Here is a 144,179-nt window from a genome sequence, read left to right as displayed (position 1 = left end):
CCTTACAACCTGGAGTTAAAAAAAAACATTTTGGGAGGGAATTGGTTTCATTTGATTTACACAACATGCCTACCACTTTTGTCACGACTTCCACTGAAGTCGGTTCCTCTCCTTGTTCGGGCGGCGTTCGGCAGGTTGACGTCTCCGGTCTTCTAGCCATCGACGATCCACCTTTCATTTTCCATTTGTTTTGTCTTGTTTTCCCACACACCTGGTTTACATTCTCTCATTACTTGTCGTGTATTTAACCCTCTGTTCCCCCCATGTCTGTGTGAAATTGTTCATTGACAGGTTGTGTCTGGCTGGTGTACGCCGGGTTTTCTTTTGCACCCTTTGCCCTTTCCTGGGAGAGACAGGGAATTCCTCCAGCGCCTCCACCAGCACAACCAGGGTCTCCACTACCCCCCCCCCGCCCGCCCCCCGCAACCAGTCCCAGTGAGATTCGCCTTGCCCTTCCCCAGGAGTACAATGGGACTGCTGCATGCTGCCAGGGTTTCCTGTTGCAGCTGGATCGCTACCTGGCAACTGTCCACCTGGCTCCTTCAGGCCATGAGAAGGTGCCCGCCCTCGTCTCGTGCCTCTCGGGAAAAGACCTGGAGGACCTTCTCCAAGGGAGAAGGAGATGTGACGCTGGACCATTTCGAGGATTTAACCCGCCGTTTCCGGGCAGTCTTTGACCACCCGCCCGAGGGTAGAGCGGAGGGTGAACGTCTCGTCCATCTGAGGCAGGGGACGAGTTTGCGGTGGACTTTCGGACCCTGGCTGCCGGCGCGGGATGGAACGAGAGGGCCCTGATTGACCACTATCGCTGTAGTTTGCACGAGGACGTCCGTCGGGCGTTGGCCTGCAGGGCCACCACCCTCACCTTCGACCAGCTGGTGGACCTGTCCATTCGGCTGGATAACCTGCTGGCTACCCGCGGACGTCCAGAGCGGGATCTGTCGGTTCCATCCCCCAGCACCACCGCTCCGATGCTCATGGAGCTGGGAGGTGCTGCGCTCCGGGAGACTGGAGGAGGTGCCGTCTCATGCACCATCTGTGGCCGCAGAGGTCACACTGCTGGTCGGTGCCGGGTTGGTTCCTCTGGGGGTCGAGGCAGCAGGCAGGGCACTCTGGCGTCACCTCCATTTTTTAGCAATGGATTTAATGGTGCTCCGTTGGATGTTCAAAGTTTCAGATATTTTTAATATCTCAAATCTGATCTGTACTTCTCCAAAACTTTTTCCCTGACTTTTTAGGAGAGCTCCTTGGTCTTCATGGTGCCACTTGCTTGGTGGTGTCCCTAGCTTAATGGTGTTGCAGACTCTGCGGCCTTTCAGAACAGGTGTATATATACTGAGATCATGTGACACTTAAATAAAGTCCAACTGTGTGCAATTTAACTAATTATGTGACTTCTGAAGGTAATTGGTTGCACCAGAACTTATTTCGGGGCTTCATAGTAAAGGGGATGAATAGATATGCACGCACCACTTTTCAGTGTATTATTATTATTTATTTATTTATTTTCAGTTTTTTTTTTCATTTCACTTCACCAATTTGGACAATTTTGTGTATGTCCATTACATGAAATAAAAATAAAAATCTATGTAAATTACAGGTTGTAATGCAACAAAATAGAAAAAACACCAAGGGGGATGAATACTTTTGCAAGGCACTGTATTCATCCTATAAGCTTTTCTATACTGTGTGTGTGGGTGTGTGGTATGGTCCATGTGGCAGCGTAAGCCAAAGCACCAACCCAAATATTCTCTAACCTCCGACCCTTAGCACTGAGCTCAACAGCTATGGAGGGTTTGACACCTAAGCCTGGGATAAATATTGCACACACACACACACACACACACACACACACACACACACACAGAAAGACATTACTATTATGATACTGTATATTTCTAGCTGTGTACAAGGCTGTTGTGTGCAGATCTTCGCCGCACTGTTTTCAACCACTCAGACAGAGATGTATCTCGTTAGTCTTCCTGGGAGCATTTCCAGCTCTCACCATCTCTCACTACGTCGCTGTGCTGTAAATAAACTAAATATACAAATACTTTGAATAATGAACACAGAGAAAATAAATAGAACACTCAGTTGGTTTCCCAGGAAACAAATACTATGACGACACTCGTAGTTAGGGACGAGCACGAGAAAGGCTGCAGAAGAATCGACGGTTGATTACTGTTCAGAGGGACGATGAAATGAATCTTCTGCCAGACGTGGCTCTGCTGTTTTACAGTCATGAGATGTTCTCCTCATCTCATCAAGTAAAGGAGTGATGTTGGCTCAAACATGGCTACCAGCAACAGGTACAACACCTGTTATGTTTTACTGGGAAACAGGATACAAAGACTCAATGCAATATTATCTGTATATTTAAATTCCTGTTCATTATATACAGTTTGGATAGACAGCCATGTATATAACCAATAGATACTGTACATTAGTATTTGTAGTTATTCGGGATCCCCATTAGTCCCTGCCAAGGCAGCAGCTACTCTTCCTGGGATCCAAACACATAAAGGCATTTACATAAAACAAAAAATAAAACAGTACATCATATAACATTATTACGCCACTACATATCAACAATAATAAATGTACAATACAAAATGTATACTACCACCATACGACAATATTACAATCTATGTGTATGCTGTACCGTCCTGCCCTGTTATACACAATACCAATATTTCTGTTTTCTGTCCCATGTGTTCCATCTCCAACAAAATCCCACAAAGTTTATATTGCCAGTGTACTTGTCTCAAATTCAGGGTATGCTGTTCTTTGCACTCTGTAAATTGACCCCCCCACTTCACACTGATGACAGTAGATTGCATCGTACCTGCCTCTACACTTGACACGCTAGATCCCAGCTCATATATTCAATGCAAAACCATGCCAAAACATGCAATATAGATGGCTTTTGGGACCACTCCCTGCCACTCGGAGAATGGAGAGGACACCCAGAGTAATGGAACCAAGAGATGCCGTGTGTGTGTGTGTGTGTGTGTGTGTGTGTGTGTGTGTGTGTGTGTGTGTGTGTGTGTGTGTGTGTGTGTGTGTGTGTGTGTGTGTGTGTGTGTGTGTGTGTGTGTGTGTGTGTGTGTGTGTGTGTGTGGCAGTGGAAATGCATTTGAATTATTGAGACACAAATACTGTCTCTGTATTTCTCTCCCTGCTGCAAGATGAGGTCTTTGACAGCAGTAGCGACTTTACAAACGATAACCTCTGGATCAGAACCTGACAACGAGTGGCCTTGTTCCCCACCAAACGCTTGCAGGAGTCATTCAGAAAAGTAGAAAGCCCTGTGATGATAACAGGGTTAGAGATAGAAATACAGTGGAGTCCGTAAGTATTGCCACCCTTGTTAAAGATGAGCAAAAAAGTCTCTATAAAATAAATAATTAAAAGCCTGAGCTAGATCCTATGCTCACATTATAATATTTTATACTAATTGCTCAGAGAAATAGCTTCTGTTGACTAAGTAAGCTGAATCTAAAAAAGACAGTGGTCACAATTATTGGCATCCCTGTTTTCAGTACTTCAGCACCCTACGCTTGCGAGGAATACGACACAGGTATTTTCTAAAATGCTTTCTGAGATTGGAGAACACAGTGGGGAGGGGGGGACACAGTGGGGGGGGGGGATCTTAGACCATTCCTCCATTCAATGGGGTTCATATCCGGAGACTGAGATGGCCATTGCAAAATGTACATTTTGTGGTCGATTATCCATTTCTTTGTGGATTTTGAGGTGTGCTTGGGGTTATTGTCTTGCTGGAAGAGCCACTTGCTGCCAAAGGTCAACGTTCTTGCAGAGGTAACCAAGTTGGAGTAATAACATGTTCAACTATTTAAGACACTGGCTTCAATCTAGGTTGTGACATTAGATTTCGAGAAACTTAACAACTCTCAAATCCCAAACCCCCGTCTGTTTTGCCTGGTCTGCTTCACAAGCATTCCCAGAAGTCTCGGAATGTTGCGTCTAGAAACTCTATGACAAAATTTGAAAACTGGCTAGTTTAGTCTGGTCTGGTCTCTCCTTATATTGGCTGTTGTATCTGAACCGGGTTTAAGACTGTGTTGTGCGATGCACAGAGGAACCCTAGAGAACACATAAGACTGGTTATCAATTATTTTCTGAATTGGTCAGAGTTTAACATCCCTCCTCCAATAAAAACCAAACAAACAGTAGAAGTGAATGTTCCAGAATAGAATGCTCCTACATGAATCCTCAAATCACCTCAAATTAACTTTAACCTCTTAAATGTAAAGTCCCCATATTTGTGGACCCTATTTGATTTTTAAAATTCTATTCAGTTTGGTATGAGAACGGTAGTCCCTATCTGCAAAGGCAGGGTATCTGCAGAAAGGTGAATATCTTGGCTATTGATCTATGCCTTAAAATCTTTGGTGTGACTTACTACCATATATGGGCACATGAATGTATAAGGACATCCTCAAATCACCTCAAATGGGCTTTAATTAAGCCAAGTCATTCAGCTACAATCTTAGTGTCTGTGTATATATGCAGGATACGAATTGGTAACACTCACAACACCCACGTGTCCCTATTTCTGTCTGAGGTTATCCCGTCCCACAAAGACACCCATCCCTCCTCTTACTTTGATCCCTAATTGTCTCCACACGCTGACTCAAGATGCCATTGAATCTGTCAGCCGCAAATTAGCCACATCAAAGGGCCAGATAAATCCGACCCGATCACTATTAGCTCCTCAGCACACTAAATAAACACACCTCTTCCTGCTTCATTGTTGACATGCAGGGTTCTCAACAGAGGTGAATTAGGACGTCACACATGTTCTGCAATGCAGGAGCGCCACAGAACGAATTTGCCCATGGCTTTCTCTGTAAAGCTCCTATAGTGGAGATGTCTGTTTGAATCACAACGAGCAGACATCACAGTGAGGGGGATTGTAATACCACCCAGCGGTCGAAGAAAGACTCAAATAGATTAAAAGGTGATTATAGACCCCTTAATCTCATAACACCGGAAAGGAGACACAAATTGGGATTGCGGCTGAGGAACCGAATGCTGGTGAATTCCCACACCATCACAGGGGGCACCCCCAAGTTTCCAACCCACAGACATCCCTCTTTACACATTAAGCCGTTTTGGAATTCACAGTGGGACCCTTGAACACCCCGACCGGCAGCTTCACAGACACACAGGAGATATGAAGGTGGAAGAGACATGGGGAGAGGACGGGTTCCATTTTCCAGGAGGAGAGCCAAAGAAAAGAGATGGGGATGAAAGAGATGAAGATGAGGAGAGTGGGAGAAGAGGAGGCGAGGACACAAGAGGAAAATCCTTCCAGGAGTGAAGTAACAGAGGAGAGGTGGAAGAGAAAAGGAGGACAAAAGGAGAAGAGGAAGGGACACAGGCAGCAGGAGTTTGGTGGATGAGATATCCTACGGAAGGGAGGACAAGAGGAGGAGAGGAGAGAGACTAGAAGAAGAGGGGAGGAGAGAGAATAGAATAGGAGAGGAGGAGAGGAGAGGAGAGAATAGGAGAGGAGGGAAGGAGAGAGAATAGGAGAGGAGGGGAGGAGAGAGAATAGAAGAGGAGGAGAGGAGAGAGAATAGAAGAGGAGGAGAGGAGAGAGAATAGGAGAGGAGGGGAGGAGAGAGAATAGAAGAGGAGAGGAGAGAGAATAGGAGAGGAGGGGAGGAGAGAGAATGGGAGAGGATGAGAGGAGAGAGAATAGGAGTGGAGGGGAGGAGAGAGAATAGGAGAGGAGGGGAGGAGAGAGAGAAGGAGAAGACATGGAGAGAAATAATTATGGGGTGTGTCTAAACAGAGTCCTCTTTGCTTAAAACTGCAATATGTGTGTTTTTGGGCGACCCGACAAGATTCACATAGGTCTGTATGTTATAGATCTGTCAAAAACGACTCCAGTAGCATTATAAAACCTGACGACAAGGGAGGTGCAATAATGATACTGAATGTAGCAGACTATGAAAAGGTAATTCTGAGACAACTTAGTCATGATGACTTTTACAAAAGCCTCCCAAAGGACCCTACTAATCAATTCACGTCTCTGATCCATGACAAATTGTTGAATGAAGGGGAGATATGAGTTTGTGAAAGTTGAATGCCCAACAACACCTGTCAAATACGCTCTACCCAAAATTCACAAGATCATGAAGCCAGCTATACCAGGCAGGCCCATTGTGAGTAGTAATGGATCTCAGACAGATAATATCTCTACCTATGTAGACCATTTTGTGAAACCGTGGGCGATCTCCCTCCCCACGTATACTAGAGACTCTATTGATTCAAAATATATATATATATAATCTGTTGACCATATACCTGAACAATTCTATTCTGTATACTTTTGATGTTACCAGTCTATATACTAACATCCCCCATCAGGGCAGCCTAGAGGCCCTCATGTTCTACCTCAATGAACGTCCCCCTAATGCTCTACCCAGCACCAATTGTATTGTGGACTTGGCTGAACTGGTACTAACCTCCAACTATTTTCTCTTCAGAGGAGACTTCTTCCTCCAGACCAAAGGGACAGCGATGGGGAGCACCGTGGCCCCTAATTATGTTCACCTGCATGTTTGGAAAACAGGTGGTGCTATATGAATGAACACCTTCACATCACCATTAACTATGACCTATCACAAATCAGTTGTCTTGATGTGATGTTATAAAGGACAAATCCTCCCTCTCTACAGATCTCTTTAGGAAACCTACGGTCAGAAATATCCTCCTTAGAGGTGACAGCTTTCATCCACGTCCACTTATTAAAAGTCTCCCCTCTACCTCAATTCTGTCATGTCAGAACAATATGCAGCTCTGATGTTTCTCATCAGGAACAGACCACGACCTCAGGAAAGGGGATACAAAGACAATTGGGTAAAACATGGCAATGATCGTTTTGAAGGACTAACACAGTTGGAAAGCCTTCAACCAAAAGTCAAAGAAAAAGCAGGACATCATGCATTACCCAATACTCACCATTGGGGAAGGCATTTAAGGACATTATGCATTACCCAATACTCACCATTGGGGAAGGCATTTAAGGACATCATGCATTACACAATACTCACCATTGGGGAAGGCATTTAAGGACATCATGCATTACCCAATACTCAACACTGGGGAAGGCATTTAAGGACATCATGCATTACCCAATACTCACCATTGGGGAAGGCATTTAAGGACATCATGCATTACCCAATACTCACCATTGGGGAAGGCATTTAAGGACATCATGCATTACCCAATACTCACCATTGGGGAAGGCATTTAAGGACATCATGCATTACCCAATACTCACCATTGGGGAAGGCATGGGGAAGGCATTTAAGGGCATTACCCAATACTCACCATGCATTAAGGGACATGGGGAAGGCATTTAAGGACATCATGCATTACCCAATACTCACCATTGGGGAAGGCATTTAAGGACATCATGCATTACCCAATACTCACCATTGGGGAAGGCATTTAAGGACATCATGCATTACCCAATACTCACCATTGGGGAAGGCATTTAAGGACATCATGCATTACCCAATACTCACCATTGGGGAAGGCATTTAAGGACATCATGCATTACCCAATACTCACCATTGGGGAAGGCATTTAAGGACATCATCAGGACGCACTGGTACATTATTGATACTGACCCACAATTGAAACGCATTTTTAAATATCCCCAACGTATGATTTAAAAACAAAAATCAAACGTGAGAGATATTGTGGTTAAATCTGAGGTTCCAGAGGGTAATAACAAATGTGGCCAATGTGCTCAATGCAGTTTTACGTACAAATGTAACTAATTTACCCACCCCCACACAGGACAAAGATTTAAGATCAAGGGCCTGATTACCTGCATGTACACCAATCTTATTTACATGTTGAAATGTCCTTGTGGTCTGTCTTACATAAGAAAACCATTAGAAGCCTTAAGACAAGGATCAGCGAGCATCACAGCAAGATACATACAGGTGAGACAAACAAGTTGGTTGCTGTGCAAGCTGGACTTCCTATTGGCTCTTTGAGATACATGGGAATATAAATAGTCAAGATGTCACACAGGGGAGGGGACATTGAGAGGAATCTTCTTCAAAAGGGAATCTTTCTGGATCCACAGGCTCAACACACTGTCTCCTCTCGGCCTTAACAAGGAGTTTGACTTTAAACTGTTTTAATAGTTTCAATATGTCTAAATTGTGTTTGTTCTTTTATCCTCCCTACCTTCAGGCTCTGCTCAAACCCTACACACCAACCTGGTGTCTTGGCCCTCCCACCTCTATGGGAAGGCAGCTCCCACTCAGCCCAGTCCAAGCTCTTTCGTGAGCTAACACTCACACTTGATTCCCCCCACTAGCTCTGACCTTGCTAATAGCTACTTTATTGATGAAAAATGTACTTACCATGACTGTGACACAGTATGTGGTTGTATCACCATGAATATGCAAACTGCACATTGCTCTGTAAGTCTGCTAAATGACAAAAATGTACAAATGTAAATGTAAGAAGTGGTAGATCTGTTCTATGTTCTTTCAGTTTTCTACACCAGCTTCATATTTTTGGGGATGGGAAATCTTTTTCACAGCTGTTTAGACGCTACAATGAATCTCTACACTATACTTGCTTATTTTGTAACATAAACTGAAATCAGGAAAATAATTAACATTTTCGCAACGAGGAAATGGCAATTTCTGCATAGTTCACCTTTAATAGGGCACATCAGACTATCTTATCCGTGTAAACCGGAGAATAATTACAATTCTGGTCAGGCGCAGAGAGACAGAGACCATATGCTACTGTTTGATTATCCCGTTTATCCCCATTCATGTTTCTCCCTCAGTCTCAAAGACATGAAGAACGCAAAGTTTTACATTGCAATGCATTAGCGCACAACAGCAGGCAAGCCACAATCCCACCTCCTACCTTCACCCTGCCTTTCTCTCATTATGGTACTGTAGTCTGCGTAGTTATTAGTCAGAACGATTGGTGGAAAGTGATCTCAACAGTTTCCTGACTAGAATGAGCTATAAATAGGACCTAGCCATGCAGTGTGAAAAAAATTCAGATCGACCCTCTATGTGGGAATGTAAATACTGCACATACAACAAACTCCCCCGACTCCATTATCCACATTATCCTTTCCTCTCGCTCGTATTAATGGGATTAATGATGCGTAATTCCAAGTACAGTACTTGCTGTATAGGTGAGTCTGCAAAGAGGACTTTCAGTGATTTCCCAAAAATGGTTAGGGGGTGTAATTGTACTGAATCATTTTTTTTACCTTTATTTAACCAGGCAAGTCAGTTAAGAACAAATTCTTATTTTCAATGACGGCCTGGGAACAGTGGGTTAACTGCCTGTTCAGGGGCAGAATGACAGATTTGTACCTTGTCAGCTCGGGGGTTTGAACTCGCAACCTTCCGGTTACTAGTCCAACACTCTAACCACTAGGCTACCCTGCCGCCCCATAGCAAGAAGGGAATTCCCTTCGGGTCGTCTTGTCACTGGAGACTGGGTTATTACTCCCTGGAGACCATGGGTTGGTTTGATTTTCTAAAGAACCGCCCTCCCCCCAGCCCAGTAGTATCCCACCGCTCCTTAACACAACAAAACACATCCTCGCCCCCAGCCTAACCAGCTCCAACAACAATAACAACAACAACATGTGTCTCTATGCCGCTGGAGCTGTCTGCAGGGATTCTTTGGGGTCCCATAGCTGCACTTGTTAGTTAATTGGCTACTAAAAGACCACTAAATGGCTTCAGATCAGGTTTAAAACGCTCCCCCAATTAACTAACAGAAGAACACTGCTTATCTGAGCACTCAGTACTAATGTGAAGCATGTTGAATGTGGTTGAAACGGTCATCTAGAGAGGGAGGGAGAGGGATATGTTGGTAGTGTGTGACTCATAGAGAGTAATGCCACTGGGGATGTTCTCAGAAAATGTGTTTTTCCATAAAACGAGGCGACAATCTCTACCCAGTAAATGTCACGAGACATTTGTCTTTTCTTCATGAAGCTATCTGGATTGGAAGACAAATAACAGCACCATACCACAACACTAACAATGCCTCATTTTTGCGTTGACACCCAATGTGCCAATGAGCTTTAACCTTCCTCACATGACCGTGCAGATAAATGGCACCCAATTACCCATTGCTCTATCTTCTCTCTGACGATTGTTGCAATGCATTGTTAGGACCCTAATTAGAGAGATTTACTTCCAAATGTTTTGTAAAACAGAAAAATTAGCCTACATGGTGTTGAACCTGGTGGCTAACATGGAATCCTCTACTGTAGTTATGGTAATATAACAGTGGTATGGTTTCTCCTTAATAATTATGTGACGATCTATTCATGCACCTGTTTAAAGTGCACATTGCTATGGTTTCTCCTTAATTGTGTAAGGTTCTATTGATGTGCCTGTTTAAAGTGCACATTGGTATGGTTTCTCTTTAATTGTTTGATGATCTATTAACTCACCCATTTAAAGTGCACAATGGTATGGCTCCTCCTTCTCACATAGGTACATGGTTGCAAAGGGCATCAGTGGCTTAACAGTGTGATTTACCAAGGCAGGAAACTCTGAGTGCAGCTCTATCCAGAAATCTGGCAGTGGCTTCTGATTAAATTACATTTTCACAGATCCACTTGTTGCAATTTCGATGAGGCTCTCTTGTTCAGATATCGGTAAGTGGACTGGAGGCAGGGCATAAAAGGGATAACGAATCCAGTTGTTTGTGTCGTCCGTTTCGGGAAAGTACCTGTGTAATTGCACACCCAGCTCACTCAGGTGCTTCGCTATATCACATTTGACATTGTCCGTAAGCTTGAGTTCATTTGCACACATAAAAATCATACAATGATGGAAAGATCTATGTGTTGTCCTTTAAGTAATGCAGTCAGAGAAGAGCTCCAACGTCTTAATCCTAGCCTCAACTTTGTCCCGCACATTGAATAGTTGCGGAGAGTCCCTGTAATCCTAGATTCAGATCATTCAGGTGACAAAAAACATCAAAAAGATAGGCCAGTCATGTGAGAAACACATTATCATGCTTGAGGAATAAGTTAAAGACATTTTACAGAATTTGGCAACCTTTTATTGACTATATGGAGAATCTCCCCCCACATCTCATTGATTGAATCTATATATAATCCTCACATAATGTTTCACACGTAATGTATAATATGTAGCCTTCGGCAGGTGATCCAATGTCTCATTATACATTTTTCTTATTGTATGTTTGTATATATAGTTATAATTATAATATATATTGTTGTTACGCTCGTCTGTTACTGTCACTTTGTCCCATCGTTGTCTAATCTTTTCACTTTTGTTTTGAATGTTCTTAATTGGAAAATGCAAAAAAAACAACCATCAACCAGACAGGCCAGTCGTGTGAGAAACTCATCATCATGCAAGCCGTCAGACAAGTGAAAATTATGGTCAGTAAAGAAAACTTTAAGCTCGTCTCTCAATTCACTTTTTTTTTTTTGTCAATACGTTGCCCCTTGATAACCAGCGCAATTCTGTATGTTTTAAAAGCATTACATGGTCGATGCCCATATCATTGCATAATGCAGAAAATACATGAGTGTTTGGGGGTCTTGCTTTAAACTTCTTAAGGCTAGGGGGCATTATTCGGAAGTTCCGATGACTAATATGCCCAAAGTAAACTGCCTGTTACTAAGGCCCAGAAGCTAGGATATGCATATAATTGGTAGCATCGAATTTAAAACACTCTGAAGTTTCTAAAACTGTTAAAATAATGTCTGTGAGAATAATAGAACTGATATCGCAGGTGAAAATCCGTGGAGAATCCATCCAGAGATTTTTTTTTAGGTCACAGTCCATTCAAAACCTTGTCTATGGGATATTCAAAGGAATTCCTCCCAGATTGCACTTCCGCTAGATGTCAACAGTCTTCAGAAAGGGTTTCAGGCTTGTTTTTAGAAAAGTGAGTTAGTAGTTGTAGTTTTTCAATGTGGCTCTCATTTGGACTGTAGTCTTGTGGCGCACGTGGATGAAGGCGATGACCTTTGTTTTTTATCTCCGGTATTGAACATACTAAATTCTGTCTTAAATTTGATCATTTATTTACATATTAGGGAACCTGATGATTGATTAGAAACATTATTTGACTTGTTTGGATGAAGTCAACTGGTATCTTTTGGGATTCCTTTGTCTGAATGTTGAACAAGTGGAACGGGTGGATTACGGAATCAAACACACCCACTAAACTGACTATTTTGGGTTTTAAAGAACAAAACGACCATTTGTTGTGTAGCTGGGACCCTTGGGATTGCAAACAGAGGAAGATCTTCAAAGGTAAGTGATTTATTTTATCTCTATTTCTGATTTTTGTGACACCTCTGCTGGTTTGGAAAATGTTTTTAATGCTGTTGTATGATGTCACAAAGCTGTTCAGTACTTCAAAATATCCTCCCATGTTCTGGTTGCCAGTGGTTTGCAGAATAGGATGTCTTCCTCAATTGACCCCCATAGTCATAATGAACATATACCAGGAGCTGTGCCAGGCCCGCCATGTCTGTTAACTTATCCAGCTGTAAAGTGCATAATTCACTGGCTTGTATGCAACACAGAAATTGTTTCAAAACATCTCCTGCCATGTCACTGATGCGTCGTGAAACAGTGTTGTTTAATGAAGTCATTGTCTGTATAGTTTTTTTTGGCCTTTTCCCCCAGCATCGCCCCAGCCATATCCACGGCAGCAGGAAGAATTAACAATAGTATGGGGGTTGCCTGTCCTAGCTCACCATATAAGACCCTTCTATACCCTTCTTATTAATAGTATCTGTTGCTTTTATACATGTCTTACTTCTTGAAAGTCGTCTTTATTCTCGATTAAAAAACTCAGGTGGCTTATTTTTCAAACTGTCATGTTTCGTTTAAAAATGTCTGCGCAAGAGGGAAGGTTTCCCACGAGAGAGAAATGCTTAATATGATTGGATGTTAATTATTTTACTAGGCTACCTGTATTTGACATTGTGTTGTTATTTTGCTGAACACTAAAATGTTTATAGTATTTTTGGCAGTGAAATGAGGCTACTCAGGCTAGAGAAAAAACCCAAATGTTTCGCCCTGTTGGAATATATAACTGTACTGTTTGAAAATGTGAAGAATTGTATTTATTTGTATTATTATTAGTATTATTTTTAAATGCATGTGAATCACATTTTTATTTGCCGTATTTGGCGTACCCCCGATGGCATTGCGCGTACCCAAGTTTGGGAGTACCTGCACTAGAACACTGAGACACTGGAACACTGGAACACTGGGTGCTGACTGCTTTGAGGAAATTAAGGAAAGAGTGCTCTGTGAGAAAGAGAGAGAGAGAACGATGGTGAGAGATATAGAGTCAGAGGACAAGGGGCGCGTCAGACCAAATATAACCCTGTACTATAATAAAGAAGAAGCATTATGTTTTATCATCATTTCTTCAGTGGTGCAGTTTCCCATAATGCACATTGTCTGGGTAAAAACACAGACAGCCAAGCAATTTCCCTTGGCTTTAAACCACTCTCGTTGTTTATCTTGGCTTTGTCATTATATTGAAGCGATGGCTGATTTCCTTTTTTCAATTCCCCCTAAATGCACATGATCACATAGTTGACTGGCAAAACGTAGTGTCTTTAACACTTCAAATGAGACTCAGAGATAAAAGGAATGCAAAACAGCTCTCAAGTTCCACTGGTTCCATATGTCTTAGAATTTCTCTACGCCAGGTTGTATCTCAAGATTCATCTCAAGCATACAGTCAAGCTAACATATGGACTTGTTTTAAGATGGTCATACCAAATTGGTGTATGCTGTAAAGTTAACAACTGGAGTTAACCTCTAAATCAGGGCTTCTCAAACTTTATGGGGTCACCCCTTTTGTCATAGAAAATTCATCAGGGACCCCGTCATAATCAGAACACAGCTTGAGTGCGATAAAAATTCCCTATAAGGAGTTTTACTGTGACGTCTGCAGTGCATGGCTGGAAGAACCAAGTGTCGGTCCCGGGAAAGAACATGGAAAGAACATTTAAAAGGCCTGCCTCTTGGCATTGGAAGGACATTTTGGCAGTTTATATCACATTCATAATGCATGATCTAATGTGTATGTTTGCATGACACGCAGGGCTAATACTCTTGACCACTGCTACTTTAACTTCCACGATAAATACCAAGCCCTCCCCCGCTCTCCCTTCGGCAAATCTCACCACGACGCCATCTTGCTCGTTCCATCTTCTAGGCAGAAAATCAAACAGGATGTACCAGTGATTAGAACCATTCAAAGCCACTCTTCAAGATTGATTTGATCATCCATACTGGAATATGTTCCAGTCAGGCTCAGAGAATAACATTGACTGATACATTGACTTGGTGAGTGCATTTATAAATACGTGCATTGGTGATTTCGTGCCCACTGTGACTATTAAAACCTATCCTAACCAGAAACCGTGGATGGATGGCGGCATTCACATAATACTGAAAGCGCGATCCACCGCATTTAACCATGGAAAGAGGTCTGGAAATATGGATGAATATAAGCAGTGTAGTTATTCCCACCGCAAGGCAATCAAACAAGCAAAATGCCGGTACAGGGACAAGGTGGAGTCACAATTCAACAGCTCAGACATGAGACGTTTGTGGCAGGGTCTACAGGAAATCACGGACTACAAAAACCCATGTCACGGACACCAACGTCACGCTTCCAGGCAAACTAAACACCTTCTTTGCACGCTTTGAGGATTATACAGATCCACCATTGCGGCTCGCTAACAAAGACTGCCCCCCCACCTCCCTCTCTGTGGCTGACGTGAATAAAACATTTAAACATGTTATAACCCTCGGAAGGCTGTTGCCCCACATGCTTCACGATGGCTACCATTGTTCCTGTTTCCAAGAAGGCAAAGATAACTGAACTAAATGACTACCGCCCCATAGCACTTACTTCTGTCATCATGAAGTGCTTTGAGAGGCTCGTCAAGGATCATATCACTGCCACCTTACCGGCCATCCAATACACACTTCAGTTTGCATACCACCCGAACAGGTCCACAGATGACTCAATCTCCATCACACTCCATACTGCCCTATCCCATCTGGACGAGAATAATAATACTAAGAAAACATGTTCATTGACTACAGCTCAGCATTCAACACCATAGTATCCTCCAAGCTCATCATCAAGCTGGAGGCCCTGGGTCTCAACCCCGCTCTGTGCAACTGGGTCCTGGATTTTCTGACGGGCCGTCCCCACGTGGTGAAGGTAGGAAACAACATCTCCACTTCACTGACCATCAACACAGGGGCCCGACAAGGGTCTGTGCTCAGCCACAAGGGTGTGTGCTCCTGTACTCCCTGTTCACCCACTACTGCATGGCCATGCACGCCTGCAACTCAATCATCAAGTTTGCAGATGACACAACAGTAGAGGGCTTGATCAACAACAACAACAAGATATTCTACAGGGAGGAAATGAGGGCACTCGGAGTGTGGTGTCAGGAAAACAAGCTCTCACTCAACGGTCAACAAAACAAAGGAGATGAACATCAGGAAACAACAGAGGGAGCACCCCCCTATACACATCGAAGGGAGTGGAAAAGGTGGTAAGTTTCAAGTTCCTGGGACTACACATCACAGACAAACTGAAATGGTTTGTGTGGGTGGAGAAATTTGGCTTGTCACCTAAAACCTTGACAAACTTTTACATATGGACAATCGAGAGCATTCTGTTGGGCTGGAACGGCAACTGCACCACCCTCAACCGCAAGGCTCTCCAGAGGGTGGTGTTGTCTGCACAACGCATCACCGGGGGCAAACTACCTGACCTCCAGGACACCTACAGCACCCGATGTTACAGGAAGGCCAAAAAGTACATCAAGGACATGAACCACCAGATCCACTGCCTGTTCACCCCGCTATCATCCAGAAGGCGAGGTCAGTACAGGCGCATCAAAGCTGGGACCGAGAGATTGAGAAACATCTTCTATCTCAAGGCCATCAGACTGCTAAACAGCAATCACTAACTCAGAGAGGTTGCTGCCTACATTGAGACCACTTTAATAAATTAATCACTGGTCACTTAAACAATGCCACTTTAAATAATGCCTCTTTAATAATGTTTACATATCTTGCATTACTCATATCACATATCACATGAATATGGTATTTTATACCATATATTGCACCTTGCCTATGCCGCTCAACCATCCCTCATCCATATACTTATATGTACATATTCTCATTCCCCCCTTTAGATTTGTGTGTATTAGGTAGTTGTTGGGGAATTGTTAGATGATTTGTTAGATATTACTGCACTCTCGGGAACTAAAAGCAAAAGCATTTCAATATACTCTCGTTAACATCTGCTAACCATGTGTATGTGACCAATAACATTTGATTTGATTTTGATTTTGTAAAAGAACATGTCTTCATTCAAAAGAACATGTCAGTAACATCAATAGATAACATACAATGAAGACTAATTAAGATAATTTTCAACCAACTTTAATCATTACATTAGGTTCTATTCACTATAGTCATTAAGTCTCTGTACTAGACCTCAGAGGTTAAAATGAAAGTACATTTTTTTCTCCTCATTACAAAACCCATTAACAAAACACAACAGCAGCCCCACCTTCCCTATTAGTCCAGAACACAACTGCAGACCCATATTAGCCCTGAAACGCGGAGCAGGTTTTCCTCGTTATTAGTGGCTGACGTTAGTGTATCCACATGGCTGCAGCAGCGGCCCTATTTCTCAGAGTGAGGAAAGGAAAGAGGGAGGTAGAGAAGGGGTAGGGGGGTAAGGGCTGGTGCAAATTAAAAGAACATCCATGCGCGTTGAGAGATTGATGCTCCTTAGGCCGTCGGAGATGTGAAGTCAATGGAGCGTCTGCGCTATCTGTTTTCAACAAGGAAGAGTGTGGATGGGCTAGCCAAACTGCACCGTGGAGACATACTGACTGGTTGTACGTTAGTTATTGCTCTTATTTCCCTAAAGTGGTATTATAGCCGTCTTATTGTGTATTTTGAATTGTTTAAAGGGTATTTTACCTTTGTTTGTTATCTGTACTCCTCCTTGGGAATAACTAAAGGTGGTTATTATCACTTTGTATTGATTTGTTTGATTGGATTGTCACTACCAGGTATACAGCCAGGTAGAATACGACATGACTCTTACTCCTTTTAATGTCAGAGGAGAGGAGAAGAGCCAGAGCATCATGGCTGTCCAGTTACCGTTATAATAATGGATTGACTTGGCTGATTTGTACTGCTGCAAGCAGTATGCAGAGACATTGACGTCTGCGGTGTTGGACATTCTGTTCAACAGCTAAACATAAAACTTGTTTTTCTTGGCCACCTATATTGAAAAGCCATTTCCTGGGAAACATTACTTTTCACAACGGAACTGTAGGTTTGTGTGACTTGGAACCACAACCCTCTGTTCACACACTCTTAAAAAAAAAGATGTTATCGGGAACTTTAAAGGGTTCTTTGGCTGTCCTCATAGGGGAACGCTTTGAAGAACCCTTTTACGTTACAGGTAGAACCCTATCTACAGAGGGTTCTACATAGAACCCAAAAGGATCTACCAGGAAACAAAAAAAAGAACCCCTTTGGAACACTTTTTTCTAAGAGTGTACATTCTCTATGTTCTCAGCACATCTGTTTTTTCCAACAGCTGCAGAAGTGCAAAGTGACAATGACAGTGGCATGACTAACTTCCATTCCCTCCTTATGTTTGAAGCTGTATAATTGTTTGGAGTTGTATATGTTATGATTGTACCGTATGACTGGTATTTTGTGCTCCATAGTGTTTGAATTAATGGCATTTTAGACTTCCATCATACATATTACATCAAGTACGATTCCTACTGTATGTAATACGTAATTAGTGTTTGTATTGTGGTCTCGTGTTCCCGATATTGCCATCTAAATTGGTCTTGCTGTGATTCATAGAGGTGTATTATATTGTAGTGATATAAATTGGAATTGTAGAAAAACTTTTCTGGTAATGATGTTGCTGTTTTGGCATTGACACTGATAAGGGACAAGTGGAGGGCAAAAGAAATCCAGATATCTTAGATCAAGTAACCAGCAGAGGAATCATTTTCCCTTTAAATCCACCACTGTCCCGAAGGCACATGAAAACTGTGCCTCAAATAGCTGGTCGATAACCACCAGACTACTTAAAAATCCTTCTGGGGTATGTGTTATTATGAAGCTAAAATAACAACTTGTGCAATCTGGGAAATCTATTTTCTGAAGGATACTTATTCCATATCTAATGTGGTATCTGGGGTCTGACTAAGTAGACATCAACTTTTCAATCAATAGATTAATTTAATTTGGAATATTTTATCGACACTGATATGAGTTATTTACAGGGTTGGATAGGTTACTTACTAAATGTAATCCGTTACAGTTACTAGTGCCCTGTCCAAAATTGTAATCAGTAACGTAACTATTGGATTACCAAACTCAGTTACGTAATCTGATTACATTCAGTTACTTTGAGATTACTTTCCCCTTAAGCGGCATTAGAAGAAGACATAGAATGTATGTTACGAATTGAACAACACCTGTTGCAGGATAAATCAATGTTAAAGTTTACATGGCTGGCCTTATATGGATGTTACATTTAACTTTATGGGTTGGTTATGTAGGATTCTTCTAGCCCATCACTTTCTACTTCATATAATAATACTGTCAGGACCCGGTTACGAACCTGGGTCTCCGGAGTGAGAAACAGTCACTTAACCAACTGAGCCACGAATAGTCAGCAGAACCCAGAAGATGAGGCAGACACAGCAGTACTTAAGATGGTGTATTTAATAAAGTAAAAAAGGAGAAGTCCTTCAATACAAAAATGGTAAATCCAAAAGGTGGTAGGAATAGCACAAAAAGGCCTCAAGGGATACTCAAAAACAAAAACAGAATTCCACAAGAGCATCCACCGGAATCGACAAGAATACACAGAACACTAGGGCTGGGTGCTAACATACAAACACAGAGCACAGAACTGAGGGAAACTAAGGGAGGGAAACTAACTTAAATACAATCAGGGGAAACGAGGCACAGGTGCAAATAATAATGGGGAACAAGGGAAAAAACATAAGGTCAAAAAGCACAATGGGGGCATCTAGTGACCAAAACCCGGAACAACCCTGGCCAAATCCTGACAGAATCCCCCCCCCTAGGAACGGCTCCTGATGTTCCTACCAGCTCTCTCAGGGTGGAGGGCCCTGAACTGACGAATGAGGTCAGGGTCCAGGATGTCTTTGGCAGGAACCCAGGAGCGCTCCTCGGGACCGTAGCCTTCCCAGTCCACCAGATACTGCCAGGACCGCTGCACCCGGCGGGAATCCAGTATCCGATGGACGGTATAAGCCGGCTGGCCTCCAATGACACGAGGCGGAGGGGGAGGTCTGTCTGCCGGGACAAGGGGAGAAAAAACAACAGGTTTTAACAATGAAATGTGAAATGTGGGATTAATCTTAAGGGATCTGGGTAAGTGTAGGCGATAAGAAACTGGGTTAACTCTCCTGGCAACCTTGAAGGGACCGATGTATTTTTGGGACAGCTTGCGAGACTCCACCCGTAGAGGTAAGTCTCTTGTGGAGAGCCAGACTCTCTGGCCGGGGCGCAGGGTAGGCCCGGGACGGCGACGTCTGTTGGCTTGTTGTTGGTACCTCTGTGAGGAACCAACAAGACGGGTCTTCCTCCACATAAGCCGACAGCGTCTGACGAACTTCAAGGCTGAAGGCACTCTGACTTCTGCCTCCTGGTCCGGGAACAATGGAGGAGCATAGCCAAACTGACACTCATGCGGGGACATACCAGTGGAGGAGGAGCGCAAGGTGTTGTGCGCGTATTCGGCCCAAACAATAAAGGATGACCATGTGGACGGGTTGTCACGAATCATACATCGGAGGGTGGTTTCCAGCTCTTGATTCATCCTCTCTGTTTGGCCGTTGGACTCCGGATGGTACCCTGAAGATAGACTGGCAGAAGCCCCCATGAGTTGGCAGAAGGCCTTCCAAAACCTTGAGGCGAACTGGGGACCTCTGTCAGAAACCATATCTTGAGGAATGCCGAAGACTCGGAACACATGATTAATTACCAACTCAGCCGTTTCCTTGGCAGAAGGTAAATTTAGTCAGAGGGACGAACCTGGCCGCCTTTGAAAACCTGTCGATTATGACTAGGATAGTGGTATTGCCATGGGATGGAGGAAGTCCAGTAATAAAGTCCAATGAGATATGGGACCAGGGACTGTGGGGAACAGGTAAAGGGTGAAGGAGTCCTTGAGGGCGGAGGTGAGAAGATTTGCCCTGGCAGCACACGGGACAGGCATTGACGAAAGTGGCAACGTCTTCTCTTATGGTAGGCCACCAGAACTTACGCTGGATGAACTCCAAGGTGCGACCTACGCCCGGATGACAGGTGAGGCGAGAGGAGTGCCCCCACAGAAGGACCTGAGTCCTCACTGCCTTGGGGACAAACAACCGATTGGCAGGACCTCCTTTCGGGTCCGGTTCGCTAGCTTGAGCACGTCTCACGGTATCCTCAACTTGCCACGAGATCGGAGCCACAATCTTAGCAGCAGGAAGGACAGGCATGTCCGTGTCATCTCGAATGGCAGGAGCGTAGACTCGGGACAGGGCATCCGGTTTGAGATTCTTCGACCCGGGCCGATAGGGGAGGATAAACTGGAATCGATTGAAGAAGCCCCCTCGAGCCAGTGTCTCCATTCCTTCAATGCCATCTTAACCGCTAGAAGTTCACAATCCCCCACATCGTAGTTCCTCTCAGTCGGGGTAAGCCGGTGTGAGAAGAAAGCGCACGGATGAAGCTTCTTGTCTTCACCCCTCTGAGACAGGACAGCTCCAACACCAACCTCTGATGCGTCTACCTCCACCACAAATGGTTCATCCGTAGTCGGTAGTATCAGAATGGGAGCAGAGAGAACGCGCTGCTTGAGTCCTTGGAAGGCCGTCCGAGCTTCTCTTCCCCACAAAAACCTTGCATTGCCACCCTTGGTTAAAGCTGAGAGAGGGGCTGCCACCAAGCTGAAGTTCTTGATGAACTTGCGGTAAAGGTTTGTGAAGCCCAGGAAACGCTGAACTTCCTTAACGGATTTGGGGGTGGGCCAATCCACTACCGCCCCTACCTTCCTGGGGTCCATTTGGACTCGACCGGGTTCCACTACAAATCCCAGGAATTGTACTCGGGATGAATGGAATTCACATTTTTCCGGCTTAACGTACAGATGGCTGTCCAGGAGGCGTTTGAGTACTTGTCTGACATGCTTAGTGTGTTCTTGAAGGGAGCTCGAAAAGATGAGGATGTCATCCAAGTAAAGGAACACAAATATGTTAAGCATATCCCTAAGCACATCGTTTATGAGCGCTTGGAACACCGCTGGGGCGTTGGTCAGGCCGAAGGGCATCACCAAGTATTCATAGTGACCAGTAGGCGTGTTGAAAGCGGTCTTCCACTCGTCACCAGGTCTGATCCGCACTAGATGGTATGCGTTCCGCAAGTCAAGCTTAGTGAAAACAACTGCTTCCTGGAGCAGCTCGAAGGCTGTGGCCATAAGGGGTAGCGGGTAACAGTTACGGACGGTTATGGCATTGAGTCCCCGGTAGTCGATGCAAGGACGTAATCCACCGTCTTTCTTGGCCACAAAGAAAAACCCTGCTCCCGCCGGGGAGGTGGATGGACGCATGAGGCCTGCTTCCAGAGCGTCCTTGATGTAGGTATCCATAGCAGCTCGTTCGGGTGGAGATAGGGAAAAGATCCGACCCCTGGGGGGCAAGTGCCCGGAAACAGGTCGATGGGGCAATCGTAAGGTCTATGGGGTGGTAGCATGGTGGCCCTCTGTTTGCTAAACACCAGTTTGAGGTCATGGTAACACTCGGGAACTCGGGTCAGGTCGATGGATTCTAAAGACTCGGGAGTAGAACTCGGGAATTCTGGAAAATACAAGTAGCTTGGCACGTAGGACCCCACTGCTTGATAGTGCCCACAGACCAGTCGATGTGAGGGTTATGGCTGTGAAGCCAGGGGTATCCAAGGACGAGAGGGAACTCGGAACAGGAGATCAAATGAAAGTTCATCAATTCCTGGTGTTGTGAAACTGAAAGTCGCAAGGAGGTAGTGACATGAGTGACAAGTCCAGATCCCAAAGGGCTTCCATCCAATGTAGTGACCCTCATGGGTTCACTTAGAGGTTCAGAGGGAACGCCATTCTCCTTCGCCCAGACACCATCCATGAAGTTACCTGCGGCTCCAGAGTCTACCAAGGCTTGAAGGTGAAGCTTGTGGTTGTCCCAGGAGAGGGTGACTGGAATGAGCAGACGGGAGTTGGATGGATGGGAGTTAGGTTATGTTTCCCGTTACAGTTCCCCCCGGTCTGTACGGGACAGAGCGTTTCCCTGGAGCCCGGGACACGTGGAACGGAAATGGCCCGGTTTGCCGCAATATAGACAGCGTCGCTCCCTCATCCGGCGGTCTCTCTCAGCCTGGGAGATGCGTCCAATCTGCATGGGTTCCGATGGAGCCAGCGAGGATAAAGGTGGGGACTCGGAGCTGGGACTGATAGGGGCTAGAGGTCTACGGTTGAGTTCTCTCACTCTCAGACGCTGGGCAATGCGTGAGGCCAACTTGATCAGGGACTCGAGATTGTCCGGTGGTTCCCGAGTGGCCAGTTCATCTTGGATAGTGTCGGAAAGGCCTTTCAGAAAGCACACCGTGAGCGCCTCGTTGTTCCAGCCACTTGCTGCTGCCACCGTGCGGAACTGGATGGCATAGTCCGTCACGCTGCGCCAACCTTGGTGGAGAGTCAGGAGCTGTTTGGCTGAGTCAGAACCACTGCTTGGGCCTTGAAACACTCGTTTGAATTCCTCAGCAAAGGCAGAGTAGCTGGCACAGCAGGAACTATGGGCATCCCACACAGCAGTAGCCCAGGCCAGGGCTTTTTCCGACAGCAGGGTGATGATATAAGCGATCTTAGACCGGTCGGTGGGAAACGACGAGGGTTGTAGCTCAAAGGAGAGAGAACATTGGGTGAGAAACCCTTTACAAGCACTTGGATCACCTGAGAACCGTTGGGGAGGTGGAAGACGAGGTTCAGCCAGGGGGTTAACTGCCATGGGTACGTGAATCTGAGGTACTGGGACGGGAACTGTTGCCGGGGTAAGACGATCAGATATTTGCTTAATGGAGGTCAGCATCTCCGACAGAAGATGAGAATGTCTAGCCATTAAGGCCTCTTGCTGAACCAGGGCGGCTTCGTGGCGTTGGACAGTCTCCTGGTGGTGGGACAGCATGGCAAAAAGGTCCTGGGAACTGGCTGCCTCTGGGTTCATTTTTGGCTCTGTGTTTCTGTCAGGACCCGGTTACGAACCTGGGTCTCCGGAGTGAGAAACAGTCACTTAACCAACTGAGCCACGAATAGTCAGCAGAACCCAGAAGATGAGGCAGACACAGCAGTACTTAAGATGGTGTATTTAATAAAGTAAAAAGGAGAAGTCCTTCAATACAAAAATGGTCAATCCAAAAGGTGGTAGGAATAGCACAAAAAGGCCTCAAGGGATACTCAAAAACAAAAACAGAATTCCACAAGAGCATCCACCGGAATCGACAAGAATACACAGAACACTAGGGCTGGGTGCTAACATACAAACACAGAGCACAGAACTGAGGGAAACTAAGGGTTTAAATACAATCAGGGGAAAACGAGGCACAGGTGCAAATAATAATGGGGAACAAGGGAAAAAACATAAGGTCAAAAAGCACAATGGGGGCATCTAGTGACCAAAACCCGGAACAACCCTGGCCAAATCCTGACAAATACGATTAAATTATATCTTTACATTAAAATCCAAAGTCTATCAGAATTCCAGTCATTACAATAAATGTTATACCCCTTGATCTTCAAGAATAGGACCTGGAAATATGGAAGTATAGATTAGCCACATTGTTTAACCTGAGCATGACCCCAAAACTAAGGACTTATCAGCCAGCCCTACTTTGCTTTTGTTGTCATGGAGGACTGATTGGGCTCATTGATTCGAGTTGAAAAATAAACGCTGTGCTCATGGAATGCCATGCTTTGAGCACTACTGAAAAGTGCTATTTACATGTGAAAAATGAATGTCATATGCTACATTTGCTATAGGCCTCTTGTTTACCATTTTGTTGGTGACAATTTGATATCTTGATAATATGCAGCCGTTTAAAGGGAAAATCCACAGATGAAACAGTAACAAAATTGGTGCCCCCCTCTGTTTTGGTAAGACGCTGAGGGTGGGCCTGGAGAAATGTAACCACTCTCAGATTAATAGACAGAGCTATGGATGCAAGGACTGACCATCCATGATAAGCAAATTATAGTTTTAACCATGTTTTGAGGCTATATAGTGTTTGTTTACATTGACTTTGTTTATAAACATTAGAATTAAACCAGTTTATAAAAACACAGTAGAATGAGTTTCTCAAATAGTCATTTAGCTGATGGTCTTATCCAGAGCATTAGGGTTAACATATTTGAAGCAGTGATCTTTTGGTTACTGGCCCAACACTCTAACCACTAGTCTACCTGCCACCCAGATGTCGCTCTAACCTGTTATGTGAAAGTGTAGGGCAGGGGAGCTGTAAATAAAGGGGTGTTTGGTACAGCGAAGCACTCCTCTCACTCTTTATCATCATAGAATAGGAGCTATTCACTCCCATCTCAGGTCATTTCATCACTAAGGCGTAACTCTCAATTCAGACGGCAGGCATTCAGAGCTCGAGGTTGTATGATTAATCTTGGCTAGGTAATCCAACGGCTGCTAATACATTGTGTTATTCTGCAGAGACACAGTTGTGTTTATGGGTTTGAATACAGATGTAGGATCTTCATTTGAACACACCTTTATTGCTGACTTGTAGTGTATGCAAGGTTTAAAAATGTTTCTAAACTTTTTTATTTTCCACTTTAACATGTCAGATTTGACCTTAAAGACAAAAGTATCAACAAAACAAGTCTATTAATTATAATCCTCATAATTATGCACATGTCCTGTTGCTGCAGGATTATTTTCCTGCTGTGGCAAACTGGCTCAAATTATAATCCTACATCTGTAAAAGCACAGTGTCGTAACATCAGTATGGATATAAGGATGACTCACCTGCTAGCTACCTTAAACACTTTGCTCTGGGGGTTAGCAATAATAGCTTACCGCTAATATTCCAATTCGATCAACTTCCGGGAAGTAATTACAGTAATTACATCAATGGCAGCTATAAGATTGGTAATACAAGGTATTTGTTGTCAACAGACTAGTGGTTGGCTCCTCTTATTTCAGATCAGGCTTATTGTAATAGCTGGAATGGAATGATCTGACACCTCTGGTTTGTTCATGGGGTTTCCATTTACAGTCTCTTGCTATGTTGGAGGGGGATCACAGATACGAGGGTGAATTTGTCTGTGTGTGTGTGGGTGGGTGTGGGTGTGTGTGTGTGTGTATGTGCACGTGCGGCCCTCCACGTCCTCATTCCTCTCATTACAGATCGATGCGGCAATAATATGAGCTCCCTGATTGTAGCAGGCCAAATTAGAGGCTGTCAGACAGAGCGAATAGCTGCATTAGTCAGCTCCGGCTGATTGCTGAAAGCATTGGAACTATTTAACAACTCCAATCACAACACGGAACATTCAAACGGTCCAGGACCTTGTATTTGTCTCTGATGGTTAATTGGTTAGGAAATACAACCCACTTGACTACTGCATAGGCCTGGCTGCTGAAGTACATTCGAATGGGAAGCATTCATTTGGCAGTTTTTGTCAGTTGTGTACAAGCAATTATTGGACCTGTGTTGAAACATATCTATAGTGTTGATAGAAAGTGTTGAAACTTATATATAGCATAACAGCAATGATCAAATGCTCAAATATATTTATAGAACTTCTGATAATTTTCTTGCCTTAGTACCTGACTTGCATATCTTCGACCAGTTTCCCAACTCTGGTCTAACCAGTACCCCCAATGGTACACATTTTTGTTGTAGCCCATAACAAACTCACCTTCAACTCATTGAGGGCTTGATGATTAGTTGACAAGTTGTGCTTGTCCATTTGGAAGACCCATTTGTGACCAAGCTTTAACTTCCTGACTGATGCCTTGAGATGTTGCTTCAATATCCACATAATTTTCTTTCCTCATGGTGCCATGTATTTTGTGAAGTGCACCAGTCCCTCCTGCAGCAAAGCACCCCCACAACATGATGCTGCCAGCCCCGTGGTTCACGGTCGGGATGGTGTTCTTTAGCTTGCAAGCATCCCCTTTTTCCTCCAAATATAACGATGGTCATTATGGCCAAACAGTTCTATTTTTTTATTTATCAGACCAGAGGACATTTCTCCAAAAAGTACGAGCTTTGTCCCCATGTGCAGTTGCAAACCATAGTCCATCTTTTTTATGGCGGTTTGGGAGCAGTGGCTTCTTCCTTGCCGAGCAGCCTTTCAGGTTATGTAGATAAAGGACTCGTTTTACTGTGGATATAGACACTTTGTGCCTGTTTCCTCCAGCATCTTCACAAGGTCCTTTGCTGTTGTTCTGGGATTGATTTGCACTTTTTGCACCAAAATACATTCATCTCTAGGAGACAGAACGCGTCTCCTTCCTAAGCGGTATGACAGCTGTGTGGTCTCATGGTGTTTATACTTGGGTACTATTGTTGGTACAGATGATCGTGGTCCCTTCCAGACTTGTAGAGTTCTGGATGATTTTCTTTATTTTTATGTCAAGCAAAGAGGCACTGAGATTGAAGGTAGGCCTTTAAATACATCCACAGGTACACCTCCAATTGACTCAAATGATGTCAATTAGCCTATCAGATGCTTCTAAAGCCCTGACATAATTTTCTGGAATTTTCCAAGCTGTTTATTAAAGGCACAGTCAACTTGGTGTACGTAAACTTCTGACCCACTGGAATTGTGATACAGTGAATTATAAGTGAAAAAATCGGTCTGTAAACAATTGTTGGAAAAATTACTTGTGTCATGCACAAAGTAGATGTCCTAACCGACTTGCCAAAACTATAGTGTGTTTACAAGAAAGTTGTGGAATGTTGAAAAACAAGTTTTAATGACTCCAACATAAGTGTATGTAAATTCCAACTTCATCTGTAGATGCCAGAATGGAGTGCTCGATTAGGGTGTAGGGTCTGACCATGGCCTGCTGCTCCATAGGTAAGCACCAGGGTCTTGAAGATGATGTGAGCTTTGACTGGAAGCCAGTGGAGTGTGCAGAGGAGCAGGGTGACACTGGAGCACTTGGGAAGGTTTGAACACCAGGCAGGCTGATTCAGACCGAAATATCAGTTGTGTTCCTCTATTCACCTGTCCTTGCTTCTATTGTAGATTGTGTTTCTGTGCGTGTCACGCCCTGGCCAAAGAGAGGCTTTTATTCTCTATTTTGGTTAGGCCAGGGTGTGACTAGGGTGGGCATTCTATGTTCAGTTTCTATGTTTTGTATTTCTTTGTTGTTTGGTGGGTGTGGTTCTCAATCAGAGGCAGCTGTCTATCGTTGTCTCTGATTGAGAACCATACTTAGGTAGTTTTTTTCCCACATGGGTTTTGTGGGTAGTTGTTTTGTGTTTTTCAGTCTTTCTGACTGGACTGGACTGGACTGTTTCGGTTTTCGGTCTTCGGTCATTCTTTTTGTTACTTCAGTGTTCAGTTCTAATAAAAGCATGAACATGTACCACGCTGCACCTTGGTCCTCCACTCCTTCCAACAGCCGTTACAGTGCGCCGATGGAAAGTATACAAAACTATGAGCAAACCAGCCTTTGTATATAATGCATGGAATTGGATTTTGATGTAACCGATGAATGAATATTGCACACAATGTGCTTTATTTTATTTGATGTGTATGGAATTGATTGGTGAGATATACAAACATAAAAGGAGAGTAATTACCCATAATGTTACACCTTTGGATAGTTGTACATTGAATTTGATCATCGTGATTTGGTGACTGCAAAGGAAAATATACTGATCTTTTGGGATTTAAAACACAGAACAACTTTTTTTTTGCTACTTGGACTCAATAAATAGGTATGCTTGCGTTTATCTTTTCGCAAGCGGTAGTGTTCTTTCAATGAATGTATTTAAAATGTTTATGGTACAATATCATTTTGATTAATGGATTTATGTTTTGGAGAAGGCAACTCCATTTTGGAAAGACATGTACTGTTTTGCAAAAGGCCACAGAGTTCTTTGACTTGTTCCAAATAATGCTCGTACGCAATTAAAACATGTTTTTATCCATTAATGATGTATTTGATCCAATATAAAGTTATTTTAAATGTTGTTCAAATGCAAAAACTGGCCAATGTCCCTAATCTTTGGGATGAACACTTTACTGATTAAACGGATAGTAGTCTGGAGTGTATTTAAAATGCATTGCAAACATGTAAGTGTTCTAGCCAAGAGTGCCGGAAGTAGGTCCAAATCCCAAAAGAACCTCGAGAAAGAACCATAACATTTCAGAGAGAGAGAGAGAGAGAGAAAGATATGCCTGCCTGGCTGACATTTCATCATGTAGGAGAAAAGAACATGAAAAGACTTTGATAACAATTAACCTGTAGGTTTACTTCAGGTTGTGAAGAGAAGTTTGCCCACCTATATTAGGTTAGAACAGTCATAAAAAAAGATGTCTCATTGTCGTTAGAACACATTTTCCAACAGGAAAACAGTATTTTATATCGTCCACTGACGCACTTGCACTCCCAATCGGTGGGGAAAAGCATACCAGTGTGTTGGCCTTGATTCTAATGTGTGTCTTTGCATGGTTAGGTGTTAACAAGATTTACATACAGTTTTGTAACTCTGCATTTTTCATCTAAAGAAATATATTTTATAAACCCAAGCCATATGGCTGCACTCACAATAGACCACAATAGACAATCAGACTGTTTAATGTTTCATATGCATCGAGTTAATTGTGGACTATTGATGAGACAATTGTTGATCACTCACTGGTTCAAGACCCCCCCACACTATATTCTCCTTCAAAGCACATTTGTAGTCTCTGTGTTGCTAAGAAAGGCCTGTCTTCAGCTTGACCACCTATAGCCTAGTCAGCTCCTAGTAATCTCTCTGTCCTGATTGCTTCTCTCCTTCTTTGCCTTGTCAAAACAATTTGTCGGCCATTCAGCCTGGCAAAGCATTAACAAGACAAACTAATTTATATCCAGGATCAGTAATTATTTGCTGGGGGCTTTGTGAGAATTTATTGTTTTTCTTTCTAATTGTGTCATGATCAGTTAATTAGAATCCTCACTTGGTCACAGAGCGCTTTCACAACGGCCGCTAATTGCCATGATGATGCTTACTTGTGATATCCTGCTACGACTATTGAATTAACATGACTTGTCTTTGTTGCTATACTGGAGCTTCATAGACTTTTCTACAGGGAACTAACGTTTGTTATAACACAGTGTGTTGTTTTGCAAAGTCCATCAATTGAGTTTATCAAGAGCGTAATTATTTTATTGGACTTTGATGAAAAAGGTTATACTAGCGTCCTAAGCTTAGAAATTCATTCAGTGGTTAAGGTTTGGTATAGGGTTGAAACAGAAATATTAATATGACGAAACGAGTAGCATTGGGATTGAACGTGTGATGCTCGGAGCCATGGCTGGCAGTTTTAGCCGATCCTTATTCCCATCAGCCTATATTGGATGATAACAGGCACTAGCGTTGCCCCTAGTGGATGGTTGGAAATGGTCATGGCAATAAAATGGCAAATCATTCCGTAACTTCACCATTTTGATAATAACTTGACAGCGAGTAATAGAGTTTGGCCTCTATATGAAATACACCTTCTAATCACTACATGTCACGTGCTGGAGTGAAACTGTGGTTTTACGTCCCTTAACAACAGAGCCTATTGTAGGAGTAGTTTCCAGTCCAATGCTCTCACAACCTGTTGTTGCTCAGTGCACCACCATCGCCTCTGAAGTGCACCACTTGCCTCACTCACTGTCAAATATGTATTAATGCCTCTAACACATTCTGCTCTCGTGTGCATAATGTTAAACCAGTGTGCCTTCCGCTCTTCCTTCTAAGAAACACTTCAACTTCAGGCTCCCAGGGTACCTCTTACTCAGAAGGGGAAGCCGGAGAGTTCAAAAATGCATTTTCCTCTGTGTTAATGTTTTATCACCCGGGATTAACCTAATGGAGTCATGTTTGCATAAATTAGTTCATGAAGACAAGGAAAACATATCAATCAATTTAATCGTGAAGAATAATAGTCTACATAATTCATGGGAAGAAGCATGGAAAGTAACATATCAAATGTCTATGCACAATATTGTCCAGAATGATCCAGAATTGTACTTGTGTACCTAACTCTAGTCAGCCCTCAAATGTATGAGTGCAAACCAAGCACTGGACACACAATTAGAGGAGACGTGTTGTACATGGTTACATTAATCTATGAACATTGTATGCAGCAGAAATGATTGCTTTAAATCAGGGATGACACATTGCCCTCACCCGGTGCCCTAGGTCTGAATCAGTCCCTGTTTAGAAGGAGAGGATTAAAACACAAAGTGTTTTGGCTCCCCAGTACCAGAATTGAACAGCCCTGCTCTCAACCAATGGTTTGCCAGCACATCTAATGCTAACAACTAACAAGTTAATAGGAAACTCATGAGTGATATGGATTTAACCATGTTAATGATAGGAGAGTGGCTACTGCCGTTCAGTAGTCCATTAGTTCTGCCTTGTGGTGTTTGGGATGGGGACGTTCCTGTTCTATTTAAGTTAGCAATGTTTTTACATCATATGAGTAATTGTTGTCATAGTTACAAAGAACACAACATGAGCATTAAGGCCTCCAGTAGATTAGAGAAAATAAGGCATTGTAGAAAAGTCACAAAATATCCTTCCCTACCTAAATCTCCAACTATATAACTGCCAGTTCTCACAGTTTCAGTTGGCAGGATTCTATTTCACACCTTTTGAAATGGTACATAGAGTGAACCCAGATAGTGATGAAATATCCATATAAAACTAAACTCTGAACACAATATCTACCTCTCTGATGAAATAGAAAGAGTTTGAGTTTAGAAAATAACCAGAAAGCTGATTTTGTACTACTACAAAGTCAGTTGAACTCAGATGTCCTTTCCATCGTACAATGAGTGGTTGGAAACCACGACATTCAATAATTCAAGCTAAACATCAGTCCCATCATTCCTTATTATGGAAACATGAAAAGAACATGAGAGTGGAGAGGTAGTGTGACTGTGACGTTATGGAAGACATCAGGCTCAGTCACGCGCTGATAGTTTTTGAGAGATACTCTTTTGTAAATGGTGCTGAAATGACTGGGAGTGAATAGAGAACTGTCCAAGGTACTGAAATGGCTGGATGTGAATGGCAAGCTTCCAAAGCACTGAAATATCCGGGAGATATCCAGGGCACTGCAACTCCTTGGAGTGATTAGGGAGATATCCAGAGTACGGTGAAGATGCCACCGGAGGGGATGGCTGCCGTTTTATAGGCTCTTAACCAACCGTACATAATGTTGCTACTACCGTCTTTTATGACCATAAAGAGTTTCAGGACATCAGAACATCGATTACTCACCTTGAACTGAACAAATCATTTTTCTTTAATTAGTCGGATGAGAGGGTTATACTCCAGACACCAGACAAGGCCCTCATCCCCGTCATTCGCAGGAGGAAGAGACGGAGATATTGTGGAAGGATATCGGGGTGCCTTGTAAGGATTCGCTCGACGAGTGGCTAATCTGCCTTTGCCATCGATAATAAAGTGAACTATTCTTCGGAGCTGTCTATTTACCACCACAAACCGATGCTGGCACTAAGACCACACTCAATGGCCATAAGCAAAAAGGAAAACACTCATCCAGAGGCAACGCTCAAAGAGGCCAGGGACTTTAATGCAGGGAAACTTAAATCCGTTTGAACTCATTTCTACCAGCATATTAAATGTGCAACCAGAGGAAAAAAAAACTCAAGACCACCTTCACTCCACACACAGAGACGCGTGCAAAGGTCTCCCTCGCCCTCCATTTGGGAAATCTGACCATAATTCTATCCTCCTGATTCCTGCTTGCAAGCAAAAGCTAAAGCAGGAAGCACCAGTGACTATGTCAATAAAAAAGTGGTCAGATGAGGCAGATGCTAAGTTTCAGGACTGTTTTGCCAGCACAGCATATATGTTCTGGGATTCTTCCGATGGCATTGAGGAGTAAACCACATCAGTCACTGGCTTCATCAATAAGTGCATTGAGGACGTCGTCCCACACAGTGACTGTATGTTCATACCCCAACCAGAAGCCATGGATTTCAGTCAACATTCACACCGAGCTAAAGGGCAGAGCTGCCGCTTTTAAGGAGTGGGACTTTAACCCGGAAGCTTATAAGAAATCCCACTATGCCCTCCGACAAACCATCAAACAGGCAAAGCATCAATACAGGACGAAGATCGAATTGTACTACACTGGCACCTACACTCCTCGGATGTGGCAGGGCTTGCAAACTATTACAGACTACAAAGGGAAGCACAGCCGCGAGCTGCCCAGTGACACCAGCCTAAAGATAAGCCAAATTACTTCTGTGCTCGCATCGAGGCAAGTTACACTGAAACATGCGTGAGAGCATCAGCTGTTCCATATGAATGTGTTATCACGCTCTCCGTGGCCGATGTGAGACATTCACAAGGTCGCAGGGCCAGAAGGATTACCAGGACATGTACTCCGAGCATGCGCTGACCAACTGGAAAGTAACTTCACTAACATTTTCATCGTCTCCATGTCTGAGTCTGTAATACCAAAATGTTTCAAGCAGACTACCATAGTCCCTGTGCCCGAGAACACGAAGGTAACCTGCCTAAATGACTACCAACCCGTAACACTCACGTCTGAAGCCATGAAGTGCTTTAAAAGGCTGGTCATGGCTAACATCAACACCATTATCCCGGAAACCCTAGACCCACTCCAATTTGTATATCGCCCCAAAACAGATACACATATTATTTTTTTAACCTTTATTTAACTAGGCAAGTCAGTTAAGAACAAATTCTTATTTTCAATGACAGCCTAGGAACAGTGGGTTAACTGCCTGTTCAGGGGCAGAAGGACAGATTTGTACCTTGTCAGCTTGGGGATTTGAAATTGCACCCTTCGGTTACTAGTCCAACGCTCTAACCACTAGGCTACCCTGCCACCCCAAAATATGATGCAATCTCTATTGCACTCCACACTGCCCTCTACACCTGGACAAAAGGTACACTTATGTGAGAAGTCTATTCATTGACTAGTTCAAAACCATAGTGCCCTCAAAACTCATCATTAAGCTAAGGACAATGTGACTAAACACATCCCTCTGCAACTGGATCCTGGACATCCTGAAAGGGACGCCCCGAGGTGGTAAGGGTAGGTAACAACATATCCACCATGCTGATCCTCATCAAGGGGGCCCCTCAGTGGTGCGTGCTCATTCCCCTCCTGTACTCCTTGTTCACTCATGATTGCATAGCCAGGAAGGACTCCAACACCATCATTAAATTTCCAGAGGAAACAGTGGTAGGCCTGATCACCAACAACAACGAGACAGCCTATAGGGAGGGGGCCTGGGACCTGGCCGTGTGGTGCCAGCATAACAAACTCTCCCTCAATGTGACACCACCTGGAATAGAGTTCCTGGGTGGCAGGAAGCTTGGACCCAGTGATGCACTGTGCCGTACGCACTACCCTCTGTCGTGCCTTGCAGTCGGAAGCCGAGCAGTTGCCATATCAGGCAGTGATGCAAGCGGTCAGGATGCTCTCGATGGTGCAGCTGTATGACCGAGACAGCCTATAGGGAGTAGGCCAGGGACCTGGCCATGTGGTGCCAGTATAACAAACTCTCCCTCAATGTGATCAAGGCAAAGGAGATCATTGTGGACTACAGGAAAAGGAGGACTGAGAACGCCCCCATTCTCATCGACGGGACTGGAGCAGAGCAGGTTGAGAGATTCAAGTTCCTTGGTGATCACATCACCAACAAACTAACATGTGCCATGCACACCAAGACAGTCTGGAAGAGGGCACGACAAAACATATTCCCCCTCAGGAGACTGAAAATATTTGGCATGGGTCCCTTCGATGGTCCCGTCGATGAGAATGGGGGCGTTCTCGGTCCTCCTTTTCCTGTAGTCCACAATGATCTCCTTTGCCTTGATCACATTGAGGGAGAGTTTGTTATACTGGCACCACATGGCCAGGTCCCTGGCCTACTCCCTATAGGCTGTCTCGGTCATACAGCTGCACCATCGAGAGCATCCTGACCGCTTGCATTACTGCCTGATATGGCAACTGCTCGGCTTCCGACTGCAAGGCACGACAGAGGGTAGTGCGTACGGCACAGTGCATCACTGGGGCCAAGCTTCCTGCCACCCAGGAACTCTATTCCAGGTGGTGTCAAAGGAAACCCTAAGAATTGTCAAAGACTCCAGCCACCCCAGTCATAGACTGCCCTGTCTACTACTGCATGGCAAGTGGTACCAGAGCGCCAAGTCTACATCCAAGAGGCTTCTATACATCTTCTACCCCCAAGCCATAAGACTCCTGAACATCTAATCAAATGGCTACCTAGACTATTTGCATTGCCCCCACCCGTACCCTCCTTTTACGCTGCTGCCATTCTGTTCAGTATCTATGCATAGTCACTTTAATAATTCTGCTACATGTTTATATTACCTCAATTCTCTCAACTAACCGGTGCCCCCACACATTGACTCTGTACCTGTACCCCCGGTATATAGCCTCGCTATTGTTATTTTACTGCTGCTCTTTAATTATTTGTTAGTTTTATTTCTTATTTTGTAGGTATTTTTCGTAAAACTGCATTGTTGATTAAGGGCTTGTAAGTAAGCATTTCACTGTAAGGTCTACACCTATTGTATTCGGTGCATGTGACAAAGAACATTTGATTTGATTTGAGTAATGACACTACTTAGGCAGCTGGCCAGGGAAATTAAACTACTTGATGCTATCCAGGGTAATGACACTACTTGGAGCCATCCAGTGTAATGTCACTACGTGAAGCTATCCATGGTAATATCACTACTTTGAGCTATCCAGGGTAATGAAATGTATTGGGGCTATCCAGGGTAATGACAATACTTGGAGCTATCCAGGGTAATCAATCAATCACATGTATTTATGAAACCCTTCTTATATGAGCTGATGTCACAAAGTGCTATACAGAAACCCAGCCTAAAACCCCAAACAGCAAGCAATGCAGGTGTAGAAGCAAGGTGGCTAGGAAAATCTCCCTAGAAAGGCCAGAACCTGGGAAGAAACCTAGAGAGGAAACAGGCTATGAGGGGTGGCCAGTCCTCTTCTGTCTGTGCCAGGTGGAGATTGTAACAGAACATGACCAAGATTTCAAATGTTCATAGATGACCAGCAGGTCAAATAATAATAATCACAGTGGTTGTCGAGGGTGAAACAGGTCAGCACCTCATGAGTAAATGTCAGTTGGCTTTTCATAGCCGATCATTGAGAGTATCTCTGCCGCTCCTGCTGTCTCTAGAGAGTTGAAAACAACAGGTCTGGGACAGGTAGCACGTCCGGTGAACAGGTCAGGGTTCCAGAGCCGCAGGCAGAACAGTTGCATCTGGAGCAGCAGCATGGCCGGGTGGACTGGGGACAGCAAGGAGTCATCAGGCCAGGTAGTCTTGAGGCATGGTCTTTAGGCTCAGGTCCTCCGAGAGAAGAAAGAGAGAGAGAAGGAAAGAAAGAGAGAAAGAAAGAGAAAAAGCGAGAGAGAGAATTAGAGAGAGTACTAAAGTTCACACAGGACATGGAATAAGACAGGATAAATACTCCAGATACAACAGACTGACCCTAGCCCCCAGACACACAAACTACTGCAGCATAAATACTGGAGGATGAGACAGGAGAAATACTCCAGATACAACAGACTGACCCTAGCCCCCAGACACACAAACTACTGCAGCATAAATACTGGAGGATGACACAGGAGAAATACTCCAGATACAACAGACTGACCCTAGCCCCCAGACACACAAACTACTGCAGCATAAATACTGGAGGATGACACAGGAGAAATACTCCAGATACAACAGACTGACCCTAGCCCCTAGACACAAACTACTGCAGCATAAATACTGGAGGATGAGACAGGAGAAATACTCCAGATACAACAGACTGACCCTAGCCCCCAGACACATAAACTACTGCAGCATAAATACTGGAGGATAAGACAAGAGAAATACTCCAGATACAACAGACTGACCCTAGCCCCCAGACACATAAACTACTGCAGCATAAATACTGGAGGATGAGACAGGAGGGGTCGGGAGACACTGTGGCCCCGTCCGACAATACCCCCGGGCAGGGCCAAACAGGCAGGATATAACCCCACCCACTTTGCTAAAGCACAGCCCCCACACCACTAGTGGGGATATCTTCAAACACCAACTTACCATCCTGAGACAAGGCCGAGTATAGCCCACAAAGATCTCCGCCACGGCACAACCAAAGGAGGGGCGCCAACCCGGACAGGAAGATCACTTCAATGACTCAAACCACTCAAGTGACTCACCCCTCCTAGGGATGGCATGGAAGAGCACCAGTAAGCCAGTGATTCAGCCCCTGTAACAGGGTTAGAGGCAGAGAATCCCATTGGAGAGAGGGGTAATAACACGACTTGGAGCTGTCCAATGTAATGACTCTAGTTGGAGCTGTCCAGGGTAATGACTCTACTTGGAGCTGTCCAGGGTAATGACTCTACTTGGACCTATCCAGGGTAATGACTCTACTTGGAGCTGTCCAGGGTAATGACCCTACTTGGAGCTGTCCAGGGTAATGACTCTACTTGAACCTATCCAGGGTAATGACTCTACTTGGAGCTGTCCAGGGTAATGACTCTACTTGGAGCTGTCCAGGGTAATGACTCCACTTGGAGCTGTCCATGGTAATGACTCTACTTGGAGCTGTACAGGGTAATGACTCTACTTGGAGCTGTCCAGGGTAATGACTCTACTTGGACCTATCCAGGGTAATGACTCTACTTGGAGCTGTCCAGGGTAATGACTCTACTTGGAGCTGTCCAGGGTAATGACTCTACTTGGAGCTGTCCAGGGTAATGACTCTACTTGGAGCTGTCCAGGGTAATGACTCTACTTGGACCTATCCAGGGTAATGACTCTACTTGGAGCTGTCCAGGGTAATGACTCTACTAGGAGCTGTCCAGGGTAATGACTCTACTTGGAGCTGTCCAGGGTAATGACTCTACTTGGAGCTGTCCAGGGTAATTGCTCTACTTGGACCTATCCAGGGTAATGACTCTACTTGGACCTATCCAGGGTAATGACTCTACTTGAAGCTGTCCAGGGTAATGACTCTACTTGGACCTATCCAGGGTAATGACTCTACTTGGAGATGTCCAGGGTAATGACTCTAGTTGGAGCTGTCCAGGGTAATGACTCTACTTGGAGCTGTCCAGGGTAATGACTCTACTTGGAGCTGTCCAGGGTAATGACTCTACTTGGAGCTGTCCAGGGTAATGACTCTACTTGGAGCTGTCCAGGGTAATGACTCTACTTGGAGCTATCCAGGGCAATCATCTGCTGACTGAGAAGGGCTGCTCTTCATGGTGCCATTTAGACAGGACTCTCTAGCTGCTAGCCTCGGTACTGGAGCCGTCAGCACCCTGCATGATACCGGAGAAGGTTTAAACCAACTGCTGACAATCTGCTGGGTATTTTTGCATGTTTGGCATGTTTGACTTTTTGTGTATGTACTATGTTGACAAAACTGTGGGAAAACAACAGTTCCTCATGAGAGAAAATGTAATTAAATATGCATATGAATCAGAGTCAGCTAAACAGTCTTAAATAAAATAACATGTTATTGGTCACATACACATATTTAGCCCATGTTATTGTGAGTGCAGTGAAATGTTTGTGTTCCTAGCTCCAACAGTGCAGTAGTATCTAACTAAATGCTTGTGTTCCTAGCTCCAACAGTGCAGTAGTATCTAAATCAAATCAAATCAAATTTATTTATATAGCCCTTCGTACATCAGCTGATATCTCAAAGTGCTGTACAGAAACCCAGCCTAAAACTCCAAACAGCAAGCAATGCAGGTGTAGAAGCACGGTGGTTAGGAAAAACTCCCTAGAAAGGCCAAAACCTAGGAAGAAACCTAGAGAGGAACCAGGCTATGTGGGGTGGCCAGTCCTCTTCTGGCTGTGCCGGGTAGAGATTATAACAGAACATGGCCAAGATGTTCAAATGTTCATAAATGACCAGCATGGTCGAATAATAATAAGGCAGAACAGTTGAAACTGGAGCAGCAGCACGACCAGGTGGACTGGGGACAGCAAGGAGTCATCATGTCAGGTAGTCCTGGGGCATGGTCCTAGGGCTCAGGTCCTCCGAGAGAGAGAAGGAGAGAATTAGAGAACGCACACTTAGATTCACACAGGACACCGAATTGGACAGGAGAAGTACTCCAGAAATAACAAACTGACCCCAGCCCCCTGACACATAAACTACTGCAGCATAAATACTGGAGGCTGAGACAGGAGGGGTCAGGAGACACTGTGGCCCCATCCGAGGACACCCCCGGACAGGGCCAAACAGGAAGGATATAACCCCACCCGCTTTGCCAAAGCACAGCCCCCACACCACTAGAGGGATATCTTCAAACACCAACTTACCATCCTGAGACAAAGCTGAGTATAGCCCGCAAAGATCTCCGCCATGGCACAACCCAAGGGGGGGGCGCCAACCCAGACAGGATGACCACATCAGTGAATCAACCCACTCAGGTGACGCACCCCTTCCAGGGACGGCATGAGAGAGCCCCAGTAAGCCAGTGACTCAGCCCCTGTAATAGGGTTAGAGGCAGAGAATCCCAGTGGAAAGAGGGGAACCGGCCAGGCAGAGACAGCAAGGGTGGTTCGTTGCTCCAGAGCCTTTCCGTTCACCTTCCCACTCCTGGGCCAGACTACACTCAATCATAGGACCCACTGAAGAGATGAGTCTTCAATAAAGACTTAAAGGTTGAGACAGAGTCTGCGTCTCTCACATGGGTCGGCAGACCATTCCATAAAAATGGAGTTCTATAGGAGAAAGCCCTGCCTCCAGCTGTTTGCTTAGAAATTCTAGGGACAATTAGGAGGCCTGCGTCTTGTGACCGTAGCGTACGTGTAGGTATGTACGGCAGGACCAAATCAGAGAGATAGGTAGGAGCAAGCCCATGTAATGCTTTGTAGGTTAGCAGTAAAACCTCGAAATCAGCCCTTGCTTTGACAGGAAGTCAGTGTAGGGAGGCTAGCACTGGAGTAATATGATCAAATGTTTTGGTTCTAGTCAGGATTCTAGCAGCCGTATTTAGCACTAACTGAAGTTTATTTAGTGCTTTATCCGGGTAGCCGGAAAGTAGAGCATTGCAGTAGTCTAACCTAGAAGTGACAAAAGCATGAATTAATTTTTCTGCATCATTTTTGGACAGAAAGTTTCAGATTTTTGCAATGTTACGTAGATGGAAAAAAGCTGTCCTTGAAATGGTCTTGATATGTTCTTCAAAAGAGAGATCAGGGTCCAGAGTAACGCCGAGGTCATTCACAGTTTTATTTGAGACGAATGTACAACCATTAAGATTAATTGTCAGATTCAACAGAAGATCTCTTTGTTTCTTGGGACCTAGAACAAGCATCTCTGTTTTGTCCGAGTTTAAAAGTAGAAAGTAACTAAATGCTAACTAAATGCTTGTGTTCCCAGCTCCAACAGTGCAGTAGTATCTAACTAAATGCTTGTGTTCCCAGCTCCAACAGTGCAGTAGTATCTAACTAAATGCTTGTGTTCCCAGCTCCAACAGTGCAGTAGTATCTAACTAAATGCTTGTGTTCCTAGCTCCAACAGTGCAGTAGTATCTAACTAAATGCTTGTGTTCCTAGCTCCATCAGTGCAGTAGTATCTAACTAAATGCTTGTGTTCCCAGCTCCAACAGTGCAGTAGTATCTAACTAAATGCTTGTGTTCCCAGCTCCAACAGTGCAGTAGTATCTAACTAAATGCTTGTGTTCCCAGCTCCAACAGTGCAGTAGTATCTAACAATTCACAACAATAAACACAAATCTTAAAGTAAAAAAATGGAATTAGGATTAAGCAATGATGGAGTGGCATTGACTAAAATACTGTAGAATATAATACAGTATATACATATGAGATGAGTAAAGCAGTATGTAAACATTATCTAAACACTATTAAAGTGTCTAGTGTTCCATTTTTTAAATGGCCAGTGATTCCAAGTCTATGTACAGTATGTGTGTAACGGGTTTCTTCCAACTCCTCCTCTGACGAAGAGGTGGAACAAGGATCGGACAAAAATGCAGCGTGGTTCGTTCGATATATCTTTAATGAATAAGAACACGAACAATACAAAACAACAAACGTCGAAAACCGAAACAGCCTTGACTGGTGCAACAAACACAGAGACAGGAACAATCACCCACAAACACACAGTGAAACCCAGGCTACCTAAATATGGTTCCCAATCAGAGACAACGATAATCACCTGACTCTGATTGAGAACCGCCTCAGGCAGCCATAGACTAATCTATCCACCCCACACAATCCCAAGACGAAACACACTACAAATAAACCCATGTCACACCCTGGCCTGACCCAATACATGAAGATAACTTAATAAATATAGACCAGGGCGTGACAATATGGGAAATCACATGGATTCACATGTGACTTTTGTGAAATCATGTAAAACCATGTGTTTTTGGAACACTTCACGTGATGATATTTCACATGTGGATTTCCATGTGATCACATAACCTTCAAATGTTCCCATGATATGCCTGCAAACAAAAATCACTCTTCACGATTAACTGTCAGTGCTTTTAATCTTACATACTTTGTGTATGTTTATTTACACAGCGATTATTGTTCGACATGTCTTTACCTGGGATTTGAACTCACAACCTCTTGGTTGATGTTATTCTGAGCTTCATGCTACGCAAGTGTTTGACATGGGGGATGGGAATAGTAACTTTATGATCAAACCTTATCAATGTAGAAGCAACAGATATTGTTCATACTTTCGCCATCACACTTTGATCTAGTTTCCTTCAAATATCATCCAATTTCCTGAAAAACATGATTTTGACTGTTAATGCCCTTTAATGACAGCTGGTTCACAGGAAGTGAACGTTTAATTTTCAATAACTTACTGTCAACAAGTGAGTTATTGCAAAATGCACAGTAACTTACTGTAGCTAATCCATCACACTCACTGACCTGATGGTCTGGTAGGAAAGTGAGTATTGCAATTACATGGTCGCTAGCTATGTGTATGGTTTTTTGGTATCACTTTAACAAGGCTGTATAACAGACAGTGTACAAGTTTAAAGGGATGCTTTGGGATTTTGGAAACAATCTAATTCAAATCAAATCAAATGCATTTATATAGCCCTTTGTACATCGGCTGATATCTCAAAGTGCTGTACAGAAACCCAGCCTAAAACCCCAAACAGCAAGCAATGCAGGTGTAAAAGCACGGTGGCTAGGAAAAACTCCCTAGAAAGGCCAAAGCCTAGGAAGAAACCTAGAGAGGAACCAGGCTATGTGGGGTGGCCAGTCCTCTTCTGGCTGTGCCGGGTGGAGATTATAACAGAACATGGCCAAGATGTTCAAATGTTCATAAATGACCAGCATGGTCCAATAATAATAAGGTAGAACATTTGAAACTGGAGCAGCAGCACGGCCAGGTGGACAGGGGACAGCAAGGAGTCATCATGTCAGGTAGTCCAGAGGCATGGTCCTAGGGCTCAGGTACTCCGAGAGAGAGAAAGAAAGAGAGAAAGCGAGATATAGAGAGAGCATACTTAAATTCACACAGGACACCAGATAGGACAGGAGAAGTACTCCAGATATAACAAACTGACACTAGCCCCCAACACATAAACTACTGCAGCATAAATACTGGAGGCTGAGACAGGAGGGGTCAGGAGACACTGTGGCCCCATCCGAGGGCACCCCCAATTTTTTTGGTTCTAGTCAGGATTCTAGCAGCCGTATTTAGCACTAACTGAAGTTTATTTAGTGCTTTATCCGGGTAGCCGGAAAGTAGAGCATTGCAGTAGTCTAACAGTGACAAAGTGACAAAAGCATGGATTAATTTTTCTGCCTAATCTTTCGATAGAAAGTTTCCGATTTTTGCAATGTTACGTAGATGGCAAAAAAGCTGTCCTTGAAACAGTCTTGATATGTTCTTCAAAAGAGAGATCAGGGTCCAGAGTAACGCCGAGGTCCTTCACAGTTATCTTTGAGACGACTGTACAACCATTAAGATTAATTGTCAGATTCAACAGAAGATCTCTGTTTCTTGGGACCTAGAACAAGCATCTCTGTTTTGTCCGAGTTTAAAAGTAGAATGTTTGCAGCCAGCCACATCCTTATGTCTGAAACACAGGCTTCTAGCGATGGCAATTTTGGGGCTACACCATGTTTCTTTGAAATGTACAGCTGTGTGTTATCTGCATAGCAGTGAAAGTTAACATTATGTTTTTGAATGACATCCCCAAGAGGTAAAATATATAGTGAAAACAATAGTGGTCCTAAAACGGAACCTTGAGGAACACCGAAATTCACAGTTGATTTGTCAATGGACAAACCATTCACAGAGACAAACTGATATCTTTCCGACAGATAAGATCTAAACCAGGCCAGAACTGTAGATCAATTTGGGTTTCCAATCTCTCCAAAAGAATGTGGTGATCAATGGTATCAAAACCAGCACTAAGGTCTAGGAGCACGAGGACAGATGCAGAGCCTCGGTCTGATGCCATTAAAAGGTAATTTACCACCTTCATAAGTGCAGTCTCAGTGCTATGATGGGGTCTAAAACCAGACTGAAGCATTTCGTATACATTGTTTGTCTTCAGGAAGGCAGTGAGTTGCTGCGCAACAGCCTTTTCTAAAAAATTTCAAGGAATGGAAGATTCGATATAAGCTGATAGTTTTTTTATATTTTCTGGGTCAAGGTTATGCTTTTTCAAGACAGGCTTTATTACTGCCACTTTTAGTGAGTTCGGTACACATCCGGTGGATAGAGAGCCATTTATTATGTTCAACATAGGAGGGCCAAGCACAGGAAGCAGCACTTTCAGTAGTTTTGTTGGAATAGGGTACAGTATGCAGGTTGAAGGTTCAGAGGCCATGATTATTTTCATCATTGTGTCAAGAGATATAGTACTAAAACACTTGAGCGTCTCTCTTGATCCTAGGTCCTGGCAGAGTTGTGCATACTCAGGACAACTGAGATTTGAAGGAATACACAGATTTAAAGAGGAGTCTGTAATTTGCTTTCTAATAATCATTATCTTTTCCTCAAAGAAGTTTATGAATTTATCACTGCTGAAGTGAAAGCCATCCTCTCTTGGAGAATGCTGCTTTTATTTAGCTTTGCGACAGTATCAAAAAGGAATTTTGGATTGTTCTTATTTTCCTCAATTATGTTGGAAAAATAGGATGATCGAGCAGCAGTAAGGGCTCTTCAATACTGCACGGTACTGTCTTTCCAAGCTAGTCGGAAGACTTCCAGTTTGGTGTGGCGCCATTTCCATTCCAATTTTCTGGAAGCTTGCTTCAGAGCTCGGGTGTTTTCTGTGTACCAGGGAGCTAGTTTCTTATGAGAAACGTTTTTAGTTTTTTGGGGTGCAATTGCATCTAGGGTATTGCACAAGGTTAAATTGAGTACCTCAGTTAGGTGGTTAACTGATTTTTGTCCTCTGTCGTCCTTGGGTAGACAGGGAATCTGGAAGGACATCAAGGAATCTTTGTGTTGTCTGTGAATTTATAGCACAACTTTTGATGTTCCTTGGTTGGGGTCTGAGCAGATTGCAAATGTAATAAAATGGTGGTCCGATAGTCCAGGATTATGAGGAAAAACATTAAGATCCACAACATTTATTCCATGGGACAAAACTAGGTCCGGAGTATGACTGTGACAGTGAGTGGGTCCAGAGACATGTTGGACAAAACCCACTGACTCGATGATGGCTCCGAAAGCCTTTTGGAGTGGGTCTGTGGATTTTTCCATGTGAATATTAAAGTCACCAAAGATTAGAATATTATCTGCTATGACTACAAGGTCCGATAGGAATTCAGGGAACTCAATGAGGAACGCTGTATATGGCCCAGGAGGCCTGTAAACAGTAGCTATAAAAAGTGATTGAGTAGGCTGCATAGATTTCATGACTAGAAGCTCAAAAGACGAAAACGTAATTTTTTTTTGTATATTGAAATTTGCTATCGTAAATGTTAGCAACACCTCCGCCTTTGCGGGATGCACGGGGGATATGGTCACTAGTATAACCAGAAGGTGAGGCCTCATTTAACACAGTAAATTAATCAGGCTTAAGCCATGTTTCAGTCAGGCCAATCACATCAAGATTATGATCAGTGATTAGTTCATTGACTATAATTGCCTTTGAAGTAAGGGATCTAACATTAAGTAGCCCTATTTTGAGATGTGAGGTATCATGATCTCTTTCAATAATGACAGGTATGGAGGATGGGGATAGCTGAGCTGACTACACTGACTGTGCTAGTGGCAGACTCCACTATGCTGGCAGGCTGGCTAACAGCCTGCTGCCTGGCCTGCCCCCTATTTCATTGTGGAGCTAGAGTTGGAGCCCTGTCTATGTTTGTAGATAAGATAAGAGCACTCCTCAGCACTCCGTCACTCCTCAGCAGGTCAGGCTTGGTCCTGTTTGTGGGTTCACCAGAGTCAGATGAATTTGTGGATACCATTTTTATGTTTCTATGTCCAGTATGAAGGAAGTTAAAGGTAGTTTTGCGAGCCAATGCTAACCACTGTTAGAGCAATGACTGGAAGTCTATGGCATCTTAACTTAGCTGTAAAAATACAGTAACTAGCTATAGATTTACTGTATTTTTTCCGCAACAAGACAAAAACCTTATTATAAGGTTATACGTCATTATACTTCATGTACTACAAATAGATAAATATTGTCAATTGTTCTTTCTCTATTATATGCTCAGCAATACTTTCTAAAGTGTGATTTATAATGCATCGGTGTGTTTATGGTAAGCAGCCTGACAGCAGGATTTAGCAGAGAAACACCCTTAGGAATTAGAGGCACTGATGAAGCTTCTTAGATATGTATGGTCAACTGTGGGGCAAAGTATTTCATTGTCTTTCTTTGAAAAAATAAAAGTACAACAAACTAATCGATATTCAATTAACGGAGACTGTGAAATCTGTGGATGAGAGAGAGAGAGAGAGAGAGAGAGCGAGCGAGAGAGAGACAGAGAGAGCGAGAGAGAGACAGAGAGAGCGAGAGAGAGAAGGGGGGGAGTGAAAGAGAGAGAGACAGAGAGTGAGAGACAGAGAGAGAGAGGGGGGGTGAGAGAGAGAGAGAGGGGGGAGTGAAAGAGAGAGAGCGAGAGAGAGAGACAGAGAGAGAGAGAGGGGGGTGAGAGAGAGAGGGAGAGAGAGAGGGGGAGTGAAAGAGAGAGCGAGAGAGAGAGAGAGACAGAGAGAGAGAGGGGGGGTGAGAGAGAGAGAGAGAGGGGGGGGAGTGAAAGAGGGAGCGGAACTAAAGCGAAGACGATCACAAGATTACACTGCTCCTGTGATAAGAACGCCCACCAACCGCAGAAAATAAAATATTATATTTAAGAGTTACTTTCTTCGCTGTGGTTTGGTGCGACGCCATGCAATTACCTCACGACCATTAATTATACTTGTGCGTAATACTGTACCTGGTCGGATGTGTCACTCTGCTGCGTGTAGGCCTCTGGAGATCATAAGTGATGATAAGTAAGCTGCTAATGACCTACTCAGGCTGCTAATTGAAATTAGATGGCTAATTGTCTCGTCCATATTGCTGCTTTTAATGACAGATCGCAGGCAGAGGGACCCTGGGGTAGGAAACAAAAGTTACTATAGAAAATAAAATCCCTACCAAGACTGAAGTTTGGAACAGTGTATTTCACTCCTTGTTTGCCTCCAAACGGCCTGCTAATCATACAGTCTTCTAAGGAAACACGTCTCTGTCCATTTCCTCTTCTGTCAGTGTCCACAGAACAAAGTAGCCAATGTCCTAGCAATGTCATCTGGTTATCCTGTCACCTCAGGAGAAGGTTCACTTTTGTAATGTTGGTCAAGTTTAGACAACAGGCTCAGAACAGAAGGAGTCTGCTAGGTATACTTCATATACAGTAGTAGTCAAACCTGCTGAAGACATCCGTTTCCGTGATTCATTGTACACACACACTCATGTGGCAGATGTAAGAAAGTAGTATTCGGGTGAAGTCCCTTAAGGTGTGTATGTGTGGGTGGGATGGTAGCTTTAGAGCAAGCTTTCTGGAGGAGTATGTTTACTGTCGGTTTGAGAAACTTTGTAAAAAACAACAACTGTTGTTTGGGTGCACTCATAGAAAAGGTGCTGTCGAGAACATAACATGTTTCTTCAGTTGTCCCCATAGGAGACAGCTTTGAAGATCCCTTTTTGATTCCAGGTAGAGCCCTTCTGGGTTCCAGGAAGAACCAAAAGAGTTCTACATGAAACCAGGAAGGGTTATCCTATAGGGACAGCCGAAGAACCCTTTTAGAACCTTTTTACCGAAGAGTGTATTGTCCCCTCACAGACCAAACATTTTGTGAGAATGTATTGTGGCCAGGGAAGAGGTAAAGAGAGATGGGATTCCCTTCCGTGTGTGTGCGTGTGTGCGTGCGTGCGTGCGTGCGTGCGTGCGTGTGTGTGTGTAGAGCAGGTACTCTATGGGGTACACAATTCAAACCCCCACTCCCCTCTTCCCACATGTTCCCCTCTGTCGGTCCCCATCACTCAGCTGTAATATTCATGAGAGGCCAAGGTGAATGGATGCGTCCTGACAAGATAAAACAGTGTTGTGCTGAAGAGTTAAAGCTGTTTAAAGTTCCTCCTGGCAAGCAGGACATTCCTCTATGTCCCCCTCCCCAATGTCAGTTTACATCTGCATCACCACAGTATGTTTCACTTCACCCGGGGACCTGGTGACAGAATGCAACGGGCTCCTCCCTCTCTCTTTTAGTTCTTTCTTTGGGGCTCTTTCCCTGCTCTCTTCATGTGCTCCTTTCATTCTCTCTCTCTCTCTATCTCTCGTTCACTCATCTATGTCTTGTTCTCTCTCTCTCACTTGTTCTCTCTCTCTGTCTTGTTCTCTCTCTCCCTCTCTCATTCTCTTGCTCACTCTCTCTCTTATTCTCTCTCTCTCTCTCTTTCCTGGTCACTCGCTCTCTCTCTCGCTCTTGTTCTCTCTACCGCTTGTTCTCTCTCTCTTATATATCCCATTTAGCAGACGCTTTTGTCCAAAGCGACTTACAAGTCGGCTGTGGCCACTACTTTTACATATTGGTGGCCCCAGCGGGAATCGAACCCACGACGCTTGGCGTTGCAAGCGCCATGCTCTACCGACTGAGCCACACAGGACCCACAAAAAAAAATATCTTGTTCTCTCTCTCTCTCTCTTGTTTTCTAGCTCTATCTGTTTCTCTTGCTGTCAAAATCAAATTCAAGGTGCTTTATTGGCATGAAAAACATTGTGTCAATATTGCCAAAGCAACAATGTTTACAATATACAATGTAATAGAATTATAATAAAGAATAATAATATAAAATGATAGTAAATAATAATACAAAAATTAAATACAAAAATAATAACAATGTAATAGTAACAGTTAATAGTGGAAATGTAATAAATATAAATATGGAAAAGTAAACTATAAATAACTCCCATCATTATCATTAAACTGCTATCATTACCATTACCACCCATACCACTACTATTTGGAATGATAAACATCAATAATAAGTAATAAAACAATTACAACAATAATAGTAATCATAAGTAAGTTACTGCTTACTATGCAGATTATTCAGTGTCCCTCAGGCGATGGCAGGAGAATACATATTTGGCTGCGAGAGGAGCCGTTGCTCCTTCTCCCATGATTATGTTTAGTTTTTCATCTGGGTTTAATAAGTTAAATGTAATGGAATAAATGTAGTCATTTCTGTGAATAATGAATCTCTTTGTGAGGAATATTTACCACAGTAAAGGAGAAAGTGCATCTCTGTCTCTACCTCCCCTGTCGTGCAGTGACCACAAACACGCTCCTCTTTGGGTAGCCATGTCTTTTTATGTCTGCCGGTTTCTATTGCCAATCGATGGTCACTCAGCCTGTACTTGGTAAGGATCTGTCTCTGCTTCGTATCTCTGACAGAGTCAAGATAATCAGACAGTTCAAATTCTCTGATTAGGGTCAGATAGCAATTTAGTCGGCTTTGGGATTTTGTTTCGTTTTTCCAATGTTGTAAATATGAGTCCTTTGAATGGTTCATGATTTTGCTTATTGGAATTCTTTCTTTTGAAGCAGTGCTGGTGTCAGCTTGGTTGGTGAGGTCCAACACCAGCTGACTGAGAGGGCTCGTTTCTAGGCTCAGCTCCTGGATTTGAAGTGCTTTAAATTGCAGGCTCAGATTCTCTCTCTCTCTCTCTCTCTCTCTCTCTCTCTCTCTCTCTCTCTCTCGTTATCTATGTGGTTCTATTCTAATAATACTACTCAGTCACTCACTGTGCGTGTCAGTGTGTGAATGGCACGTAGGCCCCATTGAGGAGAGGAAGCCGTGTGTTCCCCCCTGATAGCAGGAGACTCCATCTGAGCTGTTTTGCAGGGAGGCAAGATTTGATGTATTGGACACCTCACTTTTACACACCTGAGATGCTGACGGGCTGCCCACACACACTTCACGCACGTACACTGCTCACACACATGCAGAATGAGAGAGGCAGGCAGGCTTCCATACTGCTCTCGGCATATCCCGCTCCTCCTCCCCCTCCCCAGGGTGTTTGCAGAGCTAAGATGTGTTGGATTTAAACTGCAGATAGGTGTTATTGGCTGCATTCCAAACACTTAAAAGAAACACCCTCGAGCCTCAGTCCCTAAATTAAGTGGACACTTCTGATGACGTATCATGATGTCTGACGAGTTGCGAGGGAAGATTGAATTTTAAATGGGCCGCTCTTGCACGGAAATGTGTCACTTGTTCTTCCCACGGTTGTGTTTCCTGTCACTAGGGTGGGCAGTCTAGTTTCTTTATTTCTATGGTTTCTATTTCTTTGTGTTTGGCCGGGTGTGGTTCTCAATCAGAGGCAGCTGTCTATCGTTGTCTCTGATTGAGAATCATACTTAGGCAGCTTTTCCCACCTGTGTTTTGTGGGTAGTTATTTTCTGTTTCTGCACCTGACAGAACTGTTCGTTGTCGTTTTGTTCAAGTGTTTTTGGAAATAAATCATGAACACCAACCACGCTGCGTTTTGGTCCACTCCTTCTTCATCAGACGAGCGTTACATTTCCAGTCATTGTGGACCCACTAGTAGCTGTTGTGTGTGGTGTATATGCACTACAGTCAATGAAGATTGTATTTCATACCTCGGCTAGAATACAACGCATCCGCGGACATCGAATGTTAGCCATATCAGGAAACTTGAAAATTACAACTTATAAGTGTCTGGGAAAGTTTCCATGTGCAAGCTAACGTTTCCAAAAGCTAACTAAACAAAATATTGACTTTAATGAAACGTGTTTGACGAAATGTCAAATCCCTGAGCTGAAATCTGATCTGCTCATGAACAAGGCAGTTAACCCACTGTTCATTGAAAATAATAAATGTGTTCTTAATGACTTGTCTAGTTAAATAAAGGTAATATAGATATATTTAAACATGAATGCATGTATTATTAGAGTACGTTGTCAATGCTGTCTGACCAATACCAAATCACTTGTGTAAAGTGGTGTAAAAATACGTAAATTCTACTTCAGCAGTTTTTTGGGGTATGTGGACTTTACTTAACTATTTGTATATTTGACAACTTTCACTACATTTCCAAAGAAAATCTGTACTTTTTACTCCATTTTACTCCATACATTTTCCCTGACACCCAAAAGTACTCGTTACATTTTGAAGGCTTAGCAGGACAGGAAAATTGTATAATTCACACACTTATCAAGAGAACGTCCCTGGTCATCCCTACTGCCTCTGATCTGGCGGAGTCACTAAACACAATGAATGTTTTGTAAATTATATCTTAGTGTTGGAGCGTGCGCCTGGCAATCTGTAAATTTTAAAAACATGAAAATGATGCCATTTTGATTGCTGAATTTAACGAATTTGAAATGATTTATACTTTTACTCTTGATACTTCAGTATATTTTAAACCAAGTACTTTTAGACTGTTGCTCAAGTAACATTTTATTGGATGACTTTCACTTGGGTAATTTTCTATTAAGGTATCTTTACTTTTACTCAAGTATGACAATTGGGTACTTTTTCCACCACTGTTTTTAAGGTATTAGTCCTTGTTTAAGTTATGTCAGTAGGATTGAAGCGGATATTGTTCCCTAGCTGGGGGATCTATGGAGGTTGGTCGTCCCCTGGGAGCATGGTGGGACTTGGGTGTTGCTTCTGCCAGTTTGAAAATACATCCACACTGCAGGACCTTTCCTAAGAAAAAGACACAGGGGGTAAAAATCACACTTCACTGATTGGACAAGGATGGGAATTTCATCAATGTTTACGAAAACTACAATGTATAGAGCTTAGTCTGTATTCTATTAGAAGTTCCAAAACAGTGTTGTGTAACAGACATTACATGACAAAAACAAATACCCTGGAAGCACATTTATATCAAAGCACGTTTCACATTTCACATAAAACCTTGTGGTGTAATTTCCCTCGATGCCACATTTCAGAGGCATTTCACATACAGTGGAATATAGCAGTGGTCTGTCAGATGACATAACCTGTCAAATAACAACATTTATTATCCTGCACTAGGATACCCTATAGAAAATCACTGCTTATCATTGCTTTGCCTCTTGGGTGGAGATTGGTTAGGAACGGCAGTGCTGTCACCCGATTCCCCCTTCGCACATGTCGTTCTATAGCTGAGTACTCCAGGAGGTGGATGTCTTAATGAGTTTTCCAAGGTTTTCAGTACAACACATGGAACTGTTGGTCCACAGGAATGGTCCCTTACAGGAAAAGACACATGCATTTCACAGGTGATCTCGTGTGATCACTTGACTTAATGTGACGTGATAACATGTGAAGCAACGTATGTTAAACATAGAACTACATGACACAACATGTGAAATGAATGGACAACAAGGACACAGCATTTCAACGTGTTATACCATGAGATTACATGGCAACATTTGAACACGTGAAAGCTGAGATGTCAAATGTAATTTAGAATGCTTCTTTGAAAGGCATAATTTACGTTAATTCAATTTAAACAGTCATGGTCCCCTGCAGGTTTTGTATAGTTCCCGATTTGTTCCATGGATGTCCCAAGGACATTTTTATAACCTTATTGTATTTTTACAACTAAATTAAAGTGTTATTGTTAAAGAAGAAACATGCAGAAACCGCTCCGCCATTTCCTGGTTAGATAAATTCGAATAGTTTGCCCAATTTCAGTTTGAGACAAAACAAGTACACTGAAGAGAATCATTGTCCAAACCGCAGTGAAATATATTTTCAATAACCCTCAAATGTAGTATTTTCAGCGTTTTGTAGCTGGTGTACATAACCAAAAATTCAAGACGCAAAAACTAAACTGAAGAATGGGAAGCACATAGAACAGGTCTTCCACTTCTTTGACCTGCTTTCAATGAAAATGACAGGTCTATCATTCACAATTCTATGTAAATCAGGTCGGGTTGACAAAAAGCTAAATATTACAGGTTTAATAAATCCCCCGGTGCGTCAATCTAAGTAACAATTTTTAAAAATTCCATCAATCTGTCAGTTTAAGTATTGGATGCATCTCAATTGACCACATGTCACACTTCTGCATCTGCGGTGATATGTGGTGTCCAAACTATGACCAATCTATGGAAAGGGGAGACTCTGACGAACACGATGGAAGTCTCCGTTTTGCTCTATGTCCCCCCACAAGTGTCAGGGGGCTCGTCTGAAGTCAGTACCATTGATGTGCCAACTTCTGTTCATAGCGTACAAACTGTTTGGGCTGCAAACTATGACCACTGTGTGGAAAGGGGAGACTCTCACAAACATGATGATGTTCTCCGTGTTGATCTACAACAAGTGTCAGCGAACTTGTCTGAAGGTAACTGGTCAGGAAAATAAATACATTGAAGTATGGAGGTAGTTTTGTGCCACCCCCCAAACAATATATATATATATATATCCTGAGCTTTCTTACACAATGCTTTCGGACAGCATTCAGACCCATTGACTTTTTCCACATTTTGTAAGTTACAGCCTTATTCTAAAATTGATACATTTTTTCTTTTTTCTTCACAATACCCCATAATGACAAAGCAAAATCAGGTATTAAGAAATTTGTGCAAATGCATTAGTTTTAAAACTGAAATAAGTATTCACACTTTACTCAGTATTTTGTTTGAAGCATCTTTGGCAGCGATTACAGCCTCAAGTCTTCTTGGGTATGATACTACATGCTTGGCACACCTGTATTTGAGGAGTGTCTCCCATTCTTCTCTGCAGACTCTCTCAAGCTCTGTCAGGTTGGATGGGGAGTGTTGCTGCATAGCTTCTTTCAGGTCTCTCCAGAGATGTTAGATCGGGTTCAAGTCTGGGCACTGGCTGGGCTACTCAAGGACATTCAGAGACTTCATGCGTTGTCTTGGCTGTGTGCTTAGTGTCATTGTCCTGTTGGAAGCTGAACCTTCACCCCAGTCTGAGTGCTCTGGAGCAGATTTTCATCAAGGATCTCTCTGTACATGGATCCTTTCATCTTTTCCTCAATCTTGACTTGTCTCCCAGTCCCTGCCAGTGAAAGACATTCCCATAGCATGATGCTGCCACAACCATGCTTCACCGTAGGGATGGTGCCAGGTTTTCTCCAGACGTGAATCTTGGCATTCAGGCCAAAGAGTTCAATGTTTGTTTCATCAGACCAGATCATCTTGTTTCTCATGGCCTGAGAGTCCTTTAGGTGCCTTTTGGCAAACTCAAAGCGGGGCTGTCATGTGGCTTTTACCATAAAGGCCTGATCGGTGGAGTGCTGCAGAGATGGTTGTCCTTTTGGAAGGTTCTCCCATCTCCACAGAGGAACTCTAGCGCTCTGTCAGAGTGACCCCGGGTTCTTGGTCACCTCTCTGATCAAGGGCCTTCTCCCCGATTGCTCAGTTTGGCCGGGAAGCCAGCTCTATGAAGAGTCTTGGTGGTTCCATTTAAGAATGATGGAGGACATTCAATAATGCAGAATTATTTTGGTACCCTTCCCCAGATCTAAATCAAATCAAATCAAATTTTATTTGTCACATACACATGGTTAGCAGATGTTAATGCGAGTGTAGCGAAATGCTTGTGCTTCTAGTTCCGACAATGCAGTAATAACCAACAAGTAATCTAACTAACAATTCCTAATCGACTGTCTTATACACAGTGTAAGGGGATAAAGAATATGTACATACGGATAATGGATATATGAATGAGTGATGGTCCAGATCTGCCTCGACACAATCCTGTCTCGGAACTCTACAGACAATTCCTTTTACCTCATGGGTTGATTTCTGGTCTGACATGTACTGTCAACTTAGGACCTTATATAGACAGGTGTTTCTTTCAAATCATGTCCAATCAATTGAATTAACCACAGGTGGACTTCAATCAAGTTGTAGAAACATCTCAATGATGATCAATGGAAACAGGATGCACCTGAGCTCAATTTCAGGTCTAGTAGCAAAGGGTCTTATTACTTATGTAAATAAGGTATTTCAGTTTTTGTTTTTAATACATTTGTCTGGGGGGAATGAGGGTGAAAACATGAGGGGGAAAACTATTTATACAATTTTTGAATAAGGCTGTAACATAATAAAATGCGGGAGAAGTCAAAGGGTGTGAATACCTTTCAAATGCATTGTATCTACTAGATATAGGACAAACACTTCAACACCTTGCGTCTTTTTTGCCATTCATGAATGTTATTCAATTTGTTATCTCTCGGCAATAGAAGTAACGGTCAAATTTTATATTTGATCAAATAATGTTTTATGTCATGCCCTGACCTTGGAGATCCTTCTAATTCTCTATTTTGGTTAGGTCAGGGTGTGACTAGGGTGGGCAATATAGGTTATCTATTTCTTTGTTTTGCCTGGTGTGATTCCCAATCAGAGGCAGCTGTTTATCATTGTCTCTGATTGGGGATCATACTTAGGTAGCTTTTTCCCAACTTAGTTTGTGGGATCTTGATTTTGTATAGCTACGGTGTAGCCTGCAGAACGTTACATTCGTATATATATATTTTTTGGTCTTCATCTATTTAAGAAAGATGTACACTTACCACGCTGCAACTTGGTCTCCTCATTCTGACGACGAGCGTAACAGCAGATCCCACCACACACGGACCAAGCAGCGTGGGCAGCATAAACGGACATCCTAGGCCTGGGAGAGAAAGGGGTGGAGGACATCATGGACGTGGAAAGAAATTATGGCAGGAGATAAGACCCTGCCATTGAAGCAGGCGGATGCAGCGAAGGAGGAACATAGGCAACTCCGAAGCCCGAGAGGCAGCCCCAAAAATGTTTTTTTTTTGGGGGGAGGGACACGGGTTGGTCGGCGAAGCAGAGGGGCGAGTCTGAGAGCGAAGAGGAATATTGGGATACACTGAGCGAGGAGTAATGTGAGAGAGTTGAGGGGAGTGATGAGGTAGAGTGGATGGTTTGGTGTCTGGAGCAAGACAGTCGCTGTGAGGAGTGTGGGACCAGTCAAGCACCATGTTTTGCGAAGATACACAATGTGTCTCCAGTGCGCATCCACAGCCCGGTGTGTTCTGTGCCAGCTCCTCGCACTTCCCGTACGAAAGTGAGCATCCAGCCAGGACGGGTTGTGCCGGCTCTGCGCTCCTGGTCTCCAGTACGTCTCCCCAGCCTGGTACGCCCTGTGCCAGCTAAACACACCAGGCCTCCAGTGCGTCTCTCCAGCCCGGTAAGACCTGTGCCAGCTCGAAGAACCCGGCCTCCAGTGCGTCTCCCCTGCCTGGTATGCCCTGTGCCGGCTCCACGCACAAGGCCTCCAGTGCGCCTCCGTAGTCCGGAGCCTCCTGTGAGGGTTCCCAGTCCGGAGCCTCCTGTGATGATCCATAGCCCGAAGCCTCTAGTGATGATCCATGGCCTGAAGCCTGCAGTGATGAACCATGGCCCGTAGCCTGCAGTGATGATCCATGGCCCGAAGCCTCCAGTGAGGGGTCCCAGTCCGGAGCCTCCTGTGATGATCCATAGCCCGAAGCCTCTAGTGATGATCCATGGCCTGAAGCCTGCAGTGATGAACCATGGCCCGTAGCCTGCAGTGATGATCCATGGCCCGAAGCCTCCAGTGATGATCCATGGCCCGTACCCTCCAGTGAGGGGTCCCAGTCCGGAGCCTCCTGTGATGATCCATAGCCCGAAGCCTCTAGTGATGATCCATGGCCTGAAGCCTGCAGTGATGAACCATGGCCCGTAGCCTGCAGTGATGATCCATGGCCCGAAGCCTCCAGTGATGATCCATGTTATGAAGCCTCCAGTGATGATCCATAGCCCGAAGCCTGCAGTGATGATCCATGTTACGAAGCCTCCAGTGATGATCCATGGCCCGAAGCCTCCAGTGATGATCCATGTTATGAAGCCTCCAGTGATGATCCATAGCCCGAAGCCTGCAGTGATGATCCATGTTACGAAGCCTCCAGTGATGATCCATAGCCCGAAGCCTCTAGTGATGATCCATGGTCTGAAGCCTCCAGTGAGGGTCCCCAGTCCGGAGCCTCCAGAGACGGTCCCCAGTGCGGAGCCTCCAGAGACGGTCCACAGTGCGGAGCCTCCAGAGACGGTCCCCAGTGCGGAGCCTCCAGAGACGGTCCCCAGTGCGGAGCCTCCAGAGACGGTCCCTAGTCTGGAGCCTCCAGAGACGGTCCCCAGTGCGGAGCCTCCAGAGACGGTCCCCAGTCCGGAGCCTCCAGAGACGGTCCCCAGTGCGGAGCCTCCAGAGATGGTCCCCAGTCCGGAGTCTCCGGCGACGATCTACGGTCCGGAGTTCCCAGCATCCGTGGTTCGATTCCTCCGCGATGATTCACGGCCCGGAGCTTCCGGCGACGATCTCAGCACCAGAGGCGCCACCGAAGTTGGAGGAGCCACAGGCGGGGTCTGCATCTCATGCCGGAGCTGCCACCGAAGGTAGATGCCCACCCGGACCCTCCCCTATAGGTTCAGGTTTGCGGCCGGAGTCCGCCCCTTTGGGGAGGATACTGTCAAGCCCTGACCTTAGAAATCCTTTTAATTCTCTATTTTGGTTAGGTCAGGGTGTGACTAGGGTAGGCAATCTAGGTTATCTATTTCTTTGTTTGGCCTGGTATGGTTCCCAATCAGAGGCAGCTGTCTATCGTTGTCTCTGATTGGGGATCATACTTAGGTAGCAATTTCCCACCTTAGTTTGTGGGATCTTGATTTTGTGTAGTTACTGTGTAGCTTGTAGAATATTATGTTAATTTATATTTTTTATATATTTTTTGGTGTTCATCTAATAAAGAAAGACGTGCGCTTACGAAGCTGCACCTTGGTCTCCTCATTCCGACGACGAGCCCAACATTTTATATCTAAAGGGGTCCTAAAATTCCAAATCAAATAGTTAAATGATCCATAGCATGACCGTCTTAAAACAACATCAGCCCCAACGACTTAGACTTACTGTGCAGGAGATAAAGGAAAGTGTGCTGCTGTATGCTACCTGAAGTTCTTGCTGAGCCACCAGATCTATTTTTAATACTTAATATAAAATTACAGGATACATTTTTTATTTTGATTGTCATACGTACATCTAAACAAGTATCCTAGTTTAAATGAAATTGCAAGTGAGACGTGCCAAGTGAATTTGCAGGACCGCCCAAGAAGTACCCAAGTGCATTGTGACTCACAGTAAATATATAGCAAAACACTATTACTGTAGAAATGTACTGTAAAATGACAAAATATATAAAACATTAACAGCAATGGCTGACAGTGAAGATTCCTGTCATATGTTGAACCACATGATTTCACACGAATTGAAAACATGTTTTTGGAACACTACAATTGACATTTCACATGTGGAAATATGTTTTTGGAACACTTCACATGTGACATGTCACATTTGAAAACGTATTTTTGGAACACTTCACATGTGAAAAGATGTGTTGCTGAAACTTCACATGTGATCACATTTGCACGGGTTATTGCTATTTCGATAAAGTTTCACCCAACCTAGGATTTCAACTCACAACTTCTAGATTTGAAGTGCACCGACCTCTTTGCTGCACCACAAAGTCTGAATCATTCCCCTACACATTCATTACCTATACTTATTTTGCACTTAGCAAAAGAGCGCCAACTGCGCTTCTATTTTAGTTATCACTTATTCTGACTATTCTCTCATCATTGATTTAATTTACATATTTCAGCAATGTGAGGATTTTCTGTTATAATTGTCTAATGTTGCTGCGGCATATTATTCTGTTTTAATGTTACTCCTGAATTACTATGATAAATGTCATTTTTCTTGACTGTATTTTTTAACAAAGCTGAGATTTACTTTGCAGTCCAAAGTGTAGGAATACAGGTGAAATCAGTTGTTTACACAGACATGAATAATAATAATACAGTAATGAATAATAATTTCTGTATAAATAAACACAAAATGTTGTCATGTGTGTCAAATATGTACGTTGAAAACACTGCATGTTAAATGCGCTGTTCGTGTCAAAGACACATTTTTGTTTGCAGTGCATCAGCTGTGAAATCTCATATGAACATTTGAATCCACATGTGAAACCAATCACATGTGAAAATCCACATGTAAAACTTCATGTGAAATATCATCATGTGAAGTGTTTTAAAAACACATGGTTTCACATGATTTCACATGTGCAAAACATGTTGAAATGTCACGTGGCTTTCCAAATGTGTAAATCTAGTGATTTTTCCACTGAAAGCCTGAAAGACCACAGTTTCAACAGGAAAAACTATTGTGCTTGATTATTAATGTTCTCAGACTTTGGTTATGATGTTTGTCGGTGCTGCTGTTAAATGTAGAAGGATCACTTGGTCATAACCAGAAATAAATAAGCTCTGGCTGTTGTCACATTCATATGGAATTTATTGTGGGTTATAGATATTCATGAAAATGTACGATGTAATGGGTTCCCGAGTGGCACAGTGATCTTGGGCTCTGCATCTCAGTGCTATAGGCGTCACTACAGCCCCTGGTTTGATTCCAGGCTGTATCACAACTGGCTGTGATTGCGAGTCACATAGGGCGGTGCACAATTGTCCCAGTGTTGTTAGGGTTTGGCTGGGGTAGGCCTGTCATTATAAATAAGAATGTGTTCTTAATTGACTTGTCTAGTTAAACAACTAAAAGTATGCTGTAACAAGTCAAAGCAGTCAGAATGCCAGGGATGGTGGTCAGAACTCTCTTCACATACTGAGATTGAACTCTTCTCCTTGCAGCCATAAACAAAGTTGCCTTGTAAGAACGCTTGTTCTCTTTTCCATAGTAAATCCTATGGTCTGTAAAGTGTGTACAACAACCAATACACGTGTTCTGCAAATTCAGACTCCCTATGTATAAAGAAGGACATTTCCTTTACTTGGAGAACGACACATAAAAAGTAATGGCTTGAGTGGCCTGTTGCAGTCATGAAGGGCTGTAGGGCCCGTAGGACTGCTGGATTGTTCCAATGCTCTATGTTGATGATTTTGCCAAGTTCTTGGAGGACGTTGAAGACAACTGCCAGAAGATTAACACTGACTCGTCAATGGACAGCGAAAGCACGAAGAAAATCTGATAAATTAAATGAAAGTGAAATTACCTGGAATTCCATTAAAAAATCAACACATTTCTTAAGTATCATCCTAACAACCCAGGAGTTGGGTCATCCAAGCAACCCAGCAGTTGGGTCATCTAAGCAACCCATGAGTTGGGTCATCATAACAACCCATCAGTTGGGTCATCATAACAACCCAGCAGTTGGGTCATCCTAACAACCCAGGAGTTGGGTCATCCTAACAACCCAGCAGTTGGGTCATCCTAACAACCCAGGAGTTGGGTCATCCTAACAACCCAGGAGTTGGGTCATCCTAACAACCCAGCAGTTGGGTCATCCTAACAACCCAGCAGTTGGGTCATCCTAACAACCCAGGAGTTGGGTCATCCTAACAACCCAGGAGTTGGGTCATCCTAACAACCCAGGAGTTGGGTCATCCAAACAACCCAGCAGTTGGGTCATCCTAACAACCCAGCAGTTGTGTCATCATAACAACCCAGCAGTTGGGTCATCCTATCAACTCAGCAGTTGTGTCATCATAACAACCCAGCAGATGGGTCATCCTAACAACCCAGCAGTTGGGTCATCATAACAACCCAGCAGTTGGGTCATCCAAGCAACCCAGCAGTTGGGTCATCCAAGCAACCCAGGAGTTGGGTCATACAAGCAACCCAGCAGTTGGGTCATCCTAACAAATTATCCACTATCAATTTGATCATCCAAAGTGTCTATAGATAGTGATTATATTATGTGGAGACTCCATGGCCAGGCCTTTAGATTGGTTCAGGCCTTTAGATTGGCCAGGCCTTTAGATTGGCCAGGCCTTTAGATTGGCCAGGCCTTTAGATTGGTTCAGGCCTTTAGATTGGCCAGGCCTTTAGATTGGCCAGGCCTTTAGATTGGCCAGGCCTTTAGATTGGTTCAGGCCTTTAGATTGGCCAGGCCTTTAGATTGGCCAGGCCTTTAGATTGGCCAGGCCTTTAGATTGGTTCAGGCCTTGAGATTGGCCAGGCCTTTAGATTGGTTCAGGCCTTGAGATTGGCCAGGCCTGTAGATTGGTTCAAGCCTTGAGATTGGCCAGGCCTTTAGATTGGTTCAGGCCTTTAGATTGGCCAGGCCTTTAGATTGGTTCAGGCCTTGAGATTGGCCAGGCCTTTAGATTGGTTCAGGCCTTTAGATGGGTTCAAGGCCTTTAGATGTGTTCATGGGCCTTTAGATGGGTTCAGGCCTTAGATGGGTTCAGGCCTTAGATGGGTTCAGGCCTTTTAGAGGGGTTCAGGCCTTTTAGATTGGTTCAGGATTATTGCAAACTATCAAAGACTTCAGGCAAATGATTGCAAATATCCATTCAACAATCAGATGACCAAAGGTATATGGACACCTGCTCGTCGAACATCTCATTCCAAAATGATGGGCATTAACATGAAGTTGGTCCCCAGGCGATTAGGCCTGGCTCTCAGTCAGCGTACCAATTCATCCCAAAGGTGTTCGATTCAACATAGCTTCTCCTGATACAACGTAGGCTGGAAAGGTACACGTAATACTATAACTGCAATTGTATACAGATCTAAATGTCAGACAGTATCTCCAGTAATACTGTTTACAGAATGAGAGGATAACCTCTGATCCTGTCTCTGGCATTACTATATGCATTTCCTCTCACACCATTACACTGTAAAAACTATGTCAAAGGCCTGACAGTCATCCAGCTGAAGAAGCCTCCATCTCCATCTCCACATCTCCACTTACATTGGAGATGGCGACGACGGACGGAGCATTTTCACCAATACTACTGCTTACAGTGTGAGATCCCATCAAGCACAGGTAGGTCCTTTAACTCCACCGAAGAATGGATTCATTCAGGGCGGCCTCTTTTTGCAGGAGTGATTGAAGATGAGTCAGAAGGGAAAGAAAGTGAGAGCGGAGTATTGCTGTGTTCAATGTGTAGCTCAGAAATGCTTTACCTCGAGATGTACGTCATAAATTCCTGCTCTGTCCAAAGCACGCTAAATGCAGGTAACAACCTCTGCTATCCCAATATAACTACAAATACGCAATTGCTATTTCTGTGGTTCTAAAAACATCCTCTGTACTGAGTGCTCTCTGGCCACGATAGGTTATTACACAACACACATGCTGCTATATAGTGAGTGTCGGGTAGTAGAGGGGCTGAGTGTGTTTGTTAAAAAGGCACAGTGAAATGCAGCAGGGGAACTCAAGGGAGGAGGCAGGCATTTGGTTTTGTTAATGGTTGGCCATTAAGCTAAATTAAAGTTAATGTGAAATTGATGAGTTTGTTTTGCGAGCTGGTTTGCACATGGAAAGGGAATTTATCAGAATCAACATTACCTCTGCCTCCTGTGTGACTCTCAATCATATGAAACATTTCCGACAGAATCTGTGTGTGTGTGTTGTTATTCATCAGAGTAGATGAGATGTGAATCGCCTCGCACACAGACAGCCTTCGTGGTGAACAGCATCTTGGGATGGAAAGAAAGATCCTTTTCAGCTCCTGAAATAAATCTTGACACGGTTTAGATGACCAGCTGCTGCTAATCACCACTTAAGACAAGGCAATCAAATCCAAAACCTGTTTTCATTGTGTCTGAATTGGTCAGCTAAATATAGTACATCAGCAAACATTGTTGTCAAAATCAACTTACCGTTCAGTCATATATTCAGTACGGTGTTGCAGACACCTTGCTGAAAGCCCCCCTATTCTCCTGCTGTTTAAAGTGCTTGAAATGAGGCCCTGATATGATATCCCAATCCTCCACCGACATATTGATTCAGAGGCCTAATGGCCTGAGTTTGTTCCTGATGGTCTCCAGAGACCAGTGGAGAGGAGACATGTCTGATGCGTTGACCACTGCATTCCAGATGAAAATAGATGGCTTTTGGGGTTTTGAGGAGAGGGAAATACTCAGCACATGTACTGTTGCTCACTATTCATTTTTCTGTCTGTATTTGAATATTAAAGGTGATGTAGGGTCTCATATAAAGCTATCTAGTGTGTAGAGGTTTCATAGGCAAACCCAAACCCAACAAATTCACACCTTTTGTATCACTACACGTTATTACTCTATAAAGGGGTTAGAAGTACCAACAAGTTGGAAATGACTAGCTCCAGAGCGGAGTTGAACGCTTGTTTACGACTGTAGACGGTGAGGAGAAGACCAAGGCTGTTATCAGTCGTCTGGCTTTAATCACAGAGAGAGACTAGGCAGTGTGTGTCAGTCGGCGTTTTAAAGAGCCGTAGCATTGATTAGCTATTAGCCGCACTGATAGGCTCGTCAGATGGACTCAGGCGACATACGCGTGTCGCTAACCGCTCAGAGGAGCTATCTAACCTGGACTGAAACTGACACTGCTGTCTCTGTCTTCATTACCTCTGATTAACTGGTGGACAGGCAACCTTATGAGTGGTGTATTGACCAGGGAACCTCATATTTGGATTGGCAGTATATTAAAACACTCAGTGATCAACTGAGATGAATAGTACTGTATGTTGGCTACAATATAAGACCTTTCTGTCATTTCAACAGTAAAACACTCTAGAATGTTTTACAGTATGTGTTATTTGGTTTAACAATACATACAGTAATTGTGAAGAAATAACTTATTTACAGTGAACTGTATTTGCTGAATAGTTTTTCAATACAAAAAAGTACTGTATTGCTGTTTTGCTATATATTTACGGCAACATACTGTATATGATGATGCATTGTGGAGAACTATTGTGTAAGTTGTGATTTTTGATCAACATTTGTTGAATGCACTGACTGGACAGTGTTAAGGACAAGCGAAGAAGAGAGCACTGGGTAATATGTCACTGAGTAATTAAAGTAATATGCTGTAATTGTAATTGGTGGTGTAAATTAGATTACAATAACTAACTTGGTAATGTAAATTAGATGACAGTAACATTTTTGAATTACTGTAGTTGTACTGTAACATGAATTACTGCCAGCAAGTTACTGTACATTTGACAAAATACATATTTTCTTTTACAGTGCAATGCTTTGGTGGATGGAAAAATCATTCAAACTGAAACCCGATATCCCCAAATTAGATCTGTGAAGAGAGAAGAATGAAGGAATTTGTGATGAATTTTGGCATGCAGTAGTTAACAAAAGATTGCATAGCAAACTGTTAAATTTATCGGGTACAGTATATTCGAAAAGAGGGGCTATTGGGAAATCTACATATTATTCCTCCATTTTGGTATGCAGAGACAGTCTTCTCTCTCCTGCCTTTATGTCATTTATCTCCTTTAAACACAGTTAGTGCATGCTAAATCCCTTCTGACCAAACCCTCAGGTCCTGCACAAACTGTCCCCGCAATCAGACACACATTAGCTGTATAGGAAGGTTAATCCCAACCAGATTAACACAACTCAACTATTTAAGGGACGTCCCTCAGCACAAAGGTTGTGACCCAACGACTGGGTCTGTCTCTTTACCTTAGTGAATCAGAGAAATAGATGTGAGATTACAAGGTTCCTTAACTAACATTTTCTAATGGTGTACATTTACTTCCCCTGTAAATGACTTCTATTCATTATTCTAGTGACTGTAGCCCGAATGAACAAAGAAAGGTCAAAAAAATCAAATCCTGGTCAGACTAAAAGATATGTGAATATTAAGAGTGGCTGTAATTATAGATACGGATTGATATTCAATGGTTCATTGGTTTGTCAAGTCTGGGTTTTCTTCACCAGTTTGTATAGAGGAAGACGTTCTTTGAATTTTAAAATCAATAGAGCTACCAGTATTTGAGATCAGCAATGCCAAGGAGGCTGTGGATATGACAGTAATCCCATTAAAGAATCAAAGCAGTCATTTAATAACTAAAACTGTCAGACGCGATCTGAAACACTCCAGCAGTTGTTTCAAACCTGAACTGTAGAGCATTCAAAGGCATTTTCTCTAAACCAATCAGCATATCAAAGCACATCCAAAATAAACATATTGGAGATCATAAATCACGAGGGATAACAAAGACCTTGTTTTCTTTATTTACAAATCAAACGCAAGCCTCACCTGAGGAGATTTAACAGTCAGAGAAAACATCACAACACAGATCAAATTTATCGCTGCAGCATCACAGAAGTCACATGTTAACTAGCTGTTGGTCCCACAGGACCTGAGCGTGCTCCAACACTATTCATTCTTCTTCTCATTTATCTTTCCGTTTTACTGTCAGATGAACTGCATTAGCAGGTGGTGACAAAACGATGACAGAGGTAAATTGATAAGTCAATCAATGTTAATTGATGAGTAGATGAGTCGTTATTCAAAGCAGAATACTCAGGGGTATTTCTATTAATCCAAGCAACAGGATACTGTACATACGCAGCCTGAGGGGAAGCAGAGGAAAAGGGTATAGTTCCAATGGATCTTTGCCATGTTGATTTGTACAGCCTGGCACTGGAGTCCAATGCCAAAACATTGTTGCTTTTCTATAGGTTTAGTGTTATGACTGTTTTGTGGCATTTTGATGAGAAAGAATGTTTTCGGGTTGCCATAGTATTTTACAACATATTCTAGAACTGGCTGAAAACACTAAATCCCCTGCTATTTCATCTCTCTCCTTTGATTCTATCACCTTAAAAGATACCACCCTCCTCTTCTAGATTGTCTTCACCCAGCCCCCCGGAACCCTTCATCCTTCCTCAACCTCCCTCTCAGAACACCTCCACCCCCTTTCACCCCCAAAACCTCCCTCCACCACCCTACCTCTCAGAACCCCTCCACCCCTCTACCTCTCAGAACCCCTCCACCCCTCTACCTCTCAGAACCCCTCCACCACCTCTACCTCTCAGAACCCCTCCACCCCTCTACCTCTCAGAACCCCTCCACCCCTCTACCTCTCAGAACCCCTCCACCCCTCTACCTCTCAGAACCCCTCCACCCCTCTACCTCTCAGAACCCCATCACCCCTCTACCTCTCAGAACCCCTCCACCCTTCTACCTCTCAGAACCCCTCCACCCCTCTACCTCTCAGAACCCCTCCACCCCTCTACCTCTCAGAACCCCTCCACCCCTCTACCTCTCAGAACCCCTCCACCCCTCTACCTCTCAGAACCCCATCACCCCTCTACCTCTCAGAACCCCTCCACCCCTCTACCTCTCAGAACCCCTCCACCCCTCTACCTCTCAGAACCCCTCCACCCCTCTACCTCTCAGAACCCCTCTACCACTCTACCTCACAGATCCCCTCCACCCCTCTACCTCTCAGAACCCCTCCACCCCTCTACCTCTCAGAACCCCTCCACCCCTCTACCTCTCAGAACCCCTCCACCCCTCTACCTCTCAGAACCCCTCCACCCCTCTACCTCTCAGAACCCCTCCACCCCTCTACCTCTCAGAACCCCTCCACCCCTCTACCTCTCAGAACCCCTCTACCTCTCAGAACCCCTCCACCCCTCTACCTCTCAGAACCCCTCTACCTCTCAGAACCCCTCCACCCCTCTACCTCTCAGAACCCCTCTACCTCTCAGAACCCCTCCACCCCTCTACCTCTCAGAACCCCTCTACCTCTCAGAACCCCTCCACCCCTCTACCCCTCAGAACCCCTCCACCCCTCCACCCCTCTACCTCTCAGAACCCCTCCACCCCTCTGAAACCCCTCCACCCCTCTACCTCTCAGAACCCCTCCACCCCTCTACCTCTCAGAATCCCTCTACCTCTCAGAACCCCTCCACCCCTCTACCTCTCAGAATCCCTCTACCTCTCAGAACCCCTCCACCCCTCTACCTCTCAGAATCCCTCTACCTCTCAGAACCCCTCCACCCCTCTACCCCTCAGAACCCCTCCACCCCTCCACCCCTCTACCTCTCAGAACCCCTCCACCCCTCTGAGAACCCCTCCATCCCTCTACCTCTCAGAACCTCTCCACCCCTCTACCTCTCAGAACCCCTCCACCCCTCTACCCCTCAGAACCCCTCCACCCCTCTACCCCTCAGAACCCCTCCACCCCTCTACCCCTCAGAACCCCTCCACCCCTCAGAACCCCTCCACCCCTCCACCCCTCTACCTCTCAGAACCCCTCCACCCCTCTACCTCTCAGAACCCCTCCATCCCTCTACCTCTCAGAACCCCTCTACCTCTCAGAACCCCTCCCCCCCTCTGAAACCCCTCCATCCCTCTACCTCTCAGAACCCCTCCACCCCTCTACCCCTCAGAACCCCTCCACCCCTCAAAACCCCTCCACCCCTCTACCTCTCAGAACCCCTCCACCCCTCTACCTCTCAGAACTCCTCCACCCCTCTACCTCTCAGAACCCCTCCACCCCTCTACCTCTCAGAACCCCTCTACCTCTCAGAACCCCTCCACCCCTCTACCTCTCAGAACTCCTCCACCCCTCTACCTCTCAGAACCCCTCTACCTCTCAGAACCCCTCCATCACTCTACCTCTCAGAACCCCTCCACCCCTCTACCTCTCAGAACTCCTCCACCCCTCTACCTCCAGAACCCCTCTACCTCTCAGAACCCCTCCACCCCTCTACCTCTCAGAACTCCTCCACCCCTCCACCTCTCAGAACCCCTCCACCCCTCTACCTCTCAGAATCCCTCTACCTCTCAGAACCCCTCTACCTCTCAGAACCCCTCCATCCCTCTACCTCTCAGAACCCCTCCACCCCTCTACCTCTCAGAACTCCTCCACCCCTCCACCTCTCAGAACCCCTCCACCCCTCTACCTCTCAGAACCCCTCCACCCCTCTACCTCTCAGAACTCCTCCACCCCTCTACCTCTCAGAACCCCTCCACCCGTCTACCCCTCTGGAACCCCTCCACCCCTCTACCTCTCAGAACCCCTCCACCCCTCTACCCCTCTACCTCTCAGAACCCCTCCACCCCTCAAAACCCCTCCACCCCTCTACCTCTCAGAACCCCTCCACCCCTCTACCCCTCAGAACCCCTCTACCCCTCAGAACTCCTCCACCCCTCCACCACTCTACCTCTCAGAACCCCTCCACCCCTCTACCCCTCAGAACCCCTCTACCCCTCAGAACTCCTCCACCCCTCCACCCCTCTACCCCTCAGAACTCCTCCACCCCTCCACCCCTCTACCCCTCAGAACCGATCTACCTCTCAGAACTCCTCCACCCCTCTACCCCTCTGGAACACCTCCACACCCTTTCACCCCCAAAACCTCCCTCTACCCCTTCTACCCCCTCTAACCCCTCAACCTCCATCCTACCTCTCCAACACCCTCCTATCCTGTCCCTCTCGGCTCTGCTAGTGTACAAGAGGAGCTTGTAAGTTGTTATTGATTTTGACCCTCAGTGCCCCGCTCATTCAGGCCCTCAGTCCCAGGGAACAAACTCTGTGCTTTGGAGTTCAGAAAGATTGCATTTTAGATAAAACACTGTCAGACCCTGTACAGAAGGTGCTAGGCTGATAAAAATACAGGTTTGAGCAAACACCTGGAGACACTGCCGATTGCTATCTTCACTGTGAATTACTGTGGAAATCGGGTGGTACAGAAAGGAAGTTCTGGGGGATGGTCAGGATGGCCAGGGGAGGATGGCCTCTCTAGGAGATAGGAGTGTTGGAGGGACTGGGGATAAAATGGAGAGATCTGCAGGTAATTTGTGCTTTCACGGAGGCGAGATTTAAAAAGAAGCAAGGCTAAATGTATCCTATAATTTGATACATTAAACGGGATGGCGCCAGAGGAGATGGATGCCATTTTACGGGCTCCTAACCAATTGTGATATTGTGTGTGTTTTTTTGCATTATTTGCAACTGATTTTGTAGATAATGTTTCTGCTGAAAAGAGCTTCTGGATATCAGGACAGCGATTACTCACCTCGTACTGGACAAAGATTTTTCTTTAATGAGTCGGACGCAAAGGATATACTTCAAACACCCGACGAGGCCCAAATCCCAGTCATTCGCATGAAGAAGAGATGGAGATATCAGGGACGGCGAGTGAATAATCCGCCTTTACCGTCAATCCTATTAGCCAACGTGCAATCTTTAGATAATAAAATGGATGAGCTCCGATCAAAACTATCCTACCAACTGGACATTAAAATCTGCAATGTTTTATGTTTCACCAAGCCGTGGCACAACAGGGTAGCCTAGTGGTTAGAGCGTTCGACTAGTAACCGAAAGGTTGCAAGTTCAAATCCCTGAGCTGACAAGGCACAAATCTGTTGTTCTGCCCCTGAACAGGCAGTTAACCCACTGTTCCTAGGCCGTCATTGAAAATCAGAATTTGTTCTTAACTGACTTTCCTAGTAAAATAAAGGTAAAAAGAAAAGAAAATTGATAACACTCCACACTGCCCTTTTCAAACCTGGACAAAAGGAACACCTACATGAGAATGCTATTCATTGACTACAGCTCAGCACTCAACAACATAGTGTCCTGTACTAAACACCTCCCTCTGCAACTGGATCCTGGACTTCATGAAGGGCTGCCCCCAGATGGTAACGGTAGGTAACAACACATCTGCCGAGCTGGTCCTCAACACGGGGGCCCCTCAGGGGTGCGTGCTCAGTCCCCTCCTGTACTCTCTGTTCACACATGTCTGCACGGCCAGGCATGACTCCTACACCATCATCAAGTTTGCAGACGACACAACAGTTGTAGGCCTGATCAACAACAACAATGAGACAGCCTATAGGAAGGAGGTCAGAGACCTGGCAGTGTAACAACCTATCCCTCAACGTGATCAAGACAAATTAGATGATTGTGGACTACAGGAAAAGGAGAACCGAGCATGCCCCCATTCTCATCGACAGAGCTGTAGTGGAGCAAGTTCAGAGCTTCAAGTTCCTTGGTGTCCATATCACAAACAAACTATCATGGTCCCAACACACCAAGACAGTCATGAGGAGGGCAGGACAACATCTATTCCACCTCAGGAGACTGAAAAGATTTGGTATGGGTCCTAAGAATTTCAAAAGGTTATACAGCTGCACTATCGAGAGCAACTTGACTGGTTGCATCACCGCCTGGTATGGCAACTGCTCGGCCTCTGACTGCAAGGCACTACAGAGGGTAGTGCGTACGGCCCAGTACATCATTGGGGCCAAGTCTAGGTCCAAAAGGGTCCTTAACAGCTTCTACCCCCAAAGCCTTAAGACTCCTGAACAGCTAATCAAATGGCTACCCGGACTACTTGGCTTGTAAGTAAGTATTTCACTGTAAAGTCTACACCTTTTGTATTTGGCGCATGTGACAAATACGATTTGATTTGATTTGACGTCATATTCAGGTAATTAGACTTTTTTTTTAAAGGTAGTGAATGTCCAATTGCCTTGTTTATGTGTGTAGTGGGACCTTAGGTCATGCTTCTAAATATAAATGATTAATTTAAGATTTATTTGTGGTTTCCTAATTAACTCTAATGTTTAACAAACTGTCACAAGACTCCAGGAGCAGTGCTCTCCCTCCCTCCCTCCCTCCCTCCCTCCCTCCCTCCCTCCCTCCCTCCCTCCCTCCCTCCCTCCCTCCCTCCCTCCCTCCCTCCCTCCCTCCCTCCCTCCCTCCCTCCCTCCCTCCCTCCCTCCCTCCCTCCCTCCCTCCCTCCCTCCCTCCCTGTCTGTCTCCCTCTCTGTCTCCCTCTCTGTCTCCCTCTCTGTCTCCCTCTCTGTCTCTCTTTCTTTTGGCTCTCACTATCTCCTCTACTAAATATCACATCCCAAAATTCGCTGGGTGGTCACTAGTGCAAGAAATGTCACTTTAGTTCTTTAATCTCTCACTCCCAACCCACTCCTCCCTCCCATTCTTCTCTCTCTTTCTCTCTCCGTCGCTCCATGACACTGCGGTGCCATGTCTTGCACCCAAGGTGGCCGCCGGTACATCCCTACTGAAACATAGGAGAAACCCTGTCTCTGCTTCTGCCAAAACTCCTCATGCTAATTTAGCCTCCGAGAGGTTACAGCAGTGGGAGGAAGAGAGCAGGAGAGCAGGGGAGATTACATTTGCCTACTGTAACACCACCAAATGTCACATTTCTCTTCATATCTCCTTCATCTGTATTCTGCAGAGATCCTCATAGACTAACATATCTGAGTCTTTTTCATGTTTATGTGGGCGAATATGTAACGATACTGTTTAGGATTCCTCTCTGCTAGCTCTTTTGGCTGTCTGTAGTGTTTGTGTGTGAGACAGGTGCAAGTTAAAATGAATTACGGAGAGGTCAGCCAAAGGTTCCCATATTCACCATCAGCATGGGTTTCCTCCCTCTGCGTCTGGGATGGATGTTCCTAGATTAAGTTTGGGGAGAGGAGTGGGTTTAAGAGGCTAGTGGGGGGTAGAGGATGGGAGTAGTGATAGGGAGAGAGGGAGGCTTTTAGAGTGGAGGGGTACACTGAGAAGAGAAATGTGTGAGAAAGAGCATTTGAGAGTCCTGAGAGGGGGTGGGAAGCGATGGATGAGTTGGATAGTTTTGGAGTTGAAAAGAGAGTTAAAGAATGATTGCAGAGGGGAGAGGATTAGTGGGGGCTGCACTAATACAGAACAGAGGAGAGGATTAGTGGGTGGCTGCCCTAATACAGGACAGAAGAGAGGATTAGTGGGTGGATGCACTAATACAGAACAGAGGAGAGGATTAGTGGGTGGCTGCCCTAATACAGAACAGAAGAGAGGATTAGTGGGTGGATGCACTAATACAGAACAGAAGAGAGGATTAGTGGGTGGATGCACTAATACAGGAGATAGGAGAGGATTAGTGGGGGGGCTGCACTATACAGGATAGAGGAGAGGATTAGTGGGGGCTGCACTATACAGGATAGAGGAGAGGATTAGTGGGGGCTGCACTAATACAGGACAGAGGAGAGGTTTAGTGGGGGCGGCACTAATACAGGACAGAGGAGAGGTTTAGTGGGGGGGCTGCACTATACAGGATAGAGGAGAGGATTAGTGGGGGCTGCACTAATACAGGACAGAGGAGAGGTTTAGTGGGGGGGCTGCACTATACAGGATAGAGGAGAGGATTAGTGGGATGCTGCAATAATACAGGAGATAGGAGAGGATTAGTGGGGGGCTGCACTAATACAGGACAGAAGAGAGGATTAGTGGGTGGATGCACTAATACAGGACAGAGGAGAGGATTAGTGGGGGGCTACACTATACAAGACAGAGGAGAGGATTAGTGGGGGACTACACTATACAGGACAGAGGATAGGATTAGTGGGGGGCTGCACTAATACAAGACAGAGGAGAAGATTAGTGGGGGACTACACTATACAAGACAGAGGAGAGGATTAGTGGGGGACTACACTATACAGGATAGAGGAGAGGATTAGTGGGGGGCTGCACTAATACAGGACAGAGGAGAGGATTAGTGGGGGGCTACACTATACAGGACAGAGGAGAGGGTTAGTGGGGGACTACACTATACAAGACAGAGGAGAGGATTAGTGGGGGACTACACTATACAAGACAGATGAGAGGATTAGTGGGGGACTACACTATACAGTACAGAGGAGAGGATTAGTGGGGGGCTGCACTATACAGGACAGAGGAGAAGATTAGTGGGTGGATGCACTAATACAGGACAGAGGAGAGGATTAGTGGGGGACTCCACTATACAAGACAGAGGAGAGGATTAGTGGGGGACTACACTATACAAGACAGATGAGAGGATTAGTGGGTGACTACACTATACAGTACAGAGGAGAGGATTAGTGGGGGGCTGCACTATACAAGACAGAGGAGAGTATTAGTGGGGGACTGCACTAATACAGGACAGAGGAGAGTATTAGTGGGGGGCATCACTATACAGGACAGAGGAGAGGATTAGTGGGGGACTACACTAATACAGGACAGAGGAGAGTATTAGTGGGGGGCAGCACTATACAGGACAGAGGAGAGGATTAGTGGGGGGCTGCACTATACAGTACAGAGGAGAACGGGGGCAATGGAGACCACCAACAGAGAGGTGGAGCGTGGTCTGTCTTATTTCCCTGGTGGCGGAGGGATGGTGGACGAGATGGGAGAGCAGACAGGTGTGGAGATAATGCCTGTTTCTTCCATTAATGTATGATTCATAGACAAGCAGCAGATGTGAATCAACGCATCAGCTGCCTTCACTAAATCAGTACAGGCGTGGAGTGTTATCTTTCTGCTGACAGACACTGGACCCCTGATACCCTGCGGGGAATCGCTGCGAATGTCAATGGGGACGCCACTAGTCTCATCTTCTTCTGTCTTATCTCTCCATCTCTCCATCTCTCTCTCTGTCTGTCTCTCTGTCTCTCTGTCTCTCTCTCCATCTCTCTCTCTGTCTGTCTCTCTGTCTCTCTCTCTCTCTCTCTCTCTCTCTCTCTCTCTCTCTCTCTATCTCTCTCTCTCTCTCTCTCTCTCTCTATGTCTCTCTCTCTCTGTCTCTCTGTCTCTCTCTCTCTCTCTCTCTCTCTCCCTCTCTCTGTCTCTCTCTCTATGTCTCTCTCTCTCTCTCTCTCTCTCTATGTCTCTCTCTCTCTCTCTCCCTCTCTCTCTCCCTCTCTCTGTCTCTCTCTCTCTCTCTCTCTCTCTATGTCTCTCTCTCTCTCTCTCTCTGTCTCTCTCTCTGTCTCTCTCTCTCTCTCTCTCTCTCTATGTCTCTCTCTCTCTCTGTCTCTCTGTCTCTCTCTCTCTGTCTCTCTCTCTCTCTCTCTCTCTCTGTCTCTCTCTCTCCCTCTCTCTGTCTCTCTCTCTCTCTCTCTCTCTGTCTCTCTCTCTCTCTCTCTCTCTCTCTCTCTCTCTGTCTCTCTGTCTCTCTGTCTCTCTGTCTCTCTGTCTCTCTCTCTCTCTCTCTCTGTCTCTCTCTCTCTCTCTCTGTCTCTCTGTCTATCTATCTTAGAAGAGCAAATACCTAAAGGTCCAGTTACCTCCTACCAATCAATCATTTCATTGTGTCCACTCTACACTCACCCATTACTAAGCAAGTACCTACTTCATCGATCCGGGGCGGCAGGTAGCCTGGTGGTTAGAGCGTTGGGCCGGTAACTGAAAGGTTGTCGGATCGAATCCCCGAGCTGATAAGGTAAAAATGCCCTTGAACTAGGCAGTTAACCCACTGTTCCCCGGTAGGTTGTCATTGTAAATAATAACTTCTTCTTAACTGCCTTGCCTTGTTACGTAAAGGTTAAACAAATAATATACATCCTGTCTGTCTCAGTGCAGCCCCCACCTGTCCATCTTGTCTCTGTCTGCCTCTCATCCTTCAGGTCTGTTATCTTGGCCTTACTGACAGGTAACACCCGCCACCCCTCATTCATCACTCAATGGCTAAGGTGTCTACATTGTACTCGCCACTCTGACACCCTCCTCTACCACACACACACACACAACTATGTCTTACTATGCTTGTGAGAACTTTTTGGGGACCAAAAATGTATTCCCATTGACATTGAAAATCCTATTTCCCTTACTGCTAACCCTTACCCTAACCATAGCCTTAACCCTAACCCTAAACCTAACCCTAATCCCAATCCTAAATGTAACCCATAACCTAAAACGAACTCTAACCCTAATCCTAAACCTAACCCCTAAACTTAAAATAACCCTTTTACAAGTGAGGACCGTCAAAATGCCCTCACTCCTCAAAATCTTAGTTGGTTTACTATTTTTGTGATGACTTCTGGTACTCGGATGTATAGTAAAACGTGCATACACAGACATCCTGTTTCTCTGTCTCATGGGGCGGAGTAGTGGGAGGGTGGTCAATCCGTACACCTCTTATACATAACTCTCTATTTCTCTCTCTCCTTCTCCCCTCCCCCCCATTCCTCTCTCCGGCCAGGCTACGAGGTAGTGTGAGAGCCCCCCTGTGTGTTCTCTAAGAGCTGCCCATCCATCAGCCCTGTGACACCTGAGACATCCATCCAGAAGCACAGACTGACAGACTGACAGACAGCAACACCTTTTACTGCGGTGAGTGTTTACAACACACCTAAGCATCCTGCCTGGGTCAGAACTTTACAAAAACAGGTGAATGCCCTGGTTAAATGGTGTGTGTTGGTGGAAAGAGTGACTGTATGCCCGTACTGTACCCTGTAACCTGTGGCCTGCAGCCTGTAGTCTGAGAAATAGCCTGTAGCCTGAGAAGTAGCCTGTAGCCTGAGAAGTAGCTTGTAGCCTGAGAAGTAGCCTGCAGCTTGCAGCCTGTAACCTGTAGCCTACAGCCTGTAGTCTGAGAAGTAGCCTGTAGCCTGTAGCCTGAGAAGTAGCCTGTAGCCTGAGAAGTAGCCTGTAGCCTGAGAAGTAGCCTGAGAAGTAGCTTGTAGACTGAGAAGTAGCCTGTAGCCTGAGAAGTAGCCTGTAGCCTGAGAAGTAGCCTGTAGCCTGAGAAGTAGCCTGAGAAGTAGCTTGTAGACTGAGAAGTAGCCTGTAGACTGCAGCCTGCAGCCTGTAACCTGTAGCCTGTAACATGTAGACTGTAGCATGTAGCATATACTCTACAAGTACACTACTGGTCAAAAGTTTTACAACACCAACTCATTCAAGGGTTTTTCTTTATTTGTACTATTTTCTACATTGTAGAATAATAGTGAAGACATTAGAACTATGAAATAACACATATGGAATCATGTCGTAATCAAAAAAGTGTTAATCAAATCAAAATATATTTCATATGTGAGATTCTTCAAATAGCCACCATTTGCCTCGATGACAGCCTTGCACACTCTCTGCATTCTCTCAACCAGCTTCACCTGGAATGCTTTTCCAACAGAGTTCCAACATATGCTGAGCACTTGTTGGCTGCTTTTCCTTCAGTCTGAGGTCTGAGTCATTCAAACCATCTCAATTTGGTTGAGGTCAGGGAATTGTGGAAGCTAGGTCATCTGATACAGCACTCCACCACTCTCCTGCTTGGTAAAATAGCCCTTACACATCCTAGAGGTGTGTTGGGTCAATGTCCTGCTGAAAATAAAATGATAGTCCCACTAAGCCCAAACCAGATGAGATGGCATATCGCTGCAGAATGTTGTGGTAGCCATGCTGGTTAAGTGTGCCTTGAATTCTAAATAAATCAGAAACAGTGTCACCAGCAAAGGTCCCCCACACCATAACACCTCCTCCTCCATGCTTTACGGTGGGAAATACACATGTGGAAATCTCCAATTTGGACTCAAGACCAAAGGACAGATTTCCACCGGTCTAATGTCATTGTTTGTTTTTCTTGGCCCAAGCAAGTCTCTTATTCTTATTGGTGTCCTTTAAATAAAATCCAATAAAATAAAATTGTATTTGTCACAAGTGAAATTGTTACTTATAACCAACAATGCAGTTTTCAGAAAATACCCACCAAAAGAGTAAGAGTAGTAGTGGTTTCTTTGCAGCAATTTGACCATGAAGGTCTCATTCACACAGTTGATGTTAAGTGTCTGTTATTCGAACTCTGTGAAGCACTTATTTGGGCTGCAATTCCTGAGGCTGGGAACTCTAATGAAGTTATACTCTGCAGGTAACTCTGGGTCTTTCATATCTGTGGTGGTCCTCATGAGATCCAGTTTCATCATAGGCATGATGGATTTTGCGACTGCACTTTGAAACTTTCAAAGTTCTTGAAATGTTCTACATTGACTGACCTTCATGCCTTAAAGTTATGATGGACTGTCTTTTTTTTTGCTGTCCTTGCCATGCCATGCCATAATGTGGACTTGGTATTTAACCAAATAAAGGGCTCTCTAATGTATAACCCCCCCCCCACACACACACACACACACACATACACACACACACACACCTTGTCACAACAAAACTGATTGGCTCAAACGCATTAAGAAGTAAAGAAGTTCCAAATATTAACTTTTAACAAGGCACACCTGTTAATTGAAATGCATTCCAGGTGACTACCTTATGAAGCTGGTTGAGAGAATGCCAAGATTGTGCAAAGCTGTCTTCAAGGCAAAGGGTGGATATTTGAAGAATTGAATTGTTTAACACTTTTTTTGGTTCCTAAATGATTCCATATGTGTGATTTCATGGTTTGAGGTCTTCACTATTATTCTACAATGTAGAAAATAGTACAAATAAAGAAAAAGCCTTGAATGAGTAGGTGTTGTAAAACTTTTGACCAGTAGTGTATATCAAATTTCCAGAGTGGGCTCTCTGCTAATTCTGAAAGTACTATACATTTTATGAGCACCACCAACACAGCAAATGGGAAAATAAATTCAAAGGGAACACTTTCTGCTGGGGATTTGCTAAATGTGTAATCCTAACGATTGGCTGTGATTGGTTATTGACATATACTTTCATTTTCTATACATTAAATGGGTCATATAATTAAACAGACGAGAGAGAGAGAGAGAGAGAGAGAGAGAGAGAGAGAGAGAGAGAGAGAGAGAGAGAGAGAGAGAGAGAGAGAGAGAGAATATACGTAAACATGTGAGCCTTATAAAATTATTTTCTGTGCCTTGGGAGGTTGGGACTTCAGAGGTCATATATTAAGAAATCTCCTTGTACCTGTCTTGTCCTATTCTCCATCAGCAACCATGTAGCCTAGATACTTCAATAATCTGTTTGAATGTTGAAATCCAAGTAATTGTGTTTACAGTAGGAAACCTGACATTCTCTGGTATGTATTGTTCATTCACTGGAACGAGCAGCAAGCCGTGTCGTGCTGTTCTGTGGAAAATGGTGATTTGAATTGGTTCCAGAGGGCAGATGTTAGCAGAGAGGCTGGAGGAGATGCAAAGTGCTCAAAAAACTCTAAAAGTTTGCCTAATTTCAGTTCATATGACAAAATAAGATTGTATAGTGGAGAGAATCCATGTTCCATCTAAACGGCTGTGAAATATACACTGCTCAAAAAATAAAGGGAACACTTAAACAACACAATGTAACTCCAAGTCAATCACACTTCTGTGAAATAAAACTGTCCACTTAGGAACCAACACTGATTGACAATAAATTTCACATGCTGTTGTGCAAATGGAATAGACAACAGGTGGAAATTGTAGGCAATTAGCAAGAGACCCCCAATAAAGGAGTGGTTCTGCAGGTGGTGACCACAGACCACTTCTCAGTTCCTATGCTTCCTGGCTGATGTTTTGATCACTTTTGAATGCTGGCGGTGCTTTCACTCTAGTGGTAGCATGAGACGGAGTCTACAACCCACACAAGTGGCTCAGGTAGTGCAGGTCATCCAGGAATGCACATCAATGCGAGCTGTGGCAAGAAGGTTTGCTGTGTCTGTCAGTGTAGTGTCCAGAGCATGGAGGCGCTACCAGGAGACAGGCCAGTACATCAGGAGACATAGAGGAGGCCGTAGGAGGGCAACAACAGCCCAACACCGTGCAGGACGTTTGGCATTTGCCAGAGAACACCAAGATTGGCAAATTCGCCACTGGCGCCCTGTGCTCTTCACAGATGAAAGCAGGTTCACACTGAGCACATATCACAGACGTGACGGAGTCTGGATACGCTGTGGAGACCGTTCTGCTGCATGCAACATCCTCCAGCATGACCGGTTTGGCGGTGGGTCAGTCATGGTGTGGGGTGAGATCCTCAGACCCCTTGTGAGACCATATGCTGGTGCGGTTGGCCCTGGGTTCCTCCTAATGCAAGACAATGCTCAACCTCATGTGGCTGGAGTGTGTCAGCAGTTCCTGCAAGAGGAAGGCATTGATGCTATGGACTGGCCCGCCCGTTCCCCAGACATGAATCCAATTGAGCACATCTGGGACATCATGTCTCGCTCCATCCATGAACGCCACGTTGCACCACAGACTATCCAGGGGTTGGCGGATGCTTTTGTCCAGGTCTGGGAGGAGATCCCTCAGGAGACCATCCGCCACCTCATCAGGAGCATGCCCAGGCGTTGTAGGGAGGTCATACAGGCACGTGGAGGCCACACACACTACTGAGCTTCATTTTGACTTGTTTTAGGGACATTACATCAAAGTTGGATCAGCCTGTAGTGTGGTTTTCCACTTTAATTTTGAGTGTGACTCTAAATCCAGATCTCCATGGGTTGATAAATGTGATTTCCATTGATCATTTGTGATTTTGTTGTCAGCACATTCAACTATGTAAAGAAAAAAATATTTAATAAGAATATTTCATTCATTCAGATCTAGGATGTGTTATTTTAGTGTTCCCTTTATCTTTTTGAGCAGTGCATTTACCGTAACCCAAAAATATTGTTGTTTCAGCTGTTTGAAGCTGGTGTACAAAAACCGAAAGTAAAAGGCGCAAAATCAAAACTTAAGAACAGGAAGCATAGAAATTGTGTCCATGAAACAGATCTACCACTTTTTTAGACTTGCTTTCAAGTAGAATGATAGATCTATAATATGATAGATCTATAATTTACATTCATGTGAATTTGGTTGGGTCGCCCAAAAAGTTGCATATTGCCACTTTAAAATGTCTTCATAGTGTCTAGTCTGAGCTTGAGACACACTTGAATCCCAAAAGCAACCATATTCTGAAGATCATTGTTCTGCCTACACATAAAACAAAATGATGGTTCTAAATCGTACCAGACAGGGGTTAGTTGGCTTGCAACCATAGCAGAACCCTTGTTGGTGCAATACAGAACTCTTTTTTGAAGGTTCTATAAAGAACCATGCTCTAAATGGAACCTGTATGTGATAAAGATAATTTTGGTTATAAAGTCAATCATGTCCAAAAACAAGATTTGGAAGTGGGGGCGTCATGACGGGTCCGGATGGGTGGGATACGGATTACTGACACGCCCACTTTTGCCAATGATATCCAATTGACAAGAGACAACAAGGTGTGGTCGGCTCCCAGCTAACATGTGTTGTGGACATTGTCAAGTCTGCAACGCATGCACACTTGCTCAGCATAGGGGTGAAAATGGGCTTTCATAAAGTTGCCGCAAACGTCTAATGCTAGCTAGCTATGACACGGTGATGTAACTAGCTAAATACATAGCCCCTCCCTAATGTGTAATGTAATGTCATAGAGAGGAAGATTTGCATAGCTAACGTTGCACCTGACGATACATTTTGATCGGCTGTAACGTTAGCCAGCTCGCTATCAATAATGTTTCAACTCAAACTGGGTAACTAGGAAGATCCCGACTAGCTAACGATAGCTAGCTAGACAAATCAGTTTAACGATGACAAAGACATTGATACAATAACTAACCCGGATTTGCAAGTTAGGTAGCTAGCTAATTTTATGAAAACAGGCATGTTGTTTCGTTTACCATTTGCTCTCGATAACTCAGGCCCTGGTGGCATTTACATGTGTGAAGCTCGCAACATCAAGGATTGGCCACAATAGTGGAATTTGTGTTTCGCCTTTCAAAATAAAATTCCCACATTGAAAGTGATTAAAATGGATAAAAAATAGCAGAATCATCCCATATTTGAACTAGATCATGCTAAAACAAGGTTGGAATGTTATTATATAAATTCAACAAAAGACAATAATTAGTCAATTTTACATGAAAAAAGAAGAAAATCTTTGAACTCAAACTTAAGATTAGCATTGTGGGCATACTTACAGTGTATCTGACCTGTTTCAGGAATGTCGTATGTCACTACTTCACAGGAGAGGCATTTCCTGTGAAACGTGAACTTTTATGTGCCTTAATAACAAACTTAATAATAACAAACTTTTATTGCATCCAGCCTAGTTGGTTTGGCCATGGAAAAAGTCAGGGACCTTCCCACAAGCCATGATTGGCTGAGATAATGGCTGGGCTGGACATGCCGAGAGATGAGTTTGAATTGGTCTGCCGTGTCGCATGCTTCTGTCTATAATGTGAGCTGCTCAGTATGTGTTGATACTCCTTTCTACTGCAGTTTTTTCAATAGATATATAAGTTTAGCCAACGAGAACTACAAAAGTGTTGATTCTTGTCTCAACAACATTGATTGAATTTAGCAGCCGCTATCGACAGATCAGTTGGATAAAGTTGTAATGGGCTACTTTCTGCAGTGTGAACCAAAGTGCCTTGACACAGTGCTGGTGAGTCTGCAGTGAAGCATTCATCCACATATGCATGCGGGTTACATTCTGTTTTTGATATTGCTACTATTGCAAGTAACCATTATAGACCAAGTACCAAGTATTCTGTGCATGTGACAAACTCACATGTTATTTGATATAGTGTGTGTTTACCAGAGACGGTAATGTGAAGAACAATATGACCTGCACTAAAGTCAGATTAGGATATAGGCACAGGACTAGATAGTGTGTTTTTACCTGGAGTTTTTTTATTTATTATTGGCTACTACTTTCATCACTTTTAGTTTTGAAATCTTTGGTTGTTTACTACACTACTCACTCTGTTTAGCACATGACCTCACATGTGACTCATTAAAGAGAAGGTGGGGCTAATGTTTAAGAGGGTGTGAACAATGGTGAATGGGTGTAGACAAATAACTTTTCAGTAGGTGTACCAAAATAATCAAGGGCCATTTTATCAAAATTGTAGTTTATCAACTTTACTTTCCCACTGTTGCTCAACTGTAGCGTATGATTTTCTAGCTCTGAGTCTCCACTTTTATCCAATGTAAAAAACACAATTTCACATTTTGCTACATTAGACCCAATCCAGGTGGTGGGTCACATATGCACAATACAGCCCTACCTTTCGATCTTGGGTCCATTAAACGGGTGCTATCAGCCCACTCAGTGAACTATGAAGGGTTTTCACAATAATATGAACTTTCAGATCCTCTCATGATCGAAGCTGTCCATCTGGAGGCTTCAAGAAGCACTCAGACAGACTTGATCTAGCTGATCTAACTGCTGTTATAGCCTATATTTATTAAAAAATGATTTGTTGTTTGTCTCTGCTTAGCGCTTTGAGGTTCTGTCTGTAATGAAAAGCACTATAAAAGTTCAATAAATTATTATTATTACTCTGAGTACCAGTTTGTTTAGCTAACATGCTACGAATATGTTTTAGCAAGCATTTGGTAATGTAAAGTTACCCAGCTGGTTGCATAGTAACGGTGTCAGCGTCACTGTGTAAGGTCCTGTATTTATTTTCAACCTTGTTTCGTTGTGTTCTTGAACGTAGCCCTGTTTCTTTGTGTTCGTGAACGTAGCCCTGTCTTTCATTTTTGTTCATTTCACCTGTGTTAGTTACTCACCTGGTCTCATCAGCTCCTTGTTTAGTTCAGTTCATTCTGCCTGTGCCTTTGTGAGATATTGTTCATTTAGACTCTACTAAGCCTTTTCCTAGTTATAGCCTTCAGTCCTAGTTTTGATTCGCCTGCCTGTTTGCCTACCTGTGTATGACCATTGCCTGCCTGTGACCACGATTCCTGCCTTCTGCGAATGCGAAATAAACACCTGCCACGTGAATCTACACCTTTTTCTCACTGAGTATTCATTACACACTGGCCTGAATCTATTCTGTACTTAGTCATTCTAATACAATTACTTCCAAACTAGAGAAAGTTACATCTGATCTGGTCATAGGACAAAATACTATCACTTGTCTGTCCTGGAATTCACCTAACAGACAGGTTGATACAGATGGAGTCCCCTGACTAACAGACAGGTTGATACAGATGGAGGACAGGAGAGGTAGTTTATCATGGAGTCCCCTGACTAACAGACAGGTTGATACAGATGGAGGACAGGAGAGGTAGTTTATCATGGAGTCCCCTGACTAACAGACAGGTTGATACAGATGGAGGACAGGAGAGGTAGTTTATCATGGAGTCCCCTGACTAACAGATGGAGGACAGGAGACGTGGTTTATCATGGAGTCCCCTGACTAACAGACAGGTTGATACAGATGGAGCCCCCTGACTAACAGACAGGTTGATACAGATGGAGTCCCCTGACTAACAGACAGGTTGATACAGATGGAGGACAGGAGAGGTAGTTTATCATGGAGTCCCCTGACTAACAGACAGGTTGATACAGATGGAGCCCCTGACTAACAGACAGGTTGATACAGATGGAGTCCCCTGACTAACAGACAGGTTGATACAGATGGAGTCCCCTGACTAACAGACAGGTTGATACAGATGGAGTCCCCTGACTAACAGACAGGTTGATACAGATGGAGCCCCCTGACTAACAGACAGGTTGATACAGATGGAGCCCCCTGACTAACAGACAGGTTGATACAGATGGAGCCCCCTGACTAACAGACAGGTTGATACAGATGGAGTCCCCTGACTAACAGACAGGTTGATACAGATGGAGGACAGGAGAGGTAGTTTATCATGGAGTCCCCTGACTAACAGACAGGTTGATACAGATGGAGCCCCCTGACTAACAGAGGTAGTTTATCATGGAGTCCCCTGACTAACAGACAGGTTGATACAGATGGAGCCCCCTGACTAACAGACAGGTTGATACAGATGGAGTCCCCTGACTAACAGACAGGTTGATACAGATGGAGCCCCCTGACTAACAGACAGGTTGATACAGATGGAGCCCCCTGACTAACAGACAGGATGATGCAGATGGAGCCCCTGACTAACAGACAGGTTGATACAGATGGAGCCCCCTGACTAACAGACAGGTTGATACAGATGGAGCCCCTGACTAACAGACAGGTTGATACAGATGGAGTCCCCTGACTAACAGACAGGTTGATACAGATGGAGCCCCTGACTAACAGACAGGTTGATACAGATGGAGCCCCTGACTAACAGACAGGATGATGCAGATGGAGCCCCCTGACTAACAGACAGGTTGATACAGATGGAGCCCCCTGACTAACAGACAGGTTGATACAGATGGAGCCCCCTGACTAACAGACAGGTTGATACAGATGTCTGAACCAGATGAGACCTTTCACTCAGCATTACAATTATACAAGACACGGTATTATTTTTTATTGTCATTTTCTTTTATTGAATGGTGGGGAACGACGATGACCACTTTATATTTTTCAAACACCATACAAAGAGATGACAACTAACATGTACCACCAGACAAAATGCTGATAAGTACAGTATCTGTGTCTGCTATGAATGACAAGATGAAAGATGTGTAATATTTGCACATTGTTATATTAGCAGAACACTGCTTCTACTGTATTATGTGAAGGATGTGAAGTATTATGTGAAGGTTTATTCTACATGGAACTGTTACAAGTTATGTTTAGAATATCTACATAAGTTCAGCAATTGTATTCTTATCATATTACTATGTAGTCTACTGACCAATTAAAAGCTTCCAACTGGAAGAAGCTTGGCCAGTACATATGAGAAGAGTGCCATCTTCCTGTATCTAACATCTGCCTGTAGCTACTCCACCCCTCCGGCCACCTGACTGCGCCTGTCCATAACCTGTAATAGATTACATAGGTGGAAGAGAATGCATCACCCACTGGAGACTTGAAGACAGAACCTCACCCAGAGAGCTGTGCATGTCAGTCTGGTTAGACAGACAGAACCTCACCCAGAGAGCTGTGCATGTCAGTGTGGTTAGATAGACAGAACCTCACCCAGAGAGCTGTGCATGTCAGTGTGGTTAGATAGACAGAACCGCAACCAGAGAGCTGTGCATGTCAGTGTGGTTAGACAGACAGAACCTCACCCAGAGAGCTGTGCATGTCAGTGTGGTTAGACAGACAGAACCTCACCCAGAGAGCTGTGCAAGTCAGTGTGGTTAGACAGACAGACAGAACCTCACCCAGAGAGCTGTGCATGTCAGTGTGGTTAGACAGACAGAACCTCACCCAGAGAGCTGTGCATGTCAGTGTGGTTAGACAGACAGAACCTCACCCAGAGAGCTGTGCATGTCAGTGTGGTTAGACAGACAGAACCTCACCCAGAGAACTGTGCATGTCAGTTTGGTTAGACAGACAGAACCTCACCCAGAGAGCTGTGCATGTCAGTGTGGTTAGACAGACAGAACCTCACCCAGAGAACTGTGCATGTCAGTTTGGTTAGACAGACAGAACCTCACCCAGAGAACTGTGCATGTCAGTGTGGTTAGACAGACAGAACCTCACCCAGAGAGCTGTGCATGTCAGTGTGGTTAGATAGACAGAACCTCAACCAGAGAGCTGTGCATGTCAGTGTGGTTAGACAGACAGAACCTCACCCAGAGAGCTGTGCATGTCAGTGTGGTTAGACAGACAGAACCTCACCCAGAGAGCTGTGCATGTCAGTGTGGTTAGACAGACAGAACCTCACCCAGAGAGCTGTGCATGTCAGTGTGGTTAGACAGACAGAACCTCACCCAGAGAGCTGTGCATGTCAGTGTGGTTAGACAGACAGAACCTCACCCAGAGAGCTGTGCATGTCAGTGTGGTTAGACAGACAGAACCTCACCCAGAGAACTGTGCATGTCAGTTTGGTTAGACAGACAGAACCTCACCCAGAGAGCTGTGCATGTCAGTGTGGTTAGACAGACAGAACCTCACCCAGAGAACTGTGCATGTCAGTTTGGTTAGACAGACAGAACCTCACCCAGAGAACTGTGCATGTCAGTGTGGTTAGACAGACAGAACCTCACCCAGAGAGCTGTGCATGTCAGTGTGGTTAGACAGACAGAACCTCACCCAGAGAGCTGTACATGTCAGTCTGGTTAGACAGACAGAACCTCACCCAGAGAGCTGTGCATGTCAGTGTGGTTAGACAGACAGAACCTCACCCAGAGAGCTGTGCATGTCAGTGTGGTTAGACAGACAGAACCTCACCCAGAGAGCTGTACATGTCAGTCTGGTTAGACAGACAGAACCTCACCCAGAGAGCTGTGCATGTCAGTCTGGTTAGACAGCCAAATCCTTAGAAATAGAACAGAATGCCATACTAGTTCTGGGACAGTTGAAGTTGTACCAAAGATGTTTATGCTCTATGTTCTATCTGTGGTTGTACTCTCACACAACTTTTATGAATGTACTAGGTCAAGTGTAGGCATACTGTCTTTATAAACAAATCAATGTTATAGCCTATTTACAACAGAACATGTTTTGTCTTTGTGACACAAACACATCCACCTTTTATTTTTTGTTGTTGTTTTTTTTTTAAATGTGTCTACACTCAAGCTAGGCATGTCTGTGTAATGTCCACATGTAGGCTACACCTGTAGGGGGTATTAGTTTTGGGATGTGTCCCCCGTGAAAGATCTAACAAGGAGAGATGAGACAAAACTAGCCCGTTATAAAAAATATTGTGTTGACAGCTGAGCTGACTGAAGCCCCGGTATTCAACTTGCAGTTGTTGATATTGTTTCCACGGTAACCTGTCTTTAAATGATGTGATGAAACGTTGGAACTGAGTTGCAAGCTACTTTCATAGCAAGCTGTTGTCAAATGAGTGTCTCATGAAACACATTCCAGACAATGGTACTTCATGGTATCTTGGCTTAAACGTGATTTGACAGAGAACTATCAGCTAGCTACATAGGCTAGCCAGCTATAGCTATCCTCAACCTATGCTAAACTGCTGCTTCAGTGCAGGCTTTAGCTAACACATATAACACCCACATTAAACACACCCCAAAGACAACTCTCATTTGGGCTTCAGTAATGGCCACTGCTTTTCTTAATGAGCACTGGAAGAAACACATGCGGAATAGGTGAGTGCAGTTCACCTTTAAAAAAAGTTACAACTCTTTTTGGGGATACATAGAACCCCTTTTTTGTGGTTCTTTATAGAACATTTATCGAGTTTGATTTTATAATGAACCTTTCTCAATCTGAAAGGTTCATTGTAGGTCCTTTTAAAGAACCATTCCAGGTGTTTTATTCTGGTCAGCCATATTATGTTGTTAAAATTCCATGGGAATTATTACTGTTTTAAATGACAAGTTGAATCTAGTGAACGACCTCTGGAACAGCTGGGGGTTCCTGAGGAGAGAAATGAGAACCACTGACTGATTGATCTATTCAACCGTTCTCAAATGACACAAGGCCATACGTGACACTCACTGGCCCTAACTAACCATCAATAAGATGTAATGGCATAACACAACACATTAGATGAACTAGAATGACACTCACACTCAGTTGCACAAAAAGAGCTGTGAGCAAACCACGTCCCAAAATATTTGCATCCACTACATTTTAATTATCACAAAGAAAGAGAGCAAAGAGCAAAGAAACCTTTTGTGAACTGTGAAGTGCCATTGAAGAGCTCAAAGGGCTCTTATGGTTCCATATAGAACCATCACCCCTCCTAAAGAGCCCTTGAGGAAACCATTTTAACGGGGTGTATATTGTATACAGGCAGGCTAACAGTCTAAGCACATCAGCCTGGAATTGAACCAAGTCGGTCACGCAGAGTAGCTCACTCACTCCATGGATGCAGGCGTGCGTCACCACTCAGTTGTTCCCTCGCGATTAGGTGACACCTTGGCAGAGGTTGTCATGTGCTAGGATGAGCATTTCCCCTGGAGGGAGGATGCTCTTTCCCACAACCCTTTAGATGTGAGCGGCATGTGGACAAGGGTTGAATCACAATGAGAAAGAGAGAGAGAGAGAGAGAGAGAGAGAGAGAGAGAGAGAGAGAGAGAGAGAGAGAGATTGTAACAATGGAAATACAGTTGGATGAACAGACCATATGTGGAGTAATTGACATTCGTTTGCAAACATTATCGGGTTAAATTGGAGGAATAGACACAGTAATCAATCAATATTGAACAAAATAAAGAAATACATTAGAAATGAAAGACAAACGCAACCACCAATCTATCTCCATGTACTGTTTGTGGAAAATGTCATGCTCACACTATGTACTGTAGGCAAGAGAGCAGAGAGAGCCACAGTGGCAGTGTCTTGACAGTGTTTGAACCGTTCAAACACTGCTTTCAATCTGTCATTATGCATTTTCATTTCACACCGAAGACTGAGCATACATGGGAGGGAGGATATTCAGTTAATTTACACTCAATAACCTCGCACAATTGTACTATTATGATTATTATTATGGTTTGATGCTCACCCATACATCATGTTTTACAAGGCATATCCATCAAACTAATTCACATCCATCTTTTCTCGTTTCCATCTTCTGGCTGCAGTTTATGACTTTTCTTAGCATCATGTCTGTTCATTGAAAAAAAAGTATTACCGCCATGTTGACAATTGATTGAGTGTTGGGCAGGCAGCACTGAGATCACTAATGATCAAATATGACTGGTTCAGAGAAAGTGTACACCAATGAGAGCGAGAGAGAGAGAGAACCCCAAATAAGCCCTTTGATTTTCTATGAATGTCACACAATGTGTTTTTCTTTCAGGTTTATTTATTTTTAAAAACCATTTATCTCTGTATGGGAGAAATTATCCGGAAGCTTTGCTGGATTCCATGGTTTGACCGGTAACTTGACCTTCCTCTGCAGTGGTCATTAGTGTTTTTACAACCAGTGCTGTCAGAATAAGTCAGTACGTGAGTATCTAGAATGACAACCTCTTGTCTGGCTCTATAAAATATACTCTATTCTGTTTAGAGTTGGTTTCTTTATACTGAACAATGGAAGTTTACAATCGGGTTATGTGCCTCAAGGTGCACATTTTGACAAACATTTTTTTTCAACACTGTTTATGAGTCCCATTCTGCTTTAGTTGCATTTATTTATAGAGCGTAACTATCTCCAATCTGTTGTGTTTTATTGTCTTTGCCATTTGCTCATTCATTTGACTAAATGTTGGTTTATATTGAAGCAGTGTTTTGTGTGCATTGGGCTCTGCATACAGTCCTTAGAAGCTCTAAGCTCTCACCCACTAAAGAAGACCGAGTTAACCTCCTGAGCTAAAGGCTTGCAAAAAACATGTCAGTTGTAGGTAAGGCAACGTCCCTGCACCATCCAAAACTACCTCAATAGGGATCTCACTCCCCCCACCACCTACCGTTCTATCCGCTAGGCTACCTTCAACCATACATACAGTAACTTCCCTACAAATACAGCCAAAGCCAACCTAGGCCATCTAACATTAACACAACCACAGGGAGCCGTGGAACTAAAAACATGATCCCTTCCATGGTTTCTCCGAGAGGACGAGAATGAAATCTGGCAGGCGCACCCCTATCCTGTGAGATCATGGGTTCCCTGGCAACTGGCATAGAGAGAGTACCATCCCACGGCACTAACATAACTCCATTACATTAGCCTGTCGTTTCCTATGCTTAACCTTGACATGTCCTCTCCTGGCACTACTTCCAAAGGCGGTGTGATGCTTTCTCTTCCTCTTCGGTTGGACGGTTACTGCGCCAGCAGAGCTAGGATTATTACTACTATCTTGACAGAGGCACAGAGAGAGAGAGAGAGAGAGAAGGGGCTGGGAGGGAAAGAGAGACAGAGACAGAAAGGTAGTAAGAAAGGTGGAAAAAGGGAAAGCAAAAAGGAGCAGAGAGGAGAGAGAATGAACGGATGAGAGGTAATGAAAGAAAGAGAGAGAAATTAAAGCAAGCAGCGAGTGATAACAATTGTCGTTTCCAACTCTCTCTGCGTTCACCCACCCAATTCCTTCTCTTTATATTTTATAGAATACACATCGTATTTTTAGACTTGATGATCTCCATCTGAATTCACTTGACATAAATGTTACCCTTATTCAATATTTCCTTCCTTTAAGGGGTCATGTGTGGATAATCTAGTTTAATAATGCATTTTTGTAACTAATATTTTGAACATAAAGGTACTGTACAATCATCACACACTCTTAATTTTTTAAAAGCGGTACGGTGAAGGTACATTTCACATGGAGGAGTGGATTAGTTTGGGCATGGCCAACTCGAGGTGTCATAAAAAACATCCCCCCCTGGGGTGGAAGGGTAGCCTTGTGGTTAGAGCGTTGGACTAGTAACCAAAAGGTTGCAAGTTCAAATCCCCGAGCTGACAAGGTACAAATCTGTCATTCTTCTCCTGAACAGGCAGTTAACCCAATGTTCCTTGGCTGTCATTGAAAATAAGAATTTGTTCTTAACTGACTTGCCTAGTAAAATAAATTTAAAAAAATCTAATGGATTTGTTTGGGATAGACTTTTGGATATGCCAACTCCCAGAATAGTTAGTAAAGTTTTTCAATGTGATCTATCCATAGGGGGAACCTGGGCAACAGAAATGCCTGGTCTTTTTCAACAGTCTGACTGTGAACATCTGTATGAAATCCAAATTAAGGGAGACATAGATATGATTAAAAAACACCTGTTGATGCAATATGAAACTATTGGAGGAGATTAATCATAAACCGAAATTGATAAGCTTTTCTTTCATTAAGGGTGAATTTGTGTGTGAGATATATTATGTATAACCTCTTTAAAAGTAAGAGATTGCTAAAAGTAAGAGGGATATTGCCTCTGCATATCTGATCAGGGATAGGTGAGATCAGGGATATTGTCAGATCAGGGATATTGCGTATATTGAAACAGGTCAGATCAGGGATATTGCCTCTGCGTATTGAAACAGGTCAGATCAGGGATATTGCCTCTGTGTATTGAAAAACAGGTCAGGTCAGATCAGGGATATTGTCTCTGTGTATTGAAACAGGTCAGATCAGGGATATTGTCTCTGTGTATTGAAACAGGTCAGATCAGGGATATTGTCTCTGTGTATTGAAACAGGTCAGATCAGGGATATTGTCTCTGTGTATTGAAACAGGTCAGATCAGGGATATTTCCTCTGCGTATTGAAACAGATCGATATTGTGGTGAAATGGAAGGGCAAAGCCTATGTAACTATTGTGACCTCGAGGAAATAGAGAATGAAACTCATTTTATCTTCTATTGCACTTTCTACCACAATATACACTTGCTCTTATTTAAGAAAGCACACCAGATATACCCTGGCATTATGTGGATGAGTGATGAGGAGAAACTGAAATGGTTATTTGTCCATAGTGTATATCCGTTTGCGGAATGTTTAGATAAAGCCTGGAATAAAATAAAAATTCAGTTGGAAAAATATTTAGCTTCTGTGTGGTAAATGGCAAGTGTGTATAGATACACATTGTATATAGGCTTGTCTCACATACTAATCTTCTCTTTGTGTCAGACTGGGTTCAAATGCCTTCTGTTTCTTTTTTCTGTGTTTATTTACCTGTATATAGTTGTATGTATGTATGTATGTATGTATGTATGTATGTCTGCATGTCTGTATGTATGTATGTCTGCATGTCTGCATGTCTGTATGTTTGGGGCAGCAGGGTAGCCTAGTGATTAGAGCATTGGACTAGTTAACCTGAAAGGTTGCAAGTTCGAAACCCCGACCTGACAAGGTCCAAGTCTGTCGTTCTGCCCCTGAACAGGCAGTTAACCCACTGTTCCTAGGCCATCATTGAAAATAAGAATTTGTTTTTAACTGACTTGCCTAGTAAAAGTAAAAGTAAAATAAAGGTTAAATAAAAAAAAATCTAATGGATTAGTTTGGGCATTGCCTACTCGAGGTGTCATAACAAACATCCCCCCCATCATAAAATGGATTAGTTTGGGCATGGCCAACTCGAGGTGTCATAAAAAATATCCCCCATCATAAAATGGATTAGTTTGGGCATGGCCAACTCGAGGTGTCATAAAAAACATCCCCCATCATAAAATGGATAGTTTGGGCATGGCCAACTCGAGGTGTCATAAAAAACATCCCCCATCATAAAAGGTGTCATAAAAACATCCCCCATCATAAAATGGATAGTTTGGGCATGGCCAACTCGTCATAAAAAACATCCCCCATCATAAAATGGGTGTCATAAAAAACATCCCCCATCATAAAATGGATTAGTTTGGGCATGGCCAACTCGAGGTGTCATAAAAAACATCCCCCATCATAAAATGTACAAAGAAATAATGATTACCACTACAAATAATTACTGTAGCAACCCTGTGTTAATAAACATGGGAATCAAATTGACCACTTCAGCATGGTTTTGTGGCACAGTCGATGCCATGCAGGGCTACGGGCCAGAAAGTTGAGGGTTTGCACACCACCACAGACGAGCTCAATTTCCCTGCCTGTCTCATGACACTGCACTCAAAGCCGGCTACAGACAATAATCAGCTAGGGGGGAATCAGATTGTCAACAATTTTATGCTATATTTGTAATACAATGAAATCAAATAGTGTCAATATTGACAAAAAGAAAATACAACCCTCTCTACTCGGTACCGAAAGCTTGGCTTGGCAAGCTCCTAAAGTCATTCAACTTCTGGGTGTTTTCTAACAGATGACTCTTTCCATTTATCAAATGGCCGGTGCGCATTTTGGATGCTGGAATTATATTACAGTGGAGTGGATGAACATTGAACATGTGCAGGTAGCCTACATGACACCTTTGAAGTAGTCTATTAGATGTAAAAAAATGATGGCTGGTTGTGTTTATGCCACACATAAATAGTAATACATTTTAAAAGTTAAATGACAAATATTTAGGCTATATTGAATCTTTAGGTTTCAGATCAAGGAGTCAAGGAGGCAGAACGCGTGTTAAGCTTTCCTGGGTAACTGGGCCTGCTGGGAGCATAGGCCTGTGTGGCCATACTACATAGGATGACTTGGGAGAATGATGATTGGCAACAGACAGCGCATCACTATAAGAACTAAAAAATACAGTTAGACTGTCCTGTACTATGCCTTTCTAGACCTTATAATCTGCCGAGAGTAGACACACAACTGATCCAAATGGAATGAGAGGTGACTCCGGGATGCTGGCCTTCTAGCCAGAGTCCAGCTACAATAGTCATTTACAACATCAACAATGTCTACACTGTATTTCTGATCAATTTGATGTTATTGTAATGGGCAAAAAATTGTTTTTCTTTTAAAAACAAGGAAATGTCGAAGTGACCCCAAACTTTTGAATGGTAGTGTACATACGTCCATCTTGTCCCTTAAGATGGTGACCTTATTACAGTCTCACGCATTTCTTTTACTCTGATCTTGAATTTTCTGTTCCAAAATTTTCTGCCATTTCCTATGACTGAAAATAACTTCTGGACATGAGAACAATGATCATTAACCTTGATTTGGATGACAACTTCTACTTCAATGAGTCAGCTGCAGTCGATGTCCTGCTTACTCCAGACAAGGCCCTAATCCCCTTGGGAAAAAGGAAGTGATGCCGCAAAAAGGGCAGATGGGCGAGAATACTGATGAAAATACATTCGAATAAAGCGTCCCAACATTCTTTTGGCGAATGTAGTCACTGGAGAATAAACTGGATGAGCTCCGTTTAAAACGATCCTATCAATGGGACCTGAAGCACTGTAACATCTTATGTTTCCCAGAGTCGTGGCTGAACAAGGACATGGATAATATACATCTAGCTGGTTTTTCTATACATCATCAGGACCGTATGGCAGCGTCGGGTAAGGGTAGAGGGGAGGGGTGTGTCTCTTTTTAACCATCAGCTTGTGCGCCATTTCTAATGTTTAGAAAGTCTCACGGTTTTGCTCGCCTAAATTAGAATACCTAATAACAAGACCACATTATTTACCAAGAGAGTTTTAATTTAAACAAATTCGGAATGTCTATTTACCACCACAAACCAATGCTGGCACTAAGACCACACTGAATGAGCTGTGTAGGGTCATAAAAAACTAGAAAATGCACATTCAGAGGTGGCTCTCCTCGTGGCTGGTGATTTTAATGCAGGGAAACAGAACTCCATTTAACCCCATTTTTAGGCAACACAACTCTTGACCACCTTTACTCCACACACAGAAATGCATGCAGAGCTCTCCCCTACCCTCCCTTGGCAAATGTGACCATAAGTCTGTCCTCCTGATTCCTGCTTACAAGCAGAAAGTACTAGTGATGCGCTCAATACCGTACGTGCATATCCCAACCAGACGCCATAGATTACAGGCAACATTTGCACTGACCTAAAGGCTAGAATTGCCGCTTTCAAGGCGCGGGACACTAATCCAGACGCTTATAAGAAGTCACACTACAACCATCAAACAGGTAACGCGTCAATACAGGATTAAGATTGAATCCTACTACACTGGCTCTGACGCTTGTCGGATGTGACAAGACTTGCAAACTATCACAGATAGCACAAAGGGAAACCCAGCCGGGAGCTTCCCAGTGATGCAAGCCTAACAGATGAGCTGAATGCCTTCTATGCTCGCTTCAAGGCAAGCAATACCAAACCATGCATTGGAGCACCAGCTGGAAATCAGATCAAAGTATGAAAAATGACTGTTGCTTCTACATTGATAAAGTTTGATCATAAAGTTACTGGTCCCCTCCCCCATGTCAAACACTTGGATTAATTAATTAGGGGACAAGGTGACATCACCTTAACTCTCATTTTAATACACCAATGGTAAGATTATATTTTATTACCTCATTTTAAAAAGTACTGCCTTGTAACAAACATTGGAGAAGATGTTTGCAGAAGGGCGTGGTTTATATAGCTAGATAGCTACTCTACTGTTGCCAGAATGTGACTGTTGTGTGTCAGCAAATATAATTAAAAGTTGACCTATGACAAATATACTTATGTTTCCCCTTTCATATGTGTCTGGTGTCAGCTAGTTACTGTCTAGCTAGGTCTTCATCTGTGTCTGGAGTTAGCTAGTTACTGGATAGCTGGGTCTTCATCTGTGTCTGGTGTTAGCTAGTTACTGTCGAGCTCGGTCTTTATCTGTGCCTGGTGTTAGCTAGTTACTGGCTGGCTAGGCCTTCATCTGTGTCTGGTGTTAGCTAGTTACTGTCTAGCTAGGTCTTCATCTGTGTCTGGTGTTAGCTAGTTACTGGCTAGCTGGGTCTTCATCTGTGTCTGGTGTTAGCTAGTTACTCTCCAGCTGGGCCTTCATCTGTGTCTGGTGTTAGCTAGTTACTGGCTAGCTTGGTCTTCAGCCAGCATGGAACAAAAGGGTGGAAGGGTCGTTCAAAACTCTGACTCAGATGTCAAGTCAACACATCCGTCATTGCATATGTGAATCCAAATGGGTTATGCATTAACAAAAAGTAATTAATTGTTGCAATTTTGATGTTGTTTGAGTTTTTCATGTATCAACAAATTAGCTTGAGATGATTTTACTGCAACCCAAGTTGCTTGACACAGGTGTTTCAAAGTGATGTCAGTCAGTGAGCTCATGAAAATAAGCACTCCACCGACTCAGCCTGTCTCTTCAAACTTCCTGGTAGTTAGCCATGAGAGAAAAAGTACCTTTCAGAATGACTGCTCCGGACCTTTAACATTCACAAGGCTGCGGGGTCAGACGAATTATCAAGGCGCGTACTGAGAGCATGCGCTGTCCAGCTGGTGTCTTCACTGACATTTTCAAGCCCCCCCTGACCCAGTCTACAATACCTACTTGTTTCAAGCAGATCACCATTGTCGCTGTGTCCAAGAACACCAAGGTAACCCGTCTAAATTACTATCGCCCCATAGCACTCACAGATGTAGTCATGATGTGCTTTGAAAGGCTAGTCATGGCTCAGATCAACATCATCATCTCAGACATCCTGGACCTACTCCGATCCGCATTCCGCCCCAACAGATCCACAGATGATGCTACCTCTTTTGCACTCCACACTGCCCTCTCCCACCTGGATAAAAGGAACACCTATGTGAAAATGATGTTGACTACAGCTCAACTTTCAACACCATAATGCCCTTCAAGCTAAGCTCAGGACCCTGGCATTGTACATGGGGTACAGGAGAGGACTAAGCACGCACCCCTGAGAGGCCGCTGTGTTGAGGGTCAGTGTGGAGGATGTGTGTTTCCTAACGTTTTTGGACACTTACCCGCTCCCTACAGGCTGTCTCATCATTGTCAGTGAAACCCAGGGTTTAGGGTAGGAAACACACATCCTCCACACTGACCCTCAACACAGTGGCATCTCAGGGGTGCGTGCTTAGTCCCCTCCTGTACCCCCTGTTCACCCACGACTGAGTGGCCGCGCACAATTCAAACACCATCATTTATGTTTGCTGATGACATGACCGTGATAGACCTGATCACTGACAATGATGAGACAGCCTGTAGGGAGCGGGTAAGTGTCCTGGCAGTGTCAGCAGTGTCCTGGTAGTGTCAATGTCAGCAAGATCATGGACTATAGGAAACGGGGTGCTGAGCACACCACCTTCCACATTGATGGGGTTGTAGTGGAGCGGGTCGAGATCTTCATGTTCCTCAGTGTCCACGTCACTACGAACCTATCATGGTCCGAACACACCAAGACAGTCTTGAAGAAGGCCAAGATTGGGCATGGGCCTTCAGGTCCTCAAAAACGTTACACAGCTGCACCATTAAGAGCATCTTGACTGGCAGCATTACTGCTTGGCATGGCAACTGCTTGACCTACAACCGCAAGGCGCTGCAGAAGGTGGTGCGGAAGGCCCAATACATCACTGGGTCCAAGCTCCCTGCAGTGTAGGAGCTCTGTAATAGGAGGTGTCAGAGGAAGGCCCAGAGAATTGTCAAAAACTCCAGCAACCCAAGCCATTGACTGTTTACTCTGCTACTGCACGGCAAGTGTTACTGGAGCGCCAAGTCTGGGACCAAATTGCTCCTGAACAGCTTCTACCCCCAAGCCATTAGACTGCTGAGCATTTAATCACATGGCTAAATGGCTGTATCACAACCGGCCATAATTGGGAGGCCCATAGGGCAGCGCACAATTGGCCCAACGTCGTCTAGGTTTGGCCGGGGTAGGCTGTCATTGTAAATAAGATTTTGTTCTTTAACTGGCTTGCCTAGTTAAATAATGATTCCATTTTTTTTCCACTGGCCCTATGCAAACTCACATGTACTTACACTGACATTGACACTCCAACACAAACACACTCACATTGACACTACACACACACACGGCACAGGTTAAGACCCAGATGCAGACAAAGGAGGTGGACGAGTCTCAGAGTTTATTACAGCACAAGGGGCAGGCAAAAGGTACGTCAAGACAGGCAAAGAGTCATAATCCAAATCAGAGTCAGGCAGGAACAGGACAGCAGGCAGGATCAGGAGAGGCAGAAAGTTCAGAACTGGGAAGACTAGGTAACACTAGAGCACAGGGACCACACTGGTAAGACCTGACAGGGCAAGACAAACGTAAATGAGAGACACCTGGTGGGGGGTGGAGAAAAGCAAAAGACAGGTGAAACAAATCAGGACACTCACACACACACAAATATCCTCTCGGCTCTTCTCCTTGTTCGGGCGGAGTTCGGCGGTCGACGGCACCGGCTTTCTAGCCATCGCTGCTCCATTTTTCATGTATCTATTTGTTTTGTCTTGTTCCCTGCACACTTGGTTTTCATCCCCCAATCAATTCATATGTATTTATTCCTCTGTTCCCCATCATGTCTTTGTGTAGGATTGTTTGTGTTATGTGTATTTTGATTTTGTGGATATTGTTATGCGCATTACTTTTTGTCTATGTTCCGTATTTTGGGCACATTTTGACAGGAATAAAAAGTGTGCCTGTTCACTACACTCTGCACTACTGCACCTAACTTCGCCTCCAATACACACTCCTAACAGATATAGAGACTTTTGTACCTGTTTCCTCCAGCATCTTCACAAGGTCCTTTGCTGTTGTTCTGGGATTGATTTACACTTTTTTCACCAAAGTACATTCATCTCTACGAGACAGAATGCGTCTGCTTCCTGAGCAGTATGACGGCTGCATGGTCCCATGGTGTTTATGCTTGCATACTATTGTTTGTACAGATGAACGTGGTACCTTCAGGCATTTGGAAATTGCTCCCAATGTTGAACCAGACATGTGGAGGTCTACAATTTTTTTCTGAGGTCTTGGCTGATTTCTTTTAATTTTCCCATGAAAAAGTAGACATTCCCATGAAGGTAGACATTGAAACACATCCACAGGTACACCTCCAATTGACTCAAATGATGTCAATTAGCCTATCAGAAGCTTCTAAAGCCATGACATCCTTTTCTTGAATGTTACAAGCTGTTTAAAGGCACTGTCAACTTATTGCATATTAACTTCTGACCCACTGGAATTGTAATACAGTGAATTAAAGTGAAATATTCTGTCTGTAAACAATTGTTGAAAAATTACTTGTGTCATTCACGAAGTAGATGTCCTATCCGACGTTCCAAAACTATAGTTTGTGAACAAGAAATGTGTGGAGTGGTTGAAAAACGAGTTTCAATGACTCCAAGCTAAGTGTATGTAAACTTACGACTTCAATCGTATATTTAGTTCATTTAGCAACCTTTTTTTAATCACAACATAGTTCCATCTGACTTCTGATACCAATGGAGGCTGAAACGGAGGCACAACACGTGAACCGCTATACAAAATAATGGTACAGAAAAGTATTTTGTAGTTTGAAAATACAAATGAAAGTATAAAAAAATAACTGTAATTCAAATGACAAAATATGTCCATAACAGAGCAGTACGTTACTTTTTAGGGTTCCACAAGTTTGCACCTATACTTGCAATAATTGGGGAAATGGGCTGGGAACCCTGTGAGGTGAGATGGAAGGCGTGTATGGTGAGGCTTTGGAATAGACTGATGGATATGCCAACTCCCAGAATAGTTAGTAAAGTTGTTCAATGTAATCTATCCATAGGGGAACCTGGGCAACAGAAATGCCTGGTCTTTTTCAACAGTCTGACTGTGAACATCTGTACGAAATCCAAATTAAGGGAGACATAGATATGATTAAAAAACACCTGTTGATTCAATATGAAACTATTGGAGGAGATTAATCATAAACCGAAATTGATAAGCTTTTCTTTCATTAAGGGTGAATTTGTGTGTGAGATATATTATGTATAACCTCACTAAAAGTAAGAGATTGCTATCTGCACAGGTGAGATCAGGGATTTTGCCTCTGTGTATTGAAACAGGTCAGATCAGGGATTTTGCCTCTGCATATTGAAACAGGTCAGATCAGGGATATTGCTTCGGCATATTGAAACATGTCAGATCAGGGATATTGCCTCTGTGTATTGAAACAGGTCAGATCAGGGATATTGTCTCTGTGTATTGAAACAGGTCAGATCAGGGATATTGCCTCTGCGTATTGAAACAGGTCAGATCAGGGATATTTCCTCTGTGTATTGAAACAGGTCAGATCAGGGATATTGTCTCTGTGTATTGAAACAGGTCAGATCAGGGATATTGCTTCGGCGTATTGAAACAGGTCAGATCAGGGATATTGCCTCTGTGTATTGAAACAGGTCAGATCAGGGATATTGTCTCTGTGTATTGAAACAGGTCAGATCAGGGATATTGCTTCGGCGTATTGAAACAGGTCAGATCAGGGATATTGCCTCTGCATTTTGAAACAGGTCAGATCAGGGATATTTCCTCTGCGTATTGAAACAGATCGATATTGTGGTGAAATGGAAGGGCAAAGCCTATGTAACTATTGTGACCTCGAGGAAATAGAGAATGAAACTCATTTTATCTTCTATTGCACTTTCTACCACAATATACGCTTGCTCTTATTTAAGAAAGCACACCAGATATACCCTGGCATTATGTGGATGAGTGATGAGGAGAAACTGAAATGGTTATTTGTCCATAGTGTATATCCGTTTGCGGAATGTTTAGATAAAGCCTGGAATAAAATAAAAATTCAGTTGGAAAAATATTTAGCTTCTGTGTGGTAAATGGCAAGTGTGTATAGATACACATTGTATATAGGCTTGTCTCACATACTAATCTTCTCTTTGTGTCAGACTGGGTTCAAATGCCTTCTGTTTCTTTTTTTCTGTGTTTATTTACCTGTATATATTTGTATGTATGTATGTATGTCTGCATGTCTGTATGTATGTTTGGGGTGGCAGGGTAGCCTTGTGATTAGAGCATTGGACTTGTAACCGAAAGGTTACAAGTTCAAATCCCCGAGCTGACAAGGTACAAGTCTGTCGTTCTGACCTTGAATAGGCTGTTAACCCACTGTTCCTAGGCCGTCATTGAAAATAAGAATTTGTTCTTAACTGACTTGCCTAGTAAAATAAAGAAAAAATTAAAAAAATGTATGTATGTACAATACCAGTGAAATATTTGGACACACATACACACAGGGTTTTTCTTTATTTGTACTGTTTTCTTCATTGTAGAATTCTAGTGAAGACATCAAAAATATGAAATAATACTTATGGAATCATATCGTAACCAAAAAAAGTGTAAAACAAATCAAAATATATTTCTTTTCTGAGATTCTTCAAAGTAGCCACCGTTTGCCTTGGCATTCTCTCAACCAGCTTCATGAGGTAGTCACCTGGAATACATTTCAAATAACAGGTGTTAACAAGTTAATTTTTAGAATTTCTTTCCTTCTTAATGTGTTTGAGTCAAACAGTTGTACTGTGACAAGGTAGACGATAGCAGAATATAGCCCTATTTGGTAAAAGACAAAGTCCAGATTATGGCAAGAACAACTCAAATAAGCAAAGAGAAATGACAGTCCATCATTACTTTAAGACATGAAGGTCAGTCAATCCAGAAAAAGTCAAGAACTTGTAACGTTTCTTCAAGTGCAGTCGCAGAAACCATCAAGCTCTATGACGGAACTGGCTCTCATGAGGACGGCCACAGGAAAGGACGACCCAGAGTGACCTCTTCTGTAGAGGATAAGTTCATTAGAGGTAACTGCACCTCAGATTGCAGCCCAAATAAATGCTTCAGAGTTCAAGCAACAGACACATCTCAACATCAACTCTTCAGAGGAGACTGTGTGAATCAGGCCTTCATGTTCGAAATGCTGTAAAGAAAACATGACTAAAGGGCGAAGAAACACAAGCAATGGACATTAGACCGGTGGAAAGCTGTCCAAATGTGAGATTCTTGGTTCCAACCGCCGAGGCCTTTGTGAGATGCAGAGTAGGTGAACGGATGATCTCCGCATGCCTGGTTCCCACAATGAAACATGGAGGAGGTGGTGTGAGGGTGCTTTGCTGGTGGCACTGTTGGTGATTTATTTAGAATTCAAGGCACACTTAATCAACAGGACTACCACAGCTTTCTGCAGCGAAACACCAACCATCTGGTTTGCTATTAGTGGGGCTATCATTTGTTTTTCAACATGACAATGACCCAACACAGCTCCAGGCTGTGTATCAGATGACCTGGCCTCCACAATCACACGATCTCAACCCAATTTAGTTGGTTTGGGATGAGTTGGACTGCAGAGTGAAAGAAAAGCATCCAACAAGTGCTCAGGATATGTGGAAACTCCTTCAAGACTGTTTGAAAAGCATTCCAGGTGAAGCTGGTTGAGATATGTCATTTATTGTCTTACTTTTTCTATTTTTATTTGCACATTTTCTTACTTTTTAATTCTGCAATGTTGGGAAAGGTCTCGTAAGTAAGCGTTTTACCATAAAGTCCACACCTGTTGTATTCAGAGCATCTGACAAATACAGTTTGATTTGATTTACCCCGATGTGGTTGCCCCATCGGGGACTGGTGGGGTGAATAGGTCAATCCCTCTCTTCTTTTTTTTTCTCTGTCTCTTCTTATCTCTCTCTGTCTCTTCCTTTCTCTCTCTTTTCCTCTCTCTCTCCTTTCGTATCTCTCTCTGACACTTCTTATCTCTATCTGTCTCTTCCTCTGTCTCTTCTTGTCTCTCCCTTTCTCTTCTTATTTCTCTCTCTCTCTCTTTGTCTCTTCTTGTCTATTCTTATCTGTCTCTCTCTCTCTCTCTTCTGGTCTCTTCTAATCTCTCTTTCTTCTTGTCTCTCTCTCTCTTGTCTATTCCTCTCCCTCTCTCTCATCTTGTCTCTTCCTCTCTCTCTCGCTCTTGTCTTGTCTCTTGCTCTCTCTTTCTCTCTCTCTCTCTCTCTCTCTCTCCTCTTGTCTCTCTCTCTCTTCTTGTCACTTCTTCTCTTTCTCTCTCTTCTTGTTTCTCCCTCTCACTCATCTTGTCTCTTCCTCTCTCTCTCGCTCTCGCTCTCGTCTTGTCTCATGCTCTCTCTCTCTCTCTCTCTCTCTCTCTCTCTCATCTTGTCTCTCTCTCTCTCTTGTCTCTCCATCTCTCTTCTTGTCTCTACATCTCTCTCTTGCTTCTTATCTCTCCGTTTCTCTCCCTCTCTCTCTTCTTATCTCTCCGTCTCTCTCCCTCTCTCTCTTCTTATCTCTCCGTCTCTCTCTCTTTTTTATCCGTCTCTTTCCCTCTCTCTCTCTATCCTTGCCTCTCCGTCTCTCTCTCTTCTTGTCTCTCTCTCTTCGTCTCTCCGTCTCTCTTCTTGTCTCTCCATCTCTCTCTCTCTTCTTGTCTTTCCGTCCCTCTCTCTCTTCTTATCTCGCCGTCTCTCTCCCTCTGTTCTTGTCTCTTCGTCTCACTCACTCACTCTCTCTCTCTCTCTCTCTCTCTCTCTCTCTCTCTCTCTCTCTCTCTCTCTCTAACAAACACACACACGTCAGCGTATAAACCTCACACTAGAATGGAATGCTAGCATTTCGTGGTGATGGATCCTGTACGGTTAACTTGACGAGCAGCTGAGTTAAACTATGACCCCATGTCAGCTCTCATCTCAAAAAGCTGCTGTTAATGTGTTACACAGTGTGTCTGCTGACATATGACACTAAAGCTAGAAAACAATCGATGAGAAAAGAAAAGGGACTGGATAGAAAACGTATTAGGACAATGTCCAACCCTTTGCCCATTGATTTTGGTGTCTTCTCTTCTCTCCATCCAAGCTTGTAACAACTTGTGGTGTTGTATTGACATTCATGGTCCAAGTCAAGTGTCCATAAAAAAATATTTTGAAACTGTTTTTTTTATGTATCCATTTATCTTTACATTGTAAAAGCCACAAACAAACTGGGAGTGAGAAAGTTAGAAAGAAGAGAAGAAAGAACATAACGAGGGGAGGATTAAGAAAGGAATAGTTTCATCAGGAATTTCCTGATGCTGTAGGATTATTTTCCTGCTGTAGCAAACTGGCTCAATTTAATATCCTACATATGAATGTGTACATGCCTTGGTTTGTGTTGTGGTTGTATATCTCTAGTGCCCATTCTTGTCTGTTTCTCTCTCTCATCTGGAGTGGACACACATAACTTTACCACAGACCACCCACAGTTTACACTAAAGGTTAATGAGCCATCCCATTGATCTACATCAGAAGGTTAGAGTGGAGCCCTGCCATAATGGAGCCAGAACGGAGCCAGAACAGGTCTATAACCTTGGCAGCATGATGCATGTTCTCCTCTGATTCCCAAATTTCACAGTTCACATGTTTCCTGCAGCAGCACTAATGTACGAATCCTGTTTTCCCCGAGCAAGTATTCCATGCCGGAGCATGTGTCGGCTGCCAAATGGACATGGGCCAGTAAATTAAACATGGATCCCATTTACTGCCCATCCATGGAATGGAGGTTGTTGGTTGTCTGGGGTTTGCTGACTGAACTGGCAGAAGTGTGAGAGAATCCATATAATAAACTGGGTGGTTCGAGCCCTGAATGCTGATTGGCTGACAGCCGTGGTATATCAGACCATATGCCACAGGTACGACAAAACATTTATTTTAATGCTGTAATTATGTTGGTAACCAGTTTATAATAGCAATAAGGCACCTCAGAGTTTGTGGTATTTTGCCAACATACCACGGCTAAGGACTGTATCCAGGCACTCCGCGTTGGGTCTTGCATAAGAACAGCCTTTAGCCGTGGTATATTGGCCATATACCACACCCCCTCGGGTCTTATTGCTTAAATGAATGTGGGGCACACAATGCCAACTTCAAAGGATGTATGGAGTGTGAAAGATGTTTAGGAACAGCTGAGGAGATGAAGGAGGAGAAAGGTGAGTAAGGGAAATCAACTGAAGGAATTCAAAGAAAATGTGTGTGTATATCGTCTTTGTCTTGTGTGGTTTTGTTTGTTTGCATTGTTCAAAGCCTGAGGTTACCGTCTGTAGCAAAACCTGGATGAGACAAGCCTTGCCATTGTCAGTAATTACATGAAAACAAACCAGCGTATCTATTAGACTCCTGGCGGCTGGTGTTGGGCTGGTGTTGGGCTGGTGTTAAGCCAGCACAATTGTCAAATGCAACGCTAATTGGCCATTTTGACTTGTTAAAGTAGGCGCGGGCTATTTTCCAACCCTTGCGCCAGGATTGGTAATTTACCTGTCTTATATGAGCTTGTTTGTGCTCATGTGTCCTTAAAAACGTCTGCCAAAGTGACAATTTCAGGCAGTGCAGGTGGGGATTTTAAGATCAATAAAAAAGTGGTCTAAGCGGTAAGATAGTTGGTTATGGATTTTGCCAGCGGAGGCGCACAGTAGCCTAACTGATTTGCCTCTCACCATTGTTGTATTACAATATAACTTTTAGGACCATGAAAACGGTCAACACCCTTTCTCATTATATTGGATATTTTTTATGTCCAGCTCCTGTTTGAAAAGTTGTGTGCGATGCCTATTGTCAGTAGCCTATTCAGGAAGCCTATTGGATGAAAGATGTCCGTAGCCTATTCATGAAGCCTAGTGGATGAAAGATGTCAATAGCCTATTCAAGAAGCCTATTGAGAAACATTGCTGTTAAAATGTCTGCATATTGTGTATCATTCTGTTTAAAAACAAAACAAAAAATGAAAAGCTTTGGATGTTGAGGCATGTTCTCATTGGCCAGTCAAGCCCTCGTCAATCCTACAACTTATTTATTTATAGAAAACCTGCCTCTTTACGCTAACGCCAAGTGTTGTGCCCATAATTCCCACTGTCAAAATTGTATGTGGACACCTGCTCATCGAATATCCAATTCCAAAATCATGTGCATGAATGTGAACTTGGTCCACCCTTTGCTGCTATAACAGCCTCCACTCTTCTGGGAAGGCCTTCCACAAGATGTTAGAACAATGCTGCTATAACAGCCTCCACTCTTCTGGGAAGGCCTTCCACAAGATGTTAGAACAATGCTGCTATAACAGCCTCCACTCTTCTGCCTTCCACAAGATGTTAGAACAATGCTGAGGGGACTTGCTTCCATTCAGTCACAAGAGAATTTGTGAGGTCGGGCCCGAATGTTGGACGATTAGACCTGGCTTGCAGTCGTCGTTTCAATTCATCCCAAAGGTGTTCGATGGGGTTGAGGTCAGGGCTCTGTGCAGGCCAGTCAAGTTCTTCCACACCGATCTCGACAAACCATTTCTGTATATACCTCGCTTTGTGCACGGGGGCATTGATGGAGAACCTTTCTCAATATGAAAGGTTCTTTGTAGATCCTTTTAAAGAACCATACAGGGTTTATTAATATCGGCAACCAAATTATATTGTTAAAATGTTTATTGTGTTATTTAACTAATTGAATGACATTAACAACATCTAGTGATGTTATGTTTTATACCAAAGCTCTGAGGCATGCGCCGAAATGGCTAAGCTGTTTATTTTCAAAGCAGTGTGCCGATGCATGTATCACTTTATCAGAAGCACGTGATCAATGACGTCCGAAGCTTCATTTCTTCGAACAACCAGCTGATTAGTTTGGTAGAAGACAAAAAGGCTATCAAGCGTACACATTACGGGGTATGGGACATCTATAATGCTTTGGCTGCTCTAAATTCTTTTGACCAGCAGGTTGCAATGTGTTGACCAAACCCTTGAGTAATAAATCTACTGTATTTAATACATAATTGCCTGGAAAGCCTCAATGCTTCATGAAACTTTGTTTACCAATCACTAACTACCTCTGGAACAGCTGGGGGTCCCTGGCAAAAGAATTTAGAACCACTTGACACAAGGCCAACCATGATTCTTTCACATGACACTGTCACTGGCCAAAGTCTTACATAACATTTAATAGCATGAGACAATATGTTAGATAAACTGTAATGGCACTCTCATTCATTCATGTGCTGTTGTCTGTGTCCAACAATGTGTCCAACAAATAAAATGAAAATAATGCGCCTGCTCTCAAGCTTAGCCTTTTCTTAACAACACTGTCATCTCAGATTTTCAAAATATGCTTTTGAACCATAGCAAATCACTAATTTGTGTAAGAGTATGCTAAGCTAGCTTAACATTTTGAGTAGCATTTAGCACACAACATTTTCACAAAAACCAGATAACCAAATAAATAAAATCATTTACCTTTGAAGAGCTTCGGATGTTTTCAATGAGGAGGCTCTCAGTTACATAGCAAATGTTCAGTTTTTCTTGAATGAATCTTTGTGTAGGAGAAATCGCTCCGTTTTGTACATCACATTTGGCTACCGAAACGAACCGAAAATTCAGTCACCAACAACGTCAAACTTTTTCCGAATTAACTCCATAATATCGACCGAAACATGGCAAACGTTGTTTGGAATCAATCCTCAAGGTGTTTTCACATATCTCTTCATTGATATATTGTTCGTGGAAGCCTGCTTTCTTCTCTGAATTCCATGGAAAAATACTTGCAGCTGAGGTTTGTGCACCAATTTCGGCACAGGACAACGGGCGGACACCTGGTAAATGTGGTCTCTTATGGTCAAACTTCCAATGATATGCCTACAAATACGTCACAATGCTGCAGACACCTTGGGGAAACGACAGAAAGGGCAGGCTCATTCCTCTCGCATTCACAGCCATATAAGGAGACAATGGAAAACGGAGCCTCAAAAATCCTGCTGATTTCCTGGATGCCGTTTCATCTTGGTTTTGCCTGTAGCTCACGTTCTAGGGCACGCACAGAGAATATCTTTGCAGTTCTGGAAACGTCAGAGTGTTTTCTTTCCAAAGCTATCAATTATATGCATAGTTGAGCATCTTTTTGTGACAAAATATTGCGTTTAAAACGGGCACGTCTTTTTATCAAAAAATGATATAGCGCCCCCAGAGTTTCAAGAGGTTAACCTATAGCCTCACTCTCCTCTCCGTGAGCTTGTCCAGGATTGGTTGTATCTAAATGACAATTTGATATATATCATAGGGTGGGGGTAATGTCTTGGTACTACTTTGTACCAAGGACGAAATAAGAGCTTTGTTTAGGAGACCAAACTGAACGATAACTCTGTCTGGCTCGGGGATACTCCTCTCTGAAGTAAAGTCTTTCTTTGTGTAAGTTCCTAAGACCTGTGGTTTGTCATGTCATCTAGGGGGGGTGGATCTTTGCTATAAAGGATCCCATTTGCCATTATGTTGGGACTCTCAACTTTTCATTAGAGATACTGAACTGTTGAAAGTCAAAATGCTAGTGCAAAAGCTTAATTATTATTAAAGGTGAAGATTAAGCATAACTCTGACTGGTGTGTGTTTTGCTCTCATGATTTGGTAAATAGAGGAAATTTCCATCAACAACAACACCATCAACAAAAACTATTAGTAAACATTGCACTCACAAAGGTTTCAAAAAGATAAACAATATTTCAAATGTTATATTATCAGCTGTGTTTTTGCCATGTGCAAATAGTTGTCGTATGAATAGTAGGGGCAGATAAAACTAGGTTGTATTTACAATGTTGTTTGTGCTCCTATGGTTGCCCTTTTCTCATGGCCTACGGGCCACAAATCTTGCTGCAGTGATTGCACATTGTGGTAATATTCCTACTAGATATGGGAGTTTATCAATGTTTGAAGTGTTTTCAAATTCTTTGTGGGTCTGTGTGATCTGTGGGAAACATATGTCTCTAATCTGGTCATACATTTGGCCAGAGGTAAGGAAGTGTAGTTCAGTTTCCTCCTCATTTTGTGGGAAGTGGCCACATATCCTGTCTTCTTTCAAAAGCTACAGTAGGTCTGCCCATGGGGGCCTCTCTCAATAGCGAGGCTATGCTCACTGAGTCTGTAAATAGTCAAGGATTTTCTAAATTTTGGGTCAGTCACAGTGGTCAGGTATTCGGCCACTGTGTACTTTGTTTAGGGACAGATAGTATTCCAATTTGATCATTTTGTTGTTTGACTCTTTCCAGTGGGTCAAAAAAATATATTTTTTTGCCTTCTCATACTTCGGCTGGGTCTAATTGTGTTGATGCAATCTCTTTCTCTCTCTCACTCTTTCTCTCCTATCTCTCTCTCGCTCCCTCCCACTTTGCTGCTCTTGCTTTCTCACTCTCTATCCTCTCTCTTTCCGCTCTCTCTCCCTCCCCTTGCTCTCTCTCACATTCTCAATGCCCTTGCTCCCTTCATCCCTCTTCCTCTCCCTCTATCTCTGGGTCTCAGGATGATGTAGTCGCCTGCAGTACAGTTTGGTCCACCGTTATCACAGTGACAGCCTGAACCACCTGACAAGAGAAAAATAATTCCACGGCAGCAACCGGATATTAATGGAGTGGGCTTTTTGTTCTGGCGGTCACACACACACACACACACACACACACACACACACACACACACACACACACACACACACACACACACACACACACACACACACACACACACACACACACACACACACGCATGCATGTGAGTACACACACACACACACACACACACACACACACACACACACACACACACACACACGCATGCATGCATGTGAGTTCACACATACACAAACACACACACACTGAGCTTTCAGACTACTTTGTCCTGCTGTCCGTCCTGAATTCCTAAACATTTTGGTAGCAACAGCTGAGCTCAGCTCCCTTCCCTGTGTTTTCATGTTTTCATTGATGGAGCTGTGAACATAGTAATGGAATAGGGAGGAGATATTGCTGTTGTGCCTGGCATGTCCTGTACTGTAGCTGGGAGGTAATCACAGCCCTCGTAGCGGTGCATATGAAAGGATCATATTGTTTATTAATGAGAGAGTATCAGAGGGCTGAAGAAGCCACTTCCAGACTACTGATGAAGCTTTAATCTACAGAACATAAGGATTATGTATATACATGTGTGTGTGTATCGACTGTGTGTATGTGTGTCAAATCAAATCATAGTGTATTTGTCATGTGCACCAAATACAGCAGGTATTTCACCTTACAGTGAAATGCTTACTTACAGGCTCTAACCAACAGTGCAAAACAGGTATTAGGTGAAAAATAGGTAAGTAAAGAAATAAAAACAGCAGTGAAAAGACAGTGAAAAATAACAATAGCGAGGCCACATACAGGCACCGGTTAGTTGGGCTGATTGTAGTAGTATGAACATGTAGATATGGTTAGAGTGACTATGCATATATGATGAACAGAGAGTAGCAGTAGCGTGAAGAGGGGTTGGCGGGTGGAGGGTGGTGGGACACAATGCAGATAACCCGGTTAGCCAACATGCGGGAGCGCTGGGTGGTCGGCCCAATTGAGGTAGTATGTACATGACTGTATAGTTAAAGTGACTATGCATATATGATAAACAGAGAGTAGCAGCAGCGTAAAAGAGGGGCTGGGTGGGGCACACAATGCAAGTAGTCTGGGTAGCCATTTGAGTACCTGTTCAGGAGTCTTATGGCTTGGGGGTAAATACTGTTGAGAAGCCTTTTTGTCCTAGACTTGGCACTCCGGTACCGCTTGCCATGCGGTAGTAGAGAGAACAGTCTATGACTGGGGTGGCTGGAGTCTTTGACAATTTTTAGGGCCTTCCTCTGACACCGCCTGGCTGGCAGGCAGCTTAGCCCCAGTGAAGTACTAGGCCATACACACTAACCTCTGTAGTGCCTTGCGGTCGGAGACCGAGCAATTGCCGATGTCACAGCTGTAGAACCTTTTGAGGATCTGAGGACACATGCCAAATCTTTTTAGTTTCCCGAGGGGGAATATGCTTTGTCGTGCCCTCTTCACGACTGTCTTGGTGTGTTTGGACCATTCTAGTTTGTTGGTGATGTGGACACCAAGGAACTTGAAGCACTCAACCTGCTCCACTACAGCCGATGAGAATGGGGGAGTGCTCGGTCCTCCTTTTCCTGTAGTCCACAATCATCTCCTTAGTCTTGGTTACGTTGAGGGATAGGTTGTTATTCTGGCACCACCTGGCCAGGTCTCTGACCTCCTCCTTATAGCTTGTCTCGTTGTTGTCGGTGATCAGGCCTACCACTGTTGTGTCGTCTGCAAATTTAATGATGTTGTTGGAGGCGTGCCTGTATGTATGTGTGTGTGCGTGACTGTGTGTGTATGTGTATGTGTATGTGAGCATGTGTGTGTTGGTACATGTGTGTATGTTTATGTGTGTGTGTGTATCGACAGTGTGCATTTGTGGATGAATGTTTGTGTGCTTGTGTGTATCTATGTGTGTGTATGTGTGTGTGTGTGTGAGTGTGTGTGTGTGTGTGTGTGTGTGTGTGTGCATGTTTATGTGTATGTATGTATGTATGTATGTATGTGTGCGTCTGTGCGTGTTTGTGTATGCATGTGCGTGTGTATGTATGTGTGCCATGATCCCAATCAACACTCTGTTGATTCCCAATGCGATTCCTCCTCTGTAGTCTCCAGAAGTACACTCTCTGAATGACTCTCAGAGGGGAAGGAAGAAAATAAGATTTTATTTTCAAAGAGAGGGAGGGGAAGAGGGAGAATGAGAGAGAGAGAGAGAGAGAGAGAGAGAGAGAGAGAGATTGCATGCATAATTCTGCAAAAACACCCTCCATGCACAATGCAAAACACCAAATAATGCATGCAGAGATTAATTAGGATGATACCTGCTAATTATCCAAATAAATTCCACAACCACCTAAAATGAAGTGATTCCCAAACCATCCATAACAAAGCCATCACCTACAGAGAGATGAACCTGGAGAAGAGTCCCCTAAGCAAGCTGATCCTGGGGCTCTGTTCACAAACACAAATAGACCCCACAGAGCCCCAGGACAGCAACACAATTAGACCCAACCAAGTCATAAGATAAGAAAAAGATCATTACTTGACACATTGGAAAGAATTAACAAAACAACTGAGTGAACTAGAATGCTATTTGGCCAAAAGCAGAGAATACCTGACCACTGTGACTGACCCAAACTTAAGGAAAGCTTTGACTATGTACAGACTCAGTGAGCATAGCCTTGCTATTGAGAAAGGCTGCCGTAGGCAGACCTGGCTCTCAAGAGAAGACAGGCTATGTGCACACTGCCCTCAAAATGAGGTGGAAACAGAGCTGCACTTCCTAACCTCCTGCCGAATGTATGACCATATTAGAGACACATACAGTGCCTTGCGAAAGTATTCGGCCCCCTTGAACTTTGCGACCTTTTGCCACATTTCAGGCTTCAAACATAAAGATATAAAACTGTATTTTTTTGTGAAGAATCAACAACAAGTGGGACACAATCATGAAGTGGAACGACATTTATTGGATATTTCAAACTTTTTTAACATTTCAAAAATTGAAATATTGGGCTTGCAAAATTATTCAGCCCCCTTAAGTTAATACTTTGTAGCGCCACCTTTTGCTGCGATTACAGCTGTAAGTCGCTTGGGGTATGTCTCTATCAGTGCTGCACATCGAGAGACTGAAATTTTTTCCCATTCCTCCTTGCAAAACAGCTCGAGCTCAGTGAGGTTGGATGGAGAGCATTTGTGAACAGCAGTTTTGAGTTCTTTCCACAGATTCTCGATTGGATTCAGGTCTGGACTTTGACTTGGCCATTCTAACACCTGGATATGTTTATTTTTGAACCATTCCATTGTAGATTTTGCTTTATGTTTTGGATCATTGTCTTGTTGGAAGACAAATCTCCGTCCCAGTCTCAGGTCTTTTGCAGACTCCATCAGGTTTTCTTCCAGAATGGTCCTGTATTTGTCTCCATCCATCTTCCCATCAATTTTAACCATCTTCCATGTCCCTGCTGAAGAAAAGCAGGCCCAAACCATGATGCTGCCACCACCATGTTTGACAGTGGGGATGGTGTGGTCAGGGTGATGAGCTGTGTTGCTTTTACGCCAAACATAACGTTTTGCATTGTTGCCAAAAAGTTCAATTTTGGTTTCATCTGACGAAAGCACCTTCTTCCACATGTTTGGTGTGTCTCCCAGGTGGCTTGTGGCAAACTTTAAACAACACTTTTTATGGATATCTTTAAGAAATGGCTTTCTTCTTGCCACTCTTCCATAAAGGCCAGATTTGTGCAATATACGACTGATTGTTGTCCTATGGACAGAGTCTCCCACCTCAGCTGTAGATCTCTGCAGTTCATCCAGAGTGATCATGGGCCTCTTGGCTGCATCTCTGATCAGTCTTCTCCTTGTATGAGCTGAAAGTTTAGAGGGATGGCCAGGTCTTGGTAGATTTGCAGTGGTCTGATACTCCTTCCATTTCAATATTATCGCTTGCACAGTGCTCCTTGGGATGTTTAAAGCTTGGGAAATCTTTTTGTATCCAAATCCGGCTTTAAACTTCTTCACAACTTGTTCTTCATGATGTGTTCCTTGTTCTTCATGATGCTCTCTGCGCTTTTAACGGACCTCTGAGACTATCACAGTGCAGGTGCATTTATACGGAGACTTGATTACACACAGGTGGATTGTATTTATCATCATTAGTCATTTAGGTCAACATTGGATCATTCAGAGATCCTAACTGAACTTGTGGAGAGAGTTTGCTGTACTGAAAGTAAAGGGGCTGAATAATTTTGCACGCTCAATTTTTCAGTTTTTGATTTGTTAAAAAAGTTTGAAATATCCAATAAATGTCGTTCCACTTCAAGATTGTGTCCCACTTGTTGTTGATTCTTCACAAAATAATAGAGTTTTATATCTTTATGTTTGAAGCCTGAAATGTGGCAAAAGGTCGCAAAGTTCAAGGGGGCCGAATACTTTCACAAGGCACTGTATTTCCCTTAGATTACACAGATTCACAAAACATTAGAAAACAAATCACATTTTGATAAACTTCACATCTAGTAGGTGAAACACAACAGTGTGCCATCACAGCAGCAATATGTGTGACCTGTTGTCATGTTTATTTATTTATTTATATATTTATATTTAACTATTTGCACATTGTTAGGACACTGTGCATAGCCATAATATGACATTTGAAATGTCTCTATTCCTTTGAATTTTTTGTCAGTGTAATGTTTACTGTTGATTTTGTTCATGTTCATTACAGTTTTGATTATCTGTATCACTTGCTTTGGCAATGTATACATATGTTACACCATGCAAATAAAGAACATTCAATTGAATTGAGAGAGAGGGAGGGATGGGAGGAAAGGATGGAGTGAGAATGAGGGATGGAAGTAGCAATGAAGAGAGATGAAGGGAAGGAGGGGGTGGGAAAAGTGAATAATAATCTTAGTCCAGCTAATCAATATAGGCTTTGCAATCCATTCTACCGAGTAGCTTCTCAAGGTTTACAGTACGTACACAGAGAGCTGCTTTGAGTAACGATGGGATCCGTAGATGCTGTAACCTAATTGAGAAGATGGAGCTAGCTTCACTAAAGTACCTCTCACACTTTAATTGGTCTAATTTGTTTATTCACAATATAATTCTACAAGCAAACAGCTCCAGAAGGGTGGAATAACGTATGTATGTAGAGTACAATGAAGAGATGGAATGGCCTGCTGTGCTGTATGATTAAAGGGGAATGGAAACACTAGGATTTAGAACGGCAGCTAAAAGGATCTGTAAATCGCCATCTTGGCATTGTTGCATCACTGACAAGAGAGTACATTTTGAAACTCCCTAAAATGACTGAATTTACCAAGTAGCTCCGAGTCTGAGAATTAGTTTATTACGGATAATAAAATAATGTTAGTTAGGGAGCCAATAAAGCTACTGAATCCATTCCTGTTTGAGCCGAGTGTTGCCCCAGATCAAAGAGTTTGTTCTCATAGCAGTAACACAGATTTGCCTTCTGAAACACCTCAGCTAGAGGGTCTACGTAGCCAAACACAACATGTTGTGAGTGGGGATGCTGCCAGGTAATGGCTAGAGTAGGAGTGTGTGTGTTGTAGAGATGGTGGTGATACAGCACAAAAGTCCAGCTGATGGTGATGTAATATCCAGGTTCCTGTCAGCCTGTCTGGAAGGCGACATATTGGACATGTCTCTAATCCTAATGAATGACATCCTGGCCAGTCAGCAGCCGGTATGCCAGTTAAATAATTGGCAAAATTTTGCTCGATTATAAATTGTTGAAAGCTAACAACAGTTGTGGGTAGATGCTCAATATATATATATAATAAGTCACATAGAACAATGTTAATCACAAGCATTGTTTGGCGCAATGGTAACGCATTGACCTTAATTAAGATAAGACAACCAGAGTTCCAATCACAGACAGCATCATGATTTATGAAATCTCCTTCTAACCAATCATAATTACATTTTTAATTACATGTTTTAATTTGACCTTTATTTAACTACACAAGTCAGTTAAGAACAAATTCTTATTTCCAATTGATGGCCTAGAATAATGGGGCGTGCTCATTATAAATACACTGTGTTTTAGTTTCGGTATCAGAAAAAATGTTCTTATGATTTTTGTATGGCGTGTAATCCCTGCATGTGTCGTCTCTTCCACAAGGCAGCATAACCAGAAGCAAACATAAGGTCTGAATAAAACCACTTCATTTAGTAAATCTAGCCTGCTTTTATTTTTTTTAAGACATGGGCCTAATGTCTGCTCCTTATGTAAATAGTATCAGTTAGCTTGTCCACGATAACAACAGGTTCAAGCGTAACCAGATAAACTTGCTTTGAAGATGAAACTACTTTCAATGCGCGCTAACACCGTGTCCCTGACGCTAGAGTAGTGACTTCAACTAGCTTTGGCCGCCATCTATTGGAAAGGAATGGTAACTACACTGGGCAGCTAGTTGGCAGTCAAAGGAGACTTTAATAATATATGCCATTCAGCAGACGCCTTTATCCAAACAACAGTAGCATTAAAAGGGCAATCAGCAGTCGCTACATCCATTTTTCACTTAAATAAATTAATGATATGTAACCATTGATTCTTGAAGAATCTAACTTATAAATGCCTCATGAGTTTAGTTCATCTGTCGTACCCCATCAGAACCCCAAATATAAGCTTATTTTACTCAAAAGTTTGTAAACAAAAAACATATAAACAAACACAATACCCATATCATGGGTGGTCAATCCTTGCTTCAATAGCTCTATGAATTTGAGGGCCGCATCCCTCAGCTTTTTACCGAAAGAGGAGCAGGGAGGACACTTTGTTATTGTTTCTACTTTAAGAAGTTAACACATGTGGACCCAGCACAAGGAGGCTATTCTGGCCACAATTAGTGGAAACGCACGGTGTGATTCGCCATTGTGCCTCCTTTCGCTCTTACACCATGCTGGACTCTGCTTCCCACCTGATCCTCGCCCAGGAGACATGTGACCGAGGTTAAGACCAGCTATTGGTTGGAGAGGGAGGGATTAGAGAGATGCCTGTAACACATTGAGGTAAGCTATAGCCTAACCTATATTTTGTAGCTAGCCTAAGGGTTGTAAGTGTGTGTTTGGTGGATGAATGAAGAGGACGTAAGTACCTTTAGGATAATCATAAAGCCATTATTACTAACAGGCCCATGGGATGTAGTATTGAAACCTTGGCCACTGACAGGCCTCCAAGTGTGAGGGTGCACTTGAGGGACTCACATGCTGATATCTGGCACGAGTATGACCTGTGACACATTGCATAGCTGTTGTCCATCGGGAAGCCAGAGGTAATGTCATATATTCTGTAGTAAAATCCGAACTATGATTTGTGGAACTTATTTCTGGGTCTAGGACCATCCCAGAGGACTCTCCTGAGTGCCCAAAGAGTGAGAGTAGTAAATGGAGAAGGAGCAGGCCATTCAGCACTGAATTCAAAGATACACACAACCATAAAGGGATTCAGAGAGGAATTGTTTTTTTACCCATTTCAACGGACGTGCTACCCTGTCCCAGACCTGCTGTTTCGTCTCTCTCTCCCCCTCTCTCCGGGACCTGCTGCCTCGACCTATGAATGCTCAGGTATGAAAAGCAAACTGAAGTTTTCTCCTTAGGTGTTGAACTGTTGCACCCCTTATAACCACTGTCGTTATTATTGTGATGTAAAAAGGCTTTGTAAAACACATTTGATTATATTGATTGCTTGCTGTGCTGCATGTTGTGCATTCACTAACTGTCTGGGTGATCTGACATTTTTATAGTATCTGTTACATACTTTGGTGTGTATTTAATCTACAACTTAGCCTCTGGCACAATGTAGATGCGCTGTTGGTTTGAGAACTGTCACAGCGACATGGACACCAGGCTGAGGAGGTGACATGTTTCCACAAATATGGAGTGGGAGCCACCATTAGGGAGGACCGCTGATGGCACCAACAGATTCCCTGCAAACAACTTTCCCACTCTGGTCTGGGACTCCCATTGCCTCCTGTGGCCCACAACACACTGTCTCCATGGTGATAGGAAAACCATTTATTTTCAGGGATGAACTGATCACACATGCTCGACATCCTGGCTCATGGCAGACATTTAACTCCTTCAGCTTGCTATCAATGACTATGTATTTCAAATCAAATCAAATCAAATGTATTTATATAGCCCTTCGTACATCAGCTGATATCTCAAAGTGCTGTACAGAAACCCAGCCTAAAACCCCAAACAGCAAGCAATGCAGGTGTAGAAGGTGGTTAGGAAAAACTCCCTAGAAAGGCCAAAACCTAGGAAGAAACCTAGAGAGGAACCAGGCTATGTGGGGTGGCCAGTCCTCTTCTGGCTGTGCCGGGTAGAGATTATAACAGAACATGGCCAAGATGTTCAAACGTTCATAAATGACCAGCATGGTCGAATAATAATAAGGCAGAACAGTTGAAACTGGAGCAGCAGCACGGCCAGGTGGACTGGGGACAGCAAGGAGTCATCATGTCAGGTAGTCCTGGGGCATGGTCCTAGGGCTCAGGTCCTCCGAGAGAGAGAAAGGAGAGAATTAGAGAACGCACACTTAGATTCACACAGGACACCGAATTGGACAGGAGAAGTACTCCGGATATAACAAACTGACCCCAGCCCCCCGACACATAAACTACTGCAGCATAAATACTGGAGGCTGAGACAGGAGGGATTTGGGATCTTGCACACACTCTTTGATACTGTAGCTTCAATACTATATCTTTGCTATTTTATCCTTGATACTATAGCTTCAATACTATAGCTTCAATACTATATCTTCAATACAATAGCTTCAATACCATAGCTTCGATATTATAGCTTCAAAACTATATATTCGATACTATATCTTTGATTCTATTTATTCGATACTATATCTTCGATACTATAGCTTCAATGCTATATCTTCAATACTATGTATTCAATACTATATCTTCAATACTATATCTTCAATACTATAGCTGGCACTGTGATCATCGTGTTTCTGAACTCTCAGGTTCATACAGTGAGGTCTGGTCTTCACTGATCTCACTCTCCATCAGCTCTATCTGTGGCGTATAGGGGCAGGACTCAGTTGTATACTGATGGTTGTGAGCGCAATCTAGCTGAGCTCCGAGCTCTTTAGTGATGGTCCCTGTGGACCTCTTATCCACTGCAGCACAGGAACACTCAGGCACTCAGGGGTCAGTTTGGCATGCTGTACTAACCGTTCTTTGCTGTTGGTAGAAAACAATTAAGGCATCTATTAGTTATATTCAAGAATCAGTGTATATACTGTATATTGTCCATTTTATATCCAACATTTGCCCTGGGACGGTAGATTGTGCCTTGAAATAAACAATAGCCTTAGAAATAACATGGATTTGCATGTACCTCCTGTGCCTCCTCCTGCACAGTCTCCTCCAGGATGAAAACCTTTTCAGGCATGAAGATGTCATTCTGAAAACAAACAAACGTTTTGTTAAGGCAACTGAACACAAATATATCAGTTGGCGACACCAAGCTACCTGTCTGTTATACTATGTCAACACACACACACACACATTCAAACACACAGCAAATACAGGGACTTTTATTTTTCAGCAAACATTAGCCATCAACTTCAGTCTGGCTAAATAAGGTGGAGCTAACAAAACATTAGCCATCAACTTCAGTCTGGCTAAATAAGGTGGAGCTAACAAAACATTAGCCATCAACTTCAGTCTGGCTAAATAAGGTGGAGCTAACAAAACATTAGCCATCAACTTCAGTCTGGCTTAATAAGGTGGAGCTAACAAAACATTAGCCATCAACTTCAGTCTGGCTGAATAAGGTGGAGCTAACAAAACATTAGCCATCAACTTCAGTCTGGCTAGATGAGGTGGAGCTAACAAAGCATTAGCCATCAACTTCAGTCTGGCTGAATAAGGTGGAGCTAACAAAACATTAGCCATCAACTTCAGTCTGGCTAGATGAGGTGGAGCTAACAAAACATTAGCCATCAACTTCAGTCTGGCTAGATGAGGTGGAGCTAACAAAACATTAGCCATCAACTTCAGTCTGGCTAGATGAGGTGGAGCTAACAAAGCATTAGCCATCAACTTCAGTCTGGCTGAATAAGGTGGAGCTAACAAAACATTAGCCATCAACTTCAGTCTGGCTAGATGAGGTGGAGCTAACAAAACATTAGCCATCAACTTCAGTCTGGCTAGATGAGGTGGAGCTAACAAAACATTAGCCATCAACTTCAGTCTGGCTAGATGAGGTGGAGCTAACAAAACATTACAAAAACAAATCTGTCAACAACATGTATTACTGTACTATCTGAGGTGTAAGCTAGCTACAGTAACTACCTAATAACAGGGCTACACGGAGAAACTGTGTTGCAATTTTAGTTGCAGTTGAGTTTCTTGTTAACGGCAGTTGCTGGGGGGTGTTACACAAAACACTTGAGACGTAATTAGCTAGTAACCTTCATCTAGAGTTGGCCAGTGTCTACGCTAGCCTAGTCCAACAACAATCATGACTCATGACCGGTTAACAGTACCTCAGTTTTTCCATTGATTCGAGTCGCCTCCTCCGTTCAGTCCGGCTTTTGCTAGACTCCGAAGTCAGCGATGTTGATGATGGTCGGTCGGTAACCCCTACCCCATAACCCAAGCAGAGCCGTTTCAAAGTAGTCCTATGACCCCTTTCCATTCGAAAACTCCCAGTTGCCGCATCGAAAGTACCCTTCATCTCAAAGTCTTCCTCCTCGAAGTGCTGGCAGCAGATCCTGCAAGTTCGAGTTGGCACGTCCTTCCTCTTCAGGACATGGAGCCACTTCTTCAAAAGTTGGGGGTTCTTGGGCAGCCGATGGTAACTTACTGAGGGATTGTTTTTGGAGCCGATTCCTACAGGCTGGCACTATACAGTTCATGTTTGAATTACTACTTGTTGTTGCCATCTTCATTGTCCGCCCCTAACTTCACTCTCTTCGATTCACTCTCCACTTGCAAACTCAATACCACAGACAATTTGCTGATTACTGCCTGTGAAACACTGGCATCGTTACTATGGCAATTTGAAATGGCGCTGACCATAGCTAAAATAAACCTTGTCGACGACCAAAATACTCAATATTGAGATGCTTTAAATGCACATATGTAGTATAAGTGGATTGACTACATCTATTTACATCTATTTCCTAAGACGTACCCCTTTAAGACACTTTATGCCATGGCATTATTGAATACTCGTTTCTGATTGGCTTGAAGGGCATTTACAGCGTGCATTATTTCCCTATAACAGCAAGCTAGGACTGGTGGTTTGGTAAGCTAAAATAGTAAGTTTGTTTGGTTACCACAGCAACTACTGTCACTATCTAGTAAATTTGCTAGCTACTTCAGTGGAAGTCAATTATTGCCGTGGTATAAAAGGGATAATCAACTCGGGACTCTATGCATTCTCTGGAAAACAATACAACTCAGTAGAAGGTTAGTTCCACATCGTTCATAATCTTCCATAGGATGCATAGCCCCTCGTTGATTATCCCTTATGCAACGACCATGTGTAACTGACTGACTAAATTAGGATCTAAAGCAGCGTGCGTATGGAGGCTAACAATGCTGTACTTTACATGCTATACCTTTACCAACTGTAATGTTATTTTCTAGGAAATACAGCAGGGAATACAGTTCTTTCTAGGAATTCCTCTGAAAGTACTGTATGCTGTTGGCATGCTGTATTCTAGGGAACACATGATCAAAACAATAGAGAAGGAATCTCCAGTGTGGAATCTGTGCTCCCTTTTAAACAAAGAGAGAGAGAGAGATTATAATCTTTTCATAACCTTTATTTTGACAGTAAAGACAAGAATCTCATTTATTTAGCTAAGCAAGTCTGTTATGAACAAATTGTTATTTACAATGACAGCCTAGGAACAGTGGGTTAACTGCCTTGTTCAGGGACAGAATGATTTTTTACCTTGTCAGCACAGAGATTTGATCTTGCAACCTTTTGGTTACTGGTCCAATGCTCTAACCACTAGGCTACCTGCAGCTCTGTTGAGGAGTGTGATTTGATCAGTCATTGCCTCAGCGCTGCTTTGTAGTGTTTGTTCAGCATCCAAGTACCCAAATTATTGGGGTGGATCCCATCCTCCTTATAGAGCATCATCTGTTTCCAAAAGGTGTCAAAGTTGTCTACATAAGTTACACCCAAGGAGCTGCAGTAGTCACGCAGCCTGTTGTGAAGTGTTAGTAGCCTGTTGACAACGTTCACTACCTCTACCCAGCGAGGGCACAGGGGCAGATATTATAGGACATTTTTTGGTATCCAGCAGAGAACCAATCAATTCTTCAGAATCCCATTTCAGCCGTTCTGAGCTACCATTTCTAATGCCATTAAACTGGGTTTTTACTCTGGAAACCGAGACATTTCTTACCATACACCTGCCTAAGACAACCGCCGGCGAGATGGAAGAGGAAATTTGCCCACGAGCAGCGTGAACGAGTACGTGGAGTGAGAGTGAGTGATGGGGAGAGAGGGAGAGAGAGAGATCCCACTTCCATAACACCAGGCCAGGCCTCTGTCATTACAGCAGCCCACTTTCATAACACCAGGCCAGGCCTCTGTCATAGCAGCAGGCCACTTTCATAACACCAGGCCAGGCCACTGTCATAACATAAGGCCACTTTCATAACACCAGTAATACCAAAACACATGGAGAAGAGTTCAGCAGTGCATCAGCCCATTTAGGTACGTGACAGCGTGGGGACCGATTTAATAGCACTCTACAGATGCACAACAACAGATGCCATTAATGGCTTGAACACAGGAATCCTCTCCTCTAGCTGTGTGCAAGACTCGGTGGTGCCGAACCGCTCATTTAAGAAATGTTATGTGCTTGTAGCGGCACGGCGCGTGGTGTGGAACCCGTATGGGGATGTCTCTAGCCTCCTAGCTTGCAACTTGGCTCGCTGTATGGGTATTATTCATCTTTGAGTGCTCATCTGAGAGCTCATCTGGCTAAACAACAGAAGCAGAGGAATATTCTCAGGGCCAGGTAGGAGAGGATACACGGCAGTGTACACTGTATGTATAGAGCGGCAGATTTCGCAGTGGTTTTTAATAATTTATCTCATGGATATCAGACAGCTATAACAAGAGGACAGGTATATAAAGTACCCACACATGTATTAACTATGACATAAAGCTGGTATAATGTCCTACATGTAGAGTTGCCTGTGGACTGTGTTGTTATTCAGGCTTTTCACTATGCTACCATCCGGCAAACGATACCAGAGCATCGGCTCTCAGCTCGGAGACAGCTTCTACCCCCAAGTCATAAAACTGCTAAATAGCCATAAGATTGCTTAATAGTTAATTAATGGTTACTTGGACTATCTGCATTGACCCTATCTTGCACTGATTATATGCACTCACAAGATTAAATATAAAGTATACATTACATACGCACTACACACACACTCACAGATTATATATATATACAGTATACATTACACACACACTCACACAAAACCCACACACATCATATACACTACATACACATTCCAACACAACACACATTAACACACACACACACACACACACACACACACACACACACACACACACACACACACACACACACACACACACACACACACACTCACTTTTACACTCATCACATGCTGCTGCTACTCCGTTCTTTATTCTTACTCTCATTATAATCTATCCTGATGCCTAGTCACTTTACTCTGACTTTATGTCCGTTAGTACCTCAAATACCTCGTACCCCTGCACATTGATCTGGTACTAGTACTCCCTGTATATATCTCCACATTGATCTGGTACTGGTACTCCCTGTATATAGCTCCACATTGATCTGGTACTGGTACTCCCTGTATATAGCTCCACATTGATCTGGTACTGGTACTCCCTGTATATAGCTCCACATTGATCTGGTACTGGTACTCCCTGTATATATCTCCACATTGATCTGGTACTGGTACTCCCTGTATATAGCTCCACATTGATCTGGTACTGGTACTGCCTGTAAAAACTCCACATTGATCTGGTACTGATACTGCCTGTACATAACTTCATTATTGTGTATTTTATTCCTCTTGTGTTGCTATTTTAAAGTCCACACCCGTTGTATTCAGAGCATGTGACAAATACAATTTGATTTGAAATTAAATGCCTAAAGCCTGTTAGCATGGAAACAATAAAGTAGCAACACATTAACTTTCCACGCCAGTTTTTTATGGTGGGCTGTGGACTATGCTTTAAGGCTGTGAAATGTCAAAGTCCCGGTTAGCTGCTTTGAACATAGAGCAACCTTTAAATCCTCCTCCTCTTTTACGAGAGGGAGGCTGTGGAAGCTCTAACAAGCTGATTATGGGTGTCATTTGTAATTATGTCCCTGTCAACCCCCCCCCCCCCCCTTTTATTATTATAATTGTATTTCTCTCCCTCCACGCGAGGCTGATATGGTCCTATAAAAGATTAAGGTGAAAATTATTCTCTGGTCTACTGACTGTGCAAATTGGTTGTGTCAGTTGTGTTCTGGGACTGCAGACTCAGTATGGAGAGAGAGAGAGGGGTTGTGGCACGGCAATCCAGCCAAGCCAATTATGAACTGATGTTGCCCTTTGCCTAGCCCCAAATCACACAAAAGGTTGTGTTGGACTAATTTAAACACACCTTATATTGGCTCAGGTGACTCCAGGTATTTGGCAGATTAAAGGCCCTTTGGAGTCAAAATTCAATTTTACCAGTGTTTTGTATCAAATTGTACAACAGAAGATGAAACTAACACTGTAAAAGTTTTAATAAATGTGATCCATGTTATTTCCTGATAATTGCTGGTTGAAAATACAATCCAAACAGGATCTTCTAATCAGCAGGCTTGCATGCGTGGGAGTTTTAGGTTTCCATGGTGAAATCACCACACAGTAAATTGGTTAATATACCAATAACAAAGAAAGTTCCAAACTTCTCTGCCAATAAGAGCTAGTTTTCTGTTTTCCCCTCCAGCTGTCCTGATTTATCATCCAGCTGTTGTGATTTATCATCCAGCTGTCATGATTTATCATCCAGCTATCCTGATTTATCATCCAGCTGTTGTGATTTATCATCCAGCTGTCGTGATTTTTTATCCAGCTGTCCTGATTTATCATCCAGCTGTCCTGATTTATCATCCAGCTGTCGTGATTTATTATCCAGCTGTCGTGATTTATCATCCAGCTGTGGTGATTTATTATCCAGCTGTCGTGATTTATTATCCAGCTGTCGTGATTTATCATCCAGCAGTCGTGATTTTTTATCCAGCTGTCCTGATTTATCATCCAGCTGTTGTGATTTATCCTCCAGCTGTCGTGATTTATTATCCAGCTGTCGTGATTTATCACCCAGCTGTCGTGATTTATCATCCAGCAGTCGTGATTTTTTATCCAGCTGTCCTGATTTATCATCCAGCTGTTGTGATTTATCCTCCAGCTGTCGTGATTTATTATCCAGCGCTGTGATTTATTATCCTGCTGTTGTGATTTATCATCCAGCTGTCGTGATTTATCATGCAGCTGTTGTGATTTATCATCCAGCTGTTGTGATTTATCATGCAGCTGTTGTGATTTATCATCCAGCTGTCGTGATTTATCATGCAGCTGTTGTGATTTATCATGCAGCTGTTGTGATTTATCATCCAGCTGTCGTGATATATCATGCAGCTGTTGTGATTTATTATCCTGCTGTCGTGATTTATCATCCAGCTGTCGTGATTTATCATGCAGCTGTTGTGATTTATCATGCAGCTGTTGTGATTTATTATCCAGCTGTTGTGATTTATCATCCAGCTGTTGTGATTTATTATCCTGCTGTCGTGATTTATCATCCAGCTGTCGTGATTTATCATACAGCTGTCGTGATTTATCATCCAGCTGTGGTGATTTATTATCCAGCTGTGGTGATTTATCATCCAGCTGTTGTGATTTATCATCCAGCGCCGTGATTTATTATCCAGCTGTCGTGATATATCATCCATCTGTCGTGATTTATTATTCAACTTTCGTGATTTATCATCCAGCTGTCGTGATTTATCATCCAGCTGTCGTGATTTATCATCCAGCTGTCGTGATTTATCATTCTGCTGTCGTGATTTATCATTCTGCTGTCGTGATTTATCATCCTGCTGTCGTGATTTATCATCCAGCTGTCGTGATATATCATCCAGCTGTTCTGATTTATTATCCAGCTGTTGTGATTTATCATCCAGCTGTTGTGATTTATCATCCTGCTGTCGTGATTTATCATCCAGCTGTCGTGATTTATCATCCAGCTGTCGTGATTTATCATCCAGCTGTCGTGATTTATCATCCAGCTGTGGTGATTTATTATCCAGCTGTTGTGATTTATCATCCAGCTGTTGTGATTTATCATCCTGCTGTCGTGATTTATCATCCAGCTGTCGTGATTTATCATCCAGCTGTCGTGATTTATCATCCAGCTGTCGTGATTTATCATCCAGCTGTGGTGATTTATCATCCAGCTGTCGTGATTTATCATCCAGCTGTCGTGATTTATCATCCAGCTGTCATGATTTATCATCCTGCTGTCGTGATTTATCATCCTGCTGTCGTGATTTATCATCCTGCTGTCGTGATTTATCATCCTGCTGTCGTGATTTATCATTCAGCTGTCGTGATTTATCATCCTGCTGTCGTGATTTATCATCCTGCTGTCGTGATTTATCATCCTGCTGTTGTGATTTATCATCCTGCTGTCGTGATTTATCATCCTGCTGTCGTGATTTATCATCCTGCTGTTGTGATTTATCATCCTGCTGTCGTGATTTATCATCCTGCTGTTGTGATTTATCATCCTGCTGTTGTGATTTATCATCCTGCTGTCGTGATTTATCATCCTGCTGTCGTGATTTATCATCCTGCTGTCGTGATTTATCATCCAGCTGTTTTATTTTGTATATTATATGACTTTACTGTGGATGGAAAAGTGTTAATTAGGATAAGAATAAGAGATAAGTAATTAAAGAGCAGCAGTAAACAAGTAATTAAAGAGCAGCAGTAAAAAATAACAGTATATACAGGGGGGTGCCATTACAGAGTCAATGTGCGGGGACACCGTTTAGTTGAGGTAGTATGTACATGTAGGTAGAGTTAATTAAAGTGACTATGCATAGATGACAACAGAGTGGCAGTGGTGTGGAGAGGGGAGGGGGAAATGCAAATTGTCTGGCTAGCCATTTCACGACATGTTCAGGAGTCTTATGGCTTGGGGATAGAAGCCACTTAGTGATGTACTTCATTGTTACCCAGAAATGATTTGATAATGAGATAAGAACGGCTGCATTGGGCCTTTAAGTAAAAAGTATGACTCCTGAAGAAAGCAGTTTTTCCTGAGCTTTCATTGTATAAAGCTCTGTATTTATATTTTACAGTGTTTAATACGGTGTTGTCAGGTTTTGTGAGTGAGTAGGGAAATTATGGTAGAGGAAGACCGTGAGCGGCTGCCTCAGTGGCATATATGGCTGTCACCTATCAAAATAGCTCACAGGAAGTACTTTGAAATCCCTTGGCAATCCTTCTAATGCCCTCTGTGACATCTGAACTGTACAGGTCGACATCTGCACTGTAGTTAAAGCCAATGAAATGTTACAGATGCCTTCAGAAAGTATTCACAAGTATTCACCCTTTATATATTCCACATTTTGTTGTATTCCAGCCTTAAAATAAAATGGATTCAATTGAGATGTTGTGTCACTGTGTAACGACTTTCTTCTGTTGAAGGAGGAGCGGACCAAAATGCAGCGTGGAGGTTACTCATGTTTAATGATGGAAAATGACATGACATGAAATTACCGAAATGTACAAAATCAACAGACGGAAACGTGAAAAAACTATACAGCCTATCTAGTGAAACTAAACACAGAGACAGGAACAATCACCCACAAAACACTCAAAGAATATGGCTGCCTAAATATGGTTCCCAATCAGAGACAACGATAATCACCTGACTCTGATTGAGAACCACCTCAGGCAGTCATAGACTACACTATACACCCCACAAAACCCCAAGACAAAAACACACCACAATAACCCATGTCACACCCTGGCCTGACCGATCCCCCGTCTACCTTTGAGCTCATGATAAATGAAGAATAAACATAATATATTTCGACCAGGGCGTGACAGAACCCCCCCCTAAGGTGCGGACTCCCGGACGCACATCAAAACAATATGGAGGGTCCGGGTGGGCGTCTGTCCATGGTGGCGGCTCTGGCTCTGGCGCGGGACGTGGAACCCACTCTATAAATGTCTTAGTCCCCCCTCCTCGCGTCCTAGGATAGTCCACCATCTCCGCCGACCATGGCCTAGTAGTCCTCACCCGGAACCCCACTGGACTGAGGGCAGCTCGGAACTGAGGGGCAGCTCGGGACTGAGGGGCAGCTCGGGACTGAGGGGCAGCTCCGGACTGAGGGGAAGCTCGGGACTGAGTGGAAGCTCGAGACTGAGGGGAAGCTCGGGACTGAGAGGAAGCTCAGCCAGGTAGTTGAATCCGGCAGATCCTGGCTGGCTGGCAGTTCTGGCAGATCCTGGCTGACTGGCGGATCTGGAAGAATCTGGTTGACTGGCGGATCTGGAAGAGTCTGGTTGACTGGCGGATCTGGAAGAGTCTGGTTGACTGGCAGATCTGGAAGAGTCTGGTTGACTGGCAGATCTGGAAGAGTCTGGCTGACTGGCAGATCTGGAAGAGTCTGGCTGACTGGTAGATCTGGAAGAGCCTGGCTGACTGGCAGATCTGGAAGAGTCTGGATGACTGGCGGATCCTGGCTGACTGGCAGATCTGGAAGAGTCTGGCTGACTGGCGGTTCTGACAGATCCTGGCTGACTGGCGGATCTGGAAGAGTCTGGCTGACTGGCGGATCTGGAAGAGTCTGGTTGACTGGCAGATCTGGAAGAGTCTGGCTGACTGGCAGATCTGGAAGAGTCTGGCTGACTGACAGATCTGGAAGAGTCTGGCTGACTGGCGGATCCTGGCTGACTGGCGGATCTGGAAGAGTCTGGCTGACTGGCGGATCTGGAAGAGTCTGGCTGACTGGTGGATCTGGAAGATCTGGCTGACTGGTGGATCTGGAAGAGTCTGGCTGACTGGCGGATCCTGGCAGACTGACGGCTCTGGCTGCTCCATGCTGACTGGCGGCTCTGGCTGCTCCATGCTGACTGGCGGCTCTGGCTGCTCCATGCTGACTGGCAGCTCTGGCTGCTCCATGCAGACTGGCGCTCTGGCAGCTCCTTGCAGACTGCCAGCTCCTTGCAGACTGGCAGCTCCTTGCAGACTGGCAGCTCCTTGCAAACTGGCAGCTCCTTGCAGACTGGCAGCTCTGGCTGCTCCATGCAGACTGGCAGCTCTGGCTGCTCCATGCAGACTGGCATCTCTGGCTGTTCCATGAAGACTGACAGCTCTGGCTGCTCCATGCAGACTGACAGCTCTGGCTGCTCCATGCAGACTGACAGCTCTGGCTGCTCCATGCAGACTGACAGCTCTGGCTGCTCCATGCAGACTGACAGCTCTTGCTGCTCCATGCAGACTGGCAGCTCTGGCTGCTCCATGCAGACTGTCATCTCTGGCTGCTCCATGCAGGCTGGCAGCTCTGGCTGCTCCATGCAGGCTGGCAGCTCTGGCTGCGCTAAACAGGCGGGAGACTCCGGCAGCGCTGTAGAGGCGGAAGGCTCTGGCAGCGCTAAACAGGTGGGAGACTCCAGCAGCGCAGGAGAGGAGGTAGGCTCTGGCTGCGCTGAACAGGCGGGAGACTCTGGCAGCGCTGTAGAGGAGGAAGGCTCTGGCTGCGCTGAACAGGCGGGAGACTCCGGCAGCGCAGGAGAGGAGAAAGGTTCCGGCAGCGCTGAAGAGGCGAGGCGCACTGTCGGCCTGATGCGTGGTGCTGGCACTGGTGGTACTGGGTTGAGGACACGCACAGGAAGCCTGGTGCGGGGAGCTGCCACTGAAGGGCTGGTGTGTGGAGGTGGCACAGGATGGGCTAGACCGTGAAGGCATACTGGAGATCATGAGAGCAGTACTGGCACTGGATGTGCAAGGCTAGGGAGGTGCACAGGAGGCCTGGTGCGTGAGGCTGGCACCATCTTCACCAGCCGACTAACACGCACCTCAGGATGAGTATGGAGCGCTGACCCAGGTGCCATCAAATCCCCGATACGCTCCGTCGGGCGAATTCCATGCAAAATGCACCAACACAGCAACTCCCTCATTTCTCTCACCTCCAATTTCCCCATTAACTCCTTCACAGTCTCTGCTTCGCTCACCTCCAACACCGGCTCTGGTTCTGGTCTCCTACTTGGCTCCTCACGATAAACAGGGAGAGTTGGCTCAGGTCTGACTCCTGACTCTGCCACACTCTCCCTGAGCCCCCCCCCCCCAATACATTTTTGGGGCTGAGTCTCGGGCTTCCATCCGCGTCGCCGTGCTGCCTCCTCATACCGGCACCTCTCCGCTTTCGCCCCCTCCAGTTCTTCTTTGGGGCGGCGATATTCTCCAGGCTGAGCCCAGGGTCCCTTCTCCGTCCAATTTGTCCTCCCATGTCCATTCCTCTCTTTGTTGCTCCTGCTGTTGCTGTTGCCTGTTACCACGCCGCTTGGTCCCGTTGTGGTGGGTGATTCTGTAACGGTTCTCGTCTGTCGAAGGAGAAGCGGACCAAAATGCAGCGTGGTGGTTATTCATGTTCTCTAATGAAATAAACTAGACATGAAATAATGAACAAAACTAAGAACGAACGTGAAAACCTATACAGCCTATCTGGTGAACACAAACACAGAGACAGGAACAATCACCCACGAAACACTCAAATAATATGGCTGCCAAAATATGGTTCCCAATCAAAGACAACGATAAACACCAGCCTCTGATTGAGAACCACTCCAGACAGCCATAGACTATGCTAGACACCCCCACTAAACCACACACCCAATACCAAATCAAATCAAATCAAATTTTATTTGTCACATACACATGGTTAGCAGATGTTAATGCAAGTGTAGCAAATGCTTGTGCTTCTAGTTCTGACAATGCAGTAATAACCAACAAGTAATCAAACTAACAATTCCAAAACTAATTTATTATACACAGTGTAAGGGGATAAAGAATATGTACATAAAGATATATGAATGAGTGATGGTACAGAGCAGCATAGGGAAGATACAGTAGATGGTATCGAGTACAGTATATACATATGAGATGAGTATGTAAACAAAGTGGCATAGTTAAAGTGGCTAGTTATACAAGTATTACATAAGGATGCAGTAGATGATATAGAGTATAGTATATACGTATACATATGAGATGAATAATGTAGGGTATGTAAACATTATATTAGGTAGCATTGTTTAAAGTGGCTAGTGATATATTTTACATCATTTCCCATCAATTCCCATTATTAAAGTGGCTGGAGTTGAGTCAGTGTGTTGGCAGCAGCCACTCAGTGTTAGTGGTTGCTGTTTAACAGTCTGATGGCCTTGAGATAGAAGCTGTTTTTCAGTCTCTCGGTCCCAGCTTTGATGTACCTGTACTGACCTCGCCTTCTGGATTATTAGCGGGGTGAACAGGCAGTGGCTCGGGTGGGTGTTGTCCTTGATGATCTTTATGGCCTTCCTGTAACATCGGGTGGTGTAGGTTTCCTGGAGGGCAGGTAGTTTGCCCCCGGTGATGCGTTGTGCAGACCTCACTACCCTCTGGAGAGCCTTACGGTTGTGGGCGGAGCAGTTGCCGTACCAGGCGGTGATACAGCCCGCCAGGATGCTCTTGATTGTGCATCTGTAGAAGTTTGTGAGTGCTTTTGGTGATAAGCCAAATTTCTTCAGCCTCCTGAGGTTGAAGAGGCACTGCTGCGCCTTCTTCACGATGCTGTCTGTGTGAGTGGACCAATTCAGTTTGTCTGTGATGTGTATGCCGAGGAACTTAAAACTTACTACCCTCTCGACTACTGTTCCATTGATGTGGATAGGGGGTGCTCCCTCTGCTGTTTCCTGAAGTCCACAATCATCTCCTTAGTTTTGTTGACGTTGAGTGTGAGGTTATTTTCCTGACACCACACTCCGAGGGCCCTCACCTCCTCCCTGTAGGCCGTCTCATCGTTGTTGGTAATCAAGCCTACCACTGTTGTGTCGTCTGCAAACTTGATGATTGAGTTGGAGGCGTGCGTGGCTCCGCAGTCATGGCTAAACAGGGAGTACAGGAGAGGGCTCAGAACGCACCCTTGTGGGGCCCCAGTGTTGAGGATCAGCGGGGTGGAGATGTTGTTGCCTACCCTCACCACCTGGGGGCGGCCCGTCAGGAAGTCCAGTACCCAGTTGCACAGGGCGGGGTCGAGACCCAGGGTCTCGAGCTTGATGACGAGCTTGGAGGGTATTATGGTGTTCAATGCCGAGCTGTAGTCGATGAACAGCATTCTCATATAGGTATTCCTCTTGTCCAGATGGGTTAGGGCAGTGTGCAGTGTGGTTGAGATTGCATCGTCTGTGGACCTATTTGGGCGGTAAGCAAATTGGAGTTGGTCTAGGGTGTCAGGTAGGGTGGAGGTGATATGGTCCTTGACTAGTCTCTCAAAGCACTTCATGATGACGGAATTGAGTGCTACGGGGCGGTAGTCATTTAGCTCAGTTACCTTAGCTTTTTTGGGAATAGGAATAATGGTGGCCCTCTTGAAGCATGTGGGAACAGCAGACTGGTATAGGGATTGATTGAATATGTCCGTAAACACACCAGCCAGCTGGTCTGTGCATGCTCTGAGGGCGCGGTTGGGGATGCCGTCTGGGCCTGCAGCCTTGCGAGGGTTAACACGTTTAAATGTTTTACTCACCTCGGCTGCAGTGAAGGAGAGACCACATGTTTTCGTTGCAGGCCGTGTCAGTGGCACAAAACCCCAAGACAAAACACACCACAATAAACCCATGTCACACCCTGGCCTGACCAAATAAATAAATAAAGACAAACACAATATATTTCGACCAGGGCGTGACAATCACTGCCAAACCTGCAAAAGGTGATTCTAACATGTATTTGCTCAGAGATATTTCTGTTTCATTTTGAATACATTTGCAAAAATTAAGAGGTATTACTGTATGTGTAGATGGGTGAAAAAATGCATCCTATTGGCAAAATGCTATGCCTTTAACGATCGTCTGTGGTGGAAGACGGTGAGGACCAAAGCGCAGCGTGGTAAGTGTTCATGTTTTTTAATAAAGTAATGAACACCGAACAAAAGCATTAAACGTGATGTCAAACCGAAACAGTCCCGTGTGGCACCAACACTAACAAGGAAAATAAACAACCACAACTCAAAAGTGAAACCAGGCGACCTCAGTATGATTCTCAATCAGGGACAACGATTGACAACTGCCTCTGATTGAAAACCATACCAGGCCGAACATAGAAAATCCCAAATTATAGAAAAAAGAACATTGACAACCCACCCAACTCACGCCCTGACCATACTAAAACAAGGACATAACAAAGGAACTAAGGTCAGAAGGTGACAATGCCACACTGCATTTCTATAGGGAAAATAAATTGGATGGAGAGAATCAATAGATATTCAAAACCATGTACATGTATAGGGGAAATGTTATATAGACATACCTGTCACAAAATATTATATTTTGTGCAGTATTGCAGTGCCAGAAAATATGATTTCATCATCTAGCTATCAAACCAAAACGAAAGGAGCGCTGCCACTGCGTTTCTTTCCACCCAAGGCCCCCCCAAAACTCCTGAAGAATGCCAAATGCCAAAACGTGTTTGTTCTACTGTTGGTTTTAGATTTTTTTTTAAATTGATTCCCATACACCTCCAGGAGTTTCTGAATTTCCTCTCTACATCATCTATAGTAGCTATCAAGACAAACAAAGTTTGGACCGTAAAGATGTAGGCAGCATGCTGTGTGTGTGGGACTCTTTCTGTTCATAACCCTTTCTTTCATTATGACACAGTAAATGGATAGAACACCAGATTGCTTTCTCTGCTACCACCTGCAGTAGAAAGAATGATAAGAGAAGTGTATAATTTACTGAAGTGTATTTGGCCAAACATTATTTTAGCTAAGCCTTTACCCCATCTTACAGAGGAGCTCTCTGGCTCCTCTCTCTCTGGTGAAACGACTGCTTAGGGCAGGCAATAGATGTGGGTATGACGCTTCTTCTTCAGATCAAAAGAGAAGCAAAAACAACTTCTGAACAGTTTTGCGATGAAAGGGAGAGAGCGAGAGAGAAAGAGAGAAAGAGAATGAAAAATTGCCTGTGTGAGAGAGATGGCTCTGTTTTTCAAATAAAACCTAGAGGTTGTGGTAGTAAAACAGCCTTTGTGGATCTATCAGCATGTATTTGTCTACATTTTCATACAAAAAATATCATCACAATCCTGATCAATAACATCGGCCTCTACAGCCTCTTTCTCCCCTACTTAATCGCCTCCTCTCCCCCTCGTCTCCCCTTCGCGCCCACTCCTCTCCCCCTTGGCTCCCCATCCTCTCCCCCTCGTCTCCCCCTCCTCTCCCCCTCGTCTCCCCATCGTCTCCACCTCCTCTCCCTCTCGTCTCCCCCTCCTCTCCCCCTCGTCTCCCCCTCCTCTCCCCCTCGCCTCCCCCTCATCTCCCCCTCGTCTCCCTCTCGTCTCCCTTTCCTCTCCCCCTCCTCACCCCCTTGTCTCCCCCTCCTCTCCCCCTCATCTCCCCCTCCCCCCTCTCCCCCTCGTCTCCCCCTCCTCTCCCCCCCGTCTCCCCTTCGCGCCCACTCTTCTCCCCCTCGTTCTCCCCTTCGCGCCCACTCCAATAGTTGCAGATCCCCATAAACAGCTTTGACTGCATCCAAAGCCGTTTATACAATCCTCAATTTTCCGTTGATGTGGCAACATGCTTCACCAAACTCCAGTGACTACAAAATTGGACCATGAAGTGTAAAATGGCTTTAGGTACGAAGCAAAGATGGGAGAAAATATGGAACAGTGTTTGTGTGTGGTCCAATATGTATTATTCAACCATGTGGCTGTGTGCTGGTTGTTTACAAGTCTTTGTCAATTTGTTCAACTTGATGGCAGCATGTCAGCAAGTTTTTTTGCCTTACTGGATGCACAACAAGTTAGGGGCTGTGGCTTTGATGGGAATTTGAAGTGACTGATTTGTGAAAGAAAATGCCACCCAGTAAATAAGATGCATAAATCTTATATATATTTGGCAGGATTGAGATTTTCAATTTTGTTCTATTTAGTTGTATGTTCATTGTCGTTTGCTATAGTATAAGGTTTCATTTTTGGATAAGTTATGTCAGTACAGGGAAAACCAACGATTTAAGAACACATTTAGAAACTTGTTAAGTGATTGTCAAATGTTCCCTAAAGGAATAACACACTGTAAGACTTTGGGAAATATGATAATTATAGGTGTGGTTTTGGTTCAAAGTGATTTGTATGAGTTTCAGGCCCATGTATTAGGGTACAACTAGAACCTCAAAATAAGGCCTTATGAAAGACATATGGCATTGTGTTAAATATATTTAATAAAATCATGTTAACCTATTTGGTTAGGCTCTCACTTGGTGAAAACCATAGGGCCCGTAATTGATGAATGCAACAACCATGTCTCTGTCACTAAATACAGTCATGGGTGGTAACACTACAATTTACTCCGAAAAGGCAAGGGACTCTGGGAAATATTTGAATAAGGCTTTACACTAAGCTGTGTGTTATTAATTTAACACTGTTCTGACGTCTATAAGGGTCCAAAGACTCAACACTCCCAGTGTTACTTTCTCTTGTTTAACACTGGGTCATTTGCTGTGTATTCTGTATACAAACACTGTTGTATTATACCTGGAAGAGGAATACTATGAATGAATGCCTTCTATCCACCACTGGGGTGTCTTTATGCACGACCCTAGAACAGTAACGAAGTATCAAGGAAGTCACGGACCAGATCTGAGGATATATCAATGTAATAGCAGGACCCTGCATGGTTTTGATTTAAAACCCAAATTATGCTTTCTGCATTCTTTTCACAAATAGGAATAAATCAGGATGAGGTGGGGGAAATGGATTGAGCTTTACAACTCTTTATTCATTTACTTATTCATGGAATTTAAAATGAGGCTGTAACAAAAAAAAAATGTGATTAATCACACTAATGAGAACGTTGAATCCTGTTTAGTAATCAATAGCACATATTTCTGTCAGGGAAGGACTGTAGGGACCAAATAGCTCTCCAGGCACCTCTCTCATTCCCTCTCTCTCTAGCCCAGTGTTTATAACTCCAGTCCTCTAGTACCCCCAACAGTGTTTATAATTCCAGTCCTCTAGTACCCCCAACAGTGTTATAACTCCAGTCCTCTAGTACCCCCAACAGTGTTATAACTCCAGTCCTCTAGTACCCCCAACAGTGTTATAACTCCAGTCCTCTAATACCCCCAACAGTGTTTATAACTCCAGTCCTCTAGTACCCCAACAGTGTTATAACTCCAGTCCTCTAGTACCCCCAACAGTGTTTATAACTCCAGTCCTCTAGTACCACCAACAGTGTTATAACTCCAGTCCTCTAGTACCTCCAACAGTGTTTATAACTCCAGTCCTCTAGTACCCCCAACAGTGTTATAACTCCAGTCCTCTAGTACCCCAACAGTGTTATAACTCATGTCCTCTAGTACCTCCAACAGTGTTATAACTCATGTCCTCTTGTAACCCCAACAGTGTTATAAATCCAGTCCTCTAGTACCCCCAACAGTGTTATGAACTCCAGTCCTCTAGGACCTCCAACAGTGTTTATAACTCCAGTCCTCTAGTACCCCCAACAGTGTTATAACTCCAGTCCTCTAGTACCCCCAACAGTGTTATAACTCCAGTCCTCTAGTACCCCCAACAGTGTTATAACTCCAGTCCTCTAGTACCCCCAACAGTGTTATAACTCCAGTCCTCTAGTACCCCCAACAGTGTTATAACTCCAGTCCTCTAGTACCCCCAACAGTGTTATAACTCCAGTCCTCTAGTACCCCCCAACAGTGTTATAACTCCAGTCCTCTAGTACCCCCAACAGTGTTATAACTCCAGTCCTCTAGTACCGCCAACAGTGTTTAGAACTCGAGTCCTCTAGTACCCCCAACAGTGTTATAACTCCAGTCTCTCAACAGTGTTATAACTCCAGTCCTCAACAACAGTTATAACTCCAGTCCTCTAGTACCCCCAACAGTGTTATAACTCCAGTCCTCTAGTACCCCCAACACTGTTATAACTCAACAGTGTCCAGTCCTCTAGTACCCCAACAGTGTTATAACTCCAGTCCTCTAGTACCCCCAACAGTGTTATAACTCCAGTCCTCTAGTACCCCCAACAGTGTTATAACTCCAGTCCTCTAGTACCCCCAACAGTGTTATAACTCCAGTCCTCTAGTACCCCCAACAGTGTCCAGTTAGTCCTCTAGTACCCCCAACAGTGTTATAACTCCAGTCCTCTAGTGTTATAACTCAGTCCTCTAGTACCCCCAACAGTGTTATAACTCCAGTCCTCTAGTACCCCCAACAGTGTTATAACTCCAGTCCTCTAGTACCCCCAACAGTGTTATAACTCCAGTCCTCTAGTACCCCCAACAGTGTTATAACTCAGTCCTCTAGTACCCCAACAGTGTTATAACTCCAGTCCTCTAGTACCCCAACAGTGTTATAACTCCAGTCCTCTAGTACCCCCAACAGTGTTATAACTCCAGTCCTCTAGTACCCCAACAGTGTTATAACTCCAGTCCTCTAGTACCCCCAACAGTGTTATAACTCCAGTCCTCTAGTACCCCCAACAGTGTTATAACTCCAGTCCTCTAGTTATAACAGTCCCCCGCAAACAGTGTTTATAACTCCAGTCCTCTAGTACCCCCAACAGTGTTATAACTCCAGTCCTCTAGTACCCCAACAGTGTTATAACTCCAGTCCTCTAGTACCCCCAACAGTGTTATAACTCCAGTCCTCTAGTACCCCCAACAGTGTTATAACTCCAGTCAACAGTGTTATAACTCCAGTCCTCTACCCCCAACAGTGTTATAACTCCAGTCCTCTAGTACCCCCAACAGTGTTATAACTCCAGTCCTCTAGTACCCCCAACAGTGTTATAAACAGTGTTATAACTCCAGTCCTCTAGTACCCCCAACAGTGTTATAACTCCAGTCCTCTAGTACCCCAACAGTGTTATAACTCCAGTCCTCTAGTACCCCCAACAGTGTTATAACTCCAGTCCTCTAGTACCCCCAACAGTGTTATAACTCCAGTCCTCTAGTACCCCCAACAGTGTTATAACTCCAGTCCTCTAGTACCCCCAACAGTGTTATAACTCATGTCCTCTAGTACCCCCAACAGTGTAACTCCAGTCTAGTACCCCCAACACTAACTCCAGTCCTCTAGTACCCCCAACAGTGTTATAACTCCAGTCCTCTAGTACCCCCAACAGTGTTATAACTCCAGTCCTCTAGTACCCCCAACAGTGTTATAACTCCAGTCCTCTAGTACCCCAACAGTGTTATAACTCCAGTCCTCTAGTACCCCAACAGTGTTATAACTCCAGTCCTCTAGTACCCCCAACAGTGTTATAACTCCAGTCCTCTAGTACCCCCAACAGTGTTATAACTCCAGTCCTCTAGTACCCCAACAGTGTTATAACTCCAGTCCTCTAGTACCCCCAACAGTGTTATAACTCCAGTCCTCTAGTACCCCAACAGTGTTATAACTCCAGTCCTCTAGTACCCCAACAGTCTTTATAACTCCAGTCCTCTAGTACCCCAACAGTGTTTATAACTCCAGTCCTCTAGTACCCCAACAGTGTTATAACTCCAGTGGTTAGCCCCTCCAAACAGTTCTCCAATGGTTAGCCTCTATGGTTCCAGTCCTCTAGTTACACCCCAACAGTGTTTATAACTCCAGTACAGCCTCTCCAATGTTTACAGCCTCTCCAATGGTTACAGTCCTCTCCAATGGTTACAGCCCCTCCAATGGTTACCCCACTCCATGTTTACAGCCTCTCCAATGGTTACAGTCTCCAATGGTTACAGCCTCTCCAATGGTTTCCAATACAGCCTCTCCAATGGTTCCTCTCCAAGTTACAGCCTCACAGCCTCTCCAATGTTTAGCCTCTCCAGTTTACAGCCTCTCCAATGTGCCTCTCCAAATATACAGCCTCTCCAGATACAGCCTCTCCAATGGATACAGCCTCTCCTCCAAGTTCCTCCAATGGATACAGCCTCTCCAATGGATACAGTTTCTCCAATGGTAACAGCCTCTCCAATGTTTACAGCCTCTTGGATACAGCCTCTCCAGCCTCTGGTTACAGCCTCTCCAATGATACAGCCTCTCCAATTACAGTCCAATTCTCCAATACAGGTTACAGCCTCTCCAATGGATACAGCCTCTCCAATGGATACAGCCTCTCCAATTTCTCCAATGCCTCTCCAATGTTTACAGCCTCTCCAATGGATACAGCCTCTCCCAGTTTCTCCAATGGATACAGCCTTCCAATTACAGCCTCTCCAATGGATACAGCCTCTCCAATGGATACAGCCTCTCCAATGTTTACAGCCTCTTACAGCCTCTCCAATGGATACAGTTTCTCCAATGGTTACAGCCTCTCCAATGGTTACAGTTTCTCCAATGGTTACAGCCTCTCCAATGTTTACAGCCTCTCCAATGGTTACAGCCTCTCCAATGGTTACAGCCTCTCCAATGGTTACAGCCTCTCCAATGGTTACAGCCTCTCCAATGGTTACAGCCTCTCCAATGGTTACAGCCTCTCCAATGGTTACAGCCTCTCCAATGGTTACAGCCTCTCCAATGGTTACAGTTTCTCCAATGGTTACAGCCTCTCCAATGGTTACAGTTTCTCCATGGGTGCATGTGTTCGTTGTATGGTTGAAAGCAGACTTTTCCTCAATATTCTCTGTCTCCATGCCACGCAGCAACTTCATGCGATGCGTGGTGTGAGCTATCTGGCGAAATGTGCTTTTAATTTAATCCGGACGTTATTGAATTACCAAGTGCATGAATATTCTGTTATGGACACCTTTGTGTCCCTTGGCTAAGATAAAATATCCTTTGTATATTGAGATCCCTGAGAACGTACCATTGCTACTGTTGATGGAAAATCAAGATAGAATGCCCTTTGGCAGAGAGAGGCTGATGAATACATCAAATGGAGAATAGAGATATGGAGTGCCTGCCCACTGGACACAGAGGTCACCATGTTATTGGATTTATGTATGAAAAAAACAACAACAACAAAAACGATGAAATTCACTTAAGTTGATGACCTTTTGCAAATCCAATCAGTTTTCCACATTGATTGAACATCGTCATATTGCATTTCGTTGTTGAATTGATGTGGAAACAACAATGATTTAACCAGCTTTCTATCCATTGGGTCCAGTGGGTTTTTGTCCTTTTTGGCTAATGCAGAGGTACCAGGAAACCTGCGGGGACCAACTATTACTGTTATGCTCTACGCTGTTCCATAATCTGATGGACCATCCTGTAATTTCTTTCAGAAAATCACTAAAGGAATTCATTCAAATCAATCCAAATGCTGCTGAGAAGCACATTAAACCACAGTCTTAACTACTTAAAATAGTAGGCATCACATAGGAATTTCAAGGTCAAATACCAGTCCAACATCAAACCTAGCTATCGTCACCCCTATCCCTATCAATTGACCTTAGATAGGTTTCACCTACGTTGCGCACTACAGGTATTTAGGTTCAGCTAGTACTAATGGCTTACATCCATCTTCTCATCTCAGCTCCACCAGAAGTGAGAAAAGGAACGAGTGATGTTTTTGTTGAGTTGATTTCCAACTTGGCAACAGGGAGAGCTGAACCAGGTGTGATACAATGGGTGTCCATCCCTCCAGACTAAAGGACTAGAACAGGACTGTAAGGATCGGCATTGGTAGAGGCGAGAAGCAGGTACAGGGAATGAACATTTAATTATCAACGGACATGGAACGGACAGTGTCTGGACATGAACACATAACAACATTAAATGCAGACACAGAGAGCAAATGGGGGAGCAGACAGTTATAGACGGGGCAATCAACAAAGGGAAGGAGTCCAGGTGAGTCCAATGAGCACTGCTGCGCGTAATGATGGTGACAGGTGTGCGTAATCAAGGGCAGCCCGGTGCCCTCCAGCGCTAGAGAGGGAGAGCGGGAGCAGGCGTGACAAGGACAGAGCCAAAGGGTTACTGTCACGTTCGTTGAATGGAGGTGACCAAGGCGCAGCGTGATGTGAATACATTCTTCTTTTTAATTAAATGAAAAACACTAAACAAACTTTACAAAACGAATGTGAAGCTATATATAAACAAGTGCAGACACAGGCAACTAACCATTGACAATAACCCACGAAATACCCAAGGAATATGGCTGCCTAAATATTGTTCCCAATCAGAGACAACGATAAACAGCTGCCTCTAATTGAGAACCAATCTAGGCAACCATAGACATACATAACACCTAGATGAGTTAACACCCATAGACATACAAAACCCCTAGGCAGGTTGAAAAACACATACATCACCCATGTCACACCTGACCTAAGCAAAAATAATAAAGAAAACAAAGAATACTAAGGTCAGGGCGTGACAGTTACACTTACACTTGTCTCTGTTTCTGGCAGACAGCTAGCTCCTCCTCTCCTAAACTAAGCCACTGCTTTAAACCAGAAGAGATCAGGCAGTTTACATTTTCCTCTGGCAGCATTGTGAGATGTCTCACTAACTGGGCCACTTTGTTTCTTTGTCCACTGCAGGTTTACAGGACTAATTGAGGTGTTAGGTCTACAGTAGTGCACTGAATGGTGTATTTTGAGAGTCAGAGTGTACTGTTTGGGAAGTTAACAGGACTCTAGTACCCTTTATTCTTTATTCAATAGAAACCTTGTCAACATTCAAAAGGGGCTTTGCTGATGAATACTTTGCCTTCTTTCACTATACAAACTCACTACAAAGGTGCTTGGCAGTTGTTGGAACACCACAAGCTTGTCCAACAGGAGTCTAATCAACATCACCTACCTGGTGGCCCATGCACTGTTCTGTAAGGCAAATATCTTATCCTTCAACTTCTAAGCTCCATGTTCACACACACAAATAGTGGGTGCTTATATTTGTACAGTTTCACTGCATGTGTGAGGTGGAAATGTATGTTTTGCATATCCCAACGCCCCCTGAAACATCCTCAGAGAGTGGGTACATGACCAGGGATCAGCCATTTTTGACAGTGACCATGACGTGTTTAGTGTTAAGTGCCTTGCTCAAGGGCAGAATCACATATTTTTTTACCTTGAAGGCTCGTGGATTCAAACTAGCAACCTTTCAGTTACTGGCCCAACTCTGTAGTCGCTAGGCTACCTGCCACCCACATACACTCATATTGCCACTCACACACACACACAGGCTTTTTCCTTAGTTATAGAGAAGGGAGACCTGTCTGAGAACATAACAGTCGGGCGTTGATTTGTCATCCCGTCTCAATGTGTATTGATCGGAAGTGAGGGTGGTTCTACACCATACAAATAGAAAGGTAGAGATTGATTTTGTGCCTTGGGACTGACAGAGCTGCTTTACATTATAGACAGTAGAGAAGAGGAGAGGAAGAGAGGAGTGGAAAGGGAAGGAATGGAAAGGAGGGAAGTGAAGAGACGAGAGGCGAGAAGGAGAGAGAGGAGAGAAAAGTAGAGGAAAGAAATGTAGAGGAAAGGAGAGGAGAGGAGGCGAGAGGAGGAGAAGAGGGGAGAGGAGAGAGGAGAAGATGAGAAGGGGAGAGGAGGAGGAGAATAGGGGAGGGGAATAGGAGAGAAGGAGAGAGGAAAACAGGAGGAGAGAGGAGTAGAGGAGGGGAGAATGGTTGACTGGAAACCTAATAGGAAGAAGGAGATGAAATCTGAAATATTCAACATGATAATAAAGAGGATTCAGATAAAGATAAATACCAGTGTAGAGTTTAACCTTGGCATTCCGCTCATTAAAAAGTTGGGGCTCTTCTTGACTTCTGGTACCAGATAGATTGTACATCATCTCAGTTGTTTCCCTGTATGGAAGATGATTTGGACTTGTGATTTTACTTAATTCTCTGGTCGATGACTACAACGGCGATTCTGATCCAACTGTAAATTCATACATTGTGGCCCTGGCCTGAGAGGATGGAAGTTAAACATGTAGATGTTGTAGGCTAATGTTAATTAACAGGCTGGCATGGCATATCGTTGCACTAGCAAGCAATTACTTTCACCAGGTGGCCTGGGACAACCAAAACTAAAAGCAGTCATAGACCGTTTAGGCAATATGAAAGAGGAGGATGGCATTACTCCACAAGTAGGGCGGGTCAACATGTTTTTTCTACTTACACACACACACACACTGTAACTGTTTGTTACATAAAATATGTTTTGTGGACCTCACCGGACAGGTGTTGCTCTCCGGTTTTGTAATGAAACAAATGAGTGGTGAGATTTATTATTCTTATTGTCTTGGCCTTAGGCCTATATATCGCTGTGTCAAGCCATACAGTGCATTCAGAAAGTTTTCAGACCACAAGCCATCTAAAATGGATTAAGTCATTTTTTTCCCTCCTCAATTTACACACAATAACTCATGATGAAAAATAAAGAACAGGGGCCTCCCGAGTGGCACAGTGGTCTCAGGCACTGCATCACAGTGCTAGCTGTGCCACTAGAGATTCTGGGTTAGATTCCAGACTCTGTCGCAGCCGGCCGTGACCGGGAGACCCATGGGGTGGTGCACAGTTGTCCGGGATTGGCAGGCAGGAATATACTTGTCTCATTGCGCACTAGAGACTCCTGGCGGAAATAATTTATTTGCATAAATATTCAGACCCTTTATTCAGTACTTGTTGAAGCAAGTACTGAGCTTGTTAACAGCCTCGACCCTTCTTAGGTACGACGCTACAAGCTTGGCACAACTGTATTTGGGGAGTTTCTCCCATTCTTCTCTGCAGATCCTCTCAAGCCCTGTCAGGTTGTATGGGGAGCTTTGCTGCACAGCTATTTTCACGTCTCTCAAGAGATGTTCAATCGGGGTCAAGTCCAGGCTCTGGCTGGGCCTCACAAGGACATATAGAGACTTGTGCCGAAACCACCTCTTCGTTGTCTTAGCTATGTGCTTAGGGTTGTTGTCCTGTTGGAAGGTAAACCTTCGCACCAGTCTGAGGTCCTGAGCACTCTGGAGCAGGTTTTCATCTCGCTGTACTTAGCTCCGTTCATCTTTCCCTCAATCCTGACTAGTCTCCCAGTCCCTGCCAATGACAACCACCCTGACAGCATGATGCTGCCACCACCATGCTTCACCATAGGGATGGTGCCGGCTTTCCTCCAGACGTGATGCTTGGCATTCAGGTCAAAGTGTTCAATCTTGATTCCATCTGACAAGATAATCTTGTTTTTCATGGTCTGCGAGTCTTTAGGTGCCTTTTGGCAAACTCCAAGTGGGCTGTCATGTGGCTGTTACTGAGGAGTGGCTTCTGTCTGGCCACTCTACCAGAAAGGCCTGATTGGTGGAGTGGTGCAGAGACGGTTGTCCTTCTAGAAGTTTCCCCTATCTCGGAGCTCCATGGACAATTCCTTCGACTTCATGGTTGGGGATTGCTCTGACATGCACTGTCCACTGGGGATCCTTATATAGGCAGGTGTGTGCCTTTCCAAATCATGTCCAATTAATTGAAGTTATCACAGGTGGACTCTAATCAAGTCGTAGAAACATCTCAAGGATGATCAATGGAAACAGCAAGCACCTGAGCTCAATTCTGAGCCTCATAGCAAAGGGTCTGGTTACTTATGCAAATAAGGTATTTTTGCTTTTAGTTTAATTTAGTAAAAAACTGTTTTCGCTTTGTCCTTATGGGGTATTGTGTGTAGATTGATGAAGATTATTAATTTTATTTCATCCATTTTATAATAAGGCTGTAACGTAACGAAATGTGGAAAAAGTCAAGGCGTCTGAATACTTTCCGAAGGCATTGTATAAACTAATTATAGAGAAAACAACGCAATTATTACAACACATAGGTTGTAATATGACATTTTTGTCTGGATTGGCTTCCCCAGTGATTTTACTCACACATGGCTACTGGTCAGCCTCTGACAGTACTTATCCGTGAATTGCATCATTACTCTTTGAATCAACAGGGTTTGATTAGACAATCATTAGTTATTGATTAAGTTTGGTGTCTGATTCATCCCTCCCTGCACCACAATGAGTGTGGAAGGAGGCGATTGTATTCTTCATTGATTTAAAACCGTAAATAACTGTCTTAGATAGAGTCTGCTGAGAGTTCAATTGTTTTGTGCTCCCTGATGTGTTGTGCACATCTATATGTCAATATATATTCTCATGTCATTTCCCATCTCTATTCACTACAGAATGAACGATTCCGATCAATCCTCTGAAATCCTCTCTGTATCACTCTTTTCAGACAGTCTTGGAGACAAAAGATTGGGCCATGGTTGTGTCATTGAAAAGAGAAGACCATTGACTACTTTCAGAGTTGCATACTATTACATAATCATAACCTGAAATAGTTTCTTACTTAAACATTTATTGTAATGATGAAATCTCTGTCTCGTTGTTTCCCTCTCCCCTCCCCCCTCCATCTCTCTGTCTCTCTCTCACTCTCTACTTGATTGAGAAAAAAACACGAACGAATCATCTTGACAGCAGTCAAACTGCATATAGAGTTGTCCGTCATGGGAGAACACAAATGTGTTTGACATTTTGTCAGCTGCAGATTTCAGAAGCTAAATGGGCAGGAGTGAGAGAGGTGAGAGGTCCATGGTGGTACTATGTGGGAGTGAAAGGTGAGAGCCTCCTCCACTGAGGAGACAGAAGGCATGACACCACAGAATGTAATGGTGTTACAACTAGCGTGTCACAGAGAGGTGAGGAAAGAGATGGAACGCAGCAAGGGAGTTGGTGAAACAGAGAAAAATGGAGAAAGGATCTTTGCTTTCCTGTGCAGGTGTCATCCAGCATGCACCAATCAATATACACCTAGGAGAGGGCTCTCAACCTGCTGCCAGATTCTGATACATTCACAGCTGCTATCACACAGTCAGGGAACCTGACCAAGAACAGAGACGCAAATTGTCACTAACTTTATGAATATTTCATGGAGAAAAGTTATCAGAGTGTTTCGCTTGAGGGGTAAGAGAAAAAAAACGTTTTTCGAGACAATTGAAGCTCAGTTTGGGTTCAAACAATTACTCCGTTGTGGCGGTTCGGAACCCCTTTAAGCCAGATGCACCCTGACTTGCTCAGTCTTATCGGCTTGAGCAGTTGCCAGTTTTCTCCCATTGTATTTGAGCCGCTATTTGTTTTTCTTATCTTGGCTCCATTTGTAGGGCCATTTTTCTCGGGGGTGGTTACCAGACTAATTGAGTCATGGAGAGGTATTTATAGTCGTTATCTGCTCTGCTTGACAACCGATGCAGAAGCTGCCCTGCTGTTTCGTGTATTATACTCCATCCTATTCACCTTTCCTTCTTTTTATATCCCTCCATCTTACCGGCCGTAATAGGGAATTGTACTTCAGACGAGGTACTGTAGGGATAATGTTTGGAATACACAGTACTAAATCTGTAACGGGTTTCTTCTACCTCCTTCTCTAACGAAGAGGTGGAACAAGGATCGGACCAAAATGCAACGTGGTTCGTTCGATACATCTTTAATGATGAAAAACACGAACAATACAAAACAACAAACGTCGAAAACAGAAACAGCCCTGACTGGAGCAACAAACACAGAGACAGGAACAATCACCCACAAACACACAGTGAAACCCAGGCTACCTAAATATGGTTCCCAATCAGAGACAACGATAATCACCTGACTCTGATTGAGAACCGCCTCAGGCAACCATAGACCAATCTGTACACCCCACACAACCCCAAGACGAAACACACTACAAATAAACCCATGTCACACCCTGGCCTGACTCAATAAATGAAGATAACATAATAAATATAGACCAGGGCGTGACAAAATCAGCTTTCCCAAATATTTTACCAATAATCAAATAAAAATGATAAAATAATTCATCTTTTGTCTCTCTCTCTGATTTCAGAATTTTCTGTCACTTCGCAAGTGGCTGAGTCTTACCCAGGAAATCATCAGAGCGTGGTAAACAGCATCACTGTGTA

The 144,179-nt window shown here is 43.8% G+C and overlaps 1 pseudogene; it reads right to left on the bottom strand.

The window, feature by feature from the left end:
• Positions 1-39,124: 39,124 nt before the first annotated feature.
• LOC135559415 (uncharacterized) lies at positions 39,125-127,553 on the bottom strand (annotated as a pseudogene).
• Between the last annotated feature and the right edge of the window lie 16,626 nt (positions 127,554-144,179).

The sequence above is a fragment of the Oncorhynchus masou genome, chromosome 18, assembly GCF_036934945.1.
Source record: "Oncorhynchus masou masou isolate Uvic2021 chromosome 18, UVic_Omas_1.1, whole genome shotgun sequence".
Classification (NCBI taxonomy): Eukaryota; Metazoa; Chordata; class Actinopteri; order Salmoniformes; family Salmonidae; genus Oncorhynchus; species Oncorhynchus masou.
The sequence above is the reverse complement of the archived record's forward strand: the minus strand, read 5'-3'. Positions and strand labels throughout refer to the sequence as shown.